The 138965-nt window shown below is 41.9% G+C and overlaps 1 protein-coding gene, 2 non-coding genes and 2 pseudogenes across 5 annotated transcripts; 1 reads left to right on the top strand and 4 right to left on the bottom strand.

Moving 5' to 3' along the window:
• The first annotated feature begins 33840 nt into the window (after positions 1 to 33840).
• DNAJC12 (DnaJ heat shock protein family (Hsp40) member C12) lies at positions 33841 to 77504 on the top strand. 2 transcript variants are annotated; one of them, XM_025396598.1, is made up of 6 exons: positions 33990 to 34115; positions 47345 to 47423; positions 54793 to 54882; positions 59095 to 59234; positions 68306 to 68510; positions 76959 to 77504. In XM_025396598.1, exons 1-6 carry the CDS (start codon positions 34038 to 34040, stop codon positions 77051 to 77053), a joined length of 687 nt encoding a protein of 228 aa, XP_025252383.1. In that variant the 5' UTR covers positions 33990 to 34037; the 3' UTR covers positions 77054 to 77504. The 2 variants fall into 2 exon arrangements, with proteins under 2 accessions (XP_025252384.1, XP_025252383.1); XM_025396599.1 differs by lacking the exon at positions 54793 to 54882 and having other exon boundaries at positions 33841 to 34115; positions 76959 to 77494.
• LOC112631445 lies at positions 37585 to 38224 on the bottom strand (annotated as a pseudogene).
• On the bottom strand, positions 65486 to 65592 carry LOC112632240. The gene has a single exon (XR_003121307.1). It is a non-coding gene; the product is annotated as a U6 spliceosomal RNA (small nuclear RNA).
• Positions 77505 to 110290: 32786 nt separating the features above from the next.
• On the bottom strand, positions 110291 to 110372 carry TRNAS-UGA. The gene has a single exon. It is a non-coding gene; the product is annotated as a tRNA-Ser (tRNA).
• Positions 110373 to 123206: 12834 nt separating this feature from the next.
• On the bottom strand, positions 123207 to 124502 carry LOC112631647 (annotated as a pseudogene). Its single transcript, XR_003121170.1, has one exon. The product of XR_003121170.1 is annotated as an aldo-keto reductase family 1 member B10 pseudogene (transcript).
• Between the last annotated feature and the right edge of the window lie 14463 nt (positions 124503 to 138965).

Below are 138965 nucleotides of genomic sequence, written 5' to 3' on the forward strand. Positions count from 1 at the left end.
TTTTTTTTTTTTTTTTTTTTTTTTTTTTTTTTTTTTTTTGAGACGGAGTCTCCCTCTGTCGCCCAGGCTGGAGTGCAGTGGCCGGATCTCAGCTCACTGCAAGCTCCGCCTCCCGGGTTTACGCCATTCTCCTGCCTCAGCCTCCCGAGTAGCTGGGACTACAGGCGCCCACCACCTCACCCGGCTAGTTTTTTTTTTTTTTGTATTTGTTAGTAGAGACGGGGTTTCACTGTGTTAGCCAGGATGGTCTCGATCTCCTGACCTTGTGATCCGCCCGTCTCGGCCTCCCAAAGTGCTGGGATTACAGGCTTGAGCCACCGCGCCCGGCCAGTTTTTTTTTTTTTAAACAGATATTCTTTCTCAGGTGAAGAAAGTTCCTTTTATTACTAGTTTGCTGAGAGTTCTTATTATAAATAGGTGTTAAATGTTGCTAAAATGTTTTTGCATCTATTGAGACGGTCATATGGTTTGTCTTCTTAGGCTGTTTAAATGGTGAATTACCTTCATTTTTTTATTTTGGTATGGGGGGACAGAGTCTTGCTCTTGTCACCCAGGCTGGAGTACAACGGCACAATCTTGACTCACTGCAACCTCTGCCTCCCGTGTTCAAGCAATTCTCCTGCCTCAGCCTCCTGAGTAGCTGGGATTACAGGCACCCACCACCACACCTGGCTAATTTTTGTATTTTTAGTAGAGACAGGGTTTCGCCATGTTGGCCAGGCTGGTCTCGAACTCCTGACCTCATGATCCACCTGCCTCAGCCTCTCCCAAAGTGCTAGAATTACAGGTGTGAGCCACTATGCCAGGCCTGTTTTTTTTTTTTTTTTTAAAGATAGGGTCTTGCTCTGTCACCCAGGGCAGAGTGCAGTGGCATGACCATAGCTTGCTGCTGTGGCCTCAACCTCCCAGGCTCAAGCGATCCTCTGGCCTCAGCCTCCTGAATAGCTGTACAAAGAAAGTGCCACCATGCCTGGATAATTTTCAAATATTTTGGCCAGGTGCAATAGCTCATACCTGTAATCCAGAACTTTGGGAGGCCAGGGCAGGCAAATTGCTTGAGCCCAGGAGTTTGAGACTAGCCTGGGCAACATAGCAAAACCCTGTATCTACAAAAACAAAAACAAAAAACAAAAACAAAACAAAACCAAATATTAGCTGGGTGTGGTGATGTGGGCCTGTAGCCCCAGCTACTGAGGAGGCTGAGGTGGGAGAATGACCTGAACCCAGGAAAAACAGTTGAGGCTGCAGTGAGCTGTGATCATGCCACTGCACTCCAGCCTGGGTAACAGAGTGAGATCTTGTTTCAATAATAATAATAATAATAATTTTTATATTTGTAGAGACAAGGTCTCGCTTTGTCACCCAGGTTGGTCTCAAACTCCTGGACTCAACCAATCCTCCTGCCTTGGCCTCCCAAAGTGCTGGGGTTACAGGCATGAGCCATCGTGCCTAGTCCACTAATTGATTTTTGAATGTTGAGTTAGCCTTGCGTTTCCAAAATAACTCCCATCAGATTCAATTTGATAATATTTTGTGGAAGATTGTTGCATCTATGATCATCGGTGACATTGATCTGTAGTTTTAATTTCTTATATTTTTCTGTTGTTTTGGAAGAGTAACACACTAAAAGTATAAGGAGTTGGAAAGTGTTCTCTTCTGTTTTCTGGTATTATTTCTTCCTTAAATGTTTGATAGACTGGAGTTGTCTAAGTTGGAGAATTTTTTAACTGCAGATACAAGATAGCTTGTATCCTTCAAGAAACTGATCCAGCCAGGCTCTGTGGCTCACGCCTGTAATCCCAGCAATTTGGGAGGCTGAGATGGGTGGATCACTTGAGGTCAGGAGTTAGAGACCAGCCTGACCAACATGGAGAAACCCTGTCTCTACTAAAAATACAAAAATTAGCTGGGTATGACGGCCCATGCCTGTAATCCCAGCTACTCGGGAGGCTGAGGTAGGAGAATCGCTTGAACCGGGGAGGTGGAGGTTGCCGTGAGCGGAGATCGCGCTACTGCATTCCAACCTGGGTGACAGAGTGAGACTCCATCTCAAAAAAAAAAAAAATGGATAGGCTACAGTGGGCTTATTCTACCTTGGCTAGTAACAGAAATCTTGAAAAGTCTTTTACTGATCACATATGATACTTCTCTACTACAAAAATATATCTTTAAATGGAAATTTAATTTAAAAACATTTTTCTTGGCTGGGCGCGGTGGCTCAAACCTGTAATCCCAGCACTTTGGGAGGCCGAGGCGGGCGGATCACGAGGTCAGGAGATGGAGACCATCCTGGCTAACCCGGTGAAACCCCGTCTCTTCTAAAAAATACAAAAAACTAGCCGGGCGAGGTGGCGGGCGCCTGTAGTCCCAGCTACTCGGGAGGCTGAGGCAGGAGAATAGCGTAAAAACCCAGGAGGCGGAGCTTGCAGTGAGCTGAGATCCGGCCACTGCCCTCCAGCCTGGGAGACAGAGCGAGACTCCGTCTCAAAAACAAACAAACAAACAAACAAACAAACAAAAAACAAAAACATTTTTCCTGAGTGTTAAAAATATTTCTTCTGGATTGAGCTATCATTACCATTATTTTTATTATACGACTTGCCAAAATAACATTAATATAATTCTCATAATTACTAAGAAAACAAAATTTTATTGGAAGTACATTTCTTTCTTTTCTTTCTTTTTTTTTTTTGAGATGGAGTCTCACTCTGTCGCCCAGGCTGGAGTGCAGTGGCCGGATCTCGGCTCACTGCAAGCTCCGCCTCCCGGGTTTACGCCATTCTTCTGCCTCAGCCTCCTGAGTAGCTGGGGCAACAGACGCCCACCACCTCGCCCTGCTAGTTTTTTTGTATTTTTTTTTTTTTAGTAGAGACGGGGTTTCACCGTGTTACCCAGGATGGTCTCGATCTCCTGACCTCGTGATCCGCCCGTCTTGGCCTCCCAAAGTGCTGGGATTACAGGCTTGAGCTATGGAAGTACATTTCTTAATGAGATGAATTGGACTTTCTTTTTTCTTTTTTCTTTTTTTTTTTGAGACGGAGTCTCGCTCTGTGGCCTAGGCTGGAGTGCAGTGGCCGGATTTCAGCTCACTGCAAGCTCCGCCTCCCGGGTTCCCGCCATTCTCCTGCCTCAGCCTCCCGAGTAGCTGGGACTACAGGCGCCCTCCACCGAGCCCGGCTAGTTTTTTTTTTTTTTTCGTATTTTTAGTAGAGACGGGGTTTCACCGTGTTAGCCAGGATGGTCTCGATCTCCTGACCTCGTGATCCGCCCGTCTCGGCCTCCCAAAGTGCTGGGATTATAGGCTTGAGCCACCGCGCCCGGCCTGGACTTCATTTTTTCAAGGCCAGGCATGGTGGCTCATGCCTGTAATCCCAGCAATCTGGGAAGTAGAGGTGGGTAGATCACCTGAGGTGAGGAGTTTGAGACCAGCCTGTCCAACATGGTGAAATCCTGTCTCTACTGAAAGTACAAAAATTAGCTGGGCTTGGTGGCGGGCACCTGTAATCCCAGCTGTTCAGGAGGCTGACACAGGAGAATCACTTGAACCCAGGAGAAGGAGGTTGCTGTGAGCCGAGATCCTGCCATTGCACTCCAGCCTGGGTGACAAGAGCAAAACTCTGTCTCAAAAAAAAAAAGTAAATAAATAAATACTTTTTAAAAATAAATAAATAATTTTAGTTTAAGTGTATGTAAATGAATATTAGTCATTACTAGAATGAGACACAGCTGTGAAAAACCTTGTTTCAAAAACCTTGTTTCACATATATAAAGTGGAGGGAATTTTGCTATAACTATGTCACTCAATTCTTCAAACTTTCCAGTTATATGCCAAAAATCACATAATCTTTGGTCTTCAAAAATTGTTTTTAATGACCTATTAGCTAACAATTTGATCAGTTTCTCCTTTGGCTTTTGGAAACTACCTGACTTTTAAAAGGATTTTTCCTCAGTCATTAGAGTCATTCATTCTCTCAGTTTGTGAGAAGTTTGACAAGACTTACCAACCATTAACTGCACCTAATTTTCTTCTGTTAGAGGCACCTTGTTTAAGAAAGTTTGGGGAATATTAAATATTGTTAAATTCTTTTTTTTGTGTGTGGTGATCTCAGCTCACCACAACCTCTGCCTTCCGGGTTCAAGCAATTCTCCTGCCTCAGCCTCCTGAGTAGCTGGGATTACAGGCATGCACCACGATGCCCATCTAATTTTATATTTTTAGTAGAGACAGGGTTTCTCCAGGTTGGTCAGGCTGGTCTTGAACTCCTGACCCCAGGTGATCCGCCCGCCTTGGCCTCCCAAAGTGTTGGGATTATAGGCGTGAGCCACCATGCCCGGCCTGATATTGCTAAATTCTATACAACACAAAGTTTTTGATAAAACTATTTTATCTTATCAGGTACCTTGAATATATTTTTCTCAAAACCTTGAAATTCTAGATGTAGCTCAATGTGTACAACAATATTGTCCAATAGAAACATAATGAGTCATGTATGTTAATTTTTTTTTTTTTTTTTTTTTTTAGGCAGAGCCTCTCTGTTGATGCCCAGGCTGGAGTGCAGTGGCAAGATCTCAGCTCACTGCAACCTCCACCTCCTGGGTTCAAGTGGTTCTCCTGCCTCAGCCTCCCAAGTAGCTGGGACTACAGGTGCATGTTACCACAGCTGGCTAATTTTTGTACTTTTAGTAGAAATGGGGTTTCACCTTGTTGGCCAGGCTGGTCTCCTGACCTCAGGTGATCCACCCACCTCGGCTTCCCAAGGTGCTAGGATTTACAGGCATGAGCCATCTCATTCGGCCAGATTAAATCAACTTTGGTGTAACATAAATTAATCTGTTTTGTATTGTAAGTGATAAAACATAATCTTAAATATAAGACTCTTATTATGCTGAGACATGCATACTGCTTGAAGACAGGAGTTTGAGACCAGTCTGGACAACATGGTGAAACCCTGTCTGTACTAAAAATATAAAAATTAGCTGGACATGGTGGTGCACTACTGTAGTCCCGGCTACTCAGGAGGTTGTGGCACGAGAATCACTTGAACCCAGGAGGCAGAGGTTGCAGTGAGCCAAGATTGAGCCACTGCACTCCAGCCTGGGCAACAGAGCAAGACTTTGTCTAAAAAAAAAAAAAAAAGAGATGTGGCATATATATAAGCAAATGTGCATATATACATATTGATCCCTGGTGTTTGATTTTTAGGAACAGTTGAATGAAAAACATAAAATAATTCTATTAATTTAAAATGAATCCTAATATTATGCCATTAAGTTTTTCGATAGCATCACACATTTTTCCTATTTATTTAGCAAAAAAGAGAAAGTTATATAATGCTAATATATAAAATATATATATTTAGATAGAGTCTCACTCTGTCACCCAGGCTAGAATGCAGTGGTGTGATCTGGGCTCACTGCAACCTCTGCCTCCCAGGTTCAAAGATTCTCCTGCCTCAGCCTTTGGTATTACAGGCGCGAACTACCACACCCGGCTAATTTTTGTATTTTTAGTAGAGATGAAGTTTCACCATTTTGGCCAGGCTGGTCTCAAACTCCTAACCTCAGGTGATCCACCCACCTCCGCCTCCCAAAGTGTTGGGATTACAGGTGTAAGCCACTGCGCCCGGCCTGAAAATTAATCAGTTACTCCTGCTGCTAGAATAAGATTTTACTTTTTGGCCATAGAAACCATAAAATATCAAACATTTCAAAAATGGAGAGATGATGGGGTGATAGAATTATAAGATGGCCCCCGTCTCAAGATTTTTGCCCCTTTCGTGTGTATGCCCCATATGATCCCCTGCCCTTGAGCGTGGGCACAGCCTGTGGATACGATGGGATAGCCGATCCTTTGATTAGGTTACATTACAGAAGACTGTCTCAGCAGATGAGAGAGTCTCCAGCTGGTCATAAACTGCTATGTTGTGAGGGTGGCTGTGAGAGGGCCATGAGGCAAAGAGCTGCAGGGGCTTCTAGGGGTGGAGAACAGATGGCTGACAGCCAGTAAGAAAGCTGGGACCGTGGCTCACGCCTGTAATCCCAGCACTTTGGAAGGCCGAGACGGGCGGATCACGAGGTCAGGAGATCGAGACCATCCTGGCTAACACGGTGAAACCCCATCTCTACTAAAAATACAAAAAAATTAGCCGGGAGAGGTTGCGGGCGCCTGTAGTCCCAGCTACTCTGGAGGCTGAGGCAGGAGAATGGCGTGAACCCGGGAGGCGGAGCTTGCAGTGAGCGGAGATCGTGCCACCGCACTCCAGCCTGGGCGACAGAGCAAGACTCCGTCTCAAAAAATAAAAATAAAAATAAAAAATAAAAAAGAAAGCTGGGACCTCAGGCCTACAACTGAGAGAACTGAATTCTGCTGACAACCAGTAAGTTTGGAAGAGGACTCCATCCTGAGCCTTAGATGATATCAGACCCCCCGACTACACCTTGATTGCAGCCTGTGAGAACTGAGTAGAGAAATGAGTTAAATCCTGCCGGGACTTCTGGAAACTTAGATCATAAAGGTGTGTTGTTTCAAGTCACTAAATTCATGGTTCATAGCAATTTTTAATGTAATATAAAAAATGAATACAGATGGCCTATAGTAAGGAACTAAATATTATTGACATGATTTAATACAACATGTTCTAGATGGATACAGTGGCTCACACCTGTAATCCCAGCACATTTGAAGGCTGAGATAGGAGGACTGCTTGAGGCCAGGAGTTTGAGGCTGCAGGGAGTTATGACAGCTCCACTGCGTTCCGGCCTGGGTGACATAGCAAGACCCTATCTCAATACAATAAAATAAATAAGATAAAATAAAATAAAATAAAAAATTTCTAACTACTGTTTTGAATAATCCATCCGCCTTCTAAAAGAAATCATGAAATTATGAATGGGCCATGGTGGCATGAGCCTGTATTCCCAGCTACTCAGGAGGGAGGGTCACTTGAGGTCAGGAGTTTGGGGACGCAGTGTATTATGATTGCTCCTGTGAGTAGTCACTGCAGTCTAGCCTGGGCAATGCAGATGTTATCAGATGGAACTAGAGTCTGCTTACTGTATCCATACAGTTTTGAAGCGGAGAAAGAAAGGTGTTTATTTGTGCGGCAGCAGCAAAGATGATCAGGCAGCTAACACTTAAGTCCTAACCTCCCAGATGGCTTGCAGGTAAAGATTTTTTTTTTTTTTTTTGAGACAGGGTCTTACTCTGTTGCCCAGGCTGGAGTACAGTGGCTCCATCATGGCTCACTGCAGCCTTAAACTCCTGGGCTCAAGTGATCCTCACACCTCAGCCTCCTAAGTAGCTGGGACTATAGGCACAAGCCACCACACCTGTAGAGATTTTTGTAGAGATAGGGTTTCACCATGTTACACAGGGTGGTCTCAAACTCCTAAACAAACTATCCACCCACCTGGGTCTCCCACAGTGCTGCAATTATAGGCATGAGCCACTGCACCTAGCCTGCAGGTACAGATTTTTAAAGGCAGGGGTGAATTTCAGGAAAGCAGAAGTTAAAGGCAAAATCGTAAACCAGTAGATGGAGGTTATGTATTGGTTTGGCCTAAAAAGGTGGGATACCTTGAAGTGGGGGAGGAGGGCGCTTCCAAGGTCATAGGTAGATTCAAAGACTTTTTTTCCTACGTTAGCTCCTGCTTGTGGGTGTGACTTCCTGTAGTCCCCTCAGGAAGAAATTTGGAACAAATTTGGTCAGAGTTCAGTCTTCAGTTCCCCTTTGTCTGAGGTCTTTGTGCCAGAGGATCCGTTTGGTGGGGGTCTGGGTTTCTGAAAAACAACTCAGACACATATGTTCAGATGTTTTCTTTAGTTTCTATAGGGGAACCAAACATCCTGTGATTTTTAACTTCCTTGTTTTTTTCTTTTTTTTCTAAGACAGAGTTTCGTTCTTATCGCCCAGGCTGGAGTGCAGTGGCATGATCTGGGCTCACTGCAACCTCTGCCTCCTGGGTTCAAGCGATTCTTCTGCCTCAGCCTCCTGAGTAGCTGGGATTACAGGCATGCGCCACCACGCTCGGCTAAGTTTTTTGGTATTTTTAGTAGAGACGGGGTTTCTCCATGTTAGTCAAGCTGATCTTGAACTCCTGACCTCGGGTGATCCGCCAGCCTCAGCCTCCCAAAGTGCTGGGATTACAGGCGTGAGCCACCGTGCCCAGCCTTAACTTCCTTTACTATGGTTTTAAGCTACCTTCTTGATTATCAAATTGCTCCTTTACTTCTCAAGGCTAGTTAGGTACCTGGGAATTTCCCTTGAAGGAACTCAAGGTTTTCCTCTATTTTCATGCTTCGGGGGCCCGCAGGCCGCTTTGCGCCTAAGAAGGGTCCCTACTCTGTCTCAGGATCACTACGGCTTCCATAGTCCACATTACTTTCAGAACATCCCAACAAGACCAATAATCTCATTTATAAATCAGTGATTCATCCTAAACAGAAATATGTTTAAGTTTGGGAAGGGCAGGAAGCTCTAAGGAGGATTCATGGTACATTTTTTTTTTGAGACGGAGACTCGCTCTGTGGCCCAGGCTGGAGTGCAGTGGTACAATCTCGGCTCACTACAAGCTCTGCCTCCTGGGTTCATGCCATTCTCCTGCCTCAGCCTCCCGAGTAGATGGGACTACAGGCGCCCGCCACCACGCCCGGCTAATTTTTTTGTATTTTTAGTAGAGATGGGGTTTCACCATGTTAGCCAGGATGGTCTCGATCTCGTGACCTTGTGATCCGCCCGCCTCGGCCTCCCAAAGTGCTGGGATGACAGGCGTGAGCCACTGCGCCCGGCATGGTATCTTGATTAACATTAAAGGGACTGTTTCCAGTTGTCCATTGGTTTGGCATCTTAGAAGTTCTCACACTTGGGACTTTGTCAGACTGCAGTCATATTCAGGATGGAGGCTGGGAATGACTTTTTTTTGTAAAGTGGGATGAGTGCTGCTATGGCGGGGAAATAGGAAAGATACCCTGAGATATGCTTTAGGGAGGGTACGCAAGGAAGTTGAAGGTGTGGAAATAGAGTTTCTTAAAATTATAGACATCTAGGCCGGGCGTTGTGGCTCATGCCTGTAATCCCAGCACTCTGGGGGGCCGAGGCAGGTGGATCACAAGGTCAGGAGATCGAGACCGGCCTGGCCAACATAGTGAAACCCCATCTCTACTAAAAATACAAAAAATTAGCTGGGTATGATGGTGGGTGCCTGTAATCCCAGCTACTCAGGAGGCTGAGGCAGGAGAATTGCTTGAACCTGGGAGGTGGAGGATGCAGTGAGCTGAGATTGGGCCTCTGCACTCCAGCCTGGGCGACAGCGTGAGACTGTCTCAAAAAAAAAAAAAAAAGATTCTACACATCACATCTATGTATTCCCTAGAAAGTCTTCCTTTTCTCCAGTTTGAAGACTTTGGCTCTGAAATATGTATTCCTCCCAGTCAATGACTTTATCTTATCTTTACTCCCTTCCTATTCTCCCTTCCCTTACCACCAGGCTAAGTAGACATTGGCCTGGTCAGTAGACACTGGCCTCCCTCTTGGAACCAAGGAGACTCTGCCAGAAATAGGGTCCCTGGACTGGACTGGGCAGGATAACTGCAGTCAAATTCTTGCTTCCTAATCTCCATTACATTGATTTCCTGTAGGCCTTTTACCACCACATTACTTCAGAAAGGCAGATTACCATGTGAAATGAACCATTTCCTCTAATTACTCTTAAATTTAACATAGATTTGTTGAACCCTGCGTAAAAGCCCTGTGTTTCTTTGGAGTGTGTATAGTGGGAGGTAAGGGAGAGAGTACCACTGGGGAAATAGATTCATCTATAGAAAATTCAGACGCACAACTATTTCATTTAGGCATCACCTGTACTCCTGAAGATCCCACATCAATTCAAACCTTACATTTTTCAAGACTAATTTGGACAAAGGACTGTGGTGAAACCATTTCTGTTTTGCAGCTAAAGCAGCAACAATATTAGCAATGAAATTAGCTACCCAGCTTTGAAATAATGTAATTTTGATAATTTTTTACTTTGGGACATTTGCATTATTTCCAAATTTACGCATTGAAAGAATATTTATTAATACTCTTATATCACAGGATTTCACCATCTTATAATTCAAATTCTCAGTGTGTCTGCACTGTCCAATGAAGAAAAGTACTGTAACTGAATTAAATGTTTTGAGGAGGGCTCCTTATTCTGTAAATTAAACATCTGGGGTCGCCAATGCTTGGCAGAGTGTAGGGCACTTGGTGGGTGAGCAGCACGTGAGTACCTTGTTGAACTCACTCTCAGGGTACGTAGTACGTATGGTGGAAATCCTATGGTTTCAGAAAACCGTGAATAGGTCAAAGGAGACTTTTTTTTTTGGGGGGGGTGCCATATGTGTCAAACATTAATATATGTTTAAAATTAAACAAACGAACAAACAGGATGGTAGGAAGTAGCTTTGTTCTGCCTGAGGCTAGAATGTAATGGCTCAGTACAGCCACCCATCAAATTGGGATTTTCACTTCTCCTACTCTCCAGTCAAGTCTGTATCAGTGCAAATGGAGGGGGTGGGGTTTGGGGGTGGGGAAGGTAAGGAGGTGGCTGTTCTTCCTGCATGCATTCTTTCCCTGTCAGACCAAAGGGATATGGGAGACGCAAAACCTTAACTAAGATAGCTGGAAGAAGGTCCATCTGAAAACACACTCAAAAACAAACCCACGGCACTGCCAAGGGAAAAGGGTACTGAGCTGCAGGAGGACTGTGTACAGAGTGGCCGATCTCCTCTAGACCACAAGGTCAGGGGAGGAGGGTGGTTTGCTTCTAGGTCAGCCCTCAGGCCTTTGTGTGACCCAGGGATTGGGAAGATACCAAAATCTAAATCTCAATGTAGGTCTCAAAGTTTATTTTAAATAATGCAACAGAAGACAATGACAGCAAAAAACCTCAGTGAGTCTTTGAAAGGGATCATTGTAAAGACACAAGAATGGAACCCAGGTGGAACTCAGCTGGCGGTGGTTTCCAACCTTGACTCGCTATTAAAGTCCTCTGGGGAGCTCTTAAAATCTCAATGCTAAGGTTGGACTTCAGACAAACTACAACAGAATCTGTGGGGATGGGACCCAGGTATGAATATTTTTTAAACTCCTAAGCTTATTCCCATCTGCAGTGAAGGCTGCTTTTGGAGCGAGCTGGGAGCTCACGTTTTACCTTCCAGGCAAAGGCTCATTGCATTTTAGTTAGCAGATTCTATTTATAAGTCAAGCTGATTTAGTCTGCCATAAATACTCAAGGGTAGACAATGATATTAGGGCATACTTGATATTTGGAGTATATATTCCACAGGAACTATGAAGAAGGGTTTTTTGTTTGTTTGTTTTGAGACAGTCTGGCTCTGTCGCCCAGGCTGGAGTGCAGTAGCTCAATCTTGGCTCACTGCAAGCTCCGCCTCCTGGGTTCTTGTGGCCTCAGCCTCCTGAGTAACTGGGATTACAGGCGCCTGCCACCACATCCGTATCTGGCGAAGAAGGTATTATGCTTTTTTATTAGTTGGCTTCTTCCCTTTCCTTTTTTCTTTTTCTTTCTTTCTTTTTTCTTTTCTTTTCTTTTCTTTTTTTTTGAGAGGGAGTCTTGCTCTGTCGCCCAGGCTGGAGTGCAGTGGGACAATCTCGGCTCACTGCAACCTCTGCCTCCCGGGTTCAAAGCGATTCTCCTGCCTTGGCCTCCTGAGTAGCTGGGATTACAGGCACGCGCCACCACACCCAGCTAATTTTTGTATTTTTAGTAGAGACGGGGTTTCACTATGTAGGTCAAGCTGGTTTCGAACTCCTGATCTCAAATGATCCACCTGCCTCGGCTTCCCAAAAGTGCTGGGATTACAGGTGTGAGCCACCGCGCCGGACCTCCTTTGTTCTTACAAAGCACAGTAGCTTTAAGTGAACTAAGTGCTACTCTGAGGCCTGAGAGACTCTGATTTTATCTCTCTAGGCCTCAAGTCTCTGTTGCCCAAACTGGAGTACAGTGGCATGATCATTGTTCATTGCGGCCTCCACCTCCCGGGCTCAAGCAATCCTCCCACCCCAGCCTCTGGAGTAGCAGGGACTACAGGTGTGTGCCACCATGCCTGGCTAATTTTTAAATATTTTGTAGAGACTGAGCCTCACTGTGTTTTCCAGGTTTATCTTGGACTCCTTAGCCGCAAACTATCCTCCTACCTTGGCCTCTCAAAGTGTTGGGATTACAGGCGTGAGTCACCACACCCAGCCCCACATTTCTTTATTAGTTAACTTCTTCCTCCTACCTTTTTCTTATAGAAAACAGTAGTTTTAAATGAGTTGGTAAGCATTTCTCCAAGCAATTCAAAGAGCTTGATTCGATTTCATTCTTCCATAGTAGATGTGTAGGTAGAAGTCAGTTTACATTTGGGAAACAACGTTCAAAGCTGAGAAATGTCAATATTACACAGATAACCCTTCTGTGGCAAGGTCATTATTTTGAGTGTTTGTGCTTCCTAGCCTGATGTTTTGCCCACCAGATTTGACTGCTCAGTTATAGCAATTAAGGAAACGGCTTAGTGTTATTTCATCTTCACAGTTCTTTTTTTTTTGAGACGGAGTCTTACTCTGTCCCCTATGCTGGAGTGCAATGACACAATCTAGCTCACTGCAAGCTCTGCCTCCCAGGTTCACGCCATTCTCCTGCCTCAGCCTCCCAAGTAGCTGGGACTACAGGCGCCCGCCACCATGCCTGGCTAATTTTTTGTATTTTTAGTAGAGACGGGGTTTCACCATGTTAGCCAGGATGGTCTCAATCTCCTGACCTCGTGATCCGCCTGCCTTGGCTCCCAAAGTGCTGGGATTACAGGCGTGAGCCACCATGCCTGGCCTCAACTCACAGTTCTAAAGGTCTTTCCTTGCCTGTTTCAAAAAAAAAAAAAAAAAAAAAAAATTGTGGTGGAAAGAACACAAATGTCCATTAACTGATGTATGGATTTTAGAAAAATGGCATAGCCATACAATGGAATATTATTTGGCCATAAAAAAGAATGAAGTAGGGTGGGCGCAGTCCTCATACCTGTAGTCCCAGCACTTTGGGAGGCTGAGGCAGGCGGATCAACTGAGGTCAGGAGTTGGAGACCAGCCTGACCAACATGGAAAAACCCCATCTCTACTAAAAATACAAAATTAGCCGGGCGCGGTGGCTCAAGCCTGTAATCCCAGCACTTTGGGAGGCCGAGACGGGCGGATCACGAGGTCAGGAGATCGAGACCATCCTGGCTAACACTGTGAAACCCCGTCTCTACTAAAAAATACAGAAAACTAGCTGGGCGCAGTGGCGGGCGCCTGTAGTCCCAGCTACTCGGGAGGCTGAGGCAGGAGAATGGCGTGAACTCGGGAGGCGGAGCTTGCAGTGAGCTGAGATCCGGCCACTGCACTCCAGCCTGGGCGACAGAGCCAGACTTTGTCTCAAAAAAAAAAACAAAATTAGCCGGGGGTAGTGGTGCATGCCTGTAATCCCAGCTACTCTGGAGGCTGAGGCAGGAGAATTGCTTGAACCCGGAAGGTGGAGGTTGTGGTGAGCTGAGATTGCATCATTGCACTCCAGCCTGGGCAACAAAGGGAAACTCCACCTCAAAAAAAAAACAACAACAACAACAAATAAACAAACAATGAAGTGGCTAGGTGCCATGGCTCACACCTACAATCCCAGCCCTTTGGGAGGCTGAAGCGAGAGGAATGCTTGAGCCCAGGAGTTTGAGACTAGTCTGGGCAACATAGGGAGCCCCTGTTTCTACAAAAAATTTTAAAATTAGTGGGATGTGGTGGCATGCGCCTGTGGTCCCAGCTACTTGGGAGGCTAAGGCAGGAGGATCGATTGGGCTCAGGAGGTCAAGGCTGCAGTGAGCCATGATGGTGCCACTGCACTCCAGCCTGGGTGACAGAGCAAGACCCTGTCTCAAACAAACAAAGAAATAAAGTACTCATACATACTACAACATGAATGAACCTTTGAGACATTATGCTAACAAACCAGTCACAAAAGACCACATGTTATATGATTCCATTTATATGCAATGTTCAGAAAGGGCATGGTGGTGGGTGCCTGCAATCCCAGCTACGCGGGAGGCTGAGGCTGAGGCAGAAGAATCTCTTGAACCAGGGAGGCGGAGGTTGCAGTGAGCCGAGATTGCGCCACTCCACTCCAGCCTGGGTGACAGAGTGAGACTCCATCTCAAAAAAAAAAAAAGAAAAAAAGAATATATATGTATGTCTGTGCACTGTGGCTCATGCCTGTAATCCCAGCACTTTGGGAGGCCGAGGTGGGCAGATCATGAGGTCAGGAGTTCGAGACCAGCCTGGCCAACATGGTGAAACCCCATCTCTACTAAACATACAAAAAAAAAAAATTAGCTGAGTGTGGTGGTGTGCACCTGTAATCCCTGTAATCCCAGCTACTCAGGAGGCTGAGGCAGGAGAATCGCTTCAACCTGGGAGGCAGAGGTTGCAGTGAGCTGAGATCACACCATTGCACTCCAGCCTGGGTGACAGGGTGAGACTTCGTCTCAAAACAAAAAACAAAAGAATATATAAGTACGTATTTGCACAAAGGATATACAATAAACTAATGGGAATGTTATGCCCAGACCCTCTGTTCCCCAAAGAAGACCACCAGAGTCCAGAGTCAAAGCCAAGCGGCAAGGATCTTTATGACAAGTTCGAACCTGGTCCCTCCATTACACAGCATACAAGAGGGCCCCGAACAATGCGAGTGCTTGCTTTTTTATAGCCCGAAAGTTACAGGGGAACAAAGGAATTCTTTCGGTTCCCGCGCTTTCAGTAAAACCTTGAACGGCTGTCTCCTTATCGGAGACCTTCCAGGTGGTGTTTGTACTGGGCTCAGGAAGTTTGAGAGATATATGGCGATATATGGTGGGATGGGAGGATGGGATGTGTTTGTACTGGGCTTGTTTGTTTTGAGCCCGGGGCTGAGGAATGTGCCCGGCTCCTCTCAGGAACGGTTACCTGGTCGTGTGAGAACTAGACAGATGAGAGATAGAAGTGGATGTGAGATTTTTCACTGAATACCTTTTCATATTGTTTTATTTTTGAGCCATGTGAATGTGTAACCCAAAGAAAATCAAATTTAAAACATTAAGGATGCCGGGCGCGGTGGCTCACGCCTATAATCCCAGCACTTTGGGAGGCTGAGGCGGGAGGATCACAAGGTCAGGAGATCGAGACCATCCTGGCTAACGCAGTGAAACCCCGTCTCTACTAAAAACAAAAACAAAAAATTAGCTGGTTGTGGTGGAGGGCGCCTGTAGTCCCAGTTACTCTGGAGGCTGAGGCAGGAGAATGGCGTGGACCCGGGAGGCGGAGCTTGCAGTGAGCCAAGATCGCGCCATTGCACTCCAGCCTGGGCGACAGAGCCAGACTCCATCTCAAAAACAAAAACAAAAACAAAAAATAACATTAAGGATATGACTGAAATAAAGCTTATCCACGCCGGGCGCGGTGGCTCAAGCCTGTAATCCCAGCACTTTGGGAGGCCGAGACGGGCGGATCACGAGGTCAGGAGTTCGAGACCATCCTGGCTGACACGGTGAAACCCCGTCTCTACTAAAAAATACAAAAAACTAGCCGGGCGAGGTGGTGGGCGCCTGTAGTCCCAGCTACTTGGGAGGCTGAGGCAGGAGAATGGCGTAAAAACCCGGGAGGCGGAGCTTGCAATGAGCTGAGATCCGGCCACTGCACTCCAGCCTGGGCGACACAGCAAGACTCCGTCTCAAAAAAAAAAAAAAAAAAAAATAAAGCTTATCCACATACAGTAAAATATAACTCGTTTAAGATTAGGTGAAAAATACAAGTTGCAGAATAGTATAGAGAGCATTCTTTCATTCATTTCTTTCAATTAACAGATGCTTTTGAGTTCTTAATTTGTGTTCTAGACACTTGGGATATGGAAGTAAACAAGGCATCCAGGCTCCTGCTCTCAGGGAGGTCACATTTTAGCAGTGACTAAGCAAGCACTTATAGGAACAAGGCAATCTCAAACGTTTGTGATGGAGAGTGACTTAGATTGGGCAATAGTTACTTGATGGGTGTCACAACAGGCCTCTGTGAGGGAGTGACATAGGAGCTGACATCTGAGTGAGGGAACTAGGGAAAAGAAAGTGGTCCAGGACCTGGCGCCGCGGCTCACGCCTGTCTGTTATCCCAGGACTATGGGAGGCCAAGGCGGGTGGATTGCTTGAGCTCAGGAGTTCAAGACTGGTCTGGGCAACATGGTGAAACCCTATCTCTACAAAAAATACAAAATTAGCTGGGCGTGGTGACATGCGCCTATAGTCCCAGATACCAGGGAGGCTGAGGTGGGAGGATCCCTTAAGCTCAGGAGGCGGAGGTTGCAGTGAGTGCAGCAGGGCCACAGTAGAGTGAGACCAGACCCTGTCTCAAAAATAAGGAAAAAGAAAAAGAAAGACAAGAAAGTGTTCAGGAAGATAATGTAGTGAGGGCAAGGGTCCTGAGGCTGGAACAAGTTTTTTGTTTTGTTTTGTTTTTGTTTTGAGACTGAATCTCACTCTGTTGCCCAGGCTGGAGTGCAGTGGCTCGATCTTGGCTCACTGCAAGCTCCGCCTCCCGGGTTCACTCCATTCTCCTGCCTCAGCCTCCCCAGTAGCTGGGACTACAAGCACCCGCCACCGCCCCCGGCTAATTTTTTGTATTTTTTAGTAGAGACGGGGTTTCACTGTGTTAGCCAGGATGGTCTCGATCTCCTGACCTCGTGATCCGCCCGCCTCGGCCTCCCAAAGTGTTGGGATTACAGGCGTGAGCCACCGCGCCCGGCCGGCTGGAACAAGTTTGACAAGTTTAAGATCTGAGTGGTAGAAGATGAAGTTAGAGTGGTAGTCAGAGGACACATCATGGGTTTAAAGATTAAACATGAAAATATCTGGAAAGATACACAAAAATCTTATTAACAGTGACTATTTTGTGCGTGCGAATTGGAAATGAGAATCAGTCTTTAATTTCCTATATTCTACTAGAGTTTGAATTTTTTTTTTTTTTTTTTTTTTTTTGAGACGGAGTCTCGCTCTGCCGCCCAGGCTGGAGTGCAGTGGCCGGATCTCAGCTCACTGCAAGCTCCGCCTCCCGGGTTCACGCCATTCTCCTGCCTCAGCCTCCCGAGTAGCTGGGACTACAGGCGCCCGCCACTTCGCCCGGCTAGTTTTTTGTATTTTTTAGTAGAGACGGGGTTTCACCGTGTTAGCCAGGATGGTCTCGATCTCCTGACCTTGTGATCCGCCCGTCTCGGCCTCCCAAAGTGCTGGGATTACAGGCTTGAGCCACCGCGCCCGGCCGAGTTTGAATTTTTAAAGCATTTTAATATGCATAAAATAGAAATACGCTTCAAAGAAAAAACGTTAATAGAATATTGAGCAGCAATCAGTGAAGGTAAACACTGTTATCTAGCAGCTTGATAATTCCTTTGGTTCTAGTCCCCCTAGTGGTGATGGTGAGGTAGTGCTGCTGATTATGTCCGAGCACAAACATCCTAGAGTGAGAGCTAAAATATCTTTAATACAACTCTGAAACACTCGGCTGGGCACTGTGGCTCACGCCTGTAATCCCAGCACTCTGGGAGGCCGAGGCGGATGGATCACCTGAGGTTCGGAGTTCGAGACCAGCCTGACCCAGTGACCAACATGAAGAAACCCTGTCTCTACTAAACACACAAAATTAGCTGGGCATGGTGGCACATGCCTGTAGTCCCAACTACTTGGGAGCCTGAGGCAGGAGAATCGCTTGAAATCGGGAGGCGTGGCTTGCAGTGTCACCCAGGCTGGAGTGCAGTGGTGCAATCACAGCTCACTGTAGCCTCAACCTCCTGGGCTCAAGCAATCCTCCTACCTCAGCCTCCTGAGTAGCTGGGCCTACAGACGCATGCCACCAGGCTAATTTATTTATTTATTTTTTTAAAAAATTTTTTTGTAGAGACAGGGTCTCATTAGGTTGCCAGGCTGGTCTCGAACTCCTGGGCTCAAGCGATCTTCCTACCTCTGCCTCTCAAAATGCTGGGATTACAGACATGGGCCACTGTACCCAGTCAGCATGTTTTTGTTGTTGTTGTTGTTGTTATTTTTGCTCCCCTCAATGATTCTAATGTGCAGCAAGGTGTCACGTAGACCAAGGATGTTAATCTATAGGAAATATTAATGGAATAAAAACAAGAACTTGTAATACATACTTTTTATGCCTAGGCCTTGTCCTCTTTGGTAAATTCAGAGAATCTATTTGATTCAGTGATAGTTTCACAAATGCCATATGATTCTGTGATAGCCTAAGCTTGCCAAATGAATGTCTGCTAAAAGGAAGTGAAATAAATAAATAAATATAGAATAATATTCATGAGCAGACTGATGGCTCAGCAAAAGTTCCTTGAGAACATGGTATATGCCTAGTGCTGCCGGAGGCGTAAAAGGAATCTACCTGAGTGGTTCTTCCCATAAGGAACTTGGATTGTAATTAAATAGGTGAGATGGACGCCAGGCTTGGTGGCTCATGCCTGTACTAGGGCCATCTAGTCCCTCCCCCGAAGGCAACTACTCTCACGGGTTGCTTGTGAATCCTTCCAGAGGCATTATTATCATAAGTTAAATAGTTCCTTTTTATTTTTTGGCGTCAGATAGGAATTTTCTTGAATCACTCTCTTTTTTGACAGTTCCCTTAATATTTCCTTGATAGTAACAAAGCTAAGTTTAGAAGGAAAGACTGATTCATTATGTTAGAGTGTAAAAGGATCTGGAGGCCATCCTGTCCTTTGCTATTCCAAGTGTGGTCCTTGAATCAACATGAAGCTCACCTGGGTGCTTGCTAGAAAAGTAGAATCTCAGACCTCACCCAGACATCCTGAAGCAGAAGTTGCATCTTAACCAGACCTCCAGGTGATTTGTGTGGACCTTTAAGTTTCAGAATCATTGTTTTTGTCCAATCTTAACAAATCAAGGAAGCATGGTTCTGCAAGGAGCCAGTGCAGAACTGATACTCTAAATCAGGTCTTCTGACACCTCATCTAGTGCATTTCTTTCCTTTCTTCCTCCCTCCCTCCCTCTCTCCCTTCCTTCCTTTCCTTTCTTCCCCACCCTCTTCTTCCTTTTTTTGAGACAGGGTCTTGCTCTGTCCCCCAGGCTCGTGTGCATTGATAGTGCAATCATAGCTCACTGCAGCCTCGAACTCTTGGGTCCACGAGACCATCTTGCCTCAGCCTCTCGAGTAGTTAGGAATACAGGCGGCCGGGCGCGGTGGCTCAAGCCTGTAATCCCAGCACTTTGGGAGGCCGAGGCGGGCGGATCACGAGGTCAGGAGATCGAGACCATCCTGGCTAACACGGTGAAACCCCGTCTCTACTAAAAAAAATACAAAAAACTAGCCAGGCGAGGTGGCGGGTGCCTGTAGTCCTAGCAACTCGGGAGGCTGAGGCAGGAGAATGGCGTGAACTCAGGAGGCAGAGCTTGCAGTGAGCCGAGATCCGGCCACTGCACTCCAGCCTGGGCGGCAGAGCAAGACTCCGTCTCAAAAAAAAAAAAAAAAAAAAAAAAAAAAGGAATACAGGCACACGCCATCACGTCTGGCTAATTTATTGTATTTTATTTTTAGTAGAGATAAGATCTCACTTTGTTGCCCATTTTGGTCTTGAACTCCTGGCTTCAAGCAATCCTCCTGCCTCCCAAAGTGTTGGGATTACAAGCATTTTCTAATATGCCACAATTCTGGTCAGATAATTTGACATAGCATTTTAAACATTTTCTTCACCAGGGACTTTGGAGTCAGACAGCAGAGCTCAAGTCACAGCTTTATCACTGGCACATAATAAGAGCTCAATTATGGTGTTAAATAAAATTTATAGGCCATTGGTTTGAACTGAGCTCCTGCACTAGGCCCAATAGACAAAACCAAAATGAAGTTACTCATGCTGATCTACCATGTCACCAAACCGAAACTAAGTTGCTTATTCCACCTTCCAAGAAATCAGGAGAGAGAGAGACAATAGCCACATCTCCACACAGGCCAGTTTCAGCTGGCATGATAAGAAAGTCGGCTGTGCTTTAACTTTACAAGGAAAGTAACTTTGAAACGACCAATCTGCTTTTTGTTATCTCTTTCTGCTTTCTGCAGCCACTTTTTGGCTTATAAAGCCAGTCTCCTACCCAAATCACCAGAACACTCAATTTATTTTACAGAATGAGGTGTTATCTGATTTTTTTATTGCAAATGAAAGCCAATTAAAGTCTTTAAATTTCTTGTAATTTTATCTGATGAGTGGTTATTATACTTCTAATTTTTTTTTTCTTTGAGACAGAGTTTCGCTCTTGTTGCCCAGGTTGGAGTGCAGTAGCATGATCTTGGCTCACTGCAACCTCCGCCTCCCGGCTTAAAGTGATTCTCCTGCCTCAGTCTCCGGAGTAGCTGGAATTACAGGCGCCCACCATCACGCCTGGCTAATTTTTGTATTTGTAGTGAAGACGGGGTTTCACTATGTTGGTCAGGATGGTCTTGAAACTCCTGACCTCAAATGATCCACACGCTTTGGCCTCCCAAAGTGCTGGGATTACAGGCGTGAGCCATCGTGCCCGGCCTATTATATTTCTTATTGTTACTTAAAAAAAAAAAACAAAAAACTTTTAGAGCAGTTTAGTTTCACAGCAAAATTGAGGGGGAAAGTACAGACTTCACATACCCCATCTCCCTTCCCCCAAGAATAACCTATCAACATCCTGCACTTACTATTCTTAATAACGGCATTCATAGCATAATCGTCACGCCTGATTATAACTTGAAAACGCTATTTCAACAGCCTTTTAAGAATCATTTACGAACTTCTAGGTATTCATATATTCTACGTCTGACTCAACAGTAATGCCTTTTGACTCATCCGGTTCTTGGACCAGGACGCTGTCTTGCTCTGTAAGCCAGGATGAGATTTTATTAGGCTATTTTACAAATGGAGGGTCTGAAACATAGAAAGTTTACGGTCCGGGCAGGCTATGTTTTCTTTCTACTGGATCTTAAGCTGGACCGGATCAGTAGATTGAGGAGCAGGCTTTGAGAGCCCAGTGTCAATCTGGAATCTAAGCCCTTCTATCAGAGCGCAAAACTGATAAGAGTTAAGGTTGGTGTCCAGGACCCCAACCTTAGCGGGGAGCAGGGGCCCGTGTGTCAGGAAAAAAGGACGAATGGTTGCAAACACAGTTTCTGGAACGTGCGTTTTGAGAGTCCTTTGCTCGTATTTGGAAGAACCGGTGGGGAAAGGCGCCGATTTCATTTCTGCAATACAGAACTTTGAAGTGAGACTGGAAGGAAAAACGAGAGGCATAAAGGGTCACGTCAGAGTGCGACTTTCGGGGCCGCGCAGAGCCCACCTGTGGGCTGGCTAATTTTCATCCTCGCTCGGAGCTTCTAGAGCTTGTAGCCTCTCGTCTTCCAGCCTTTCTCCTTTTGATATGAGCTTAGTTTCAGTTTACCTACTCGCAGACGAAAGCATTCGATGTAAAAATAGCACTTAAGGAGGGCGAGGGGCGGGCGGTGTCCCTAGAGTGTGAAAGCAACTGGCTGTTTTCCGGTTCCCCGTAGCGCCGTTCTCGCTATGCCTTATGGGAGTTGTAGTCTCGGGTGAGAGACGCTTCCCGGGAGGGAGGAACAGGCCCCCAAGGGCTGGGATTGAGCATCGAACTCTCCGCGTCTTGTGTGTGTGGTTCTTTTTTCTTTTCTTTTCTTTTCTTTTCTTTTCTTTTCTTTTCTTTTCTTTTCTTTTCTTTTCTTTTCTTTTCTTTTCTTTTCTTTTCTTCTCTTTTCTTTTCTTTTCTTTTTTCTTTTCTTTTCTTTCTTTTTCTTTCTTTTCTCTCTCTCTCTCTCTCTTTGTTTTTTCTTTTTCTTTTTTTGATACGGAGTGTCGCTCTCTTGCCCACGCTGGAGTGCAGAGCCTCCGCCTGCCGGGTCAAGCAATTCTCCTGCCTCAGGCACCCGAGTAGCCGGGACTACAGGCGCCCGCCACCACGCCCGGCTTAATTTCTGTATTCTTAGTAGACATGGGGTTTCACCATGCTGACCAGGCTGGTCTGGAACTCCTGACCTCAAGTGATCCACCCGCCTCGGCCTCCCAAAGTGCTGGGATTACAGGCGTGAACCACCGCGCCCGGCCTCCGCAGAGCTTTAACTCTGTTAAAAAGGTCTACATGATTTCTACTATACGCTATATTCTTCCATACAGAATAAAAATTATGGGATGACTACACTGACTTCACACAGTTTAAAAAAGTATAAAAGGAAATGAAAATGTTCTTTTGAGTACCTGCTGAGTTCCTCCCCTAAAAGAATACTGTTGCTTGCTGTTTTTTTATTTTTGTTTTTGAGACATGCTTTGGCGCTTTTTGCCCAGGCTGGAATGCTATGGCGGGATCTCGGCTCACTGCAACCTCCCGAGTTCAAGGGTGGCCACTCCGCCTCCCGAGTTCAAGCGATTCTCCTGCCTCAGCCTCCTTAGAAGCTGCGATTACAGGTGTGCTCCACCACTCCCAGCTAATTTTTTTTTTTTTTACTGTTATTAGTAGAGAAGGAGTTTCACCATGTTGGCCAGGCTAGTATCGAACTCTTGACCTCAATCAGGTGATCCACCCGACTCGGCCTCCCAAAGTGCTGGGATAATAGGCGTGAGCCACCTCGCCCGGCCTACTTTTATTTATTTATTTATTTATTTGTTTATTTATTTATTTATTTGAGACAGAGTCTTGCTCTCTAGCCCAGGCTGGATTTCAGTGGCACGATTTTGGCTCACTGCACCTCTGCCTCCCGGGTCCCCGTTCAAAAAATTTACCTGCCTCAGCCTCTTGAGTAGTTGGGATTACAGGAATGCACCACCATGCCCAGCAATTTTGTTTTGTTTTGTTTTGTTTTGAGACAGAGTCTTGCTCTGTCGCCCAGGCTGGAGTGCGGTGGCGCAATCTCGGCTCACTGCAATCTCCGCCTCCCGGGTTCACGCCATTCTCTTGCCTCAGCCTCCTGAGTAGCTGGGACTATAGGCACCCGCCACCATGCCCGGCTAATTTTTTGTATTTTTAGTAGAGACAGGGTTTCACTGTGTTAGCCAGGATGGTCTCAATCTCCTGACGTCGTGATCCCTTTTTTTTTTTTTTAGTAGAGACGGGGATTTCACCATGTTGGCCAGGCTGGTCTTGACCTCCTGACCTCATGATCTGCCCGCCTGGGCCTTCCAAAGTGCTGGGATTACAGGCGTGAGCCACAGCACCCAGCCTGTTGCTTGCTTTTTAAAGGCAGTTATCTTCAGAAAAAATTACAAGTGCAAATGTACATACTATTAAAAAGTACACAATAGAGATAATACTGTAATACTCTTCTCAAACCTGTTTTTTCATTTGATAGCACTCCTTAGACATCTTTCCATATTTGCACATCAAAAGCTATCTTTATTCTCTTTTCACTGGCTATACAGTAGTTCATCCTATGAATAGCATAATTTATTCATCCCCTGCCCTCCTCCACTCCACCGATGAACATTTTGTTGTATATATATTTTTTCCTTTTGCAAACAATGCTGCAGTGGTCCTCTTGAACATATTTTGGTGTATATCCACGAGCTGAATTTGTAGAGACAAAATTGCCCTGTCAAGGATATATATGCTTTATAAAAGGTGATAAATACCACCAAATTGCCAAATTGTACCAATTTACACTCTCATCCAACAATGTATGGAAATGCTTTCTTCCTCATTTCTGTTTTCTAGCATGGGTATTATCAAACCTTTGCTAATCTGACAGGTGAACAACTTTATCCTCTTTAGATTGATTTGCAGTTTCATAATTATTAGTGAGGTTGCACTACTATTTGTATATTTATTGGCTGTTTGTATTTCTGAAAGTAGTTGTATTTTTGGCTTAATTTTCTATTGTGTTGTCATCTTTTTAAAATTGATTTGTCTGCACTTGTATATGAAGAAAGTTAGTCTCTTGTCTGTTATGAGAATTATGAAATTTTTAAAATTGTATATTATCTGCTTTCTGATTTTGCTTTTGTATTTTTTTTGGTCACATAAATGTGCTTACTTTTTTTTTTTTTTTTTTGAGACAGGATCTTGCTCTGTTGCCCAGGCTGGAATGCAGTGGCATGATCTCAGCTCCCTGCAGCTTGGACTTCCTCAGACTCAAGTGCTCCTCCTGCCTCAGCCTTCTGGGTAGCTTACTTTTTTTCTTTTTTTTTTCGTAGAGACTGAGTCTTGCCATGTTGCCTAGGCTGGTCTCAAACTCTGGGGCTCAAGCAATCCACCTGCCTTGACCTCCCAAAGTGCTGGGATTACAGGCATGGGCCACCGTGCCAGTCCACTTATTTTTTTAAAAATTATTTATTTATTTATTTATTTATTTATTTTTTGAGACAGAGTCTCGCTCTGTCACCCAGGCTGGAGTGTGGTGGCACAATATCTGCTCATTGCAAGCTCCGCCTCCTGGGTTCACACCATTCTCCTGCCTCAGCCTCCCAAGTAGCTGGTACTACAGGCGCCCACCACCATGCCCAGCTAATTTTTTGTATTTTTTTAGTAGAGACGGGGCTTCACTGTGTTTGCCAGGTTGGTCTCGATCTCCTGACCTCGTGATCCGCCCGCCTTGGCCTCCCAAAGTGCTGGGATTACAGGTGTGAGCCACTGCGCCTGGCTTAATTTTTATATAGTCATGCTCATGAGATTTTTTTCCATGGCTTCTGAGGTATTTGATTTTTCTGTAATTTATTTTGGTATAAGGAGGAGTGGCTCTAGCTTTATTATTTATCACTTCTCCAAAAGATTAGCTAGTGGTCTTATCATGATTTTTGTTACCTCTATAGATGGGGAGAAAACCCCAAAGAACATTAAAATTATACCCTACCATGAGATGCTGCAACAGGTTTGAAGGTTAGTTTTGGGGAAAAGAGCAGGAATAACAAAGTGGCACTCCAACTTTCCTCAAAACATCTGCTCATCTTGTATGATTGCTTTTTCTGAACAATATCCAATGCTAATATTTATTTATTTTTATTTTTATTGTTGGCTTTTTTTCTTTTTTTTTTTGAGATGGAGTCTCACTCTGTTGAGACGGGGTTTTGCTCTTGTTGCCCAGGCTGGAGTGCAGTGGCTCGATCTCGGCTCATGGCAACCTCTGCCTCCTGGGTTCAAGTGATTCTCCTGCCTCAGCCTCCCAAGTAGCTGGGATGACAGGCATGTGCCACCACGCCTGGCTAATTTTGTATTTTTGGTAGAGACGTGGTTTCTCCATGTTGGTCAGGCTGATCTTGAACTCCTGACCTCAGGTGATCCACCCATCTCAGCCTCCCAAAGCACTGGATTACAGGCGTGAGCCACCACGCCTGGCAAGCTAATATTTATTAAAATAAGTAATGAAAATTTTCTAATCAATACGCAACTTAAAAAAGACACTGGTTAGTCCGGGCACGGTGGCTCACACCTGCAATCCCAGCACTTCGGGAGGCTGAGGTGGGTGGATCACGAGGTCAGGAGATCAAGACTATACTGGCTAACATGGTGAAACCCCTCTACTAAAAATACAAAAAATTAGCTGGGTGTGGTAGCACATGCCTGTAGTCCCAGCTACATGGGAGGCTGAGGGGGGAGAATCACTTGAACCCAGTAGGCGGAGGTTGCAGTGAGCTGAGATGGCACCACTGCACTCCAGCCTGGGCGACAGAGCAAGACTCCGTATCAAAAAAAAAAAGAGGCCGGGCGCGGTGGCTCAAGCCTGTAATCCCAGCACTTTGGGAGGCCGAGATGGGCGGATCACGAGGTCAGGAGATCGAGACCATCCTGGCTAACACGGTGAAACCCCGTCTCTACTAAGAAATACAAAAAATAGCCGGGCGAGGTGGCAGCGCCTGTAGTCCCAGCTACTCGGGAGGCTGAGGCCGGAGAATGGCGTGAACCCGGGAGGCGGAGCTTGCAGTAAGCTGAGATCCGGCCACTGCACTCCAGCCTGGGCGACAGCGCGAGACTCCGTCTCAAAAAAAAAAAAAAAAAAAAAAAAAAAAAAAGAAAAAGAAAAAGGGACACTTAAATAAAGTATTGTATTCAGGGTGGAATGCTTTGCAGATGTTGAAAAGAATGAGACAATCAAGTGAAAAGGAAAAAAGAGCACTAAGATTCAGAAGTGTATCGCTATGGTTTGAGTGTGTCCCTCCAAAATTTATGTTGGAATTGAATCCACACTGTGATGGAATTAAGAAGTTGGGTCTTTTGGGAAGTGATTAAGTCACGAGGGCTCTGTGTTCATGATGGAATTAGTGCCCTTATAAAAGGTTGAAGAGAGCTGCCTTGCCCTTTTCGTCATGTCAGGACACAGCAACTAGGTGTCATTTATGAAGCAGCGTAAGCCTTACCAGACACTGAATCTGCTGGCAGCTTTATCTTGAACTTCCAAGCCTCCATAATGTATGAAATAAATTTATATTATTATTATTTGCTTTTTTCAGATGGAGCCTCACTCTGTTGCCCAGGCTGGAGTGCAGTGGTGCTATCTTGGCTCACTGCAACCTCCACCTCCCGGGTTCAAGTGATTCCCCGAGTAGCTGTGATGACAGGTGTGAGCCACCATGCCTGGCTAATTTTTGTATTTTTAGCGGAGAGGGTTTCACCATATTGGTCAGGTTGGTCTTAAACACCGACCTCATGATCCACCCGCCTCGGCTTCCCGAAGTGCTGGGATTACAGGCGTAAGCCACCGTGCCTGGCTGACCAGACTAATCTTAAAAGTTCTGCGTTTAACATGTTATTCCCGTGCTCAAGAACCTACAACAGGCCAGGCGCGGTGGCTCACGCCTGTAATCCCAGCACTTTGGGAGGCCGAGGTGGGCGGATCACGAGGTCAGGAGATCGAGACCATCCTGGCTAACATGGTGAAACCCCGTCTCTACTAAAAATACAAAAAATTAGCCGGGCGTGGTGGCGGGCGCCTGTAGTCCCAGCTGCTCAGAGGTTGAGGCAGGAGAATGGCTTGAACCCAGGAGGCGGAGCTTGCAGTGAGCCGAGATGGTGCCACTGCACTCCAGCCTGGGCGACAAAGCGAGACTTTGTCTCAAAAGAAAAAAAAAAAAAAAAAAAAAAAGAACCTACAACAATTCTTGTTGCATCCATACTCACTCAGTGTCTTCCACCTGATCATCAAGGCTTTCTACATTCTGGCCCAGGTCTTTTGTTCAATCCTACTATTAAAGGCGTTCTCTCCAACATACCTTGCCATAAGGTCACTTTCCTTACCTTTAACTGAACACATGCAATGGACATTTCCATCTCTGTATGATAGCTTATGTGTTTTGCTCCTTCCTCCTTTCATTTATTTTGTGGGTGCTTCTATGAATTCCTGGGTTAAAATGTTCCTAAAAATCACATTGTCTTAGGCCATACTTGCAGTGCTATAAGGGAATACCTGAACCTGGATAATTTATAAAGAAAATATATATTTTTTTACTTTTAATTGAGACAGGGTCTCACTCTGTCACCCAGGCTGGTGTGCAGTGGCATGATTGTGGCTCACTGCAGCCTTGAGCTCCTGGGCTCAAGTGATCCTCCCACCTCGGCCTCTGGAGTAACTGGGACTACAGGCATATGCCACCATGCCCAGCTAATTTTTGTACTTTTTGTAGAGATGGGGTTTTGCCATATTGCCCAGGCTGGTCTCGAACTCCTGGGCTCAAGTGATCCACCCGCCTCGGCCTCCCAAAGTGCTACAACTACAGGCATGAGCTGTGGCACTCGGCCAAGAAAAGAGTTTTACTTGGCTTGTGGTCCTGAAGGCTGTACAAGCATGGAGCCAGCATCTGCTTGGCTACTGGGAAGACCTCAGAGAGCTTTTACTCATGGCAGAAAGCAAAGCAGGAGCAGGAATGTCACATGGCAAGAACAGGAACAAGAGAGTGAGGGGGAAGATGCCATGCCACACACTTTTAAACAGTCAGATCTTATGAGAATTCACTCACTATTCTGAGCACAGCACCAAGAGGATGGCACTAAACCATTCATGAGAAATCTGGCCCCATGATCCTATCTCCTCCTACCAGGCCCTACCTCCAGCATTGGGGATTACAATTTAACATGAGATTTAGAGGGGACAACGTCTAAACTGCATCATTTTACCTTGACCCCTCAAATCTCGTATTCTTCTCACATTGCTGATTACAATTATCTCCTGCCCATAGTTCCCCAAAGTCTTAATTCATTCTAGCATTAACTCAAAAGTCCCAAGTCCAAAGTTTTATCTGAGACTCAAGCCAAGTTCCTTCCACCTATGAACTTGTAAAATCAAAGACAAGTTATTTACTTCCAAGATACATGGAGATACAGGTATTGGGTAAACATTCCCTTTCCAAAAGGAAGAAATCAGCTAAAAGAAAGGAGCAACAAGCTAGGTGCTGTGGCTCATGCCTGTAATCCCAGCACTTTGGGAGGCTGAGGAGGATGGATCACCTGAGGTCAGGAGTTGGAAACCAGCCTGGCCGACATGGCGAAACCCTGTCTCTACTAAAAATACAAAAATTAGCTGGGCATGGTGGCACATGCCTGTAATCCCAGCTACTCAGGGAGGATGAGGCAAGGGAATAGCTTGAACCTGGGAGATGCAGGTTGCAGTGAGCCGAGATTGCGCCACTGCACTTCAGCCTGGGCAACAGAGCATGACTCCATCTCAAAACAAGTCCCAAGCAAGCCTGAAACCCAGCTGTACACTCATTAAATCTGAAAGCTCCAGAATAATTCTTGACTCCATGTCTCACATCCTTGGCACACTGCTGTGAGGGGCGAGCTCCCAAGCCCTTGGGCAGCCCTGACCTTGTGGCTTGCAGGCTGCTCTCTTGGGTTGGAGTTGAGTGCCTGTGACTTTTCCAGGTGCAGGGTGTGAGCTGCCAGTGGATCTACCACTCTGGGCCTGGAAGGTGGGGGCCCTATTCCCACAGCTTCACTAGGCGGTGCCCCAGTGGGGACTTTGTGTGGGGGTTTGTATTAGGTCATTCCCACATTTTTATAATGAAATACCCGAGGCTGGGTGCAGTGGCTCACGTCTGTAATCCCAGCACCTGGGGAGGCCGAGGCAGGTGGATCACGAGGTCAGAAGTTCAAGACCAGCCTTGCCAAGATGGTGAAATCCCGTATCTACTAAAAATACAAAAAATTAGCCAGGTGTGGTGGCAGGCGTCTGTAATCCCAGCTACTCAGGAGGCTGAGGCAGAGAATTTCTTGAACCTGGGAGGCCGAGGTTGCAGTGAGCTGACTTTGTGCCATTGCACTCCAGCCTGGGTGACAGAGTGAAACTGTCTCAAAAAACAAAAAACAACCTGGGACTGGGTAATTTATAAAGAAAAGACATTTAATTGGCTTATGGTTCTGCAGGCTGCACAGGGAGCATAACACAGGCATCTGCTTCTGGGGATACCTCAGGAAGCTTCCAATCATGGCAGAACACTGAAGCAGGAGCAGGCATCTCCTATAGTGGGAGCAGGAGCAAGAGAGAGAGAGCGAAGTGATACACACTTTTGAATAGCCAGATCTCAGAGAAGTCACTCGCTTTTGTGAGGACAGCATCAAGAGGATGATGCTCAACCATTCGTGAGAAATCCAATCCCATCATCTGATCACTTCCCACCAGGCCTTACCTCCAATACTGAGGATTACAATTCAACGTGAGATTCAGGCAAGGACCCTTTCCAAACTATATTAAAGTTCCAACCTCACATTTCCCCTCTGCACTGCCCTAGTAAAGAGGCTCTTGGTGAGGGCTCTGTCCCTGTGGTAGGCTTCTGCTTAGGCTTTCTTACATATTCTTTGAAATCTAGGGGAAAGCTGCCAAACCTCCTCACTCTTGCATTCTGAACACCTGCAGGTTTAACACCACATGGAAGCCACCAAGGCTTACAGCTTGCACCCTTCAAAGCTGTGGCCTGAGCTGTAGCTGGGCCCCTTTGAGCTGAGGCTGGGGCTGAAGTGGCTGGATGCAGGAAGCAGCCTCCCAGAGTGGTGCAGGGCAGCAGGACCCTGAGCCTGGCCCCCTAAATCATTCTTAGATCTCTGAAATGCCTTTAAGGTTTTTTTTCTCATTGTCTTGGCTATCAGAACCTGACCCCCTTTCATTTATGCAAATCTCTCTAGCAAGTGGTTGCTCTATAGTCTGCTTGGATTCTTGCCCTGAAAATGGGTTTTTCTTTTCTACCACATGGCTAGGTTGCCAATTTTCCAAACTTTTACATTCTGCCTTCCCTTTAAATATAAGTTCCAATTTTAAGTCATTTCTTTGCTCCTGCATCTGAAGATAGGCTGTTAGAAGCAGCCAGGTCACTTCTTGAACACTTTGCTGCCTAGAAATTTCTTCTGCCAGATACCCTAAGTCATCACTCTTAAGTTCAAACTTCCACAGATTCCTAGGGCGTGAATACTATATAGCCATGTTCCTTGCTAAGGCATAACAAGGGTGACCTTTGTTCTAGTTCTCAATAAGTTCCTCATTTCCATCTGAGATCTCATTAGCCTGGACTTCACTGTCCATATCACCATCAGCATTTTGGTCACAACCATATTTAACCAGTCTCGCAGGAGTTCCAACCTTTCCCTTTTCTTCCTGTCTTCTTGTGAGCCCTCCAAAGTCTTCTAGCCTCTGCCCATCATCCAGTTTCAAAGCTGCTCCCACTTTGTCAGGCATCTTTATAGCAAGGCCCCACTCTGGTACCAATTTTTTGCATTAGGCCATTCTTGCATTGCTATGAAGGAATACCTGAGACTTGGTAATTTATACTGAAAAGAGGTTTCATTGGTTCGCAGTTCTGCAGGATGTGGAAGCATGGAGCCAGCATCTGTTCAGCTTCTGGGAAGGCTTCAGGGAGCTTTTACTTATGGCAGAACGTGAAGTGGGAGCAGGCACATTACACGGTGAGAACAGGAGTAAGGGAGCCAGGGGGAAGATACCATACACTTTAAAAACTTTTAAGCCAGGTGCAGTGGCTCACCCCTGTAATCCCAGCACTTTGGGAGGCCAAGGCAGGTGGATCACCTGAGGTCGGGAGTTCGAGACCAGCCTGACCAACATGGAGAAACCCCGTCTCTACTAAAAATACAAAATTAGTCAGGCATGGTGGCACATGCCTGTGATCCCAGCTACTCGGGAGGCTAAGGCAGGAGAATCACTTGAACCTGGGAGGTAGAGGTTGTGGTGAGCCAAGATCACATCATTGCACTCCAGCCTGGGCAACAAGAGTGAAACTCTATCTCAAAAAAAATTTTTTTATATTAATATAAAAATAGGGACAGAGTCTTGCTACGTTGTCCATTCTGGTTTTGAACTCCTGGGCTCAAACAATCCTCCTGCCTTGGTCTCTCAAAGTGCTGGGATTACAGGCATGAGCCACTGCACCTGGCCAATACTACAATTTTTTGTTTGTTTTAGACAAGATCTTGCTCTGTCACCCAGGCTGGAGTGCAATGATGCGATCTCAGCTCATTGCAGCCTCCACCTCCTGGGTTCAAGCAATTCTCGTGCCTCAGCCTCCTACGTAGCTGAAATAACAGGCATGTGCCACCACACCCAGCTAACTTTTTTGTATTGTCAGTAGAGATGAAGTTTCGCCATGTTGGCCAGGCTGGTCTTGAACTCCTGGCCTCAAGTGATCTGCCTGCCTCAGCCTCCCAAAGTTCTTGGATTACAGGCATGAGCCACCATGCCCAGCTCTAACATTCTATTTGTTTATTCATCCATTGATGGACACTTGCATTGCCTCCACTTTTTGGCTATTGTGACTAATGCCTTGATGAACATGAGTATATAAATATCTTTTCAAATTCCTGCTTTCAATTCTTTTGTGTATTTACCCAGAAGTGGAATTGTGGGGTCACATGGTCGTTCTATGTTTAATTTTTTGAGGAACCACCATACTGCATTCCACCATGGCAACTTCACATCATTAAAAGGCCATTTATCAGTGATTTAGATCAAGATATTGTGACATACAAATAGAACTTCAAATACCTTAAAGGATGTAGTGAAATTTCCAAAACAAAATTAATTGTACTTTAAAATTCTTTTTTTTTTTTGAGATGGAGACTTGCTCTGTCACTGAGGCTGGAGTCCACTGGCATGATCTCTGCTCACTGCAACCTCCGCCTCCCAGATTCAAACAATTCTCCTGCCTCAGCCTCCTGAGTAGCTGGGACTACAGGTACATGCCACCATGCCTGGCTAATTTTTGTATTTTTAGTAGAGACGGGGTTTCACCATGTTTGTCAGGCTGGTCTCAAACTCCCGACCTCCTGATCCGCCTGCCTTGGTCTCCCAAAGTGCTGGGATTATGGTGTGAGCTACCGTGCCTGGCCTTAAAATTCTATATAGAACTTTTAGCAAGATAGCATGTACAATGAAGGATTAGTAAAAATGGTGCTTCAGTACTCTTTCTTGCTTCTCTTCAGAAATAAACCTTTAAAAAGATGTATATAGGTGGGCTAAAAGAAAAACCATTTTTTTCCCCTAAGATGGGGGAATTCAAAGTGTTAAGGGCGAGGCATGTTGGCTCACATCTGTAATCGCAGCACTTTGGGTGGCCAAAGTGGGAGGATCACTTGAGTCTAGGAGTTTAAGATCAATCTGGGCAATATGGCGAGATCCTGTCTCTCTGAAAAAGGAAACAAAAAAAGTGTTAAGGCAGTTAAAATGTTGTGTCCCTGACCACTCACCTTTTTCTCTAAATCCCAGACCTGAGCTGTATTTCTTAGGGCCAAAATGAACTGAAACATAAATTGCTTGGACTCACCTGAGACCAGAGACACTCCTGAGTCTGGAGAACCAACCCAGGAGAGGGGGGCACAGCCATCTGACCTGAGTTATCATATAGTTCTTCTCATTGTCCTATTTTATTTTCTCCACAGTATAAATCACTATTTTATTATTTTATTTTTTGAGACGGAGTCTTGCTCTGTCACCCAGTCTGAAGCGCACTGGCACCATCTTGGCTCACTGCAACCTTCGCCTCCCAAGCAAAGTGAGTCTTTCTGAGTTCAAGCGATTCTTCTGCCTCAGCCTCCCAAGGAGCTGGGATTACAGGTGTGGGCCACCATGCCCGGCCTACAAATCGCTATTTTAAATGATCCTGGTTTTTTTTTTTTTTTTTATGTTTTTCAGCTGTCTTCCTTCATCAGAACATAAGCTCCATAAAAATCAAGACTGTGTTATTGGCCGGGCGCCGTGGCTCACGCCTGTAATCCCAGCACATTGGGAGGCCGAAGCAGGCAGATCGCTTTGAGCTCATGAGTTCGAGACCAGGCTGGGTAACATGGCAAAACCCCCTTCTCTTAAAACAAAGCAAAACAAAAACCAAAAATTAGCCGGACATGGTGCTATGTGCCTGTGGTCCCAGCTACTCGGGAGGCTGAGGTGGGAGGATCGCTTGAGGTGGGGAGACGGGGATTACAGTGAGCTGAGATCGCACCACTACACTCCAGCCTGGGCGACAGAGTGAGACCTTGTCTGAAAATAAATAAATAAATAAAATGAAATATTTTAAACACTCAAAAGCTCCCACTATCCTTATTAACACATCCTAAGATTTTACCACATTGCTTCAAATTTTCTTTTTCTTTTTCTTTTTTTTTAAAGGATAGAGACAAAAATATATAGGAGATGGAGAGGTAGCTAATGTGGCAAGTTTCTGAAAATAGACAGTCTTTATTAACTCATAACACAAATGGTTCAGGTACATCTCTTATATAAACTCAAACTACAGATCCCAGGCAGCACTGCAATAATAGACACGTGGACTGTTCTTTTCTTCTCTGTAAACAGCCAATGAGAGGCAGAGTTTACAAAGGTCTAGGATGACATCTGCTGTATTGACTGTGGCCATTCTTGAAGCTAGTTGTTGCTATTTGGAACGTGCTGCTGTAATTCAGATTTAAAGAGTTTCTTCCTGTTAATTCGAAGCTCACTGTGCCTCCTGTTTCCGAGGGAAGGAGGACTGATTAAGTCATCTAAATGGATGCAATACTGAATTACAGGTCAGAAGATATTGAAGATTACTACACATTACTGGGATGTGATGAACTATCTTCGGTAAGACAGTGGATAATGTTTTTATCACAACAGTATCTTTTTCACAATAGTATTTCAAGTTTTTATTTAAGGTTTTAACTTTGAATTTTTGGTCACATTGCCTACAAACCTAACCTTGTATTGTTTTAAAGCACTTTTGGCTCAGAGAAAGTTAAGAATTTAAATGTATGTTGGGTTTTTATTTGAATAGTGTCCTATGGGAATTTTATGGAAGCTTCTGATTAAATGTGTATATTCTGGCACATGGCCATATGCTCTGTTTCACAATATAGTATATTAAAAATAAATATTTAAAATTTTATTGTAATTTCTGATGGCAGTGTTTCACAGTATACATAAGCTATACCTTTATTATGGTGACTCATAATTGAGGTGAAATGAAATTTCTTATAAAATTAGGGATTTAAATATATTTTATTAAAATGTGTACTCCTATGTGAGCAGTCGAAATATAAACCAAGAAGCGTCCTTTTATGTTAATATTTCAAATTGTGTGACAGAAATTGCTTCTTGAAAGGGTGGCTTCTGAAACAAAATGTGTGGAAACTCTGTAGCTGTTCACTGGATCTGTAAGAAAACAAAATTTTTAACGTTCCCAATAAACAATTATAAAGGTTGTAGAGGTTTTTAAAATTATGGAAAAATAATTTATAATTCCCTCTCCCAAGGATAACACTATTGATATTTTGGCATATTAATCTCCAGTCTTCTTTCTATGTATATTCTTTAAAGACATGTTTGGGAGGATATTATATGTACTTGTTGATTCCTGCTTTTTACCCATTTATATTATAACAAGGACTTTTCCATGCTATTAAACTTCCCTTGTACACTTCTTAGTGGTTGCAAAATATTTTATTTTACTGTGTTACCACAGCTGAATTATTCTCTTATTGTTAAATATTTTATTTATTTCAAATTTTTCAATATTTCAAATAATGTTGAGATTAATATAAAATATACTCATTATTAAATTATACATTATTAAATCATGTTATTAGGATATATTTATGTTTTATAATTAATATATTTTATTTTATTTATTTTTATTAAAATCTAAGTAGTAAAATTAACATTTTAAAGCAAAATATTTTTATATTTATTGTGTTTCATAAAGGCATAGTTCATTAATAAAATGTACTTAGTTTTGTTTTAAGAATAGAATGCATTATTGGATACAAAGGATTAAAATCTCTATTTTTGCCATGCTGAGGAAGTTATCTTAGACACGTTGAAATTAAAAAACTGCCCCGCCCCCATAATAGCTTATAATGATCTTTCAGTTGCATAGTTCTTCTCAAGAATGTGTTACCCTTGTTTATGTTGGTGGTGATTTGCTTATAGCAATTGAGAAAGCTTATTACCATTTTTACCATGTGTTTCACAGTTGAAATTATACTATTATCAAACGATTTTTGAAGGAATACTTTAAAATCAAAGGAATATAATTTAACTTGATAAGGCTCACGATTTGGATTTAAAAAAATACATGCTAGCCTATAAAGTAAGGGTCATTATATCTCCATTATCTTGTGACCTATTTAGTCAGTCTTTTTTTTTTTTTTTTTTTTAATTTTACTTTAAGTTCTGGGATACATGTGTAGAATGTGCAGGTTTGTTACACAGGTATACATGTGCCATGGTGGTTTGCTGCACCTATCAACCCATCATCTAGGTTTTAAGCCTCACATACATTAGGTATTTGTCCTAATACTGTCCTTTCCCTTGCCCCCCACCCCCCGACAGGCCCTGGTGTGTGATGTTCCCCTCCCTGTGTCCATGTGTTCTCATTGTGCAACTCCCACTTATGAGACAGAACATGTGGTGTTTGGTTTTCTGTTCCTGTGTTAGTTTGCTGAGAATGATGGTTTCCAGCTTCATCCATGTCCCTGCAAAGGACATGAACTCATTCTTTTTTATGGCTGCATAGTCAGTCTTTTGAAGTTTCGCTATTGTCTTTTCAGTCTACATAGAAGGGGGATTCATTCTGGACAGCCTAACAGAAAATAATCTCATTGTTAATGTGTAATATTCAAAATATGGTTACCAGGTGGAGTCATGCTTCCTTGTCTCAATTTTCCTTTTACTGGATGTATTTTACTAGTCTGTCAATAGCATATCATATTTAGATAACAATTATTTATTTTTAACGAAATGTTTGTCATAATATTGTCACTTCTTTGTATATATATATCATTTTTTCTCTCTCTTTTTTTTTTTTTTTAGACGGAGTCTCGCTCTGTTGCCAGGCTGGAGTGCAGTGGCATAATCTCAGGTCTCTGCAACCTCCACCTCCTGGGTTCAAGCGATTCTCCTGCCTCAGCCTCCTGAGTAGCTGGGACTATAGGCACGTGCCACCATGCCTAGCTAATTTTCATATTTTTAGTAGAGACGGGGTTTCACTGTGTTGGCCAGCATGGTCTCAATCTCTTGACCTCCTAATCTGCCTACCTTGGCCTCCTAAAGTGCTGGGATTACAGGCGTGAGCCTCCGCGCCTGGCTTTTCTCTTCTTTTTATAGGTATGCTTCTCATTAAAAAAATATTTTTATGACACCTTTTACTAATATGACATTTCCTTTACTTGATTTATATTGGATAAATTGCCTTGATTTCAGGTATTCCTTCATTTGATGCTCTAAAATTAACCAGAACTCATCATGCCCAAAAGCATTTTAGCTGTTATAATTTCAAAACAATTTGATATTTTAATTTTACTTATCACAATTGAATTGAGACACCCATGTAATACTTTTGCTTCGGTATATAGTTCTTACAATTTCAAGTTTGTGCTGGAAATTGATTGAAGTTATATATTCGATTTTCCTGCTTCAGCCTTCTGAGTAGCAGGGATTATAGGTGCATGCCACCATACCCAGCTAATTTTTGTATTTTTGTACAGATGAGCTTTCACCGTGTTGTCCAGGCTGGTCTCAAACTCCTGACCTCAAGTGATCTGCCCACCTTGGCCTCCCAAAGTGTTGGGATTACAGGTGTGAGCCACCGTGCCCAGCCTCTACACCTCAGTTTTCTAATCTGTAAATGGGAGTAAATAGTACCCACCTCATAGAGTTGTGGGGATTAAATAATATATGATTAAAGTACTTTGAGCAGTGCCTGGTGCAGAGTGCTAAGTTGTTGTGGTTGTGGTTGTGGCTGTTGTTTTGGCCCCCACAGTGTTACTGTGCACTTGGAACTTAGTACACTTATCCTATCCTTGAGTTTGCATTATTTTAAAGATGTTTTATTTTGCAGTAATTTTTGACTTACAGAAAAGTTGTAAAAATAGTACACAGAGTTCCTATATACCCTTAACCCAGCTTCCCTTTATGTTAGCATCATACCTAATGAAAGTACAATGATCAAAATCAGAAATTAAAAAAAAATTGTAGCTCTGAGGCATTTTATTATAAAAACTTCGTACTCATACACATAAACTAAAATGAACTTAAAATTCATCATACATTTACTTCATTTTTTAGCTTGACCTTCTAGTAAATCTCTAGCTTCACTGATTTTGACTGCTATGATTTAAGAGTATAATTTATTGCAGGGCGCGGTGGCTCACGCCTGTAATCCCAGCACTTTGGGAGGCCGAGACGGGCGGATCACGAGGTCAGGAGATCGAGACCATCCTGACTAATGCAGTGAAACCCTGTCTCTACTAAAAATACAAAAAAATTAGCCGGGCGTGGTAGCGGGCGCCTGTAGTCCCAACTACTTGGGAGGCTGAGGCAGGAGAATGGTGTGAACCCGGAAGGCGGAGCTTGCAGTGAGCCGAGATTGCGCCACTGTACTCCAGCCTGGGTGACATTGCAAGACTCTGTCTCAAAAAAAAAAAAAAAAAAAAGAGTATAATTTATTAATGAGCATCTCTTATTTTCCCTTTATTGGCAGTAGGGCTTACCCTTGGTATTAATGCTCCTTCTTGTTTTGTCATTTTGGGTTCAAACTCACCTCAGTAATAGCCACCACTGAAGGCAGATTTTGGTAGACTTTGAAAAACTTGTTTTTCTTGAGGCTCCATGTGCTCCATGACTTGCAAAACATAACGGCCTGCAAATCCTGCAGCAGCAATGGTTGGTCCAGCTGCTACCATTGTACTGACCATGGTTCTGACTGGGCTTCCCTGCCTCTACCGAGAGCATGGATCATCCCAGCCCAGAGGTCACGGCCAACAACTGCACATCTTTGCCAGAGAGTGACGCAGCCGCTGACCACAAGCACAAACCACCAAAAAATCAGAAAATTAACATTGCTACAATTAACCCTACCACGGTCCAGCAAACATTTTTTTGTAAAGGACCAGATAGAGTCAGGACTAGAATAAGGCAAGTAGGGTGTGTAGGATGCAAAATTTAAGGAGGCACTAACATTTAGGGTTGTACACATACAGAAATTTGAGAGAGAGAGAGAGAGAGAGAGAGAGAGAGAGAAAGACAGAGGTAGAGGGAGAGGGAGAGGGAGAGAGAGAGAGGATATTTCCTTAAACCTAGGTGTCCTGCTTGCCTCACCTGGTGCTGATCCTGAGATAGCAAATATTTTAGGCTTTGCAGGCTTTACAGTCTCTGTCCTAACTGCTCAGCTCTGCCAGTGGAGAAAACAGCCATAGACGATATGTAAGTGAATGATCTTGGCTGTCTTCCAATAAAGCTTTAATTAAAAAACAGGTAGCAGCAGGCCAGAGTCAGTTAATCCCTGATCTAAATTATAAGTCTTATCTAATTTCATCAGTTTTCCTACTAATGCCCTTTTTCTGTTCTGGGATCCAAGCCAGGATCCCTTATTACGCTTTGTTGTCTTGTTCCCTTAGTGACCTCCAATCTGATGCTTTCTTCTACCTTCTTTGTCTTTCATGACCTGGACACTTTGAAGAATACTGGTCAGTTATTTTGTAGAATGTCCCTTAATTTGACTTTGTTTGATATTTTCTCATGATTAGATTAAGGTTGTGCATTTTTGGAAATAACTCCTCAGAAGTGATGTTGTGCCTTTCTTAGTATCTCATGTGGGGGTGCATGATATGGATGTGCCTTACTGACCTTGAGCACTTCGTTAAGGTGATATCTGTCAGGTGTTTTCTGCTAGGTTTTTCCAGGTAGGGTTGTTATTTTTCCTTTTGTAATTAACAAATATCTTGGGGAAGATACTTCGAGACTGTACTGTTTCTCCTCAAACTTTTACTCACTAAGTTTAGCATCCTTTGGTGGATCTTGCCTGTAACAATTACTACCATGGTGTTTGCCTAATGGTGACTTTCTTTTTCTCATTAATGTTACATTTATTAGTATTCTACAGTAAGGAAATTCTTCAGTAAGGAAAAGCTATCCCTTCTCCCACATTTATTTGTTTATTCGGCTTAGTTTTTATCACTATCAATTAATAGCTACTGTATTTTAAGTGTTATAACCCAAATATTACCATTATTTATTTTGTGTCTCAAATTGTTTCTATTCCTCATGTCTTAATTAATTATCATTTGATTAGAATGATGTAGGAGGATCTCTCATTCATTTAAGAGATATTGCTAGTATCTGGAATTTTGTGGGAAAAATCTAGTTTTAAACCGAGTGAATTAAAATAATATATATCAATTAAATCAGTATTAAAAAGGTGAGACATGGTGCTAGTGTATAAAGAACCTGGTATCCAATTGAGGAGCCAAAGCTAATACACAGGAAACAATTTGAGAACAATTAAGTATTGTGCTGTGTACTGTTCTATAAGTGCAGCAGAAATTAAAGAAAGTCTATCTGAATAGATTTCAGAAAGAGATGGGGTTTGAAATGGCTTTCCTAGATGGCCATAATTTTAATGCACTGTGGGAGAGACAGGGCATTTGTATGGCTAGGAAATCTTGGAGAAGATTCATCCAAGTGGGAATTGGATTGGTCTCCACAGCACACTGGAGTATTTCCTTATTTAGACAAAAATACTTTGCTGCAGAATATGGAAAAGATAAGTTTCTAAGTTTTAAATTTAAGTTCTAAAATTAATATATGTTCAATGAGGAAATGTGGAATACAAAGAAAGCACAAATAAAAATGTTAACCTATGTGTTTAACATTTTGGAGTATGATTTATACAGGTTAATTATCTGTGCATATATGCTATATCTGTATATGTATATAAATAAGTAAATGCATATGTGTGTATGTATGTATGTATGTATTTTTGAGATGGATTCTTACCCTGTGGTTCAGGCTGGAGTGCAATGGTGCGATCTCAGCTCACTGCAACCTCCACCTCCCGGGTTCAAGCAATCCTCCTATCTCAGCCTCCCAAGTAGCTGGGACTACAGGCATGTGCTACCATGCCCAGCTAATTTTTTGTATCTTTAGTAGAGATGAGGTTTCACCATGTTGGTCAGGGTGGTCTCGAATTCCTGACCTCATGATCCGCCCACCTTGACCTCCCAAAGTGTTGTGATTACAGGCGTGAGCCACCACGCCTGGCCTTTGTGTATGTATTTATATGAGTATTTTTGTATGTATTTGGAATCAGACTACATGGGTTCAGTTCCTAGATGTGCTACTTATTAGCTGTGTGACCTTGGGAAAATTCCTTAATTTTTCTATGTCTTGACTTCCTAATCTGCAAAATGAGAATAATGATAGTATTAACCTCATACAGTTGTGGGAATTAAATGAAACACTCTATGTAAAGTGCTTAGAAAAGTGCCTGCCATATATTAAGTTTCAATATTTTTTGAGACAGTCTTGCTCTGTCACTCAGGCTGGAGTGCAGTGGCGCGATCTCAGCTCACTGCAACCTCCGCCTCCTAGGATCAAGCGATTCTTGTGTCTCAGCCTCCCAAGTAGCTGGGACTACAGGCCATGCCAGGCTATTTTTTTATTTTTAGTAGAGACAGGGTTTTGTCATTTGGCAATTGACCAGGCTGGTCTTGAACTCCTGACCTCAGGTGATCTGCCCACCTCAGCATTCCAAAGTGCTGGATTACAGGTGTGAGCCACTGCACCCAGGTCAATAAATTTAAAATAATAATAATTATCATTATTATATACATATATGTTACATAATCCCTTTTGAGATAAGACATGGATTTAAATTGCACATAATAGTTATATATTATATGCAGTATAACATAATATATTGCACGTAATATCTTTTCTCATAGAAATATTTAAATTTTCTCAGGTTGTTAAAAATCTTTTATGACAAGATAATTTTTTAAATGACTGAAGTATTCTAACTTACAGTTACATTACAATCAACTCTAACAAATTTCCTATTATTGGACATATAGATTGTAAGAATTAAAGAAAGAGGAGAGAAACACGAAGGGTGGCTCGACAGTCAACAGGGACAGGTTTATTTATTTATTTTTATTTTTTATTTTTTTGAGATGGAGTCTCGCTCTGTCCCCCAGGCTCGAGTGCAGTGGTGCAATCTCGGCTCACTGCAAGCTCCGCCTCCCAGGTTCACGCCATTCTCCTGCCTCAGCCTCCCGAGTAGCTGGGACTACAGGCGCCCGCCACCACGCCCGGCTAATTTTTTGTATTTTTAGTAGAGACAGGGTTTCACTGTGTTAGCCAGGATGGTCTCAATCTCCTGACCTCGTGATCCACCCGCCTTGGCCTCCCAAAGTGCTGGGATTACAGGCGTGAGCCACCGCGCCCGGGCCTGACAGGTTTATTTTGAATAAATCTGAGAGGGGCGGCTGGCTGAGTTAGGTTAGAGACGCACTCCCTTACAGACTAAGAGTTTTTAAGGATTCAGGGTGGGAGAGTTTATCAGAGGCTTGGACTGCTTCTCTGTCTCTTTCTTGTGCTTACCTGGGAGGGAGAGTTGTGTGTCTGTTTCCATACATCTTTCTGCAGCTGCAGGCATACCCCTCCAGTCTGCTTTTTGCTTCCCTATCTTGGTACACCTGAAGGGAAAGGAATGTGCTTATTAAGGCCCACTGTTTTACTGGGGTCTATTGTATGAGGGTGAAGTTTGGCAGCTACTCCAGAGACTTTCCCCCACCTCCCTCTGTGCCTGAGCTGTCTTATTTATGTTTTACTGTCTGCTCTTTCTGGCTGCTTGCAGTTCAAAGAGAAGTGATTTCCTTGAAATGCATGAGGCTAGAAAGGGAGCTGGAATTTAAAGTGGCGGTGTTTGTCTGAGTTAATGGTGCTCCTGCTCTATCATAGGTTTTTGTTTAAAATTTTTATTTTATTCTTGGACCTTCTTACAGCTATTCTTTTCTTACCTCTGATTATCTCCTTAGACAAATTTGTAAAATTGGAATTGTTGAATCAAAGGCTAGGAAATAAATTAAAGGCTCTTCATATACATGTGTGTATCTATATACAGAGAGATAGAAAATAGAATATTTAACACTTTAAAATTTAAAAACAAGTCTAATTCTCAGTTTTATTTGTTAGATAAGCAGGTTATGGTGACTGATGGTTAAAGACAGCACCCAGAAGGAGGAAACACATAGTTAATTACAGTTCTTAACAGGAAGTCATCTTTTCCTATTATTCGAAGGTGTTCTCAGAAGTTTAACAAAGAAAATAATAGAGTTATTAGTCTGGGTTTTATACATATGCCTATCTAATACAGCCTGACTTTGACTGTAAAAGTGAAGATATTTCTTATGAGAGTTGGCTAAGGATGACATGGAGCTGATCTACATATACCGAGATAAATACACACATATATCTATATATATATAGACACACACATATATACACACACACATACAAACATACATGTCTCAATTTTTTTCAAGAAAGTCTATACCTATTTACGTCCCCACCAGGAGAGCATGAATGTTCATTTCTTTGCACTCTCAGTAACACTGGTCATTACCATCCTTTGGATATTTTGATTTATTTGATTACGAGTAAAGTTGAACATTTTTTGTATGTTTACAGGACAACAGGGTAGGCAGTTTTGCAGACTACTGGACTTGGGTCAGGAAGGCAGGATTTGGTGGACCTTGACATGGAGGGCGTCAGCTCCAACGGACTGTACTTGGCAGTGGGCACATGGAGTAGGGAGACCAGAAGATAAATACAATGTGTTCAAGATAAACTAACCCAATTTACCAGTTTACATAAAGCCAGCTCTGTGGGAGCTTTGTAATAAACTTTATGATAGTAAAGCTATGAAAAATAATATAAGAAAGAAAAAGACTTTCTTAATTTTTTAAAATATGAATTTGTTAAAACCTAGAAAATATAAAGAAGAAAATAACAATCATGCATGTAAACAAACTGAGAATCAACCATTTTGACACATTTGCTTCCATGTACTAAATACTGGAATTTTTTTTTTTTGAGATGGAGTTCCACTCTTGTTGCCCAGGCTGGAGTGCAATGGCATGATCTCGGCTCACTGCACCCTCTGCCTCCTGGGTTCAAGCAATTCTCCAACCTCAGCCTTCTGAGTAGCTGAGATTACAGGCGGCTGTTACCACGCCCGGCTAATTTTTATATTTTAGTAGAGATAAGATTTCACCATGTTGGTCAGGCTGGTCTCTAACTCCTGACCTCAGGTGATCCACCCACCTCGGCCTCCCAAAGTGCTGGGATTACAGGCATGAGCCACTGTGCCCAGCCCAGAATTTTTTTTTTTTTTTTTTTTTTTTTTTGAGACAGAGCCCTGCTCTGTCACCCAGACTAGAGTGCAGTGTCAAAATCTCGGCTCACTGCAATCTCCACCTCCTGGGCTCAAGGAATTCTCCTACCCCAGCCTCCCGAGTAGCTGGGATTACAGGCTCATGCCACCATGCCCAGCTAATTTTTGTATTTTTAGTAGAGACAGTTTCACCATGTTGGCCAGGCTGGTTTTGAACTCCTGACCTCAAGTGGTCCACCCACCTCAGCCTCCCAAAGTGCAGGGATTATAGGCGTGAGCCACTGCACCCAGCCCAGAATGTTTTCTAGTGGGATAGAAATTAAAAAATAAAACAGCAGCAACAATAAAACCCCAAAACTTTCTACCTTTGATATATAGGTATAATTTTATCTATTTATATTATTTAAAAGCCCTAAGATATATATACATATGCATATATATAAATACATTAAAAGTGCATCTTTAGGCCAGGTGTGGTGACTCATGCCTGTAATCCCAGCACTTTGGGAAGCCAAGGCAGGCGGATTGCTTGGGCCCAGGAGTGGACAACATGGTAAAACCCCATCTCTACAAAACATACAAAATCAGCTGGGTGTGGTTGCCCATGTCTGTAGTCCCAGCTTTTTGGGAGGCTGAGGTGGGAAGATTGCCTGAGCTCAGGAGGTGGAGGTTGCAGTGAACCAAAATGGCACCACTGCACTCCAGCCTGGGTGACAGAACAAGATGCTGACTCAAAAAAAAAAAAAAAAAAAAAAAAAAAGTACGTCTTCAAGGATATAACGTGTTCTTCTGGGTATATTCCTTGAATGAGGAATAAAAGGATTTTGACTTTTTCACTTTTTTTCTGTAGTGATAGAATGTTTTTCAAAGAGAGTTTGTAAGTATTTATAAATGACTTACTAATTTAAAAATGCTTACTACTACACTCTATAGAATATTTAATAATTTAAAATTTAAAAACAAGTCTAATTCTCAGTTTTATTTGTTAGATAAGCAGGTTATGGTGACTGATGGTTAAAGACAGCACCCAGAAAGAGGAAACACATAGTTAATTATAGTTCCTAACAGGAAGTCATCTTTTCCTATTATTCATAGGTGTTCTCAGAAGTTTAACAAAGAAAATAATAGAGTTATTAGTCTGGGTTTTATACCTATGCCTATCTAATACAGTCTGACTTTGGTTGTAAAAGTGAAGACATTCCTTATGCGAGTTGACTAATGATGACATGGAACTGATAAAAATATGTTTCTACCATGAATCTTTTGACAATATTCAGCTAAGGTGCTTGCGATTTAATTTCTCAAACAAGAGCTAATTTGTTTTCACTAATTAGTGGTTAGTAAATATGGAACCCCATGATAATTTCCTAAGCCTGATGAATTTGGCCATAGGGCATGGTGACACATGCCCGTAATCCCAGCTCCTTGGGAGGCTGAACCAAGAGGATCACTTGAGCCCAGGAGTTCTGGGCTGTCATGCTGCGCCGACGGGCTGTCCACACTAAGTTCAGCATCAATATGGTGACCTCCTGGGAGTGGGGGACCACCAGGTTGCTTAAGGAGGGGTGAACCAGCCCAGGTTGGAAATGGAGCAGGTCAAAACACCTGTGTTGATCAGTAGTGGGATCGTGCCTGTGGATAGCCACTGCACTCCAGCCTGGGTGACATAGCGAGACTGTCTCTGAAAAGAAAAAAAAAAAGGAAGAAAAAACAAAGTTTGACTGTTAAGTTAACAAAAAACTCAGCTCTTTTTAGTAACTATCTGAATGACTTTAGACTTTAACTGCCTATATTTAATAATAGCCACTATTATTGAGTTCTTATGATGATCAGGTTTTGTGTTAAGTGCTCTACTTATATTATTCATCTGATGTAAAGATGAGTAAACCTAGACACATGGATGTTATGTAACTTGCCTAAAGCCTTGTGGCAGAACTGGGATTTCAAACCAAGCCATCTGCCCAGGTGCGGTGGCTCACGCCTATAATCCCAGCACTTTGAGAGGCTGAGGCGGGGGATCACCTAAGGTCAGGAGTTCGAGACCAGCCTGGCCAACATGGTGAAACCCCTACTAAATCTCTAGTAAATCTCTACTAAAAATACAAAAACTAGCCAGGTGTGGTGGTGGGCACCTGTAATCTCAGCTACTCGGGAGGCTGAGGCAGGAGAATCACTTGAAGCCAGGAGGTGGAGGTTGCAGTGAGCTGAGATCGCACCACTGCACTCCAGACTGGGTGACAGAGCGAGACTGTCTCAAAAATAAATAAATAAATAAATAAATAAAATAAAAATAAATAAAATAAAACCAAGCAGTCAGATTCTAGAGCCACATAACCACTATTGTTTCCCGCTGCTGTCATTGCAATTATAATTAATAAACCCAAGTCTTAATAATTCATGATAATAGGGATTAGATGGGTAAGTGAAATCAAATCAAATCATTGATGCTGCTCAAATCTCATTTTAGTTTGGGCTGGAGTTTCTGTTTTCCAAATCAAAATCTCTAATGAAGCTCCTAATTGGTAATAAAATTATCACGTTTAGATTATGTTCTTTTTCATTTAATTCTGAAATTATTAATAAAAAAGAGACCAAAAGACAGGAAGAAGGAGCTTTGTAATAGATAATTTGTAAATTATAATTCAGAGACAGTTATCCTTGAGTAATGGTGGCTAAGCATCTTTGAAGAATTTGGATATTTTATATATTCCTAGGAGAAACCTACCTGACCATTTTGGGTATGTATGTATGTATATATGTATGTATGTATTCATTTATTTATTTAGAGACAGAGTCTCACTGTGTCGTCCAGGCTGGAGTGCAGTGGTGTGATCTTGGCTCACTGCAACCTCTGCCTCCCAGGTTCAAGCGATTCTCCTGCCTCAGCCTCCCGAGTAGCTGCGATTACAGGCACCTGCTACCACATCTGGCTAATTTTTGTAGTTTTAGTAGAGACAGGGTTTCACCATGTTGGCTAGGCTGGCCTCAAACTCCTGACCTTGTGATCTGCCCGCCTCAGCCTCCCAAAGTGCTGGGATGACAGGTGTGAACCACCACGTCTGGCCTGGATATTTAAATATTTTGAGCTCATAGATCTCTTGGGCCATCATTTAAATTAAGTAGTTAAATTGTCATCACAACAACTATTTCAGTAGGAGCGTTTATTGGATGCTTTCTGAATTTTGTTATTGAGGAAATTATTTCTTAGAGGAAAAAGTCAAAATAGAAATATAGGGATCAAAAAAAGTTGGGTTGATCATGGCTGTTTTGGGGAGGATTGATGCCCCAACTTCTTCCTTTATGACATTTAAGTTTGACCTTTTTTTTTTTTTGAGATAAGGTCTTGCTGTGTCACCCAGGCAGGAGTGTAGTGGTGCCATCATAGCTCACTGCAGCCTTGAACTCCTGGGCTCAAGGGGTCCTCCTGCCTTAGCCTTCCAAGTAACTGGGACTACTGGCATGTGTCACCATGCCCAGGTAATTATTTTATATTTTGTAGAGACTGGATCTCGCTTTGTTGTCCAGGCTGGTCTTATTCCTGGCGATCCGCTTGCCTCAGCCTCCCAAAGTGTTGAGATTACAGGCGTGAGCCACTGTGCCTGGCATGACACCTTATTTTAAACACTGATTTTTGTTTTAGGTTGAACAAATCCTGGCAGAATTTAAAGTCAGAGCTCTGGAATGTCACCCAGACAAGCATCCTGAAAACCCCAAAGCTGGTAAGAATTTAATAAAGGCTATTTCTCAAGAAAATGAGTAGTATATAGAACCTAAAGCCAGTGAATAGTAACTTAATTTTTTCTTGTCTATTATGCTGAAACGTATTCTTTCTTTGCATTATTGGATGATAGAAAGGGAGAGGGCTGTGCAGGATCTTTTCTAACAGTAGTCGTTTAAGATCCATTTTTCTTTCTGCTATAATGTGTTGCTTTGTGGTTTAAAATTCTTCTAGTTCATGCTTTATTTCACCAGTTATTGAGTGTTAACATAACTTAAGTATATTTGTAACCAAGTGGTTGTCTTTTTTTTGTTTTGTTTTGTTTTTGAGACAGAGTCTCTGTCACCCAGGCTGGAGTGCTATGGTGCGATCATGGCTCACTGCAACCTCTGGCTCCCGGGCTCAAGTGATTCTCCTGCCTCAGCCTCCCGAGTAGCTGTGACTACGGGTGCGCACCACCATGCCCAGCTAATTTTTTTTTTCCTTGTATTTTTTTAGTAGACAGGGTTTCACTATGTTGGGCAGGCTGGTCTCGAACTCCTGACCTCAAGTGATCTGCCTGCCTCGACCTCCCAGTGCTGGGATTACAGGTGTGTATCCGGCTAGGCGGTTGTCTTGATGAGAAACTTGTGATTTCTTCGTTATTGGGAACCCGAATATATCCATATAGTCATACTTTTGTTTCTTTCCTTCACTATCACTTAAATATGCTTATGCCTATCCAGGCTTGTGAAAAATGTGAACAAACCAATAATCCTTCGGCAACCTGTCTCTCTTCTCTACTTCCCTGCCTCTCTTGTTCTCTTCAGACCCAGACTTCCTGAAAAAGAAGTCCACAGTTGATGTCCCTATTTCCCTTCTCCCTATTTTTCCATTTATTCCACTCTGACTTCCCTAGTTTCTCAGAAATAAACCAAGGACTGCCTGAGTATCAAATCTAGTGGTTACCTTTTGGTACTTATCTCTCCTGAACTTGCATCAAAATTTGGCCCTGGTGACCATACCTTCCTCCTTGAAAGAAACTTTTTTTCTCCTAGCTGTCAGGATACTATGCACTTGTGGTTCTCCCCCAGCCTCTTTGGGCTGCTTTCTCTCAGTCTCCTTTGTGACTCCTCTGTTGCCCCAAGGTTCCCTCCTAAGCTCTCTTCTGAGCCCACTCCCCATTTTCTCCTGAAGCCTTGTCCAGGTCTGTAGCTTAAATCACCAGCTCTTTTGATGGCCCCCGAATCTATCCTTAACCTAGTTCTCACTCCCCATGTTAAGACTGTAGTTTTGACTGTTTCTGGGAAATTTCCATTTGGAAACATTTCAAAGTCACCCTGTCAAAAATTAGACTCATTATTGTCTTATTACCCCCTCTGAAATCTTGTTTATTTTTCTGTGTTATCCCATCTCTATGAATGACACCACCATCCATTCAGGTGGTGTCATGGAAGCCTTGTCTCCTTCCTCTCCCTCATGTCCATATCTGGGCAATTGCCAAACACTGTTGCTTTACCTTCCGGGTCTCTTTCCACTGTGTCCTCCTCCCTTCATCCTGGGTGCCATTGCTGTAGGTAAGCCCCCATCATTTCATGCCTGGATTGCTACAGCATTCTTTAAGTGCTTCTCATTGCAGATTTTTCTTTTTAATTATGGAAGAAAATAATATGCACAAAAAGGAACAAAGAATACTCTAACAGATGTCCACATATGTTCCACCCAGCTTAAAACTTTACCAGTGCAGTTGAAGTCTCTTGTGTTTCCTTACTCTGATTTTATCCTCAGGGTAGGTAATATTATATCTTAATTTTTTTTTTTTTTGAGACGGAGTTTTGCTCTTATTGCCCAGGCTGGAGTGCAATGGCACGATATTGGCTCACTGCAACCTCTGGCTCTTGGGTTCAAGCGATTCTCCTGCCTCAGCCTCCAGAGTAGCTGGTATTACAGGCATGCACCACCACGCCCAGATAATTTTGTATTTTTAATAGAGACGGCATTTCTCCATGTTAGTCAGGCTGGTCTCGAACTCCCGACCTCAGGTGATCTGCCCGCCTTGGCCTCCCAAAGTGCTGGGATTACAGGTGTGAGCCACTGCGCCTGGCCTTATATCTTAAATTTGATGGTTATGTTTACTATATGCATATAGCATGTGAGTATATGTGATTTTTCTACAAGGATAATATCATACTAAGACCTATCTATAATTCCACATGGCACAAATCCAAACTCTTCTTTATTTAGAAAATGTTTTCTTTGAGTGGGCACGGTGGCTCACGCCTGTAATTCCAGCACTTTGGGAGGCCGAGGTAGGCGGATCACCTGAGGTCGGGAGTTCAAGACCAGCCTGACCAACATGGAGAAACCCTGACTCTACTAAAAATACAAAATTAGCGAGGTGTAGTGGCGCATGCCTGTAATCCCAGCTACTCGGGAGGCTGAGGCAGGGGAACTGCTTGAACCCAGGAGGTGGAGGTTGTGGTGAGCAGAGGTTGCGCCATTGCACTCCAGCCTGGGCAACAAGAGCGAAACTTCATCTCAAAAAAAAGAAAAGAAAAAAAAAAAAGAAAATGTTTTCCTTGTCTTCAAGTTCTTTATTTATTTTCTCTAGAAATCATTGATTCCTTTGATTTGCAAAAACAGATCATTTTTCTATATGTGAGGTAATCTTTTGTTAGATATTTAACTATTGCTTCTGCTCATTTGGTTTTTTTATCCTTTTTATTAACTTGTTTAAGGTACCATGAGCAAATAATAAGTGTGAGCTTGATAAATTTGTGCATATGTATAACCGGGTTAACCACTGCCCAGACAGATGTGGAACATCTTCAGCACCCCAGAAATCCCTTTCACTTCTTGTTCAAAGTCAGCACCCTCTCTCATTTTTTGATCTCTATCACCATTGACTAGTTTTGCAGTTTTGGATTTCATATAAATCAAATCATACGGTATGTACTCTTTCGTGTGTAGCTTCTTTCGCTTCGCATTATGTCTGTGATGTACTGTGCGGTAGTTCATCCTTTGTCATTGTTGATAATTTAGGCACAAATCCCTTCATGCTATGTACCTTAATTCTCCATCCCCTTTTGCTTTCCTTTGCTGTGCCTAGAATTTCACGTTTCAGCCACTCAGAACTACAATAGTTCCTTCATGTGCCCTGCTCTTTCTATACCCCAGCCCTCTATGCTTGATGCTTTCTGCCTGGAACACTCTGTGGCTCACACATGTCCCTGACTACTTGGCCAGGTTGTGTTTCTGTGTCAGGTCTCAGCTGACCATCAGTTGGGAAGTCCCGTGTGTCCCACCTACCAAGAGCACTCTGTACGTCAGGCAGCAGACTGTGTGTCACACTGTCTCCTTATTGCATGTTTACTTATTAGTCATTCTGGAAGCTCAGTAAGGCAGACGCCCTGCTTGTCTTGTTCACAGTTGTGTGCCCCTAGTGTGCCACTTACTGAAGAGGACATCTATTCTGCACAATTTCTTGAATAAGTGAATGCATAAACATTTCTCTCTCTCTCTCTCTTTTTTTTTTTTTTGCATCAGTCTCACTCTGTTGCCCAGGCTGGAGTGCCGTGGCACAATCTCGGCTCGCTGCAACCTCCGCTTCCCAGGTTCAAACAATTCTTGTCCCTCAGCCTCCTGAGAAGCTGGGATTACAGGCATGAGCCATCACACCTGGCTAATTTTTGTATTTTTGGTGCAAAAGGGGTTTCACCATGTTTGCCAGGCTGGTCTTGATTTCCCAACCTCCGGTGATCCGCCTGCCTCAGCCTCCCGAAGGGCTGGGATTATAGGCATGAGCCACCCAGCTGGGCCTGAACATTTCTTTTTTTTTTTTTTTTTTTTGAGACAGAGTCTCACTCTGTTGCCCAGTCTGGAGTACAGTGGCGCTATCTCCGCTCATTGCAAGCTCCGCCTCCCGTGTTCATGCCATTCTCCTGCCTCAGCCTCCTGAGTAGCTGCGACTACAGGTGCCCACCACCACGCTCGGCTAATTTTTTTGTATTTTTAGTAGAGATGGAGTTTCACCGTATTAGCCAGGATGGTCTTGATCTCCTGACCTCGTGATCCGCCCGCCTCGGCCTCCCAAAGTGCTGGGATTACAGGCATGAGCCACCGCGCCCGGCCCCTGGCACAAACATTTCTTTAGGGGACATATTAACTACCTGTCTGAACTGGAGTTAATATTAAGATAGGTGTCCTAGCATAAAATTACAAAAATTTAGGTCAGGTTCGGTGGCTCACGCCTGTAATCCTAGCACTTTGAGAGGCCAAGGTGGGTGGTTCACGTGAGGTCAGGAATTTGAGACCAGCCTGACCAACATGGTGAAACTCTGTCTTTACTAAAAACGCAAAATTAGCTGGGCGTGGTGGCGCATGCCTATAATCCTAGCTACTTGGGAGGCTGAGGCAGGAGAATCGCTTGAACCCGGGAGGCAGATGTTGTAGTGAGCCGAGATCATGCCACTGCACTCCAGCCTGGGTAACAAGAGTGAAACTGTGTCTCAAAAAAAAAAAAAAAAAAAAAATTATAAAAATTTGATAAATACTGCCTGGCGCGGTGGCTCAAGCCTGTAATCCCAGCACTTTGGGAGGCCGAGACGGGCGGATCACGAGGTCAGGAGATCGAGACCATCCTGGCTAACACGGTAACCCGTCTCTACTAAAAAATACAAAAAACTAGCCGGGCGAGGCGGCGGGCGCCTGTAGTCCCAGCTACTCGGGAGGCTGAGGCAGGAGAACGGCGTAAACCCGGGAGGCGGAGCTTGCAGTGAGCTGAGATCCGGCCACTGCACTCCAGCCTGGGCGACAGAGCGAGACTCCGTCTCAAAAAAAAAAAAAAAAAAAAAAAAAAAAAAAATTTGATAAATACTTAAAAACAACCACCACCCAGGTTATTCTTTAACTGGGTTCTTTTCAGTGAAGCATGACTGTGAGTTGTTTCTCTGTCCCTGACAAACAATCTTGATTCAGGATACATGATGAATCACTGTGTAATTATTGCCATTTCTAGTTGCCATAGTGATGGGGGTTTTCATGTATGGGCTGCCTAAGGCGTCTTGTTCAGAGAAACACTGGACTGTGTAAATATTGTTTAAAATGAAAAGGCACACAGACATCAATATCTTCTCTAGTCAGGCATGCATTTGATATATGATTCAACCTTTGGGTAGAGGGTGTTTTTTAATCTATTTAAGCATCCGTTTACTCAGTTTTCATTAATACAACTTTCTGAACATTTATGTGGATCTTTATACACTTGGATGATTAAGGTTACTTAATGATGAAAGTATTTCAAATATACATATGAGACAGGATCTCGCTCTGTCTCCCAGGCTGGAGTGCAGTGGTGCAATCTTGGTTCACTGCAGCCTCAACCTCCCAGGCTCAAGCAATTCTCCCACCTCAGCTTCCCGAGTAGCTGGGACCACACATGCGTGTCACCACACCTGGGTAATTTTTTTGTATTTTTAATACAGCCATGTTGCCCAGGCTGGTCTCAAACTCCTGGACTCAAGCAGTCTTCCTTCCTTGGCCTCCCAAAGTGCTGGGATTACAGGAATCAGCTGCTGTGCCTGGCCAGACTATTTCAAAATCTATTTTTTTATTTTCTGGGCAGGACAGAGTCTTGCTCTGTCGCCCAGGCTGGAGTGCAGTGGCACAATCTCAGCTCACTTCAACTTCTGTCTCCTGGGTTTGAGTGATTCTCTTGCCTCAGCCTCCCAAGTAGCTGGAACTATAAGCGTGTGCCACCACGCCCAGCTGATTTTTGTATTTTTAGTGGAAACGGGGTTTCACCATGTTGGCCAGAATGGTCTCAAACACCTGACCTCAAGTGATCCACCTGCATCAGCCCCCCAAAGTGCCAGGATTACAGGAGTGAGCCACTGCACCCAACTTCAAAATATCTTTAAAAATTCACTTGGATACTGAAGTTTAGCTTGATGGAAATCCAGAATATAATGGACAGATTGTGAAATGTATCTAATTAAGGTGAAAAGCTAGACAGTAGAGGAACTTCGGGTAGGAGAAATTAAACTCATATCTATACCTTTTTGGTCCGCTAAATATAGCCTCAACTGTTGCCATTGAAATTACTGATGTGGTAGCATGATGGAGTAATGGATATAAACACAGGCTTGTTTGTCTGGATTGCTCCCATTCCACTTACAGTCTAGTTGATCTTGGGCAATCTTTCTGAGCCTCAGCATTCTTGTAGGTAAAGCAGATAGATTAGTAGTATATTACTCCAAGCATCTGCTGTGAAGATTAAATGAAGAGTCCCGCATGTGGGAAGTGCTTAATGGATGCTGGCAATTTTAATTCAGTGGATTGTCTTTCCTTGCTTTTATGTAGCAGCCCAAGGTAGACATTTCACATGATGGGATAGTTTTCTCTTTTTATAAGTAATGATTAGATCATTCTTTTATTCCCTGAAAAAAAAAAAAAAGTAAATCTAAGGCCACTAGAAATCCCTTCCCCTCTGCAGATGTGGGTGCTGCAGACAGGACTGACTTTGCTATAGAAATAGTGTCCCTGATCCCCAGAGCTCCTGGCGGGTGCTCATGCCAGCGCTTCGTGTGGGTGACAGTAACTGTTTCAGATTAACACTTTATTAACTTCTCCATGGCTATGAAGAAAGTAGACCTAAGGCTGGGTGTGAAGGCTCACACCTGTAATCCCAGCACTTTGGGAGGCTGAGGTGAGCAGATCATGTGAGGTCAGGAGTTTGAGACAAGCCTGGTCAACATGGTGAAACCTCGTCCCTACTAAAAGTACAAAAAATTAGCTGAGTGTGTTGGTGGGTGCCTGTAATCCCAGCTACTGTGGAGGCTGAGGCAGGAGAATCACATGAACCCAGGAGGCGGTGGTTGCAGTGAGGTGAGATCGTGCCACAGTGCTCCAGCCTGGGCTATAGAGAGAGACTCTGTCTCAAAAAAAAAAAAAAAAAAAAAAGAAAGAAAGTAAACTTCAGACTAAATTAAGAACCTGTGGAATGGCATTTTTGTTACTGATGTGCAAACTTCAAAGACATTTGGATATTAGAAGAAGGGGAACAATTTGTCCTTTGTTAACTAATATCTTTTAATGTCTCAATTTTTTTTTTTTTTTTACTTTACAGTCTTTACTGTTTTTCCCCATAGAATAAAAGTAATATAATTAATAAATAAATTGGAAGAAAAAGTCTGCTTTTATCTTTCCCTGATAGAGAACTACTATTAACAGTTGGTATATTTTCTTCCAGATTTTTTCAAAGCGTATTTTGACATCATATCATTATTATTTCTCAAGTAATTGTAAATGGCATACATTTAAAATGTGACTGTTATAATGCAAATTCTATTGTGAAATATGAATTTAAAATAACCTCTGTATTTTGAAGGTAGACCCAGGAGTTAAATCAGAATGTCTCTCAAGACTTCCAGCATCATTTGCTCATATAAGCTTACAAAATGAGATCTCTCTTCCCAGAACTGGCACGTGTTTACCTTGTGTGACTCATTTGATTAATTGCTACATTAATGGAAAAATATAAACCCAAACTTACCTTTGTTAAATGTGGTGAAGTGGATGGAACAAGAGAAAGGTCGTGTTATAGGAAAGATAAGGTTTCTTTTTTCTTTCTGCTTATCAACTGTTGTTGAGGGACTTACATCAGAATAATTCTAAGCAGCTTCTTTCATTCTGGGAATTCTGGAAAGTGAAGCCAACAATGACGAAGGTGACTCACAGATAAATACATAAATTTTTACAAGCACCACACGAGTAGCAAGTGGCATGTGCATCCTTGGTGGTAATTTAATAAGCTTTTTATTCCCATTGGAAAAAGTGACATCTCATTTATATAATGGGACATTTACATTGTCGTCAGCAACAGGAAGGATTGCTCTCACTGGACCAAGCTGCTATGGCAAGATACTTTTATTCATTCATTTATTTTCCTGTAGCGTTCAATAGCCCCATCTTTTTTTTTTTTTTGAGACTAAGTATTGTTCTTGTTGCCCAGGCTGGAGTGCAATGGCATGATTATGGCTCACCGAAACCTCCACCTCCTGGGTTCAAGCGATTCTCCTGCCTCAGCCTCCCAAGTAACTGGGATTACAGGCATGCACCACCATGCCCGGCTTATTTTGTATTTTTAATATAGATGGGGTTTCTCCATGCTGGTCAGGCTGGTCTCGAACTCCTGACCTCAGGTGATCTGCCCATCTCAGCCTCCCAAAGTGCTGGGATTACAGGCATGAGCCACTGCACCCAGCCTCATTTAGCATATTTTCAAGACTCATTCATGTTGTAGCACATATCAACATTTCATTCCTTTTTATGGCTGGATGATAATTCTTTTATGTGGGTATACCATATTTTGTTTATCAATTCACAGTTGATGGACATTTGTGTTATTTTCACTTTTGACTATTATGAATAATGCTGCTATTATATGCTAGTTTTTGTGTGGACATATGTTTTCAATTCTCATGGATATATACCTAGGATTATAAAAGTTGGGTCATATGGCAACTCTGCTTAATATTTTTGAAGAACAGCCAAACTGCTTTTCAAAGTGGCTATACCACTTTACATTCCCACCTGTCATGTGTGACAATTCCAACTTTTTCACATTCTAGACAATTATTATCCTTTAATTTTAGCCATCCTAGTAGGTATAAAGTGGTATCTCACTATGGTTTTGATTTGTATTTCCTCGAGGACTAATTCTGCTCAGGATCTTTTCAGGTGCTTATTGGCTATTTGTATATCTTCTTTGGAGAAATGTTCATTCAAACCTTTTGTCCATTTTGCATTTGAGTTATTTGTCTTCTTATTGAGTTGTAAATGTTCTTTATAAATTCTAGATATAAGTACCTTATCAGATATATTATTTGCAAATATTTTTTCCCATTCCATGGCTTGTCATTTCACTTTGTTCATAGTATTCTTTGAGACACAAAAGTTTTAATTTTGATGTAGTCCAATTTATCTATTTCTTTTGTTGCTTGTGCTTTTGGTGTCATATCTAAGGAGCTCTTGCCTAAGCTGAGGTCACAAAGATTTATTCCTATGTTTTTTTCTCAGTTTTTTTATGTTTTTAACTCTTACATTTGGATCTGTGATCCATTTGAGTCAATATTTGCTTATAGCTTAAGGTAGAAATCTAAATTCATGCTTTTTATATATTGATATTCAGTTGTCCTAGCACCATTTGTTGAAAAGACTGATTTTTCTTCATTAAATTGTCTTGGCACTCTTGTTGAAATCAATTGACTGTAAATGTGAGGGGTTTGTTTCTGGATTCTCAATTCTATTCCATTTATAAGTATGTCTATCCTTATGTTAGTACCACACTGTTTTCACTACTGTAGCCTTGTAGTATAAGTTTTGAAATTCAGAGGTGTGAATTCTCCAACTTTGCTCTTATTTTTTTCAAGAGTTATTTTTGGCAATTCTGGGTCCCTTGTATTTGCAAACAGATTTTAGGACTAGATTGTCAATTTCTGCAAAAAAGGCAACTGGGATTTTGATAGCGATTATGTTGAATCTGCAGATCAGTTTGGGGAGTATTATCATTTTAGCAATAGTAAATCTTTATGAACATGGGATGTGTTTTCATTTATTTAGATCTTTTTTAGCGTCTTTTGACAATATTGTGTAGTTCCTTCTTTTGTTCAATTTTTTAAAAATATTATATTCTTCTTGAAGCTTTTTTTTTTTCTTTTGAGAAAAAGTCTTGCTCTGTCGCCCAGGCAGATTAATGGTGTGGTCTCAGCTCACTGCAACCTCTGCCTCCCAGGTTCAAGTGATTCTCCTGCCTCAGCCTCCTGAGTAGCTGGGATTACAGGCACCTGCCACCATGCCCAACTAATTTTTTTTTTTTTTTTTTTGTATATTTAGTAGAGACAGGGTGTCACCATGTTGGCCAGGCTGGTCTCGAACTCCTGACCTCATGATCCGCCCGCCTGGGACTCCCAAAGTGCTGGACTACAGGCACGAGCCACCGTGTCTGGCTCTTGATGCTCTTATAAATGGAATTTTCTTAATTTCGCCTTCAGATTGTTCATTACTAATGTGTAGAGACATCACTGATATTATTTGTATATTGATTTTTTTATTTTTTTGGAGTCTTGCTCTGTCATCTAGGCTGGAGTGCAGTGGTGTGATCTTGGCTCACTGCAACGTCCACCTCCCAGATTCATGCGATTCTCCTGCCTCAGCCTCCCGAATAGCTGGGATTACAGGCACCTGCCGCCATGCTCAGCTAGTTGTCTTCTTGCTGTGTTTTCGCATGGGGGAAACAGAGTGAGCAAGTCATCTGGGTTTCTTTTATGAGGGCACTGATTCCATTCGTGAGGGTTCCACCCTCATGACCTAATCATATCTCAAAAGCCCCATCTCCTAATACTATCATTTTGGGAGTTAGGAATTCAACATGTGAATTTTTGTTTGTTTTGAGACGGAATCTTGCTCTGTCGCACAGGCTGGAGTGCAGTGGTGCGAACTTGGCTGCCTGCAAGCTCCGCCTCACAGGTTTCAATGATTCTCCTGCCTCAGGCTCCTGAGTAGCTGGGATTACAGGCATGCACTAGCACGCCCGGCTGATCTTTTTTGTTTTTTTTTGAGATGGAGTCTCTCTCTGTCACCTAGACTGGAGTCCTGTGGCACAGTCTCGGCTCACTGCAACCTCCACCTCCCAGGTTCAAGCAATTCTCTCCCTCAGCCTCCCGAGTAGCTGGGATTACAGGCGCCTGCCTCCACCTCCAGCTATTTCTTTTTTGTGTGTTTTTAGCAGAGACGGGATTTCACCATCTTGGCCAGGCTGGTCTTGAATTCCTGACCTCGTGATCCACCCACCTTGGCCTCCCAAAGAGCTGGGATTACAGGCGTGAGCCACTGCACCTGGCCTACATATGGATCTTGTATTCTGCTCTGCAGAAGGTTTTTACTTCACTGAGGAGCAGAAGAGATTTTGGAGGTGTTTCTAACAGAGCCATAAAAGGTTTCTATTATATGCCATCTGGTCAAGTAGATTAGTGACAAGCTACCATTTGTCCCAGCATCTACCATGTTATTTATTATACTTAAGGCCTCTCGTTTCTCTTAGGACAAAAAGCAGACCAGCATCCTTAACATGACATCTCAGGCCCTAGTTGATTGAGCTATTGTCTGTCTACTGTATAGCCCCCCATCCCTCATCATTCTACCCCTAGCATTGTGTCCTCCAGCCACACTGGCAGTTCCTACTTCCTCTAAGTCACCGTGCTCCTTCCTGCTTTAGGGTCTTCAGTTTTACTGTCCCTCTTGCCTAATTACTGCCCTCTCTCACACCCAGCACTAAAAAAGGTAGTTTTCTTCCTACAAGGTAGAACAGTATTTTTTCAATGTTTACAAATGTGTCTTTCCCCTGCTAATAATGTCTATTGTTCACATCTATGTCATCAGCACCAGGAGTAGCATCTGGCACATGACTGAGGCACAATACAGGGAGTGGATAAACTGTATGCCAAGCACTTTACATCCATGATCTTGCTTGTCCTTGTGATACCCTTTACAAAAGCTTAATGAGGTAAATTGGCCCAAGGTCACGTAGCTAGTAAGTGGCAGAGTCATGGTTCTAGTAAGATCAGTTGGATAGTTTTGGAGTTTAAAATATCCCCTCCGAGAAAGAAGTGCTCATTTCTTGATTTGTTTTCCAGTGGAGACTTTTCAGAAACTGCAGAAGGCAAAGGAGATTCTGACCAATGAAGAGAGTCGAGCTCGCTATGACCACTGGCGAAGGAGCCAGATGTCGATGCCGTTCCAGCAGTGGGAAGCTTTGAATGACTCAGTGAAGACGGTGGGTTTCTTGCTGGGGATGACGTGAATTTGTGAAGCTCGGGATGCCCATGGATTAGACTCATGTAGTTGCTTAAAGAGTCATTTGGCAATAGGAGGGAGAAAACCAAGAAGTTAGCAGAGTCTGGATGTAATTTAGTGTCCATAAATCCCATGAAGAGAAACCAGAATAGGGGCAATGAATTTGTGCCAGAAGAGCCTGTGACTACATTTTTTTTTCAGTCTCTTTGGCTGTTTGTTTCAGTATACACACTCCCTGTTATTGCTTACTGTTTTATGAGCTCTAATAAACGTGCTTCTCAAGTTGCTCATGAATTGCTGAGTTTTAACCATTGTAAATTCATATTCTCCATCTTTTTCATTTATGTCAGCTTGTTCTCTTTTTTTTTTTTTTTTTTGCTTGTTCTCTTTTTAAGGCTTAGAACTTTCATTAAAAAGGAAGGATCTGATTAGTCAAAGAAAGTCATGAATTATTCCTATTAAACATTCTGGTGAAAGAATTGTTAGACTTTAAAAACATTGTGTTATCTTCTTCATGTCATTAAAAGGCATAAATATCAAAATATTCACTCTAATTACTGTCATAATGTTTATTTTGTTCAACATTGACCTTTGTATATTATAGACAAAATGTAATTTTAAATATTTAGGCATGATTTATTACCTAGATTCTCTCCATTGGAACATTTTTCTATGACATGGGACTTATAATACAGAAATTACCTCATAGGTAAGTTTTCAGTGACAGTTATTAGAATTAGTGTATAAAATGATTCACATCTCTTAAATTATAGTCCTTCAGGGTTACATTTAGATTTCCTTCTTCAGAGTTTTTATTTTTGAAGACTTGAGCAAATTGTTGATAAAAGGCCCATAATACTGAAGGGTATTTTTGAAATAATGGGGAAGAGCAATGAAAAATTCCAAAGTATATGATTAAAGCCACTCTACATAAAGTGTAAGCTGTTTTCTTCTTTGCATTTTGGAAAGAAGTGTGCATTCATGTGGATTTGTTTAAGATGGGCTAATTAGCCGGGCGCGGTGGCTCACGCCTGTAATCCCAGCACTTTGGGAGGCCGAGGCGGGCGGATCACAAGGTCAGGAGATCGAGACCACGGTGAAACCTCGTCTCTACTAAAAATACAAAAAAATTAGCTGGGCGCGGTTGTGGGCGCCTGTAGTCCCAGCTACTCGGGAGGCTGAGGCAGGAGAATGGCGGGAACCCGGGAGGCGGAGCTTGCAGTGAGCTGAGATCCGGCCACTGCACTCCAGCCTGGGCGACAGAGCGAGACTCCGTCTCACACACAAAAAAAAAAAAAAAAAAAAAAAAGAAAAAAAAAAGATGGGCTAATTATTTATGAGAGACTAACCATATGATTATTGTATAAATGCACAAAATTACTAGAGGGAATCTTTCAAAAAATTGTGACTTTATGTATCGAAAAATAAGATTTTTGTCATTTTTGTTGTGTAAATTCAAAATTCCTTTTTGACACTAGCTAAATATTGTTCTACCAACTCTGCATAACCATATTTCCCTGTCTTCTAAGTGTCACACACTGTAACTGCAACTGGATTCCTGACTCTTGCTATTCTATTCTATTCTATTCTATTTATTTATTTATTTATTGAGACAGAGTCTCGCTCTGTCGCCCAGGCTGCAGTGCAGTGGCGCGATCTCGGCTCCCTGCAAGCTCTGCCTCCTGGGTTTGCGCCATTTTCTTGCCTCAGCCTCCCGAGTAGCTGGGACTACAGGCACCCGACCCCAAGTCCGGCTAATTTTTTGTATTTTTAGTATTTTCAAAAACTCTTCTCCAAATCCCCACTTGGATTTATATTGCCAACATCTTTCCATTAAATACTAATTTCCTGTCTCCAAACACATCATTTCTGCTTTGAATGTAGCTTAACTGTGAACTGTTCGAGGTTTTACAATAATTACATTTTAGATATTACTGGCTGCATCATTTCTCTTGTCAGCAAAGTTGAAATAGTATGCTGGGCTATATTTGGCTTTAAATTTATTTTTATTAGTGGTACAAAAATGATGAGATGCCTATCTCTCTGCTTCAAATTAGCATTGATTTTTTTTTTCTCATATAGTCTTCTTTGTTTGGGCTAAACCTTATTGTTTCTGATATCCTTCTATTTCTCTTCCACAGTGGACTTTGAATCGTATATACCAAATATTACCTGTTCTATACCTCATTTGATAGACATTCTATAACTTTCCTTTCATTCCTTTTTGTTCTTTTTTTTTTTTTTTTTTTTGAGACAGAGTCTCACTCTGTCGCCAGGCAGTGGTGCAACATGGACTCACTGCAACCTCCGCCTCCCGAATTCAAGCGATTCTCCTACCTCAGACTCCTGGGTAGCTGGGACTACAGGCACACAACACCACACCCAGCTAATTTTTTTTGTGTTTTTAATAGAGACAGGGTTTCACCATGTTGACCAGGATGGTCTCCATCTCCTGACCTCGTAATCTGCCCGCCTCGGCCTCCCAAAATGCTGGGATTACAGGCGTGAGCCACCGCCCCCGGCCTCCTTTCTGTCTATGCCTTACAGTAACTTTTGCGTGTGAGAGCCTCACTTCTTTCTATAACATTTTAATTGTCGCCTTGTCTTTTTGCATATTTCATCTGTTCATCATTTTGCATTTGCTACTCTAGAGACATTAATAACAATGATCATACCTAGTATTGTTCGTCACCTAAGAGATCATGTCTATCATTTTGTAGATAAATGTCACCATTAGGGTGTTTGTGTCAGGTATTCAGTAGTGTCCCCTTTATTCCCAGTTTTGCTTTCCTTGGTTTTAGTTACCTGCAGTCAACCCCAGTCCAAAAATAGGTGAGTATAGTACAATAAAATATTTTGAGAGTGTAAGAGCACATTCACATAACTTTTATGACATATATTGTTATAATTATCCTAGTTTATTATTAGTTATTGTTATTAATCTTTTACTGTGCCTAATTTATAGCTGTGGCCATGCAGGCGTAGTAGGAAGCTTTCCTGATAGGTAGTCTGTGGCCAATTGGACCCACCCCAAAGACACCTTGCCCAGCTGGGAACCAAGAAACAATCAGCAGACAAACAGGCCCACGTGGGGCTGACCCAACCAGGCCTCCCAGAGGCAATCAATTTGTCAAATGATCAGTTCACCAAAAATGTGTTTCCATTAACTCTTTATAAAATTTGTAGCAATTGAAGTGGCATGAGATAGTTTTAACAGCTTATGAGAACTATGCCCATATGGCCACAGTTATAAATTAGGCACAGTAAGAGATTAGTAACAATAACTAATAATAAACTAGAACAATGATACCAATATATGTAATAAAAGTTATATAAATGTGCTCTTACACTCTCTCAAAATATTTTATTGTACTATACTCACCTTGTTTTGGACTGGGGTTGAACTATAAACTTTATCATAGGTGTGTATATATCAGAAAAAGCATAGTATATGTAGAGTTTGGTACTACCCAAGGTTCGGGCATCCACATGGGGTCTTGGAATACCCCTTGAGGATAAGGGTAGACTATCATATATGCCATTCTGACAATAAAATGATTATAACTTTATTATTTCAATTGCAGTGACATGTATCTAAAACGCATGCCCAGCACATTTATACATTTTTTTTTTCTTTTTTTTTTTTTTTGAGACGGAGTTTTGCTCTTCTTGCCCAGGCTGGAGTGCAATGGCGCCATCTTGGCTCACTGCAACCTCTGCCTCCCAGGTTCAAGCAATTCTCCTGCCTCAGCCTCACGAGTAGCTGAGATTACAGGCATACGCCACTATGCCTGGCTAATTTTGTATCTTTAGTAGAGACAGGGTTTCTCCATGTTGGTTAGGCTGGTCTCAAACTCCCGACTTCAGGTGATCCGCCCACCTCGGCCTCCCAAAGTATTGAGATTACAGGTGTGAGCCACCACGCCTGGCTAGATTGTTAAATCTCATAAATTCCCTTTCCTTCACACCATCAACCCTGTGTTTCTGCTTTTTATTTAAACAGTATAATCCCTCTGGAAGGAAAAGCATTGTTTGGGAGCATTATTAGTCCCTGTACCTACAAGGCAGGCCAAATCACAGTATACTTTTGTAGCATCACACACAGGATCATATCTTGGGAATTTCCTTTCGGAAAATTCCTCAAATGAGCCACAGCCTCAGGGGTGCCACATTTTTTTAAATTAAAAACTTAAAAAAATTTTCAATAGCTTTTGGGGTACAAGTGGTGTTATGGTTTGGATTTGTGTCCTGCCCAAATCTCATATTGAATTGGATGAGGGTCCTGATGGGAGGTGATTGGATCATGAGGGTGGATTTCCCCCTTACTTTTTTCATGATAGTGAGTTCTCATGAGATCTGATGGTTTAAAAGTATGTGGCACTGGGGCCGGGCACGGTGGCTCATGCCTGTAATCCCAGCACTTTGGGAGGCTGAGGCAGGTGGATCATGAGGTCAGATCGAGACCATCCTGGCTAACATGGTGAAACCCCGTCTCTACTAAAAATACAAAAAATTAGCCGGGCGTGGTGGCGGGCGCTTGTATTCCCAGCTACTTGGGAGGCTGAGGCAGGAGAATGGCATGGACCCGGGAGGTAGAGCTTGCAGTGAGCTGAGATCGCACCACTGCACTGCAGCCTGGGCGACAGAGCAAGACTCCGTCTCAAAAAAAAAAAAAAAAATGTGTGGCACTTCTCCCCTTCTCTCTCTTTCCTGCCACCATGTGAAGAAGACCCTTTCTTCCCCTTCACCTTCCACCATGATTGTAAGTTTCCTGAGGCCTCCCAGTCATGCTTCCTGTTAAGCCTGAGGAACTGTGAGTCAATTAAACCTCTTTCCCTCATAAATTACGCAGTCTCAGGTAGTCCTTTACAGCAGTGTGAAATGGACTAGTACAAACGGTTTTTAGTCACATGGATGAATTGTATAGTGGTGAAGTCTGAAATTTTAGTGCACCCATCACCTGAGTAGTATATGTTGTACCCAATATGTAGTTTTTTATCCTTCAGTCTCCCTCCCAGCCTCCTACTTTCTGTATATTATACCACTCTGTATGCTTCTGTGTACCCATAGCTTAGCTCCTATTTGTAACGGAGAACATACAATGTTTGGTTTTCCATTCCTAAGTTACTTCATGTAGAACAATGGCCTCCAGCTCCATCTAAGTTGCTGCAAAAGATATAATTTTGTTCTTTTCTAGGGCTGAGTAATATTCCATGGTGTATATATACCAGATTTCTATCATCCAGGAGTGATGCAGCTGAACTGGTATTTTTTCCCCACACTGTCTGTCACTTTACTACCCACTTATTTATTTCTCTTTTCGTTTTCTAGAAGTTCCTCCTGATAGTTTAATTTGTAAAAATATTTTAAGACCTCACCCAGGTCAATGAATATGTTGGCAGTTTAAATTTAGACATGTAGTATTGGTCTGAAAAAAAGGGTTTGGAGTGAGGATTCAGTAATCCAGGTCTTTGGGATCCTGTGATAACCTGAAGAGTTATCCCAGGATTCCAAAGAATCTTAGGGAAATGTATCTTTGTCATGCTAAATGGTTTTACCCACAGAGACCCAGGGTGTGGATAGCTCTCCCTCTAGCACCAAAATATATGGCAGCATGGATTTAGGATGCCTATGGGAAAAAGAAGCCACAGCAAAGGCACAGTCAGAATGAATGGCTGAGAAAAATTCTCATAAGCCGCTAAAACTATCTCATGCCACTTCAGTTGCTACACATTTTATAAAGAGTTAATGGAAACACATTTTTGGTGAACTGATCATTTGACAAATTGATTGCCTCTGGGAGGGCTGGTTGGGTCAGCCCCATGTGGGCCTGTTTGTCTGCTGATTGTTTCTTGGTTCCCAGCTGGGCAAGGTGTCTCTGGGGTGGGTCCAACTGGCCACAGACTACCTATTAGGAAAGCTTCCTACTATGCCCACATGGCCACGGTTTCACCAGCCAGATGGGAAACAGTGTGCAATTCAACACCTTCTGCTAGTTCAAAAGGCAATCTGTCTTAATTGGATGTTATCCAAAAGCAGGTCAGAAATCACCCTGACAAATAAAAAATTCACTCGTGGTGATCGCTGATCCAGGATAATAATAACCAGTCAATTTTGTATAGCTATTTAGCTGATCTATGGCTCATCTAAGTCAATGGATTTAAAAAAATTTTTGTGCCAATGTTTACTGGAATGTAAACCAAATTTTTTATTTCCCTGTGTGTGTGTGTGTGTTTTAATGAATGCTTCACGAATGTGCCTGTTATCTTTGCGCAGGGACCATGATAATCTTCTTTGTATCATTCCAATTTTGGTATATGTGCTGCTGAGGCGAGCTCTATTTCCTAGTATTGACGAAGGTCTAGAATGTAAGAAAATGACTTCCTAGAGAAAAAAACAACTCATTTAAGAAAGCTGGTAAACAAGTTAGTTGTGAAGGCAGAATAACAACATAGCAATTTCATAAACTGTTAAGATTAGTGGCCTTTGCACGTAGGTTTGCTGTCTGTTTAGTTTTAGTTCCTTCCATGCATATATAGATTTTCTGTCTTGTGCATTTTATTATCTTGCTCTACAGACTCTCCCCTTTCTAGTCTCTCTCTTAGTCGGTATCAATTGCTGTCATTTGATATCTTTTGTTGCTGCTGATTCTATTGAAATGAGTAGCTCCATAATAGACTAGTTCGCTTGATGTTAAATGTTGTTCTGTGCAACTAATACCCTTGTGGAGTTGAGATATATGCTTGTGAACACAGAAATGAGTGATTTGCAGACTATCTAACTGTGTCCCAGCAAACAGTGATGCTTAGCATCACTCTGATGTTAGCCCTTTGATTGAACTACAAAGCATGAGAAGCACTTGTATCTGAGGTTAGATACAGTTTGGATATTTCTTCTGTATATTTCTTTAATGAGGATCAGCAGATGTAGGATTCTGATGATAACATATTTTATTCTGATTTACTCACAAAGGAGATGGATAAGACTACTATTTCAGAACATCTTTTCACTGAAACCTTTAAAGCATTTACTGTGGATTAGACATTAATTCTATCTAAGGCAGACCACAGGTACTTTGATTTCAAGAGAGAAGTACTGAGGCACAGAGACAACACATCAGGTACAGGCCACCTTGCTGGCTTGTGAAGCTCACAGTTTACATTTTCAGCTCTCTGGGCCCTGAATTCTTGAACGTCTTATTCCCTGTTTTTCACTAACCTTCGTAGTATCCTTTTGCAGAGGAAGTCACTGGCAGCCGTTTTTATTTTGTGCATATGCAAAAACCAAATCAAAACAACAAATCTAAACCAACCAAAGTCAATTTTTTAAATACCAGCTGAGGCATTGCCTCTTTAAAAAATTAACATTTTTATTTTGAAATAAAATCTACAGAGAAATGGGTAGTACTTGCATTTACAATTTAGCAAATGGTTTTGAAGTGTTTACTCTCTAACTATTCCCTTCCCACACATATTGTTGGCACCAGGAATCTCCCTCCTTAAATGTTTTTGCATCGAAACTTCATCTAATTTTAAAAATAGAATATTTTCTTTTTTTTGTTTTGAGACAGAGTCTCGTTCTGTCACCCAGACTGGAGTGCAGTGGTGCAATACCAACTCACTGCAACCCCCGCCTCCTGGATTCAAGTGATTCTCGTGCCTCAGTCTCCTGGGTAGCTGGGATTACAGGCACATATTACCTTGCCCAACTAATTTTTGTTTTTTTAAGTAGAGATGGGGTTTCACCATGTTTGCCAGGCTGGTTTGGAACTCCTGACCTCGTGATCCACCTGCCTCGGACTCCCAAAGTGCTGGGATTACAGGCGTGAGCCACTGCGCCCAGCCTAAAATAGAATGTTTTCTAATTGTAGATATACCTAATCTTCTCATAGAAAATTTGGGAAATACAAAAACAAAAGATGTAATTCTGTTACACATATATAACTACAGTTACATTTTGGTGCCTTTCATTCCCATTTCTTTTTCTTTTTCTTTCTTTTTTTTTTTTGTGAGACCGAGTCTTGCTCTGTTGCCCAGGCTGGAGTGCAATTGTGCAATCTTGGCTCACTGCAACCTCCGCCTCCTGGGTTCAAGCAATTCTCCCGCCTCAGCCTCCTGAGTAGCTGGGATTACAGGTGTGCGCCACCACGCCCAGCTAATTTTAGTATTTTTAGTAGAGACGGGGGTTTCACCGTGTTGGCCAGGATGGTCTCAAACCCCTTGCCTCAGGGTTGCCTCAAGTGATCCACCCACCTTGGCTTCCCAAAGTGCTGGGATTACAAGCATGAACCACTGCGCCCAGCCTCTATTCTTTTTCTTGTTAGGGTGAGAGCTGATTACATTTATTGGTGGCAATGACTGCTTTATGGGATGGCTCTTGGATCTGGGGGTTGATTAGCCTGTGGACTGGTTATATTTGAAGAAGAGGATTCAGGATGACACTTCTTTGTAGTTGGGAAGAGATAGGTTGAAGGTGGGAATAAATGACTTCTTTGATTTGAATAGGGCAGAGAGCTAGAATATTTATAATTTTAGGGTGTTAAAAGGCTATGTTTCCCTCTAGTCTTGAGTTTTGGTAATAGAACCAGTATGTCACTGTTTCTTAGTACTTCAGGAATAGCTTCCCACAGTATCCAAATGAGGTTTTAAGAAATAGTTAGGCATTATTTTGGTTGATGGTAGGGCTAATGATTCCACTTGAAATATTCTTGACACAGCAAATCAAAAGCGCTCTTTTTCACTGTATTCATTTGTTAATTCGTACATCCATCTCTCCATTCATCCATCTGTCCAATTTTTAGATCTAATAGGAAATACATATACAGAACAGAAAATAAAAAAGGTACAGAAGGGTGTATGGTGAAAAGTAACTATTAATAGTTGGATTAATTACTATTTGGATTAATTTGAGTAACTTGTTAATAGTCAAGTCTAACATGTTGTTAGTTAGCGCTACAGTAGTAGGTCAGGTGTTACTACATATCAAACTTTAAATATAGAAAATCATATAACATCAATTTAATTTTTGTATCTCCGCTTTACATTAATTTAGTCCATGCACTGGGCCGTCAGAGGTAAAAAAGACCTGATGCTGGAAGAATCTGACAAGACTCATACCAACAAGATTGAAAATGAGGAATGGAATGAGCAAAGAGAAAGAAAGAAAGAGGAGCTGGCTTCAACCACAGAGAAAACGGAGAAGAAAGAACCCAAGCCCCTGGAGAAGTCAGTCTCTCCGCAAAATTCCGATTCCTCAAGTAAGTCATGTTATGTAACTGCAGAATGGAGAAAGTCTGAAATTAAAGAGCTTTGTTTATAATGTATTTATTCTTAACTTTTCCAATTTGCACAGCAGTGCCAAGTTTAAAGATTGGTTTAGCATCTTAAAAGAAACTTAGCATTGACACCGAAACTGGAAGGCATTCCTCAGAAGGGAAACCTTGAGACAATTCTCAGTGTCTTTGGCTTTACTGAAATAACACTAGCTAACATTGATTGAATGTTTACTATGTGCAGGAACACTCTTTACATATATTAGTTTACATGTATTATCTCATTTAATATTAATTTTACATATATTAACTTATTTAATTCTCACTACAAGCTTGTAGGCTGATGTCAATATTATTCTCATTTTATAGATGAGAAAACCAAAGTCCAGGAGGTTGAGTAATCTGCTTAAAGTCATACAGCTTGTATGGGAAGGGAAAGGGGTCTGAACCAAGGCAGGTTGGCTTCAGAGTCAGTGTTCCAAGGCATTGCCCTATCTTGTGATAATGCCTTATTTAATTTAAATTTTTTTTTTTTTGAGATGGAGTCTCACTCTGTCATCTAGGCTAGAGTGCAGTGGCATAATCTCAGCTCATTGCAACCTCTGCCTCCCGGGTTCAAGCGATTCTTGTGCCTCAGACTCCCCTGTAGCTGGGACTACAGGCGCCTGCCACGATGCCTGGCTAATTTTTATGTTTTTAGTAGAGATGGGGTTTCACCATATTGGCCAGGCTAATCTCGAACTCCTGACCTCAGGTGATCCTCCTGCGTGGGCCTCCCAAAGTGCTGGGATTACAGGCGTGAGCCACCATGCCCAGCCCAACAATGCCTTATCTGTAAGTAGCTCTCTAGACATTCTGAATCATTTATAAATCCACTGAAGCAGAGTATTATAGAAGTTTACCTCCTGGCTACCAAGCTACACTACCTGAGTTCACATCCTAGCTCTACTGCTTATCATCTGTATTACTTGGCAAAGTTACTTAACTTCTCTAGACCTCAGTTTCTGCATCTATAAAATAGGGATTATAATAGTACTTGCTCATCCAGGTGCATTGCCATGCACTTGTAGTCCTAGCTACTCAGGAGGCTGAGACGGGAGGCTGGCTTGAGGCCAGGAGTTCAAGGCTGCTGTGTGCGATGATCACTCCTGTGATTAGGTGCTTGCATTCCAACCTGGGTGACATAGTGAGACTCCATCTCTTAAATAAAAAATAGTACCTTCTTATAGAGTTACCATGAGGATTAAATGGGGAGATACATACAAAATGCTTAGCACAGCGGTTCACCTCTAGGAAGCCCTAGGTAAATGTTAGCTGTTTGTATCATTTGTCTATCTGACAATCTATCTAGCCATCTGACTAGTTTAGATGTGTTATATATACACACACATTGTAACTGTCCTTCAAATTATGTGTTGATTCTCAGGGTAGTGATGTAACACCCTATTCGAATTTAGCCTTTAAGCAGAACGTTCCTGAACACCCTAGAACACTTGTATTAAAAAGAAGATAGTTTGATGGCTTGTGGTGGCTTATAGTCTTTTGAGAAATAGTCACTTTTTGGGGAGTCACTTTTTGGGGAGAACTTTTGCATGTTCTCTTCTTGCTGGGAATGAAGTTTCATAGTGTTTGATTCAGATGTCTCTGTTGGTTACCCAAGAGATGGCTGCGGAGTCTGCACATTGATTGCATCACCCAGTAACTGGAAATGGTTATAATATAACAAACTGATCAAAGGAGAAGCCCGAAATGTAGAAAAACAGTGTTTTAAGCAAACACAGGAGTAAAATCACTCCTCTGCATGTAAACACGATGAATGTTCAGTTATGTGTGTCTTGAACCCCTGGGGGTTCCCTGAGTCATTCTGTTTTTGTCAGATTTAGACCAAGTCTGTGCACACCAGAATTAGGTGTAGTGTGGGTGGGGTGAGAGATACTTCAGAGACTCAGGCATAATGCTGAGGCCTCATGAGCCCCTCTTATAGGAAATTTTCCTTCTTTTTAAAAAAATAGTCATTAGATACTGAATAAAAACAAAAGAAGTATAGACTTGCTGTTAAAAAATTCAAAGAATCATATGTAGGCAGTAACTTAGTGTCTACCCCAGGCTGCCAACCTTCTCTGCTTCTATTTCTTTTTTTTCTTTTTTTTTTTTTTTTGAGACGGAGTCTCACCCTGTTGCCAGGCTGGAGTGCAGTGGCATAATCCTGGCTCACTGCAACCTCTGCCTCATGGGTTCAAGCAATTCTCCTGCCTCAGCCTCCTGAGTAGCTGAGATTACAGGCACATGCCACCATGCCCGGCTAATTTTTGCATTTTTAGTAGAGACGGGGTTTCACCATGTTGGCCAGGATGGTGTCGATCTCTTGACCTTGTGATCCACCGCCTTGGCCTCCCAAAGTGCTGGGATTACAAGTGTGTGCCACCGTGCCCGACCAACTCTGCTTCTATTTCTTGAAGTAACCAAGGCTGACACTCAGATGTGTTTCCTTCCACTACTCTCTATGCTAATACAAGTGTGTATATGTGCACTTATGAGAGCTTTAAAAGTAAAGAATGGGGTTATACTGTACACATTTCTCTGTGTTACACGGTGGTTAAGAATGTGGGTTCAGCTTTTCACTGATGAGTTGTATGACCTTGGGCAAGCTAGTTAACCCCTCTGCATCTATGTCTTCTTAATTATATAATGGTCAAAATATTAGTGTCTACCTCATAAGAATTTTTTTTTTTTTGAGGAGTAAATAACTTAATTGTCTGGGTGCAGTGGCTCACACCTGCAATCCCAGCAATTAGGGAGGGTGAGGTGGGCGGATTGCTTGAGGCCGGGAGTTTGAGACCAACCTGGGCAACATGGCGAAACCATCTCTTAAAAAAATATGAAAATTAGCCAGGAGTGGTGGTGCGTGCCTGTAATCCCAGTTGCTTGAGCCTGGGTGTGTGGGGGGATGTTGAGGCTGCAGTGAGCTGCAATTGCACCTCTGTACTCCAGCCTGGGTGACAGAATGAGATCCTGTCTCACACACACACACACACACGTAAAATATTTAGACCAGTACCAGGCACATCGTAAACACTTTTTTAGTGTCAACTTTTATTATTAGGGACTTCTTTTTAAATCCTTACATTCAGAATGAATTCCTGCTTTTTAACAGCTGATAACATTCCACAGTGTGGATATATATTATGTCAAAGTCAAACAAAAATATAGATTCGAATCTCTATGTAAAACATTTTACTTGGGAAAATATATAAAAACTACATTGCAATTCAGGGCATACACACAGATGGGTGGTCTTTGGTGTGTCTGAAGAACAAATAAAATGTTGTGTGTTTTATTAGAAAGAGAAATGTTACATATTGTTATGAAAGAAAACTCATTGGCACTAGCAAAGATTTTGGAGCTAGCAAGCTCTAATTGGTGAGTGATGGCAATAGGTAAAACTAGCCTTAGAGGCAAGGCAGGTCATTTCAGCAGCTGGCTTGTAATAGAATTCTTGGGCAGGCATCTGTGTCTTGAGTGCTTTTCTTTTCCTCTCCCTGGTTCTTGACTCTAATTTACTTGGGTAATAACAGATAATGCCAATTTATATAATTAATTTTCACATATAATTTACTCAGAACAAATTGTGATACCAGTTTTGATGTCTTCATATTGTGATATGTATGCTTTTCTTTGAAGTGAAGCCAGCCCTGCAGTCGCTTGGGCCTGTACTCCTAGAATTTTGGGAGGCTGAGGTGGGAGAATCGCTTGAGTCCAGGAGTTTGGGACCAGCTTAAGCAACATAGCAAGAGCCCTGTCTCTACAAAAGTAAAAAAAAATTAGCTAGGTATTGTGGCGTGTGCCTGTAGTCCCAGCTACTTGGGAGGCTGAGGCAGGAGGATTGCTTCAGCCTGGGGGTTTGAAGCTGCAGTGAGCTATGATCTTGCCACTGTATTCCAGCCTAGGTGACAGAGCAAGACCCTGTGTCTCCCTGTATCAAAAAAAAAAAAAAGAATGAAGTAGAGGGGATGGGAATCATTGTTCTTTTTTTCTGAAACAGAGTTTCGCTCTTGTTGCCCAGGCTAGAGTGCAGTGGCACCATCTCAGCTCACTGCAACCTCCACCACCCGGGTTCCAGTGATTCTCCTGCTTCAGCCTCCCAAGTAGCTGGGATTACAGGCACCCACCACCACACCCGGCTAATTTTCATGTTTTTATTAGAGATGGGGTTTTACCATGTTGCCCAGTCTGGTTTAGAACTCCTGACCTCAGGTCATCTGCCCACTTTGGCCTCCCAAAGTGCTGAGATTACAGGCATGAGCCACTGCACCCGACTGGGAATCATTGTTCTAAGAAGCTGTTGTTGGAGAATTATGAAATTCTGCCAAAGGTTGCATTTACAAGTATTTTCTTTATGCTGTTTAAAAGATTATTGGCTTTTCTGACTAGTGCCTTAAAGCTGGAGTTGGATATATCAAAGCGCTGTTGCATGATTATTTATGATTTCATTTTACTGCAGTGTAAATTTTTGTAATGTCAGCATTTAAGAAATATTATTCCCGTCAACTTTACCAAGCCCTGAGTGGCTTCTTACATATTACTTTTCAGCATATTTGCTAATTTCCTCAAGCAGTGCTAGATATTCACTTTGGAATTTGCCTTTTGATGTCTCTTCTGGGATGAGCAGCCACCAAACAGCCCCCACCACATTCTAATTCTTTATTGCAAACAGTAAAATATGGAGCACTGCATCTGAAAATCACTGTGTGAGACAATCTCATTTTTACTTTCTTTCTGCTTAAATATGCAATAAATATGCATTCTGATAAGTACAGTTCTAGAATAAAATAGTTTCGTGTAACATCTTGGAGTAAAAAAAGAGAAAGAAATTTTTTTTTTTTTGAGAAGGAGTCTTGCTTTGTTCCCCAGGCTGGAGTGCAGTGGCACCATCTCGGCTCACTGCAACCTCTGCCTCCCAGGTTCAAGCTATTCTCCTGCCTCAGCAGGATTACAGGTAGCTGGGATTACAGGTACCTGCCACCATGCCTGGCTAATTTTTTGTGTTTTTAGTAGAGACGGAGTTTCATCATGTTGGCCAGGCTGGTCTCGAACTCCTGACCTCGTGATCTGCCCACCTTGGCCGCCCAAAGCACTGGGATTACAGGTGTGAGCCACCGCGTCCCACCAAGAAAAATTTAAATGTATGCAGTTATTTTGGTGTGCTGCCATGTCCCTGGGCACTTGCCTTCCTAGGCATTGCCACCCCTGTGGCTCCAACCACAAACATTGTGACTCTGCCAGAGGGCTTGCTCTGGCAATAGAGCCTGCTTGGCAGCAAATCAGCAGGCAGTAAGTGCCAGGAAGTAAATGCCCTTTGGATGACAATAATGAGTGGGAGTGGGAGGCTAAATTCCCCACATCCTTCACCCCTCACATGAGATAACTCTAAAAAGTTTTATATTGTCTCCCAGGGTTCCCCAGTGGGATCATTTGCAGTTACCCATAGTGGTAACTTGTTTGATAATGTACCTTTTCTAGATTTGGTTCTAATTCTGTTAAGGTGCCACCTAGGATCACCTTCCAAATTAGCCACTTTGTTTCAAATTCTTTTTTTTTTTTTTTTTGAGACAGAGTCTCATTCTGTCACCCAGGCTGGAGTACAGTGGTGCGATCATGACTCGCTGCAGCCTTGACCTCCTAGGCTCAGATGATCCTCTCACCTCAGCCCCCAAATAGCTGGGACTGTAGGTGTGCACCACCACATCTGGCTAATTTTTTATAGAGATGGGGTTTCGCCATGTTGCCCAGGCTGGTCTCAAACTCCTGAGGTCAAGTGATCCATTGGCCTCAGCTTCCCAAAGTGCTGGGATTATAGATGTGGGCCACTGTGCCCAACCTGTTTCAAGTTCTTGTCTGCATGTCTGTTTCTACAGGAACCCAAACTAGAAACTACATCCTTTTTTTTTTTTTTTTTTTTTTTTGATGGAGGCTCGCTCCGTTGCCCAGGCTGGAGTGCAGTGGCATAATCCAGGCTCACTGCAACCTCCACCTCCCAGGTTCAAGCGGTTCTCCTGCCTCAGCCTCCTGAGTAGCTGGGATTGCTGGTGCGTGCCACCATGCCCAGCTAATTTTTGTGTTTTTAGGAGAGATGGGGTTTCGCCATGTTGGTCAGGCTGGTCTCAAACTCCCAACCTCGTGATCTGCCCGCCTTGGCCTCCCAACCTGCTGGGATCACAGGCGTGAGCCACCATGCCTGGCCATAAACTACATCTTTTTAAACAAAAATGACACTTATTTACTATATAAAATGTGAGAAAATATGATCAAGCAAAAGGAAGAACATATAACTCATAATCTTATCATTTAGAGAAATATGTATTATCGATTTTTTGGTATATTTTCATTTGTGTTAGTATGTTTAAAAGGATCATACTATACATATTTTGTGAGTAAGTTTTAATTATAGGAACAATTGTAGCAATCAGAAACAATGTCCTTTTTGCTTTTTCCCCAACTGAAAATTCTTTAGATTTGTTTTCTCCAATAATTCTTTAAAAAGTGTCAGTGTAATCTGTTTTTCTGAGATAACCGTTAACTATTCTGTGTATGCTTTTTCTGACTACATATTTATATACTGTATTAAAATATCATATTTATATACTATATATCATATTTATATACTTTATTAAAATATACATATATCATATTTACATACATATTTATATATCATATTTATATACTATATTAAAATATCAATGGAAGCATATTTTGTATATTATTCTGTAACCTGCTTTTTCATTAGCAATATTATTAACATAAAAAGACAAAAAGTATAGCTGTTTATTGCAGAAAAATAAGAAAGTACAGATAAACAAAAAAGAGTATAAAAAATGAAAATTGGCCAGGCACAGTGGCTGATGCCTGTAATCCCAGCACTTTGGGAGGCTGAGGCGGGTGGATCACCTGAGGTCAGGAATTTGAGACCAGCCTGACTAACATGGAGAAACCCCGACTCTACTAAAAATACAAAAATTAGCTGAGTGTGGTGGCTCATGCCTATAATCCCAGCACTTGGGAGGCTGAGGCAGGAGAATCGCTTGAACCCGGGAGGCGGAGGTTGTGGTGAGCTGAGATCGCACCATTGCACTCCAGCCTGGGCAACAAGAGCGAAACTCTGTCTCAGAAAAACAAACAAATAAACAAACAAAACCAGAAAATCACATCTATTGTAACAATCCAGGGATAAATACTATTAATTTTGGTGTACCTTTTCTTATCTGTTTGTTTGTTTTTTGAGAGAGTCTCACTCTATTACCCAGGCTTGAGTGCAGTGGCACACTCTCGGCTCCGCCTCTGGGGCTCAAGTAATCCTCATGTCTTAGTCTCCTGAGTAGCTGGGACCACAGGCACATGCTACCATGCCCGTCTAATTTTTTGTATTTTTTTGTAGAGACAGGGTTTTGCCATGTTGCCCATGCTGGTCTCGAACTCCTGAGCTCAAGAGATGCACCTGCCTCGGCCTCCCAAAGTGCTATGATTACAGGTGTGAGCCACCATGCCTGGCCTTCTTTTTTTAGATTTAAAAAAATTTCACATAAATACTCATGTAAATAATGAGTTCAGGAATGAGATCATACTATATAAACAGTTTTTTTTTTTTTTAACTGTCACTTAGCAATATGCTATGAGCATTTTTCTATGATGGTAAATATTAAAATATTGTTAATGATGATATCAAAACCTTTTAACCGGCTTTCATTTGCTAAAGTTTAGAATGTTTCCTAGTTTGCAAATAAAATTTATAAATGATATCATTATAAACATCCTTACAGTTAAATTTTTGGGTGCATCCATTATTATTTCCTTAGGATACATTTCAAGAAGTAAAATTATTGGGTCAAAGGTTTATACATTTTAACAAGTTTGATAAATATTGCCAAATTGCCTGCCAGAGGAGTTTTGCCAATTTATACTTCTAGTAGAGAAGGAAAATTACCTTCTTTTCCTCTGGATTTCAACAATGTTGTTTATTGTAACTAAAAAAGAAAAATCTTATTACCATGGAATTCAGTTATAGTACTTGTATTTCCAGGGATCCTTTTACCATTGACTTTTAACTTTTGAAAGGTTTTTGAAAACTGTGAAATTTGTTTCGAATTTCTTTGCATGTGAATTGTCAAAATCCCCACCACCAGAGGCATCTATGTATTTCCTCTTATTAAGTATTTAAGCATGTGAGGTCTTATCATCTATATAAATTGTAATTCCTGTTCATAAGAATTCCAGTCTGCTTAAGTTAATCCATTTCTCTAAGATGTTAATAATTCACACCAAAGTCTTACCCTTACATTGTACCTGTTGCAGTGAAATTTTATCCCCAAGCTGTTTTACTGTAACAAGATTGACTTTTCCTACTTCTGATTTTAAATATTTATTTTTTTTCCTTTAAAGGTTTTTCAGATGCGAATGGTTGGCACCTTCGTTTCCGCTGGTCCAAGGATGCTCCCTCAGAACTCCTGAGGAAGTTCAGAAACTATGAAATATGAAATATCTCTGCTTGAAAAATGAGGAAGAGCAAGACTGTCTTCTATGCTGCCAACATGCAGTCTTTGTTTATATATTAAAAATGTCATGTTTATATGTCATGTCTGTGAATTGCTTAGTACTAATTGATTCCTCCATCCTTGAATCAGTTCTCATAATGCTTTTTAAATGAGAAAAATTCAGAAGATGAATTTCTCCCAATATTTGAATAAATTAAAGCTCTTAGATACAGAGTAGATTGTATTATATGCTTTTTCCTGTTAACACTACTTATAGAAATCCATTAAAAAATCAGTCTCTGTATAGTGTATTTAAATATTTCATCGACATACTGTGATCTCTATTGTGATGGATGTACAAAAAATGTTTTCTTACCCTTGACTTACAATGAAATGTGAAATTACTTGTCTAAATCCCGTGGAGAAAAATAAATAATTTTCCCAAAGTTCATAATGAATTTATAATTCAATTTTTTTTAGGGTCTTGCTCTGTCACTCAAGCTAGAGTGCCGTGGCATAATCATAGCTCAATACAATCTCAAACTCCTGTGCTCAAATTATCCTCCTACCTCCGCCTTTCTAGTAGCTGGGACTAGAGGCACACACCACCATGTCTGGCTAATTTTTTATTTTCTGTAGAGATGAGGTCTTGCTATGTTGCCCACGCTAGTCTTGAACTCCTGGCCTCAAGTGATCCTCCCATCTTGGCCTCCCAAAGTGCTCGGAAAACAGGTGTGAGCCACCATGCCCGGCCTTGATGGTATTTAAAAAATAATTTGAATAGATATTTCTAATTTAATTTTAAAAGTTATGATTTATTTGAGGAAATTACATATATGTGTGTATATATGTGTGTGTGTGTGTGTGTGTATGTATATATATATTTTCTTTTTTTTTCTGAGATGGAGTCTCACTCTGTCACCCAGGCTGGAATCCAGCAGCAAGATCTCAGCTCACTGCAAACTCCGTCCCCCAGGTTCAAGTGATTCTCCTGCCTCAGCCTCCCAAGTAGCTGGGATTACAGGTGCCTGCCACCGTGCTGAGCTAAATTTTGTATTTTTAGTACAGATGGGGCTTCACCATCTTGGCCAGGCTGGTCTTGAACTCACATTGTGATCCACCCACCTCGGCCTCCCAAAGTGCTGGGATTACAGGTGTGAGCCACCATGCCCGACTGGAAATTATGTTTTTACAAGATTTCTTGTGTTATATAAGCAAGTTATATTTTATTTTATTTTTTTGAGATGGAGTCTCACTATGTCTCCCAGGCTGGAGTTCAGTGTTGTGATCTCATCTCACTGCAACCTCCGCCTCCCAGGTGCAAGTGATCCTCCCGCCTCAGCCTCCCAAGTAGCTAGGCTTACAGGAGTGTGCCACCATGCTCGGCTAATTTTTTTGTGTCTTTAGTAGAGACAGGGTTTCACCATGTTGACCAGTCTGGTATCAAACTCCTGACCTCAAGCGATCTGCCCACCTCAGCCTCCCAAAGTGCTGGAATTACAGGCATGAGCCACTGTGCCTGGCTGCAGATGATAAATTTATAAATTACATTCTAACTATGAAAATGAACCTGTTAGGTAATAGAACTTCTTTAGGTTGGAATTATTGATGAAAACATGTAGTCTGTATTTACTTTTTAGCTTGCAAACAAATGAAAAATAAAGAAAAAAAAAGGATTTTGGAGTAGAGGTTCCCTAGTCAGTGACAGAGTTTTCACTGGGCTACAGCACACTGAGAAAGATAAGAGTATAGCAAGTGCTATGGTATGAATGTTTATGTTTCTCCCAAATTCACATGCTGAAATCCTAACACCCAAGGTGATGGTATTAGGAGGTGATGACTTTGGGAGGTGATTACGTCATGCGGGCTCACCCTCACGAATGGGATTAGTGCTCTTATGAAAGAGGATTGAGAGAGACAGACCTCTTGCATTCCTTCCACCGTGTGAGGACAGAGCAGGAAGTCACCATCTGTAAACCAGAAAGTGCGGCCTCACCAGATAATGTATCTGCCCTGATCTTGGACTTCCCAGTCTCCAGAAATGTGAGAAACAAAATATAGTTGTTTCTAAGCTACCCAGTTTACGGTATTTTGCTAAGTAGCCCAGTGGACTAAGACAGCAATTTTGTTTTCCATTTTTTTCCCACTCCCCTCTCCCACATACAGTGTCTTTTATTTATTTATTTATTTATTGAGACGGAGTCTCTCTCTGTCGCCCAGGCTGGAGTACAGTGGCACAATCTCGGCTCACTGCAACCTCCACCTCCAGGGTTCAAGCAATTCTCCCTGGCTCAGCCTCCTGAGTAGCTAGGATTAAGGTGCCCACCACCACAACTGGCTAACTTTTGTATTTTTAGTAGTCACTCGAGGTTTCACCATGTTGACCAGTCTGGTCTTGAACTCCTGATCTCAGGTGATCCACCTGCCTCGGCCTCCCAAAATGCTGGGATTACAGGTGTGAGCCACCACCCCCGGCCACTTGTTTTTTTTTTTTTTTTTATTTAAATTTTTGTAAATTATTTTATTTCTTCTGTGGTGATTTAGAGGGACTATCTTCAAACCAGTACAAATATTTCATAAACAATATCTGGCTGTTTTGTAACCTACTGAGTAATTTGTTGCACAATAAGCCACCTCACATCTTTCAGCAAGAAATACATTAAATTTGAATAGTAAAGACGTTACACAATGAATTAGGACACGATTAAATTTGCTGTAAATATTTCTTTGGGGGAAAGGACACCACACTTCTACTCAATGAAAAGGAACATTTTTACAGTTCAGAGGTCTTTTATTATTTTTTACACCTATTATGCCATGAATTCATAGGGAATAGATTCCAGCAGCTCAGGCGCCTTCCCATTAGTTCTCACAAAGTGCGCTCCTCTGGGTGGAGCAGGCTGGCGCTTCAGTTGAACCCAGGTACCTTTCTCATCGACTTCCTTATTTTTCGGATCATTTTCCTTCACGCGTTTCAGGAGCTATCTTGACTCTTAGAGTGTTTAATGTGGTCAGGAAGCACATTGATTCTCCTGGCAAGAATCTTGCCCTTAACTCGTGTGTTTATAACAATGCCAACAGCATGCTGGGTAACACAGTAGACTCTTCCGGTTTTGCCCTGGTCACTCTTGTGGGGCATTTCTTTTTGAACAGTATCCATTCCCTTATGTCTACAGTATCACCTTTCTAATAGATTCGCATATATGGGGTCAAAGGAACAAGTCCACGTTTTCTAAAAGGCCTGGAGAACATCTATGGGTGCCTCTCCTCTTCCTTTCCCTTTGTGTTTGTTATTTTGGCGAATTACCGGAACCCGCCAAAAGACAACGGTTGCCTGTTATAATGCCTGCCTCGCCCTTGTAGGCACCCAAATAAATACTATATTGAATAAGTGAAGTTTTGAACCTAAGAATCAGGGTTTTATTTATTTTTTCTCTTTCCCCCAGACTGTCTGATTTATAACACTGATGACTTTTAATGACTTGTCAAAGGCAAAAACACTTCACTCCCGCGTTCCACTCTATTTTTGCTATAGACTCATTTCCCGATTGTCGACAAGATTGAGCACCAGCTCTTGTTTACTTTTCTTTCCCATAATGCCTGAAGCCTCCAACATGAAAAAGAGACGTTTCTCCACTTTAAGGGAGGTTTATGATGGGGCAGGCTTGTACTAAGCACTTTTTATACTTGATCCCATTTAACTTAGTAGCAGACCTTTTACACTCAAACACTTAAAAATACTCCCCTGAACTCAAAGTATGAAAAGGGAGAGGACTGTGCTGTGATAACACAGCCTTTTGAATGGAAAGTAAGAGGAAAACAGGACGTTTCTTCAGTAATTCAGTTCAGTTCCCCGGTGTGTCCAGCACAACTATAATCTGGTGTACTTATATAGAATAGCACACTTTCTTTTTTTTTATTTTTTATTTTTATTATACTTTAAGTTCTAGGGTACATGTGCATAACGTGCAGGTTTGTTACATATGTATACTTGTGCCATGTTGGTGTGCTGCATCCATCAACTCGTCAGCACCCATCAACTCGTCATTTACATCAGGAATAACTCCCAATGCAATCCCTCCCCCCTCCCCCCTCCCCATGATAGGCCCCGGTGTGTGATGTTCCCCTTCCCGAGTCCAAGTGATCTCATTGTTCAGTTCCCAGAATAGCACACTTTCAACCCCACTTATTTTTGCATTGTGGTTCAACTTCATGCCATAGCAAACTCATTATGAAAAGATATTTTTACTTAATGATTATTAACCTCTAAAATCAGCAGCTCTAAACGGTGAAGATATTTTCTCATATTTGATACTGACTGAGACACATCTTGAGAACATTATGTGATAAATAATATACTAGCATTTGTGTAGGATACACACACACACACACATATATAAAATACACAATATACATATTTTGTAGAGATGGGGTCTTACTGTATTGGCCAGGCTGGTCTCAAACTCCTGGCCTCAAGTGATCCTCCTGCCTTGGCTTCCCAAATTGCTGGGATTTTAGGTGTGAGCCACAACACCTGGCTTGTGTAGGGTATAAAAAGGCTTACGTCATGTTTACGCCCTCAAGGAGCTGATATTCTAGTGAAGTAAGACAGGTATGTGAATCTCTGTCAGTTTAAAAGGAGTATATCGAATTAGTTTGAATACGTAATGTACTTAGAATACAAGGAGTAAGTGCTATGTGTATTAGTTACCATTCTTACTGCATTACTATGTGTTGAGGCACTATTTCTTGCATACCATTCCTTAGATATCCCATTCATTTACACACATACATGTGTTTCTGTTCTTTACACACATGGTAGCATAGTATATCCACTGCTGAATAACTCCCATTTACTCAGTTAATACATCTTGGGAGTTTTTTCATTTTATTGTGTGAGTGCTGCTTTATTCTTTTTACCTGCTATGTAGCATTCCACTGTGTGGATGAAACATAGTTTTTTCTTTTCTTTTTTCTTGTTTGAGACAGAGCTTTGCTCTTGTCGCCCAGGCTGGAGTGCAATGGCGCCATATCGGCTCACTGCAACCTACGCCTCCCGGTTTCGGGCGATTCTTCTGCCTCAGCCTTCCAAGTAGCTGGGATTACAGGTGCCTGCCACCATGCCCAGCTGTTTTGGAACCATACTCTTTTTTTTTTTTTTTTTCAACTTGTCCTCTATTGATGCCTTTTCAGGCTATTTACAATTTTTTTTTTTTTGCAATCACAAATAGCACTGTAATGAACAGCTTTGTAAAAAGTATTTCTTCTATGTAAAGTATACCTGTAGGATAAATGCTTAGCACTGGAATTTCTGGATTAAAGAGTACGTATGTGCATTTAGAATTTGATTACCATATTCTCAAGAAAGCAATAGGTGCAATTTGACAGGTTTCAGAGATCTTAGGTCCACTGAATTGATAAACCCTGGAAACAATGCTTATTCATTAAGATTCTTGCCTTCAGATTTTTTTTAACTCGAAACTGGACTTTGTTGAGTGGCTCAGTCTGAAGCTCTGTGCTTACGAAATAATTTACCCAGCACCTTCGCTAGCACCTAATACCAGGGACTGCCCAAGATATAAAGCAATAATAAAACCACAGTACACATTTCTTCTGGCACCTTCCACAGAGAGAGAGGAAAACAGGGTTTTTTTGTTTTTGTTTTTGTTTTTTTTTCCCCCAGTGCTATGGCTACTTGCCTTCTGGGTATCCTGAAATGTTGAAATACAATTTTAAAACATTTTTGCTTTTTTAGGTAAAGGGCAATTCAACAGAGCAATGCTGGAAAACCTAGGCAGAATTCATAATTTCCAATGAATCCAAATAATTTTCAGTTCCTGGACATATTCCCAGCCTGACAAAAATATGCTCCTCGATGAGCAAATTAGAAATACAGAAAAGACTTTGCAGATATTCCTTCTATATCACAGAGCTGGATAAGGAGAAGATAAGGTTGTTTTTCTGCTTATGAATTTTCATATCCTTTCCCTGCCCAGATCTGATGGTTGTTACAAGATCAATCACAGCAGCAAGCGTTGATGACTAATACAGTTATTGAGAGGAGTCTTTAATTTCCTGGAGGCAAACACCATTACTTGCCACTTCTACATCACAGACGGGAGTTGCCAGGACTACTGGGGAGTCAGTGATGGAAGAAATTATAAAACTGATGCAATTACTGAGAAAATGATGAAATGTCTCACAATGAAAGGCTTCAATTCCCTTCAATTTCAGGTTCTGTGATATGCATCAGTGTGGCCTTGTCCACAGTATTACTACTTCTCAGTTCTCTGTGGCAACTCACCCTCATTGTGGGAGATTGTTTTGCATCAGGCAGTTCATTCTTACCATTTCTCCTCCCACCTGGCCTCTTTTGTTTCTTCCAATATTTTTGCCTTGATTATTTCTTATATTATTTGTGGAATTTAAGAGAGGTTGTGAAGAAATGAATCTTTCTCTAGTTCTAAACTACTGTGGTACTTAGGGCAAATTATTTGTGCCCCCTGACACAGTTTCTTCTACCTGTGACTAGATAAAAGGATCTCCCCTTTGTAGAACATAGGATCTTGGCCAAGCACTAGCCCCAAAGTTGGCCAGTTTAGGACCTTGAGTGGGAGCCAGGATACTGTGGGAACTGGCAAGGAGTTTGTAGGCCAAAAGTGGAAGTCGAGGATTGTCAGGGACATGGAAAGCAGAGAAAGAGGATGTGTTTTCTCCATCATTCCTTTCTAATAACTCATCCTTTCTTACTAGTCTTTTAAGTAAAAGGACAGAGACAGAAAGGGAAAGATTATACTTAATTAGGTATAGACATCTATAGACAACCGCCCCAAACACCTCAATTATCTTTTCACATTCAGCTGAATTTGATGCCATTCTAGACAGCATCCCACCTTTAAAGACAAGGGTGAAATTTCTACCCTTGTCTTTAGAGCTAATTTCTCATTAGAGCTGGAAATGAGGCTCTAAACCAGGTCTAATAATAATACCAACAGTAACTACTACCTTTAATATTAATAATTTCCAAAGCATTTCCTGATATAACTTGTTTGAATCTCACAACTAATCTCATTTCGATGTAGCTTTTGTTACATTCCAAAAACCATAATAGAATGGAAAACATTTTTTTTTTGTTCTATTTTTTTTTTTTCCCTTAAACCACTGGTTCTCAACATTGGATTCAATGGGGAATATGAAAACCCTGGTTCTCACCAGCGACATTGTGAAGTATGTATTTGGTCTTTGTTTCTATTTCCTGTCATAGGGCTCTTAAAACCCTTGGAATCTCTTTTGTATGTTAATGAGATGACTGGTGGCAGGATGCAGCTTGGTCACTGGAAAGACCATGGCATGATTAGAAGGTTGGGACTTTCCTTCGTACTCCCCAGGAGAAGGGAGAAGGGCTGAAGGTTGAGTTGATCACCAATGGCCAATGATGTAATCAATGATGCCTAGCTAATGAATCCTGCATAAAAACACAAAAGGACAGGGCTTGGGGAGGGGCTTCTGGATAGCTGAACACATGGAAGTTCTTGAAGGGTGGTGCCTGGAGAGAACACAGAAGCTCCATGCCCCTTCCCACATACCTTGCCCCACCCATCTCTTCCACCTGGCTGCTCATCTTGGGAAAGAAAAGAAACTCCTTTTTTTTTTTTTTTTTTTGAGATGGAGTCTTGTTCTGTCCCCAGACTGGAGTGCAGTGGTGCAATCTCGGCTCACTGCAGCCTCTGCCTTCCAGGTTCAAGCAATTCTCCTGCCTCAGCCTCCCAAGTGGCTGGGATTACAGGCGCGCACCACCACATTCAGCTAATTTTTGTATTTTTAGTAGAGACAGGGTTTCACCATGTTGGCCAGGATGGTCTTGATCACCTGACCTGTGATCCGCCCACCTTGGCCTCCCAAAGTGCTGGGATTACAGGCATGAGCCGCTGTGCCTGGCTGAAAAATAAACTCTTTATATTAATTTTACCTCAGTCTTTTTTTAGGTCGACAATCTGTATTCTTTGTAATATCCTATATAATAAATGAGTGAATGTAAGTAAAGGATTTCTCTTGATTTCTCTGAGCCACTCTAGCAAATTAATGAAACCCAAGGAAGGGGACGGTTGGAACCCTGATTTACTGCCAGTTGGTCAGAACCATAGGACACAAGCTGGGGCTTGCAATTGGCATCTGAAGTGAGGGAGAATCTTGTGGGACTGAGTCCTCGCTCTAAGGGATCTCATGCTGTCTCCAGGTAGACAGTGTCAAAATTAAATTGAATTTGAGGACACCTTGCTGGAGAATCTGCTGGATAATTGACTAGTTGGTGGTGGGGAGAAATCCCCACACATTTTAGTTACCAGAGATGAAGCATTCTGCATTGTAGAGGAGGGCAGGCAAAGCGGTTTGGTTTTCCTAATATCTCAATACCACCCCATTCCACCAACCCCAGATTTCATGTTTCTGGGTAGGAATTTTACAGCTCTCAGGTAATTCTAACTGCCACTAAGGTTGAGGATCATGGTGGCTTAAACAATACAAACTGTAAATGAAGTGGTTAATGTCTTGGTGGCTCTCCCTCTTCCATGTCATCTGTTATTTCTAGGAGTCGCCATGACCCGAGAGGCACTCTGCTTGGGCTCCCAAACGAGTCTAGGACCTACGGCGACCCCTGTCTCTGCCCTAACTCTCTGATCCTCGTCTCCATCTTGGAGCGCCCCCTGCTGCTGAGTATACCTGCTGGTGGAAGAAAGGCGGCCTCCCCTTCTAGCAGCTTCCTTCTCAGCTGACTTCTCTTGAAGAGTTTCTCAGTGTCCGGGACTCACCCTTTAACCATGCGATCACAGATCCTGACTGTTGGGCCTGGTGGGGAGTACAGTCCTAGCTTTCTCTGACCATCTCCTTCCTCTGTCATCTTGTTCCCATGCAAATGCCTTTCCTCCCCAAGCTTCAAAAAAGAAACACCTGGGCCAGTAAAGGACAAAAGATTTCACAGTGTGTGCACGTAGAGGGAGGGTGATGTGTCTCCACTAGTAGCAGCTAGCTAAAAATGCTGTTTTAGAAATTCCATTAGTGTTCAAACAAGGTGGGACAGAAAATGTTAGAAATAGAAGCTTTCAATCATTTGATGTGAAGGTTGTTCATCAAACAATACTTAAAGAGAAATAGCTGTGTGGTGTTAGGCAAGTCCCTTCCGAGTCTGTTTCCTCCCTTGTAAAATGAGGAAATATAAAATTAAACTAGGAAAATTGTGAATCAAAATCAGACTGATTTAAAAAGTTATTTTCAGGTTTAAATTCAAGGACTCAGGGAGTTTCTTTGTCATAGCAAGGCCGCTACTGGCAAAACACACATTGTTCATGGTGTAAAGTGTGTTGGTGAAGAAGGTAGCTCAGGGGATGGCACCAGCAGTGTGATGTTAGGCAAGTTCATTAACCTCCCTGTGCCTCAGTTTCCTTTTCTGTAAATCTGTAAAATGGAGATGGCAACTACCTTTGTGTAGGACACAAAATATTAACTGTTAATAGTGAAAGGAGCTAGGCACATTCCTCAGCCCCCGGGCTCAAAACTCCCTGAGCCCAGTACAAACACCACCTGGAAAGTCTCCGATAAGGAGACAGCCGTTCAAGGTTACTGAAAGCGCGGGAGCCAAAAGAATTTCTTTGTTCCCCTGCAACTTTCGGGCTATAAAAAGCAAACGCTCACATTGTTCGGGGCCCTCTTGTATACTGTGTAAAGGAGGGACCAGGTTCGAACTTGTAGTAAAGATCCTTGCCGCTTGGCTTTGACTCTGGACTCTGGTGGTCTTCTTTGGGGAACAAACTGTCTGGGCATAACAATAGTAGTGCTATAGTTTTCATTTTTTTTGTTTTTTTTCTTCAAGACGGAGTCTTGCTCTGTCACGCAGGCTGGAGTGCAGTGGCACCATCTTGGCTTACTGCAACCTCCGCGTCCCAGGTTCAAGTGATTTTTCTGCCTCAGTCTCCTAAGTAACTGGGATTACAGGTGTGCAGCACCATGCCTAGCTATTTTTTTTTTTTTTTTTTTTGAGACAGAGTTTCGCTCTTTTTTGCCCAGGCTGGAGTGCAATGGCGTGATCTCGGCTCACTGTAATCTCTGCCTCCTGGATTCAAGGGATTCTCCTTCCTCAGCCTCCCACGTAGCTGGGATTACAGGCGCGGGCCACCACGCCTGGCGAATTTTGTATTTTCAGTAGAGACGGGGTTTCACCATGTTGGCTAGGCTGGTCTCAAATTCCTGACCTCAGGTGATCCACCCACCTCGGCCTCCCAAAGTGCTGGGATTACAGGCATGAGCCACCGTGGCCAGCTAGTAGTGCTATAGTTTGAATGTGATGTCCTCTCCAAAATTCATGTGGAAATTTAATTTTTGTTGTGGTGATATTAAGAGGTGAGGCCTTTTGAGAAGTGGTTAAGTTGTTGTAGAGCAAGCAATGGGCTTGCTGCCTGACACCCATAGAAGCCAATACTGTAGCACTGGCTTTTGAGAAAAGAAAGGCCCTATTGTAAGTCAACTGGAAAGGACATGGACGCCAATGCTAAAATCTCTCTCTCCAACCTGGGAGCTGGGGCAGATTTTATAGGCAGAGGATAATAAGGCATGATCTAATTAGATCTTGCCATGAGATGATGCCAGGAGGTGTGATCTGACTTGATCATGCCATGGGGTGATGCCAGGGCTTGATGTGATTGGATCATGGATCATGCCGTGATGTGCTTGCTTCTTAATTCAGTCCCGGTTCCTTGGTCCAAACGCTTAGGTTCCACCTGTGGTTGCATGCTTGGTTTATCTGAGCATGATCAGGTTACATAACTTGCAACCTCAGAGTCCATGGCAATTGAAAAACAACTCACCATTTTATCACACAAAGTAGAACCAGATTGGATTTGTTCCATGGTTAAGAGTCCTTAAGGCTCTACCCTCACATATGTATGAATGCCCTTATAAAAGGGACTTCAGAGAGAGTTTGCCTTCTTGCTCTCCCCTTCCTTCAGCCATGCGAGGACACAGTGCTCCTCCTCACCTAAGGATGCAGCAACAAGGCACCATCTTGAAAGCAGAGACCGGGCCCCCACCAAACACCAAACCTATGATGGTGGACTTCCCAGCCTCCAGAACTGTAAGAAATAAATTTCTGTTATTTGTAAACCACCCAGTCTGTGGTATTTTGTCACAGTGGCACCAATGGACCAACACAAGTAGCAACTGGGAAAGAAAATTAGAGAGTCACTAAAACTATTTTTTTCATCACTTTCCCATTTTCTAGAATAGTGCTCCAGCATCACCCAGAAGCTTGTTACAAATGTGAGTTTCTGGGCCCCACCCCAGACCCATTGAATCAGAATCTGTGAGGTCTAAGGCCCATGAATTTTTTTTTTTTTTTTTTTTTTTTTGAGTCAGGGTCTTGCTTTGTCACCCAAGCTGGAGTGCAATGGCACGATCTTCGGCTCACTGCAACTTTGCCTCCTGGGTTCAAGCCATTCTCCTGCCTCAGCCTCCCGAGTAGCTGGGATTACAGGAGCCCGCCACCGTGCCTAGCTAATTTTTGTCTTTTTAGTAGAGATGGGGTTTCACCATATTGACCAGTCTGGTCTCTTGGCCAGGTTGGTCTTGAACTCCTGACCTTGTGATCTGTCTGCCTTGGACTCCCAAAGTGTTGGGATTACAGGTGTGAGCCACCATGCCCGGCCAGAATTTGTTTTAACAGCCTCTCTAGGGGATTCTTTTGCATGCTAAAGTTTGAGCAGAGCTGTTTTAGAATCCTGCTCCTCAAAATGTGGTCCAAAGCTCAGCATCATCAGCATTTGAATTTATTAGACTTGCAGAATCTCGGGCCCCATTTTGGATCTGCTAAACTGTAATCTGTGTTTTAACAAGATCCTGGTGTTTCCATGCTCAATAAACCTTGAGACGCACTACCCTAGTAACGTATCTCTAATATGATAGCCAATAAGCATACATGGCTATGAAAATTAAAATTAATTAAAATTAAATAAAATTCAACATATGGTTCCTTATTCACACTAGCCACATTTCGAGTACTCAATGGTCACATGGAACTAGTGGTTCCCATATTGGACAGTACAGATTATAGAACATTCCCATCATCTCAGGAAGTTCTATAGGACAGTGCAACTTTGCAATAATCATTATCATTATATTTTATAACCATGGGGCATCTGGGAGGAGCAGATTGCATGAGACAAAGTTGACAACTAATGTTTATAAGAGCCAGGCGGGTAAAGTAAATGAGTGAAGTAGTGAGAAGTAAATGAGAGAACCAGGAGCACAAACACAATAAGTGACCAATGACACTCAACCCACATGCTGGGGCTACAGTAGGAAGTGGTGGGGACTGTGGTAACCTAGCAAAAGCATGTTTTGATACAGCCAGTGGTTACTAGGGAGGAGGCTAGGCCCAGGATAGGCTGGGCTAGGCAGTTCTATTTTTGTTTGAGAAGCTAGAAATTCGGATTTTTATATGATTCTTAAATTTTGATCACTAAATTAAAAATTAAAAAATGCTGTACTGAGGCCGGATGTGGTGGCTCACACTTGTAATCAATTTGGGAGGCCAAGGACGGAGGACTGTTTGAGCCCAGGAGTTCAAGACCAGCCTGGGCAACATAGTGAGACCCTCTCTCTATAAAACATTAAAAAAAAAATTAGCCAGGCATGGTGGTGCATGACTGTAGTCTCAGCTGAGGTGGGAGGATCACTTGAACCCAGAGGTTGAGGCTTCAGTGAGCTGTGATCACAACACTGCATTCTGGCCTGGGGGACAGAAGGAGACTCTGTCTAAAAAAAACAAGAACAAAAACAAAAAAACCAAAAAAACCACTATACACTATACACTGTACTGGCCAAGGAAACATTCCTGAAGGCCTAATTTCACCTTGGTGTTGCAACCTGGAGTTCACACTGGCCTGTTCTGCCTTGTGATAAAAGAAACACTTCAGCCAGATTACATTTAAAGGAGTTTAATGAGGAATGAATGATTCACGAATTAGGCAGACCCCAGAATCATAGCAGATTCACAGAGACTCCAGTGCAGCCACGTGGAGGAAGAAAGTTTATAGACAAAAAAGGGGAAATGACGTACAGAAATTAGAAGTGAGGTACAGAACGGCTGGATTGGTAACAGCTCACATTTTCCCTATTTGAACCCAGTTTGAACACGCAGTAGTCTATGAGTGGCTGAAGTATGGCTGCTGGGATTGGCCAACACTCAACTACTGTTATAGGTACATACTACTAAGTTAGGTTTTCAGTTTTGTCTGCCTATTAAGCTAGGTTACAGTTTGTCCACAAGGACTCAAACATACAAGTACGGAATCCTTTCCAGGCCATGTTTAGTTTGCTTTAACACTTGCCAAGGTCAGCTGTTTGTCTTGTTTATATCTTCCTTTCCCGCCTCCTTTTCTTCTTCCTCCTCTTGTTTTGATCTTGTCTTTGCTTTCCCTTCCCTTTTCTTCTTCTCTTCCTCCTCTTCTAATTTTCTTTCATTTAGTAAGCATTTATTGAATGTGCCAGGCACTGTGGTAGGGACTCAGGATAGAAAGATGAACCAACATCGCCCCTTCCCTCTAAGAGCCGGTAGTTTAGTGGGGGACTCGGACATACAGGTAGATAATGACAGGGCAATTTGAGAAGTGCTATAGTAGAAGTATATTCAAAGCCTTATTATAGAGCGTAAAGGAGCGAGCCAACTTTGGCGGGGAGGAGTCAGAGAGGTCTTCATGGAGGTATGGATAGCTGCACTGGCTTTTTTTTTTTTTTTTTTTTTTTTTGCGATGGAATCTCGCTCTGTAGCCTAGGCTGGAGTGCAGTGGCGGTCTCGGCTCACTGCAAGTTCCGCCTCACGGGTTCACACCATTCTCCTGCCTCAGCCTCCCCAGTAGCTGGGACTACAGGTGCCCGCCACCAGGTCTGGCTAATTTTTTGTATTTTTAGTAGAGACGGGGTTTCACCGCGTTAGCCAGGATGGTCTCGATTTCCTGACCTTGTGATCTGTCCGCCTTGGTCTCCCCAAGTGTTGGGATTACAGGCGTGAGCCACCGTGCCCGGCCTGCACTGGCTTTTGAAGAATGCATAGGAATTCTCCAGGATGAAGAGCTAGGATGAGAGGCAAGAGGGTATTTTTAGCGGAAGGAAGAGCGTGGAGGCTTCGCAGCACTTAGCGTGTTTGGAATGAGAAAGTTTCTAGGTGGCTAATGTGTAGGGCATGTACAGTTGCATATTAGACTTCCTTGTTCTTAAAAGTCTGCTGGCTAGCCACTCCCCACTGCTGTTTAAGCCACCTCACCGCCTTTCTGCAGGTTCCTTTCACCGTGGCCTTGAGGCTTCTGGATCCACCATCTTCCTCTTGGCTCCTCTCTTCACCTTACCTCTGCTGTCTCTCTTTTTCACTGTTTCCCTCCTGGTAAGATCTCCCTCCATCCACTTTAAATTCTTGTCACTCAGAGCAGTTTAGAGATCCTGAAACCCCCACTCCCTCAGTCAATTTCAGTGAGTGAAGTCATCTAGGGTTCAACTCCACCAGAAGGAGAAAAATGATGCTGAGATTGTTAGCCCACCTCCTAGGAAAGTGGTTTAAATATCAGTGACTCTGAGGACCTTATCTGAATCCTGATTCAAACTGTTATAAAATCAAGATAATTTATGAGACAATGCAAATTCTGAATACTGACTGGATATTATTGATCAACATTTTAAGGTGTAATAATGTTATTGTGGTTGTGTTAAAACAGAGTCTTTATCTTTGGAGATAGATCAGATGTTTACAGGTGAAGGGATATAAGGTCTGAGGTTTGCCTCAGAATAATACAGGAGAGGACGGGGATTGGATGGGGGTACAGATGAAATGAGATTGGTAGAGAATTGATGATTGTTGAACCTGGGAGATGGATACTTAAGGGTTCATCATACTAGACTCTACTTCTAAATATGTTTGCATATGTGTTATGCTTGAAATACTCCATGTTATTGAATTATGGTCCCCTAAAAGGTAGGTTGAAATTCTAGTCCCCTCTCACTTCTGAATGTAACCTGATTTAGAAATGAGGTCTTTGCAGATTTAATCAAGTTAAGATGAGGTCATTAGTGTGTGCTCTAATCCAGTATAACTAGTATCCTTAGAGGAAAACCCCATGTGAAGACAGAGACACACAGGAGAAGGCCATGTGATGACACAGACAGAGACTGGGGCGATGGAACTGCAAGCCAAGGAATGTCAAAGATTGATGGCTACCACAAGAAGCTGTGACAGGGCAAGGAAGGACTCTCCCTGTGAAGGAGCATGACCCTGCCAACACCTTGAGTTCTAGGCTCCAGAACTAAGACAATAAATTTCTTTTAGTTTAGGCCAGGCACAGTGGCTCACACCTGTAATCCTAGAACTTTGGGAGGCCAAGACAGGTGGATTGTCTGAGCTCAGGAGTTCAAGACCAGCCTGGGCAACATGGTGAAAACCCGCCTTTACAAAAAATACAAAAAGTAGCTGGGCGTGGTGACGTGCACCTGTAGTCCCAGCTACTAGGGAGGCCAAAGTGGGACGATTGCTTGAGCTTGGGAGGTCGAGGCTGCAGAGAGCCGAGATTGCACCACTGCACTCCAGCCTGGGTGACAGAGCGAGACCCTGTCTCAAAAAAAAAAAAAAAAAAAAAGAATAAATAAAAAAATTTCTTTTGGTTTAAATTACTTAGTTTGTGGTTCTTTGTTATGGTAACTCTGGGAAACTAATGCACTTTATCATAAAAAATTAAAAAAATAAAGATTAACTACTTTCCTCCCTTAAATTCTTCTTCTTTTCTTTTTCTCTGCTTCCTCTAAATAATCTAAATACCTTTATTATGTGTAGGTACATAATAATCTAAATACCTTCGTTATGTGTCCACTTTGGGTATGATTCTCTGTTACTTTCTTTCTTCTTCTTCTTTTTTTTTTTTTGAGACAGGGTCATAGCTCTGTTGCTTAGGCTGGAGTGCAGTGGTGCAATCATGGTTCTCTGCAGCCTCAACCTCCTGGATTCACTCAGTCCTCCTGCCTCAGCCTCCCAAGTAGTGGGGGCCACAGGCATGCAACACCACACCCAGATAATTTTTGTATTTAAAAAAAAATAAAGATAGAGTCTCATTATGTTACCCAGGCTGGTCTCGAACTCCAGGACTCAATAATCCTCCTGACTTGGCTTCCCAAAGTGCTGGTATTATAGACATGAGCCACCACACCCAGCCTGCTCTGTTACTTTGAATAAGGAGGATGACACAGAACTAAAAATCCAAAAATGAGAGGTTGAGGGGGAGATAAGGAAAGAGGGATTCTTAGAAAACTAGACAAAGGTAATAAACAAGAACCTTTAACTCTACACAGCCTCACCAGGCCACTTGCATGTCCTTAATAAGCCATGCTCCTTTGAGCCATTATTAGTTCCTCTGGGGGTCATGAGACTCGGTTTTTGGTTCTAGTACTGCCATTTTCTAAGTCAGAGATGATGGACAAGCTGTTACATACAGAAGACTTGTTTTCTCCTCAGGAAAGTGAGGGAGATGAGTTACGTGAGGAAGCCTTCTTTACTTCTCTTACACTGGCTCGGGGGCTCCTTCAGCCATCACCTGCTCTAGTGTACATCACACTGTCTTGCCCTCTGTTATCATCCATGGCTATGGCAAGCCTGGGAGCTCTCTGAGGTAGGAACTGTATTGTTCACCACTGGATCTCCTCTCCGAGCAACTGGGCTTGCAGCATAGCAGATGCTTAATGAAAGTAGCCAACATAACCACATTGTATTTATGGTAAATCTATACAAACATTTGGTAAAAATTCTCTTTTAGAGGACTAGAGAAGAAATCATACATCTGTGTGTATCTGTTTTAACTCTTTACTCTGGGCTCTGCTAAGGACTGTCCTTCCACATTCCCATTTGGAGATCAGTCTCGGAGAGATCCCCGTCCTTACTCCCAGCACCAGAGCTTCCACCCTAACCGTGCTACGGTGTTGGTTATACATTTGCTGCAATGCCCAGAACTGTGTTGAGAACAACTAAAGTGCTTGTCCAGGCTAGACTTTGTGTGTGTCAAAAGTTTTGTGTTTTTTAGTGCTGAGGGTTAAACTTCACAACTGGTTCAGAGAGGAAACAAGAAAGTGACACAGTACTATGGGTGTTTAACAAGAACTTGGAAGAAGGATTTTTATTTGTTCATGGGAAGACATCAGCACTCTAGATATGCATGTACAGTTGAAGCCTTGGAGAAAAATGAGCCTGGGAAAGCACTTCAAATAAATGCATGCTGGTTTCTCCAGAGCATGGAACGAGATTTTTCCTTAAGAGTGATTCCATTTCAGAAAAAACAAGAATTTCAGGATGCAAAGTTACCCTATGATAAATGTGAAATCTGATATTATAGTGATTTTAGTAGAGTGTACATCAAGATTTTAGCATTTGGGCAAACTTGTCTTACAAAAAGCCTGGCCCTTTGGGAGGCTGAGGCAGGCGGATAACTTGAGCCCAGGAGTTCGACACCAGCTTGGGCAACATGATGAAACTTCATCTCTACAAAAAATACAAAAATTAGCCAGGCCAGTGGCACGCTCCTGTAGTCCCAGCTACTCAGGAGGCTGAGGTGGGAGGATCCCTTGATCCCGGGAGGTTGAGGCTGGGATGCAGTGAGCTATGATTGCACCACTGCACTCCAGCCTGGGCAACAGAGAGAGACCCTGTCTCAAAAAAGTGAAATAAAATAAAAAATAAAAAAAAACCCCAGCCATCTCTTTACAAGGTGATTTCTAAGATCTAAGCTTCTCTGCTTAGAATTTTTTAGTCCACTTTCAAAGTTTCCCAAAGTAAGTTCTACCTAGATGAAAAATTGATAGAGGACATGATAAGGAAGTGTAAAGGTTTCCTCCCGCCGCAAAATATTGACATGATCCCCAGAAAAAAATCTTCACCATCTGTAAACTCTGGCCACGTTTCTTTAGAAGGCCACAAGATGGCAGCATTGGGCTAATAGTAGCAGAAGACTCCACCTAGAAAGCATTTCCAAGTGGCTGTGATGGTGCAAAAAGACTCCAGATCTGGTTGTTTCTATAACCCTACGGTGTGGTCTGCTATTATTGTTGTCCACTGCAGACATTTCATGAATAAAACCTAGTGGGGCTTGAAGAAATCTTAAACAATCTAGCAATTCTGCAGTTGCTCAGGCCAGTGCTGTCAGTGCAGAAGAGAAATAGTTTTGTTCACAAGGGGAATATGTGTGTGCCAAGAATCTGAAAGTTTTTGCTATCTGAAAGCATTGTAGCCAGAGGTAAGATTGATGTGGAAGCTCAGATGAACATTTTAGAATGTTATGAAATAGGTGATACAGCACTGAAAATATGTTAAATATCACCAAATGATGTCATAATGGATTGTCACTAGATGGTGGCCTTCAACAAGGTACGGATACGTCTGTTTTGTTGACCACCCTATCCTTAGCATACAAAAATGTTGCCACAGTCTGGGCATGGTGGTTCATGTCTGTAATCCCAGCACTTTGGGTGGCTGAGGATTGCTTGAGCCCAGGAGCTCAAGACCAGCCTAGGCAACATAGTGAGACCCTCCACCTTACAAAAAAAATTAAAATATCAGCCAGGCATGGTTGCATGCCTGTAGTCCCAGCTACTCGGGAGGCTGAGGTGGGAGGATCACTTGGATCCAGGAGGTTGAGGTTGCATTGAGCTGTGATCATGCCACTGCGCTCAGCCTGAGCTACAGAGTGAGATAGTGCAGTGGCATGATCATGGCTCATGGCAGCCTCAGTCTCAACCTCCCGAGTTCAAGCCATCCTCCTCCTTCAGCCTCCCTAGTAGCTGGGACTACAGACGTACACCACTGCACTCCAGCCTGGGTGACAGAGTGAGACCCTGTCTCAAAAAAAAAAAAAAAAGAAAGAAAGAAAGAAAGAAACGTTGCTACACACTGATTACCTTTTCCACCACCAAATCATGATCTTATAGTTTCTTCCACAATGATACTTTTGGAGAACGGGCTGAGAAGGAGCTGTTGCTGGGCTATATTCCCCTTCTCCCGCCTCCCATCCTCATTTCCCCTGCCACCTCGAATATTCTTAGTATAGATACGCTTTCTATGCCAAGGATCTATACTAGTTTCCCAAAGTGTAATCAAGACAGCACTGCATCTCAGTTGTTTTAAAAAGTGTAGATTCTTAGGTTCACCCCACATCTACTGAATCAGAATCTCCAACAGTGAGGTCCAGGGATTATGTTTTTAATAAGCTCTCTTAGTTGATTCTTCTAATGTTTGAGAATCTCTGATATAAGAAGAATCTTCTACAGCCTTAGAGCCTGGTGGGTCAAGGAAGATACTTCCTCAAATAGCCTGTGAGGTAAGAAAAGAGAGGAGTGAAAGTTTAGACCACAACAGACCCACATGTATCTCAGAATCAGTCAGGCAAGCCTAGCTACCCCTAATATCTCCCAAAGTGGATGCTGAACCATTACATTGCCAAGGAGGACCAGAAAGTAATGTGAATTAATTACTGTTATCTTTCAGGCTGAATTTTGCTTTGTACCAGTGATTTTTAATGCTGGAATGTGGGGCAAGATGGGTAAAATGGGGGAAGCGGTAGATAAATCTTAAAATTTAGCAGAGTTATAAACTTTCCAAAAAGTAGATATTAAGACTACATACCCTCAACTTGAAATTTACTAGTCTCTTTCCTTTGAAATTACTATGTTACCACCATGATGCTCAATTGTTTTCAGTAAGGATGCTCCAAAGAGTCAATTTCAGCTGCAGTTTTAGGGTCTAATAACTGATTTGGTAGAAAGTCAGAAAGCCAGAAATTGAATAGCAAATTCAATTTAGTACAACTAGTAAATATATGGTAAAACACAGAAACTCTACTAGTAATCAAAGAAAAGCAAATTAAACAAAACTGAGTGTGTTTACCTAGTAAATTAGCAAAAAATATAAAAGGGAAAAAAAGCTGAAAGAGATAATACTCAATGTCGATGAGGGTTCCATGATTCTAGTTTTCTTATATATTCTTGGTGGCCCTAAACATGGGTATAATTCTTTAGCAATGCAATTTAGAAATACATATTTAGAGACATAAACATGTTCATATCCTCTGCCTCAATATTTGCATTCTTGGAACTATAAAGGTAGGGCTAAAGGAATGACATGAATTATGGAAAAAAGCTTGTATTATAAAGATACACATAACAACATTACATGCAAAGAAAAAAGAGTTTAAGTGTGCAACAGTTGATTTCTTAAATTTGGTGCAGCTACTGTGTAGTCTACTGTAGAACTGTTAAAAACAATGATTATGTCTCCAGAGACAGGACCAAAAAGGAAAAATTTTAAAAAAAATTATGATTATGAAGACAAAGAAGCAGCAAAAAGCCCCTAAGATAATTTTAATGAAAAATACAAAATATATGATGTCTTTTGTGCATCTCTGTGTGTTTGAAATATTCAGTGATTTAATGATTTAATTTGTAATTTTGTAATTTTTATTTTTTTGAAATGATTAGCCATAGTGTTAAGAATTTTTTTTTGTGGGGGCTAGAGGCAGTGGCTCATGCCTGTAATCCCAGGGCTTTGTGAGGCAGCGGCAGGAGGATCACTTGAGCTTAGGAGTTACAGATCAGTCTAGGCAACATAGCAAGATCCCATCCCTACAAAAAAGAAAGAAATTAGCTGGGCATGGTAGCACATGTCTTTAGTTCCAGCTACTCTGGAGGTGAAGGTGGCAGGATGGCTTGAGCCTAGGAGGTCAAGGCTGCAGTGAGCTGTTATTGTGCCACTGCACTCCAGCCTTGGCAATTTTTTTTTTTTTGAGACAGAGTCTTGCTATGTTACCCAGGCTGTACTAGAACTCCTGAACACCAGTGATCCTCCCATGTCAGCCTCCTGCCTTAACCTCCTGAGTAGCTGGGAGTACAAGCACATGCCACCATGCCCCTAATGATTTAATTTTTAATGTAACCGTATATTAGACAATATAAATATAGGAAAGATCAATGTGTTAAGGTGCTGGATTATGGATGATTATTTTCTCTATTTCCCAAGTTTTTTGTAAGTCAGAGTCCCAGCTATCTCCTACTTGTCTTTCCAAACCCACTCTGTGTCCTGTTCTCAGACACAGAGGTTGAGCAGTTGCATTTGGCCAACAGGGAGGCCTAACTGGGGAGCAGAAGAAGGGAGATGAGTGAGGTGGTGTATTACTACCACAGCTCCCTCCAGGAAGGATCACCTTGCCCTGGTTGTGTCCTCTTTAGCAATGCAATTTAGGAGCATATATTTATTCCTCCTCAGGGGCAGCCCTCGCCTCAGAACTTTCTCTTTCAGGAGTCTGGTGGCTGCTCTCTCCCTTCTTAGGGGTGATGGCAGCTCAGTGTCCCTTGTGGTTTCTTTATATTCTCCCTATACCTTTGTAGTCTTTTTATTAAATCTGAATTGAATTGTTCTAAATTGACTGTGCCTTCTGTTTCCTGCTGAGACCGACTCATATACGAAGTCTGATACTTTTATCATTTAAAAAATGTAGACAGCATCCATCAGAACCTGTGACATTGCAGCCTGAAGAGTCATGACAAGAAAATGTTACAGCTTTGTGGTAGATTTTAGCTGGAAAGATGAAAACCTCCCTATTTTCCCAGTAGCCAAACATTACCCCCACTGAGAAATCCTCAAATGTAGTAACAATAATAATAATAGAGAGTAAAAAAAAGCAACTAAAAAACTGAGATGTGAAGGTACAGCCTAGCCGCTAACAGGTTGGATGTTTTATAGAGACAATCTTGAGAAAAATGGTTTGAGTGTTATTTTTTTAAATGAAGTTTTAAAAGCAGTGGGGGGAAAAAACCCAAAGAATAATTCAGAAAGACATACTACTTGAAGGTAGTGCTGATGTATTAATACGTGCTAGAAATGAGTGGCTCAGGAGGCATCAATATACCTCAGCCCTGGTCATTTTTCAAGCCCGGATGGATGTAAACCAAAATCAAATTGTCAAAAGTAGATTTGAACGATATATTGGCTAATTTTCGTGGCAAAAGCAGGAATAGGAGAAGCAATAGATAACAGCATCTCTGAGCCTCTTTGCCTGCATTTTAGAAATAAATTAGCTTCCAGAGTGAATGTACCTTCAAGTCAGTCTTGAAAAGGAGTTGGGATTGTGTCATGATATACATGTGGGTACTGAAAAAAATTCATAGGGTTATACATCTTATCCCTGAAAGGTTCTGCAAGCTGAAGTGGGAACTGAGAGTGGGTCTCACAGACCTCCCATCCCTCTCTTGCTTTATAAATGACCCTTGACACTCTTTAGGGAAGGCTCCAGACCTACTTTCTTTGTAACTCCAGTCATTATCTGTCCCTCTTATGAGCCAGAGGCAGTGGGCGCTACACCCAGAAGGTATTTGAGTTAGCAGAGGCTATGGTCACAGAAATTATGACTGGAGCATCTTGAATTGTTAATAAAAAATTCCAGGAAGTCCAGTCATTTCTGGGGAGCTAATGGAGCTAAGGAGAAGGGAGGGGAGACAGAAGTAGTAAGGAAAGAAACAGTTTCTAAGAATTGACTCATTTGAGAAGTCATGAGGTAAAGGAATACTTTTCCTTCTGGCTCTTCGTTTTCCCTGGAAATGGAATAGACTGAGGTGGGAGTGAGTGTGCTTCCTTTTTCGCGGGTATTTGTGTAGGCTGTGCTTCTAGGACTGCTGAACTACAGTGATTTCTTGTGCGCAATTTCTGATACCTGAACAAGGTGCTGACCCCTTCTAATTCTAATTCTGGATGACTTGGGTTAAGATTCCTGCTTTGGAAAAATCTCACGAGTTTTTTTTTTTTTTTTTTTTTAAGCATTTGTTTTTCAAAATCAAAAGATTAGAAACAACTTTAATGGTCTTCAGTAGGGATTTGGTTAAATAAATAATGATCTATTCATTCTGAGGCAGTGAGCTCTACCTGCAGCTGGCATTTGAGTTAGCAGAGGCCAGTTTTAGTGAGCAAACTCTTCACACAGAAAGATAGTGTATATCTTTAAATAACAAAAGCAGGGTTCAGAACATTTTGAATAATATGCTAACATTTGTGAACAATATGTATATGTTCTTTTATGTGCATAAAGAATACACCGAAATAAAAGGTGAGAAACTGATGATGGGTGGCCTTTGGGAAGGGGACCTCGGAGGACAGGGGTGAGAGGGAGCCATTGTGATTTTTGAGCCATGAGAATATATGACCTATTCAATAAGCAAATTAATATTATTTAATAATAAAAATCACTGCTTTGTCTTGCCATGAAATAAGATTCTTGGTGTTTTAATTCTTGACTGTTTTTCTAGTATACCTAGCTTTTCTGGAGTATTTTTTTTTCTTTTTTAATTTTTTTGAGACACAGGCTTGCTCCATTGCCTAGGCAGGAGTACAGTGGCGTGATCTTGGCTCACTGCAACCGCTGCCCATGGGGTTCAAGTGATTCTCCTGCCTTAGCCTCCCAAGTAACTGGGACTACAGGTGCCCACCACCACACTCAGCTAATTTTTGTATTTTTAGTAGAGACGGGGTTTCACCATGTTGGCCAGTCTGGTTTCGAACTCCTGACCCCAAGCCACCCGCCTGCCTTGGCCTCCCAAAGTGCTGGGATTACAGGTATGAGCTACCATGGCTGGCCTTGGAGTATTTCTTGAAAATGAGACCGAACATAAATTAGTTATTGCTTTTATATACCTATTTAAATTTATTTGTGTGTATGTTCTTAAATCCATGTGTGTGCATGTATGTGGAGTGTGTGTGTATGTGTGTGTGCATGTTGAGGAGTGTGTATGTTCCAGGAAACCATTAAGATCTGGAGAAGTTTCTAACCAAGGATTTCAATGTGTGAAAGGACCAGAAATTGCTATTGGGTTCTATGGGAGTGTGTAAGGCAGCCTAACTGGTCTTATGGAGTCATGCTGGGCAGTAGTATGAGACAAGGTTGAAAAGATGTTAGGGCCAAATTATGAAGGGCCTTGTGAATGAAACTGGGAAGCTTGGCCTTTACTCTGCCAGCTATCTACTGGAGGTCTGTGGGCAGGAGAGAGAGGTAGTCAGAATGGTGTCTAGAAAGAGGCCATGGCGGTTGGGCGTGGTGACTCACGCCTATAATCCCAGCACTTTGGGAGGCCGAGACAGGCAGATCACCTGAGTTTAGGAGTTCGAGACCAGCATGGCCAACATGGTGAAAACCCCTCTCTACAAAAAATACAAAATTAGCTGGGTGTGGTGGTGCATGCCTGTAATCTCAGCTACTTGGGGGGCTGAGGCAGGAGAATTGCTTGAACCTGGGAGGCAGAGGTTGTGCCATTGCACTCCAGCCTGGGCACTTAGTGCAAAACTCCTTCTAAAAAAAAAAAAAAAAAAAAAAAAAAAAAAGAAAGAGGCAATGGTGATGGTGACTAAACAGCCTTACCCAGTCCAGGGATGCTGGGAGAGAAGGCTCCTCCAAATCTTTCCTTTCAAGGACAGAATATCTCACATTCAGGGGTCATTGACACATATCATGCGGTTGATATATATTTTTTAAAAAGTGTTTGGAGATGAACCTGGAATGATGAGTGTTACACAGGCCGGGGAATTATATTGTAAAACCAATCATGAGCTGTAATAGACATAAAAAAAAAAAAAAGGCCTAGATCAGAGAGAAGGTCAGGGCAGCTGCTGTTAGCTTCTCAGAGACAGCCTCATGCAGTCCCAAACACATTCTCGGCTAGAGTCAACTCTGGGCAGCTTTGTACATCAACTCCCAGGGAACTTGTTCCTCCTTTTATCCAGCTCGGAGAGACAAAAGAGCAAAGAACATTCCACTCCTTCAATAACATGAGTCAAATGGCTTTTTTTTTTTTTAAATCCCTGTCTAGTGTCTCCCTTGAGTTGGTTGCAGATACCTCTATGAGGGACCCATTTTGGCAAAAGGGGAAGAGAATACCAGCATGTGATCTCATCTTCACCTCTTCATCTGTAAACTAGCTGTGGTCTGTTTTGGAGGTTAAATGAATGAACCCTCATCACAGTGCCTGACCTGTGGTTCAAACTTAGAAAATGGCAGTTACTGCTGACAATGTCATGAGGTAGAAGTAATTATTATTACCACTTAGTGGATAAGGAAATTAAGGCTCAGAGAGGTTATGCAAACTGCCCAAAGTTACATAGCAAGAAAGGGAAGGAGCCTATATTTGATGCTTGGTTGCTCTGACTTCAAAGCCTCCATTTTTCCTATTCCTTCAAATTCTTCCTATTCCTTCAAATTACTTCACAAATAAACTTGCAAACCTGGATTCAGGTTATATCTTAACATGCTCAAGGGCTGAAAGGCTTTGTTTACAGCAGCAGATACAGTACTAACTACAGAGAAAGGAGAAACTAGGTAAGCAGGACCTGTACCTCATCCACTGGCAAGTGGAGCAGAGAATCGCAGTATACAGGAGAGGATTCTGGAAGGCTTTGGGCCATTCTGATGTATTGAGATAAAATGATCTTAAAAAACATTCATTTGCAACTTGCCTCATGTGTGTATTACTGATGTCCTTTCTTGGTGTCTTTGTGTTAATGGAAATCATGAGATTTCTTGGATGTGTATAAACCAGGAAGAACTAGTGAAATGTTAACCGGCCTCTTGACAGTGTCCCACTTAATGATATCTTCACAGTGATAACTTAGGGAGAACTTTATTATAGTGAGGAGAATCCTCTAGAGCAGAAATAAACTATAGCCACAGGCCAAATCCAGTCCACTGTTTTTGTAAATAAAGTTTTATTGGAACACAGTCACACTCATGTGTTTACAGATTATCTATGGCTGCTTTTGTGATACAAAGGCAGAGTTGAGTAATTGCAACAGAAACCATATGGCCTGCAACACCTAAAATATTTACTGGCTGACCTTCTGTAGAAAAAGTTGCTAACTAACCTCTGCACTAGAGGTGGGTACCAAAGTTAAGTGCAGCATTTCTGTGCTCCAACATCCTAAGCATATGTTATTTCAAAACACTAGCATTCTGTCTCCAATGATGTATGTGTCTTTACATCTGGAAGACAAGTAGCTTTCAGAGGGCCACTGTGTATATTCATCTCTTGGAATGATTTGTGATGTCAGATAAAATGTGTCTAAAGTTTGTGTGCTGAACAATCTTTTTTTTTTTTTTTTTTTTTAAGACTGAGTCTCACTCTGTTGCCCAGGCTGGAGTACAGTGGCACAGTCTCGGCTCACTACAACCTCCACCCCCCGGGTTCAAGAGATTCTCAGGCTTCAGCCTCCGAGTAGCTGGGATTATAGGCATGCGTCACCACGCCCAGATCATTTTTGTGTTTTTAGTAGAGATGGAGTTTCACCGTGTTGGTCAGGCTGGTCTCAAACTCCTGACCTCAAGAGATCTGCCTGCCTGGGCCTCCCAAACTGCTGGGATTACAGGTGGGACCCACCATGCCTGGCCTGAACAAATGTTTTGATAATTTTGTCTCAAATGAGTATGTTTGGGAGGGAAATATATTCCCCAAGAGTCTTTGTAGACCTATGTTATGTAGGAGGTTTTATTAGAATAAAAATTAAAAGAACAAAGGGAGCCTCTGAGATCCCTGGGGTGGGGACCAGGGGATTTATGAGTCCAGCAGACAGGAGCTGTGCCCTACCTCAGCCCCTGAGTGAGAAGCTTGTCAGCCCTAGTCTCTTCTCCAATCCGACCTCAAGCAGCAGAAAGCATCACGAGCATAAAATCCACAGGCCACATCCTCTGTCACTGAATTCTTCTAAATGGTCTGACATATGAATGGAGAACTGGCCTTACTCATGCATGCCTCCTTTGGCAACCCAGCACCAGACAAAGCAGCTGAGGTAAGACTAAGTCCATCACAACTACTCTCTGGGCTGTGAGAGCCTGTCTCAGCGCCTAGGACCTGAGGGGAGGGAAGGGAATGGATATTTTAAGAGCATGTGTGTGGGATGGTGGGAAGGAAACAGAAATAATTCATTTCCTGGGGCTTCTAGTCTATGAGCTTGGGTGAGCTTGACTGATCAACTTCATGCAGATTGGGAAAGAAACTAGTCTTTGGAACAAGAGCTGAAAGCTCTATGTTTTCTCCATCAGTGCTTCAGATAGAACAGGATATCTGCTTTACCTGAAAATTCCAGTGTCAGAGCCTCTGTCTCTCTCACCCCTGCAGGAGCTAAGACTTAGGTATTATTATTAGTTGTTTGCACTCTAATATGTAGAAAGAGCCTGAGATCAGATGTTTTTGGGGACATGGGCACACTGGGAAACAAGACTCCAGAAATGGGCATTCCCTCCAGAGGGGACTTGAAATGCAAGCTTTACACAGGTCATAGGCCAGCCCTATCTCTCACTTCCTTTTTCTACTGCCTCACTACACAACAATGCCTCCATTAATGAAAACTCTGAGGATGAAACTCCTTTGCAATGAACACGTTGAGTTAAAACAGAACAACAGCTTCATAAATCACGCTAAACAGTTCTACAATATATCAAATGGTTGAGCTGCAATATTCCTGCAGATCTATGCAGTCAGGGCACAAATCTCTTCAGACACAGTTTTGATTCATCCCCAAAGTTGCAGGAAAACACAGTTTACCCTCTGTTTCCCACCCCTGCAGATGTTCTGAGACCTCTTGCTTTCTGATCCTCACAATCACAAAATTCACTCAACAATATTACTTATTGAAGGCCCATTAAATAGCAGATAAGGGGATTTTGTGGTTTTACACACACATGTGTGCGCGCACACACAGAGACATTAAGCAAATATTTCACACTGAAATATCACAAAGCATGATGTGTTGTGAAGAAAAAGAGTAAAACGGTATGAAATTACATAAGAAGGAGGACTGGTCAGTTTGATGGGGATGGAGACATTGGAGCATGTACAGAATTCCTAACGTGGGAAAGAGTTTGGACTCTTCAAGGAACTAAAAGGAAAGAAAGTACACATGGCTAGAGAATGAAGGGGAGAGGCCCAGTAATTATGCCATGCAGGATCATGGAGAGCTATGGGGTCATGCTGGCGATTCTAGTCTTTATTGTAACAGCACATGGAAATCCCCAGAAGAGTTCTCAGGAGGAAGGTTATAAGACCAAATGTGCATTTTTAAAGAAAATTTTATTTTATGGAGGACAGATTGGAGGGGAGGAAGAGTGGATTGGAGGAGATAATTAAGAGGCTGAGAAGTAGTTGAGATGAGAGGTAGTGTTGATTTGGACTGGGTGGTGGTAGTAAGTATGGAACAAAGTGGATTCTCAGCATTTTTAGGGGCAAACTCAATGGCACTTGGGTTGAATAGGAAATGGGTTAAGGAACAGGGAAATATCAGGATCATTCCAAGTGGATGTGTCCTGCTCCATGGCTGGAAATGCCACAAACTGGGATGGATTTGGGACCTGGATTTAGAAGGGAAGGATAATTGTGTATTCAGTATTCCTACAGATTAACTGATTACAATTTGCAAAACATTCACTTCAGTCTGTTGAAGTGAATCAGACTGTTGCAGGATCAGAAAGTTGCAGGATTTAATTTCTATTAAAGGAAGTAGGTAGAAAAACATTTGGGAGAAGGGGACCTTGATATTATACTTATAACTTCCTCTGCCTTCGAAGAGGGCTCTGATTGCCAGGCATGTTGAGGCCAGATCGCAGGGACAAGGCTGAATTGCTGTGTAACATAAAAGAATGAAAAAGTTGGGGTCTTGAAAGAAAATCAAGACAGTGCATCATGTGAGGTTGGGTCAGAAAAAGCTGGCTCGAGGGGATGCACAGGAGGGTTGGTAGTGGATAAGAGAACTCTGGAGAAGAGAAATGTGGAAAGAGGAGTTGAAATGGTTTCCTCTGAGAAGAGGAGTGCGCTGCAGAACCTCTTCCACATCCACCCCCACCCCTTCCATGGATTTTCCTTTGCTCACCATGGAGAGAGCTAAACCTTGAGTTGTATGGAGGCCAGTTGGAAAGTGAACATTCTCAAGGAGACAAAGGTGGGTGTGACCCATGGAGGCAGAGGTCTGTACATACTTGCCTCCTGGTTCTGTCTGCCCTTTTAGTGCTAGAAGACAAAGGATGGGAAGAAAAGGTAAGGAAAAAATATGGAAAGGGAAGGAAGGGTACATAGGCTGTTGTCCTCTGACCTCTTTTATATTAAAACTATTTTAGGTGGGGGATACTCAATATTACAAAAACTTATATTAAGGCCAAGATTAGTGGCCTTCAAAAGGAGAACAGCATGTTAAGCCCCTCCTTTCTCTCCCACTTTTTTTGGGCATTCTAGGGGTGAAGTATGGATGTGTGCCGACATATATTCATTCATTATTTCATCAAAAATTTGAGTCCCTTTTCTGTGGTATGTAGGGGCACAAAAATGAGAGATATTATCCCTTTACACTTTCTCAGGGAGTTTACCATTTAGTGGTAAGAAAGGCAAACAGGTGGAAACAGTGCAATGTCAGCCTTGCTATAATAGGAAATGGGAGAATTAAAGGGGCTTCCGGAGGCTGAGCACTGTAGCTCAGGCCTGTAATCCCAGCACTTTGGGAGTCTGAGATGGGAGAATCCCTTGAGCCAGGAATTTGAGACCAGCCTGGGCAACATAATGAGACCCTGTCTCTACAAAAAAATAATAAAAAAAATTAGCTAGTCATGGTGGTGTGCACTTGCAGTCCAAACTACTCAGGAGGATGAGGTGGGAGGACCAATTAAGTCCGAGAGGCCGAGGCTGCAGTGAGATGTGATTGCCACTGCACTCCAGTCTGGGTGACCAGAGCAAGGCCCTGTCTCAAAAAAAAAAAAAAAAAAAAAAAAAATTGGGTGGCTTTATTTATTTATTTATTTATTTGGCGATGGAGTCTTGCTCTGTCCCCCAGGCTGGAGTGCAATGGCACAATCTGGGCTCACTGCAACCTCCACATCCTGGGTTCAAGCGATATTCCTGCCTCAGCCTCCCGAGTAGCTGGGACTACAGGTGTGCACCACTATGTCCAGCTCATTTTTGTATTTTTAGTAGAGACAGGGTTTTGCCATGTTTGCCAGGCTTGTCTTGAACTCCTGACCTCAGTTGTTCCGCCCACCTTGGCCTCCCAAAGTGCTTGGATTACAGGTGTGAGCCACTGCATCCTGCCTAAAGGGTGGCTTTTGAATCAGCCTGGGAGATTTTGCAGGAAAGCTTTCCCTGAGAAGTGGGACTTGAAAGAATATGAGTTTTCTTAGCAGACAATGATGGGGGGAGAGGGGTTATATCTAAAACTTTTGGAAGCCAAAAAAAAATTTTTTTTTTCGAATGGGGCTGATTTAAGCAGAAACTCATAGGAACTTACTGGAAAGATATTGAATAGTTTGTAGATTTGCCAAGAAGGCTGCAAAATCACTTTTGGAAAGTAGAACAGGAGTAAGTTAGGGTAGGCGGAGTTCAAGATCACAGTAGAATGATGCTACAAAATTAGTCTTGTGTAGACCTTATTGTTCTGCTGCTGAACAGCTGTGAACTCCAGTTGCAGCTCTGGCTCTGGCAATCCCTGTGGGTGCCATTGTTGCCTCTGCCCACTGCAAGGATGGATTTCCATCCTACCTGCTTTTTGTATTATTAATAACAGCTCTTGATTGAAAGTTGGGCATGGGTACATCTGATTGGCTGAGCCTAGGTCACATGCTGCCTCCTCAGCTGCAAGGGAGTCTGAGACAGCACGTGACTTTTTCAGCTTCTATGCTGGGAGTCGGGTTGGGAGTGGATTACAGCCTCACACCTAAATTCAAAAGGAAAGCAAGTCCCCTAAATAAGAAGGGATTTCAAATGCTAGGTAGCCCTCTTCCTCTAGTGAGGGGACAAGGGTGAAGATATTCCAGGTAGTCACATGTGAACATGTTAAAAAGGCCCAAAGGCATGAGCCAGCATGCAGCGCTGGGAGGTCTTCCAGTAACTCCAAAGGAGAAGGAGGAGAAGGGTGGGAAGGTCAGAAGGGAAGGCAGGGGACTTGTCTTGAAGGCCCAATGTCTACAAGCTTTGACTTTCCTGTTATAGGACTGTGGCAGACGTAACTGATTTTCACTTAGTACCATCTGATTTTCTTCCTTCCGAATTTCAATTTGGGGAGCAATATACCCAGCTAAACTTCCCCAAGATTCCTTCTAGCTAATGATAGCCATGATACATAGTTTGGGTAAATGAGATATAAAAGAGGGTCTTATCTCTCCTCTTCTTGGTTGAATGCATATGTAAGGTCTGAAGGTATAGCAACCATATTGGGACTATGAGATGAAAAGCTGTATATGAATATTAAAAATGGCAGAGCAGAAAGATGGAAAGAGGCCTGTTTCCTGTTCCACCTGAGAATTTCCTATTCCCAGATTTCTTTGTTCTTTCTTTCTTTTTTAAAAAATGGTGACAAGTGACTATTTATTTGAAAACATTTCTTGAAACCATAAGATATGATTTCACAAGAAAAAAGAGTTGTCAAATTGAAGCTAACTTTACAGCTTGGACAGAACCATTTAGAAATAAAATTGATCATTAATTTGCCTTTTTGATGGAATGTTTTAATTTATAATTTTAGATATCTCTCCTTCTTGGATTCACTTTTTTTTTTTTTTGAGATGGAGTTTCACTCTTGTTGCCCAGGCTGGAGTGCAGTCGCGCGATATCAGCTCACGGCAACCTCCGCCTCTGGTTCAAGCGATTCCTCTGCCTCAGCCTCCTGAGTAATTGGGATTACAGGTCCTTGCTCCCAGGCCCAGCTAATTTTCATATTTTTAGTAGAGATGGGGTCACCATGGGGCCAGGCTGGTCTCGAACTCCTGACCTCAGGTGATCCACCCGCCTCGGCCTCCCAAAGTGCTGGAATTTCAGGCATGAGCCACTGCACCTGGCCAGGATTGCCATTTTAATATAGTGTCACGTATTTTTAAAAATTTTAGATGCAAACAAATAAGTTATAGACTATTTCATTCTCTTGGATACAGGAATGGTATTAATCTCCCAGGTTTTTAGAGACAAATCCCTATGAGTTTAAGTCACTAGAATTGGATTTTCTGTTATTTGCAGCTGAATGTAATCCTGACTGATACAGGAAAGGTGACCAGTTAGGAAACTAATGCAGCTGCTTGTAAGTGACTTAAATGGGGGCAGAAAGGGTGGGGATTGGGCAGAGAGGACGGATTGAAAATGTAAATATGGTGAGTGTGTGTGTTCAGCCAAGTCTCAAATAGGATGGGGCTGTGTGGGTGGAATCCACTTAGGTACCACAGAAAACTATCCCTAGCCTTGAGGTATCAGGTATGTCCGTAAGAGCGCCTGGGAAGCATGGGGTGGGAGAGATATGGTGAAAGTGGGTTACAGGAAGCAGACAGGGGATGTGTAGGGTCCCAAAGACTAACCTCACAATTTTCTTATTTAAAACATAATACTGGGTCCAGGTAGAAATTTTAGAAAACCCAGTTAAGGAAAAAATTATTTAAGAAAACAAAAATCTTCCCAAATCACACCACCCAGGGATAATAATCCCTGCTAACATTTTGGTGTATTTCTTTCCAGCCTCCATTCATTCTCCATCTCTCTCTCTTTCTCTCCCATTTTTCCCACATGGATGGGTATATACATGAATTGCTTAACAAAAATGTTATCATAATGCTGTTTTTCGATCTGTCCTAGTTTTTGCATTTGGCAATGCATTGGGAAGGCCCTCCCACATCATTAACATCATTTTAATGCTTACATGCATAGTATTCCATTATGTGGATGTGTCTAAGATGCTTTATAAGTAGAACTTTAAAATTGCTTTTATTATCTCCCATTTCATATCACTTTTGGATGTGGTCTGCAAACCATTGGAAGTGACTCTGGGATGGAAGGTAAGGTGGCATAGCGTTGTTCTTAGTTTTAGTGAGCTGATAGTTTGCTCAGGCTGTGATAGCCCGAAAACTTGCATCAGTATTTATATTCATTTTACTTCTATTTTGCCAACTTGCTCTTCTCATGGAGCACGAGGAGTTAGTTACCTTGCCTTTTAGGGCAGTGGAAGGATTTTCCTCTTGGTGTAAACAGTGCGTGTTTGCACTGACATTTATTTCCTTTTCTACGGCGTATAAAACCACTCCGTTGGCGCGCCATTTAGCTGGCAGGCATTGAAAATACAGAGAGAAGAGTAAAAGTTTTCATTTGAAGGTGTTTATTAAAAACAATCGAAAAGACAGAAGCACCCGCTTCCGCAGCGAGCAGGGTTCGAACCTGCGCGGGGAGACCCCATTGGATTTCAAGTCCAACGCCTTAACCACTCGGCCATCGCTGCCACGGGGAGATCGGAGAGGCGGAGACACTTTAGTGTAACAACCACTGCGCTCACGCCAGGCCCGCGAGCGGGCGGGGCACGCACCCTCTGAGCTCAGCTCGCCGAGAAGCGGCGGGGCTGAGGGCTCCGGGTGCGGGAACTACAGGGTAGACGCAAAGAAATAATAGAAACCACCCTGGGTAGAGGTACGTTCAGAACTTAGAAACTCTTCCCTTCGCTGTGCTTCGAAAATCGCAACCTTGCCTGGCTTCTGGTCGTTGACCTGGTTTTCGCCCTCCCGCTTCATTAAGTCTACCAGAGGGCCGTGAAACAAAAAGATCTGTTCTCTTACGTGCTGCGGGCCCGCGCTCCCGAAAATTTGGCATTTCTGCGAGAGAAGCGTCTTCCGCGGCGTTTCCCGCCTTGGCGGGGCGTCGCCTTCAGAACACTTTCTTCTGCGCATTGAGGCAGGAAGTGTGAGGAGTCGGGATACTTGCCCGTGGGCTAGTCCCCCGCGGGCTTCTGCCCAAGCAGTCGTCTCCCATTTTTTAATTCTTCAGTGATCCCTTCATTGCCGAGCTCAGCTGGGAGACGTCAGGCCGCAAGTGTGCTCTCCGCTCTCTCAGGAGATGGGTGGCCGGGGACGTGGTCTGAGAACCAAGTTCTGCGCATTAGTCTGCATTCAATACCTTCAAATGCCATTAATGCCTTCTTGTGTTCTGTGTGGCTTCTGCCCTAGATGCTTTACCAGCGTTATTTCGTTAAAGCCTTGAGAACCGAGGTCTGGTCCTGTTGCCCACCTCAGGCCTGAGGCCCGGGGTTGTGCCGCAGGTTGGCGCGGCTGATTCCAGAGCGCCTCCGAAGCCACTACCTGCTTCACGTGGCGCCACAGAAGCGCCAAGTTCTGTTGATGGACAATTTGAGAAAAATAACAGAAGGCCTTTCACTAGTTTAAGTTTCTAGGAGTATTCGTGGAAACTCACTGCCCTTCTCATAATGGTACGTTTCATAATAAGGCAGGAAGGCAACTCCACCTTTGGAAGCCTCTGTGTTGTGGTTCCGCTACTTAAGGTGTGTAACTTTTCTTGAGACCTTCCATACCATTTCTCGAAACCAAAGTGTAGTGTTAAATGTCTACACCCATTTAATTGTGGAAGAGGAGCAGAATATTTGAGAATTGTGAGGATAAATTTTGTCTGATTTGAGATTGTTCTTTCAGGAATTTTATTCTTTTATTTTGGCAGAGCTACAGGAGGGATCCCATTTTCTCTATGAATACTGCATGGGAACAAAATAATTCCCAATATGGCCAGGCATGGATTTTATCATAAACACAAAATTCACTTGCACTTTTTCCAATAGGTATTGTCCAAGAACTACATTTTTGTTTTTTAAATCTTGTCCTTAGATTGTACCTATGTAGCAGGACAAGCTGCAGACAAAATTCCTCAGACCCGGAGTTAAGGAAGGAAGGGCTTTATTCAGCTGGGAGCATCGGCAAGACTCACTTCTCAAAAACCAAGCTCCCTGAGTGAGCAATTCCTGTCCATGTTAACGGCTTACAACTCTAAGGGGGTCTGCGTGAGAGGGTCATGATGGATTGAGCAAGCAGGGGGTACATGACTGGGGGCTGCATGTGCCAGTAATTAGAACAGAATAGAGCAGGACAGGGATTTTCACAGTGCTTTTCTATACAATGTCTGTAATCTATAGATAACATAACCGATCGGGGTTGATCTTTAACTACTAGTCCCAGGGTGTGGCGCTGGGCTGTCTGCCAGTGGATTTCATTTCTGCCTTTTAGTTTTTACTTCTTCTTTCTTTGGAGGCAGAAATTGGGCATAAGACAATATGAGGGGTAACCTCCTCCCTTACCTATGCCCTGAGATAACCTAAAATTTAACTTTACCTAATTTTACTCATTGTATTTTGATCTTGAAGCCATTTTTATCTTTCCTTCTGTGCAGTTGGATGATGATAATGTTTACTGAAACGTTTTCTTCCATAACCTTTCCTTCCCCTTTAAAGAATCCCTTCAATTGCTTCAAAGCTTGACAGTAATGGAAATTGATTATGGTTAAAATTGCTCAATCAAAATTTTTACTTTGAGAGGGCTTTTTTTATTTTGGGAGGGGAAAGCAAGACTATGGGGAAAAGAATCGATTATAAAGTTATTGTATATTTTGTGAGAACAATTGTGATTAAAATGTCTTTGCAACATTTCAAGTGAAATACCTATATTTAATATTTAACTTTTAGCTTGTTTGAGTTAATGTAGGCTTTTAAAACAGTGAAATAATTTTTTTTTTTTTGCTGATTTATTATAATGCTAGAATGAGCCAAGAGATCAAAATTGTTGATTCCTCCCACCACCCCCCTGCAAAAGTGTGAATTTCCAAATCCAAATGAGTTCTTTTGGCTCCAACCTTAAGTCTTTAGCATTGTCATTTAATGCAGTGAGCAGCAAGTTAGGAATACAGAAGTAAAATACATATATTCCTAATTCATGACAATCATATCATAAAACATTGTTTTGCAACCATATACAAATTTCAGTTGGTAAAGGTCCACTGGTGATCCTGATGGTCTCCTCCCTGCCACTCCCTGTTTCTGTTTTTTTAATGTGGCAGTTTCTATTAAGCTAATTTGGGTGTGGAAGGCAAATATGTTGTGACTTTCTCAGAAAACCCTTCTTGGTGCCATATTCAGAGGCAGACAGAATACTGGGAGGAACAGGGGATGTGATTGGGAGCAGTATGGCATTTCTTTTTTCTTTTATAGCAAATCAGAAATTTATTTTAAATTATTTTGATGGTTTTGGGAGCATTTTGTAAAATCATAGAATTTTAATGCTGGAAGAACCATTAAAGCTGGTCCAATCTCTTCATCTACAGGAGGAAACTGTGGCCATGAATAGCTTGCCCAAGCACATAGCTAATTACAGTCAATGGTGGACCACATATACAGCAGTAGTCCCATAAAACTTTAATACTGTGTTTTCACTGTATCTTTTTAATGTTTATATACACAAACACTATTGTGTTACGGTTGCCTACGGAATATGCTGTACAGGTTTGTAGTCTAGGAGCATAGGCTACACCAGTGGTCCCCAACCTTTTTGGCACCAGAGACCAGTTTTGTTGAAGACGGTTTTCCACAGACTGGGGGAGGGAGGATGGTTTTGGGATGATTTAAGTGCATTACATTTATTGTGTACTTTATTTCTATTATTATTACATTGTAATATATAATGAAATACACAACTCACCATAAAGTAGAATCAGTGGGAGCCCTGAGATTGTTTTCCTGCAACTAGACAGTCCCATCTGGGGGTGATGGGAGGCAGTGACAGATCATCAGGCATTAGATTGTCATAAGGAACACACAACCTACATCACAGTAGGTTGTGCACTTTACAGTAGGGTTCATGCTCCTATGAGAATCTAATGCTGATCTGATAGGAGGTAGAGCTCAGGTCGTAATGTGAGCAATGGGGAATGGTTGTAAATACAGATGAAGCTTTTCTCTCTCACCTGCTCACCTCCTAGGGTACCAGTTGGGGACCCTAGGGGCTGTATTATATAGACTAAGTGTGTGGTAGTCCATACCATCTAGGTTAGTGTAAGTACACTCTATAATGTTTGCACAATGAGGAAATCATCTAAGGATGGATTTTTCAGAACATATCCTTATCATTAAGCGACACGAGTGTATTGGCAGACAGAGGTATAACTTGTAATATTAGCTTAGTGTTCTCACTCATTTTGTTGCCCTCATGTATTATTTGTTAGTCTCTGGCACAATGGCATATAAATTGAGATGTATAGATGGCAGTAGACAAAGCCTCCAGTAGGGAAGAGTCATGAGTTGAATGTTGAAGGCATATGAGATGTCAGATAGTGAATGTGTTGTGATGGGTCATTTTTGTTCTTTATTCCAGAATCTATCCTCCCAACTGATACTGACACCTCAATTGTACTTAAGGGGCACCACCCCTCCGCCATTGGATGAAATGTTACTTTGTCTGTGAGTCAAGGTATCCCACCCTCCTCTGGCCAAGGAGTGGGCATGTGACTTGTATTTGTTTCCTATTGCTGCATAAGAAAGAACCATAAACTTAATGGCTTAAAACAACACACATTTATTACCTCACAGTTTCTGTAGGTGAGGAGTGTGATTATGTGTTCACTGGGTTCTTTGCTCAGGGTTTCATCTGGTCTCAAGGTGGTGACTGGGGCTGCAATCTCATCTGAGGTTTGGGGTCCTCTTCTAAGTTAACTAGTTGTTGGCAGAATTCAGCTCCTGTGGTTGTAAGACTTGCTGCTTGTCAGTAGGGGGGCATTTTCAGTTCCTATAGGCTGCCCACTTTGTTCCTTGCCATGTGGCTGTTTCCACAGCATGGTACTTTGCTTCTTCAAGATCAGCATGATAATTCCTCTGTAGTCTGCTACAATGGAGTTTTATATAATAGAATGAAATTATGAAAGTGATTATTCTATTATATTCATAAGTCCTGCAGAAGTGAAGGGGATTATTTAGGGAGTGTAATAGCAGGGGTGGGAATCTTGGGGACATCTTAGATTTTTGCCTACCACACAATTCAAGCTAGGCCAATCAGATCCCAAATCCTTGTTCTTTCTTTTATGCAGTTGTATTATGAAAATTTCACACAAAACACATAGTAACCAACAAGAGGTGATCAAAGTGTGGTAATTTTAACTTAGCTGCCTTGTGTGCTTTTGCATTTCACTTGAAAGGAATAGGTTTGACTACAACTGCAGAGTTTTAGAGGCTTTGCCACTATTTAGGATTTCTTTTCTGTAATTTTATATGAATTGGAGAATAACTCTAGGTATATGTTTTGGATACCATATGTGAGAGGACTTAGTACAAATTGGACAAAGAATATTATGAAGTTATTGGCAATAAAACCTTCATTAAGCTTTAGTCAGTAAATTAAATGTATCATGAAAAGTGATGGAAATAATTACCAAGGAATTGCTGCATTGCAAATGACCGTACTTTTAAAGCTTAAGTAATTAATTGTGGGTTGGATTTTAGTCACTGTGGTACTTATACGTAAATGTTTGAAGAAGGTTGAAGATATGTCCTAGTTAGCACTAGGTAAGCTTACTTACAGGATTTTCGTACCTAAGCAGTCTCTTAATGCCATGGCCAATTAAGAAGTAAGAAGAATCAAGAAGGATGGGGTCTTCTTTTCTTAAACGGTGTGATGCCAGTGTAATATTCAACCTCGAATTCTCAAAAAAGTAGTTTTCTTTGACTATGTGATAGCAGAGATCTGGACTTACCAAAGACATCTTAATCTATTTTTTTAAACCAAATCAGATATCGAAGGGCAGAATAAGCTTATTAAGAATGAAATCTTATACCCAGTTATTTATAGAAATGAATTGATTCCCTATAAAACCCTATGGACAAGCTCTATATATGGGGTTGATGTAGTGGGATTTTTATAAAGGCAACTGAAATGAACAATTTTAAGGATTACATTAAAATACAGCTATGATCAATGTATTGGGATTATTATTATTTTTTTGTTTTGTTTTGTTTTTTTTGAGGCCGAGTCTCACTCTGTCGCCCAGGCTGGAGTGCAGTGGCTCGATCTCGGCTCACTGCAAGCTCTGCCTCCCGGGTTCCCGCCATTCTCCTGCCTCAGCCTCCTGAGTAGCTGGGACTACAGGCGCCGCCACCACGCCCGGCTAATTTTTTTGTATTTTTAGTAGAGACGGGGTTTCACCGTGTTAGCCAGGATGGTCTCGATCTCCTGACCTCGTGATCTGCCCGTCTCGGCCTCCCAAAGTGCTGGGATTACAGGCTTGAGCCACCGCGCCCGGCCTGTATTGGGATTATAATTGGGGCACAACTAGATCCACAGACCACCAATCTTATAACTTTAAGGAGTTATAGCACCGTTTTATTTCCTTACAAGATACTGTCATCCCTTTTACTAATTCTTATTTTTTTGGGGGGCTATTACATTATATAGGAAAACCAAGTCTTTTTCCTTGACTGTATTAGTCAGGGTTCTCTAGGGAAACAGGGTCCCTAAGATAGTCTGTGTGTATATATGTGTGTGTGTGTGTGTACGTATATATATATACACATATACACATGAGGAGATTTATTATAGGAATTGCTTTATGTGGTTAAGGAGGCTGAGAAGTCTCATGATCTGCCATCTGCAAGCAGAAGAACCAGGAAAACTGGTGATATAGTTCAGTTCAGGTCTGAAAGCTCAAAAACCAAAAATGCTGATGTCTGGGGGCAGAAAAAGATGGATGTCTCAGCTCAGTAAGAGAGAGAAAAAATTTGCCTTTCGTCTGCCTTTTTGTCCTATTTAGGCCCTCAGTGGATTGGATACTGCCTGCCTGCATTGGTGAGGGTGGTCTTCTTTACTCACTCTACTGATGCAGATGTTTATCTCTTCTGGAGATACCTTCACAAACATACCCATAGATAACATTTTACCAGATATTTGGACATCTGTATTAATCAGGGTTCTCTAGAGGGACAGAACTAATAGGATAGACATGTATATGAAAGGGAGTTTATTAAGGAGAATTGACTCACATGATCAGAAGGTAAAGTCCCACGATAGGCTGTCTGTAGGTTGAGGAGAAAGGAAGCAAGTGGTGGATCACTCTGAGTCCCAAAACCTCAAAAGTAGGGAAGCTGACAGTGCAACAGCCTTCAGTCTGTGACCAAAGGCCCGAGAGCCCCTGGCAAGCCACTGGTGTGAGTCCAAAAGCTGAAGAACTTTGAGTCTGATGTTCGAGGGCAGAAAGCATCCAACACAGGAGAAAGATGAAGGCCGGAACACTCGGCAAGTCTGCTCTTTCCAACTTCTGCCTGCTTTATTCTAGCCGCATTGGCAGCTGATTAGATGGTGCCCACCCAGATTGAGGCTGGGTCTGCCTCTCCCAGTCCACTGACTCAAATGTTTATCTCCTTTGACATCACCCTGACACATACACCCAGGAACAATACTTTGCATCCTTCAATCCAATCAAGTTGACAGTATTAACCATCACAGCGTCCATTAGCCCAGTCAAGTTGATACCTAAAATTAACCATCACATTGACCTTAGAGAGCTCATCTATGCCCATGCCTTTAAATACACAAGAGATATTTGCTAAATATTTATTGTTTGAAGCTGCCATGTTTAGGGATAGTTTGTCATACAGCAATAGATAACTAAGGCATTCAGTTTTTCCTCCTAGAACTAGATACCTTTGCTCCCTTCCATGTTTCTGTCACATGTTTTCTGTTTACCCAGCAGGCTGGAAGACACTCTTGATTCATTAAAATACCTAGTACAGTGTTTAATATATAGTAGGTACTCAATATATGATAATTATCTTTTTTTGTTGTGAAAACAATATAATATTAATAAAAAGTTTGAAAACCAGAAAAAAACTCAACCCACCTAAGTCTTTTAAAAACTATTATTTTAGTCTTTTCCCCTATACTTATGTATATTTTTACATAGTTGTAACTGTGTACATGGTAATTTTTCTACTTTTGTTATATTGAGGTAAAATTCACCATTTAAACCATTCAAGTGTATGAATCAGTGGTTTCCATTACATTCATAATACTGTGTTACTGTCAATACTGTATATTCCAGGACATTTTCATCAGCCCAAGAGGAAAACCTGTACTCAGTAAGCAACCACTCTTCACTCCCCACTTTCCTCAGCCCCTGCAATCACGAATCTGCTTTCTGTCTCTATATTCTGTTTGCCTATTACATTTTATGTAAATAGAATCATACAATATGTGGCTTTTTATGTCCATTTTTTTCTCTTAGCATGTTTGCTGGGTTTTTCCATGTTACAGCATGTATTACTACTTCATGTCTTTATTTTTTAGTGTTTTGAAAATATTGTTACTTGCCTTTTAAAAATTAATTTATTTTTATTGATGCATAATGTACATTGTTTTGAGGTACATATGATAATTTAATACATGATTTGTAAATACTAAATCGTTGTAGTTAGGATATCGATCACCTGAAATATTTGTCTTTTTTATGCTAGAAACATTTGAATTATTCTCTTTTAGCTTTTTTGAAATGTGCAATAGACTGCTGTAGACTATAAACACCCTACTGATCTATCTAAAAACTAGGATTTATTTCTTCTATTAAACTATTGAATAGGTATAAATATGTATCTGGTTAATCAATTTCGTTTCATCTTTCTGTTCCCCCCACCCTACCTGGCATCTTGTAACCACCAGTCTTCTCTCTATTTTCATAAGATCCACTGTTTTACCTCTCACATATGAGTGAGAACATGCAATATTTGTCTTTCTGTGCTTGGCTTATTTCAACTAAGGTAATGAACTTCAGTTCCATACATGTTGCTGCAAGTGACAGGATTTCATTCTTTTTTATGGCTGAATAATATTTATACCACTTTTTCTTTATCCATTCTTCCACTGATGAGCATTTAGATTAATTCCGTATTTTGACTATCATGAATAGTGCTTAAATAAACATGGGAGTTCATATATCTTTTTGACATACTGATTTCCTTCCTCCCTCCCTCCCTCCCTCCCTCCCTTTCTTTCTTTCTTTTTTTTTTTTTTTTTGAGACAGAGAGTCTCTCTTGTTGCCCAGGCTGGAGTGCAATGGCGTGATCTTGGCTCACTGCAACCTCTGCCTCCCGGGTTCAAGTGATTCTCCTGACTCAGCCTCATGAGTAACTGGGATCACAGGTGTGTGCCACCATACCTGGCTAATTTTTGTATTTTTAGTAGAGACGGGGTTTCACCATGTTGGCCAGGCTGGTCTCAAACTCCTGACACATCTGCCTCAGCCTCCCAAAGTGCTGGGATTACAGGCATGAGCTGCCATGCCCTGGCAATTTTCTTTCTTTTGGATGTATACCCAGTAGTGGAATTGCTGGATCATATGGTAGTTCTATTTTTAGTCTTTTGAGGAACCTCCATGCTGTTTACTGTAGTGGCTGTACTAATTTACATTCTTGCCAACTGCGTATAATGGTTTCCCTTTCTTTACATCGTTGCCAGCATCAGTTATTGCTTGTCTTTTTTATAAGAACCATTTAAACTGGGGTGAGATGTTATCTCATTGTAGTTTTGATGTGCATTTCTCTGATGGTTAGTGACATTGAGCATTTTTTCGTATACTCATTGCTATTTGTATGTTATCATCATCTTTTTTTTTTCTTTTTTCTTTTTTTTTAAAAGATAAGGTCTCACCCTGTCACCCAGGCTGGAGTGCAGTGGAGTGATCACAGGTCACTGCAGCCTTGAACACTTGGGCTCAAGTGATCCTCTTGCCTCAGTCTCCTAAGTAGCTAGGACTACTACAGGCATGGGTAATTTAATTTTTTTTTTTTTAGACATAGAGTCTTGCTGTATTGTCCAGGCTGGTCTCAAATTTCTGTCCTCAGTTGCTCCTCCCACGTCAGCCTCCCTAAGTGCTGAGATTACAGGCTTGAGACACCATGTCCAGCCATGTATGTATTCTTTTGAGAAATGTCTGTTCAGCTCTTTTGCCCACTTTCTGATCAGATTATTATTATTTTCTTCTCCATTGAGTTGTTTGAGCTCCTTATATACTCTGGTTATTAATCCTTTGTCAGATGGGTAGTTTGAGGATCTTTTCCCCCATTCTGTGGGTTGTTTTTGCACTTTGTTGATTGTTTCCTCTGCTATACAGAAGACTTTTATCTTGATAAAATCCAAGTTGTCTATTTTTGCTTTGGTTGCCTGTGCTTTTGAGGTCTTACACAGAAAATCTTGCCCAGACCAATGTCCTGGATCATTTCCCCAATGTTTTCTTCTATTAATACTAGTTTCATAGTTTCAGGTCTTAGACTTAAGTCTTTTATCCATTTTGACTTGATTTTTGTGTATGGTGAGAGATAGGGGTCTAGTATCATTCCTTCTTTTTTAAAATTTTATTTTAAGTTCTGAGATACATTTGCATGATGTGCATATTTGTTACATAGGTAAATATGTGCCATAGTGGTTTGCTGTACCTAACAACCCATCACCTAGGTATTAAGCCCCAAATGCATTAGCTGTTTATCCTGATGCTCTCCCTCCCTACGCCCCCGTAACAGGCTCCAGTGTGTGTTGTTTCCCTCCCTGTGTCCATGTGTTCTCATTATTCAGCTCCCACTTGTAAGTGAGAACATGCGGTGTTTCGTTTTCTGTTCCTGTGTTAGTTTGCTGACAATAATGGCTTCTAGCTCCATCCATGTCCCTGCAAAGGTCATGATCTTGTTCCTTTTTATGGCTGCAGAGCATTCCGTGGTGTATATGTGCCACATTTTCTTTATCCAGTCCATCACTGATGGACAGTTGGGTTGATTCCATGTCTTTGCTATTGTGAATAGTGCTGCAATAAACATATGTGTGCATGTATATTTATAATAGAATGATTTATATTCCTTTGGGTATATACCTAGTAATGGGATTGCTGGGTGAAATTGTATTTCTGGTTCTAGATCCCTGAGGAATCGCCACACTGTCTTCTGCAATTGTTGAACTAATTTACATTCTCACCAACAGTGTAAAAGCAGTCCTATTCCTCCACAGCCTTGCCAGCATCTGTTGTTTCTTGACTTTTTAATAATTGCCATTCTGACTCATGAGATGGTATCTCATTGTGGTTTTGATTTGCATTTCTCTAATGATCAGTAATGTTGAGCTTTTTTTCATATGTTTCTTGGCCACATAAATATCTTCTTTTCAGAAATGCCTGTTCATATCTTTTGCCCATTTTTTGATGGAGTTGTTCATTGTTTTCTTGTAAATTTGTTTAAGTTCCTTGTAGATTCTGGATATTAGACCTTTGTCAGAGGGATAGATTGTGAACATTTTCTCCCATTCCATAGGTTGTCTGTTCACTGTGATGATAGTTCCTTTTGCTGTGCAGAAGCTCTTTCGTTTAATTAGGTCCTATTTGTCAAAGTTTGCTTTTGTTGCAGTTGCTTTTGATGTTTTGTCATGAAATCTTTGTTTATGTCCTGAATGGTATTGCCTAGATTTTTTTCTAGAGTTTTTGTAGTTTTTGGGTTTACATTTAAGTCTTTAATCCATCTTTAGTTAATTTTTGTATGAATTGTAAAGAAGGGGTCCAGTTTTAATTTTCTGCATGTGGCTAGCCAGTTTTCCCAGCACCATTTATTAAATAGGGAATCCTTTCCCCATTGCTTGTTTTTATCAGGTTTATTAAATGTCAGATGATTGTAGATGTGTGGCCTTATTTCTGAGATCTCTGTTCTGTTCCATTGGTCTGTGTATCTGTTTTGGTACCAATTCCATGCTGTTTTGGTTACTATTGCCTTGTAGTATAGTTTGAAGTTGGGTAACATGATGCCTCCAGCTTTGTTCTCTTTGCTTAGGATTGTCTTGGCTATAAGGGGTCTTTTTTGGTTCCATAAGAATTTTAAAGTAGTTTTTTCTAATTTTGTGAAAAATGGCAATGGTAGTTTAATGGAAATAGCATTTAATCTATAAATTACTTTGGGCAATATGGCCATTTTCATGATAGTGATTCTCCCTATCCATGACCATGGAATGTTTTTCCATTTGTTTGTGTCCTTATTTCCTTGAGCAGTGGTTTGTAGTTCTCCTTGAAGAGGTCCTTTACATCCCTTTTTATCAGTATTCCTAAATATTTTATTTGTAGCAGTTGTGAAAGGGAGTTCATTCATGATTTGGCTGTCTGTTTGTCTATTGTTGGTGTATAGGAATGCTTGTGATTTTTGCACATTGATTTTGTATCCTGAGAGTTTGCTGAAGTTGCTTATCAGCTTAAGGAGCTTTTGGACTGAGACAATGGGATTTTCTAAATATAGGATCATGTTTTCTGCAGAGACAGTTTGACTTCCTCTCTTCCTATCTGAATACCCTTTATTTCCTTCTCTTGCCTGATTGCCCTGGCCAGAACTTCCATTCTATGTTGAATAGGAGTGGTGAGAAGGAGAGAGGGCTTCCTTGTCTTGTGCCAGATTCCAAGGGGAATGCTTCCAGCTTTTGCCCATTTAGTATGATATTGGCTGTGGGTTGGTCAGAAATGGCTCTTAATATTTTGAGATGTGTTCCATCAATACCTAGTTTATTGAGAGTTGTTAACATGAAGTGATGTTAAATTTTATCAAAGGCCTTTTCTGCATCTGTTGAGATAATTGCGTGACTTTTGTCTTTAGTTCTGTTTATGTGATGAATTACATTTATTGATTTGTGTATGTTGAACCATGCTTGCATCCCAGGGATAAAGCTGACTTGATCATGGTGGATAACCTTTTTGATGCTGCTGGATTTGGTTTGTCAGTATTTTACTGAGGACTTTTGCGTCAGTGTTCATCAGGGATATTGGCCTGAAGTTTTCTTTTTCTGTTATATCTGTGCCAGGTTTTGGTATCAGGATGATGCTGGCCTCATAAAATGAGTGAAAGAAAAGTCCCTCCTTTTCAGTTGTTTGAATTAATTTCAGAAGGAATGGTACCCATTCCTCTTTGTACCTGTGGTAGAATTTGGCTATAAATCCGTCTGGTCCTGGGCATTTTTTTTTTTTTTTTTTTTTGGTTGGTAGCTATTTATTACTGCCTCAGTTTCAGAACTTGTTATTGGTCTATTCAGGGATTCAAATTCTTCTTAGTTTAGTCTTGAGATGGTGTATGTGTCCAGGAATTTATCAGTTTCTTCTAGATTTTCTACTTTATTTGCATAGAGGTGTTTATAGTATTTTCTGATGGTTGGTGGTATCTCCTTTATCATTTTTTATTGTGTCTATTTGATTCTTCTCTCTTTTCCTCTTTATTAGTCTAGCTAATGGTCTATTTTTTTTACCATCATTATTTTTTATTATTTATCTTTACATCCTCAGTGTTGGCAGAGTTTCTGGTGCTTAACAAACATTTGTTCAGATCAGATATGTGGAAAAAATTGTCATTTGCTTATTCAAGTCGTGCTTTTCTGTGATATTCTGATCCTAGTTGAACATGCAGAAATAAATGTCTAAAACAGCGCCTTGATTCTGGCCTACAATAGAACGAAGTTCCCTGTGATCTCAGATAAGCTTGGCTAAAATAGGACTTGAGTGGAGATAGTCACACTTCAGCGAAGAAAGAGAATCCCCTGTGTAATCTCACCAGGAGATTCAACCTCAGTATTCTGCATCAAAGGGATAGTCCTCCAAATGAGAGGATTGCAACATGTTACAGGCCTTCCAGTTTCTGTTGAAGCTGAGTATGGTTGCCATCTCCTCATCATTCAATTTAAAGTCAAAGACCTGAATGTTCTCAACAATGCGTGCTGGTGTCACAGACTTGGGGATCATAATCACATTCCTCTGGATATGGAAACAGACCAGAACCCAGGCTGCAGTTTTTTTTGTGCTTTGCAGCAATCTCCTTAATCTTGGGGTTCTCCAGCAGGGAAGGGTCCTCTAGCTTGGCCCAAGATCTGTCTGGAGAGCCTAAGGGGCTGTAGGCCATAATGGTTATGCCCTTGGAGTGGCAGTACTGGATCAGTTTCTCCTCCATGAGGTATGGGTGACACTCAGCCTATTAGTCACTGGTTTATATTTCAGTCCAGGTTTGTTCAAGAGCCTTTCTATCTGGAAGTGGTTGAAATTGGAGACCCCAAAGGCTTTTGCCAGCCCCTCGTCCATCAGCTCCTCCACGGCCTCCCAGGCATCCAAGAACATTGCTTTTCCACTGATCATATTACCTTTGTCATCTTTTGGGAAAAAGTCATCCCCAGACTTGAATCCCTGTGGCTAGTGAATAAGATAGACATCCAGATAGCTAAGCTTCAGGTCCTTGAGGGTCTTCTCATAGGCCTTCCTCACAAGGGGTCTCTCAAAGAAAGTGGACCACAACTTGTTGATGATGAAGAGGTCTTCCCGCTTCACAGCCTTCTCTTGGATGACTTCCCCCACCTCATGTTCATTCTGTTAGACATAGGCACAGTCAATGTGGCGATATCCTGCATCAATGGCCACCTTCACCACTTCTTTCATTTTGCTGAGAGGAGACTTCTAAGTGCCCAGGCCCACAATGGGCATCTCGGCTTTGGTACTGAGCTCTACGAAGGTGGCCATGGTTGGTGCAGAAATGATTCTGAGTGAGTAGGTAGAGGTCTCATGCCTTGCTGTGTCCAGAATTGGTTGCTTCTGGTAGGTTCTTGGTCTCGCTGACTTCAAGAATGAAGCCGTGGACCTTGGCGGTGAGTGTTACAGCTCTTAAACATGGTGTGTTCAGAGTTTGTTCCTTAAGATGTGTCCGGAGTTTCTTCCTTCAGGTGGGTTCATGGTCTCGCTGATTTCAAGAATGAAGCCGTGGACCTTTGTGGTGAGTGTTACATTGAGGTGGGGGGCAGGGGGCTGAAAGAGAGCAGCAGCAAGATTTATTGTGAAGAGTCAAAGAACAAAGCTTCCACAGCGTGGATGGGGACCCAAGCGGGTTGCTCACGGTCTATATGTATTTTATTAATTTTTTCAAAAAACCAGCTCCTGGATTCATTGATATTTTTTGAAGGGTTTTTTCATGTCTCTATCTCCTTCAGTTCCACTCTGATCTTAGTTATTTCTTGTCTTTTGCTAGCTTTTGGATTTGTTTGCTCCTGCCTCTCTATATCTTTTAGTAGTGATGTTAGGGTGTCAAATTGAGATCTTTCTTGCTTTCTGATGTGGGCATTTAGTGCTATAAATTTCCCTTTTAGCACTGCTTTAGCTGCATCCCAGAAATTCTGGTACTTTGTCTCTTTTTTCTCATTGGTTTCAAAGAACTCCTTGATTTCTCTCTTAATTTCATTATTTACCTAGGAGTCATTCAGGAGCAAGTTGTTCAATTTCCATGTAGTTGTGTGGTTTTGAGTCACTTTCTTAATCTTGAATTCTAAGTTGATTGCATTGTGGTCTGAGAGACTGTTATGATTTCAGTTCTTTTGCATTCACTGAGGAGTGTTTTACTTCCAATTATGCAATCAATTTTAGAGTATGTGCCATGTGGCACTGAGAAGAATGTATATTCTGTTTTCTTTGGGTGGTGAGTTCTGTAGATATCCATCAGGTCCACTTGATCCAGAGCTGAGTTCAAGTTTTGAATATCCTTGTTAATATTCTGTCTCAATGATCTGTGTAATATTGACAGTGAGGTGTTAATGTCTCCCACTATTATTGTGTGATAGTCTTAGTCTCTTTTTAGGTCTCTAGGAACTTGTTTTATGAATCTGGGTGTTTCTTTATTGGGTGCATGTATATTTAGAATTGTTAGTTCTTCTCATTGAATTAATCCCTTTACCATTATGTACTGCCCTTGTCTTTTTTGATCTTTGTTGGTTTAAAGTCTGTTTTGTCGGAAAGTAGGATTGCAACCCTTGCTTTTGTTTCACTTTCCATTTGCTTGTTAAATATTCCTCCATCCCTTTATTTTGAGCCTATGTGTGTCTTTGCATGTGAGATGGGTCTCTTGAAGACAGCACACCAATTCGTCTTGACTCTATTCAATTTGCCAGTCCGTGTGTTTTAATTGGGGCATTTAGTCTATTTACATTTAAGGTTAAATTTGTTATGTGTGAATTTGATCCTGTCATCATGATGCTAGCTGCTTATTTTGCAGACTACTTAATGCAATTTCTTCAAAGTGTCATTGGTTTTTGCACTTCAGTGTGTTTTTGCAGTGGTTGGTACTGGTTTTTCCTTTCCATATTTAGTACTTTTTTTTCAGGAGCTCTTGCAAGGTAGGCCTGGCAGTGACAAATTCCCTTAGCATTTGCTTGTTTGAAAAATATTTTATTTCTCCTTTGCTTAGAAACTTAGCTTGGCTGGATATGAAATTCTGGGTTGGAAATTCTTTTCTTTAAGAATGTTGAATATTGGCCCACACTGTCTACTGGCTTGTAGGGTTTCTGCTGAGAGGTCTGCTGTTAGTCTGTTGGGATTCCTTTTGTAGGTGACCTGGCCTTTTCTTCTGGGTGCCCTTAACATTTTTTTTCTTCATTTTGACCTTGGAGAATCTGATGGTTATGTTTCTTGGGGTGAACTTCTCATGGAGTATCTTCCTGGGGTTATCTGTATTTCCTGAATTTGAATGTTGGCCTGTTTTGCTAGGTTGGAGAAGTTCTCCTGGATGATATCCTGAAGTGTGTTTTCCAACTTGGTTCCATTCTTTCTGACTCTTTCAGGTACTCCAATCAATCATAGGTTTGATCTTTTTATGTAGTCCCATAGTTCTCAGAGGTTTTGTTTGTTCCTTTTCATTCTTTTTTCCCTAATCTTGTCTTCCTGCTCTATTTCAGGAAGATAGTCTTCAAGCTCTGATATTCTTTCTTCTGCTTCATTGATTCAGCTATTGATACTTCTATCACAAAGTTCTTGTGCTATGTTTTTCAGCTCCATCAGGTCATATTGTTCCTATCTAAACTGGTTATTCTAGTTAACAGCTCCTGTAACCTTTTATCATGGTTCTTGGTTTCTTTGCATTAGGTTAGAACATGCTCCTTTGGTTCAATGAAGTTTGTTATTACTCACCTTCTGAAGCCTACTTCTGTCAATTCATCCATCTTAGCCTCTGCCCATTTCTGTGCCCTTGCTGGAGAGGTGTTGTGATCATTTGGAGGAGAAGAGGCACTCTGGCTTTTTAAGTTTTCAGCATTTTCTTGTTGATTCTTTCTCATCTTCATGAGTTGTCTAGTTTCGATCTTTGAGGCTGCTGACTTTTAGATAGGTTTTTGTGAAGACTTTTTTGTTGACGCTGTTGTTGCTTTCTGTTTGTTTTTCTTTTAACAGGCCCCTTTTCTGTAGGGCTGCTGTGGTTTGCTGGAGTTTCATTTCAGGCCCTATTCACCTGGGTCCCTCTCGCACCTGGAGATGTTAACTAAGGAGGCTGGAGAACAGCAAAGATGGGAGCCTGCTCCTTCCTCTGGGATCTCTGTCCTCAAGGGGCACTGACCTGATGCCAAGAGTAGTGCTCCGTATAAGTTGTCTGGCAACTCCTGTTGGGGGGCATGGGATCCAGGACACACTTAATAAAGCACGCTGGCTGCCCCTTGGTGGAGGGGGTGTGCTGTGCTGGGGGGAAACCCCCTCGTCTGGTCTGCTCAGATTCCTCAGAGCTAGCAGGAGGAAAGATGAAGTCTGCTGGTCCATGGAGACCATGGCCACCCCATCCCCTAGGGGCTCAGGCCCAGGGAGATCACCATTCTGTCCCTAAGGCCCTGGGTAGAGTTGCTGAAGTTCCTGCAGGGAGGTACTGCCCAGTGAGGAGGGATGTGTCAGGGTCTGGCCTAAAGAGGCAATCTGGCCATGGTCTGCCACAGTCGGTGTGCTGCGCTCTGGGGAATACCTCTTGGGTCCAAGCCATCCAGTTTCCCCAGCACCAGCTGGGGAAAAATGGCGGTCTGCAGCTGCAGTGATAGCTGCAGCCCTTCTCCCTCCGGCCCCCGCCCCCGCCACTTCCCCCCCTGGAGTTTAGTCATTTTAGGCAGCTGCATGATGGCTGCCCGTTCCTTCCCTGTGGAGCTCTGTTGTTTTAGGCAGACTCCAGCTGATTGGCTGTTGAGAATCTGCACAGCTCTGTGGTTGGGACCCAAGGCCCTGGTGGTGGCCTGGGCTCACGAGTGGGATCTCCTGATCTGCACGTTGCACAGATCCATGAAGAAGCGTGGTTTCCCAGGCTGGGTAGCAGGATTGCTCACTGCCTCCCTTGGCTGGGGGTGGGGGCTCCCTTTGTCCCATGTGGCTCCCAGGTGGGCTGAGGCACCACTCTACTTTTCTTTGCTCTCCATGGGTCACACCAACCACCTAGTCAGTCCTGATGATAGAACCTGTATACCTGGGTTAATGATGTAGGATTTGCATGCTGTTTTGGTTCTTCTTGGTGGGAGCCTCCCACTGCAGCTCTTTCTAGTTAGCCATCTCAACTCCACCCCACTCCCTCAGTTTCATTCTTATGCATATAGTTATCCCGTTTTTCCAGCATCATTTATTGAAGAGACTGTCCTTTCCCCACCGTATCTTCTTAGTACCTTTGTTGAAGATGAGCTGGCTGTAAATGCATACATTTATATGTGGGTTCTCTATTCTGTTCCATTGATCTGTGTCCCTGTTTTTGCTAGGACCATGCTGATTTTCTTACTATAGCTTTGTAGTAAATTTTGAAGTCAGGAAGTGGGATGCTTCCAGCTTTGTTCTTTTTCCTGAGGACGTCTTTGGCTATTTGGGGGCTTTTGTGTTTCCACGTAAATTTTAGAATTGTTTTTTTCTATTTCCGTGAAGAGTGTCATTGGTATTTTGATAGGAGTTGCATTGAATCTGTAAATTGCTTGGTGCAGTATTGCCATTTTAATGATATCATTTCTTCCAATCCATGAACATGGAATATCTTTTTTTGTGTCTGTGTCCTCTTCAATTTCTTTCATCAGTGTCTTATGGTTTTCTTTGTATAACTCTTTCACTTCCTTGGTTCAGTTGATTTCTAGGTATTTTATATAATTTTGTAGATATTATAAATTGGATTGGTTTCTTAATTTCTTTTTCAGATTTTTGCTTTTGACATATATAAAGTTACTGGTTTTTGTATGTTGATTCAGTACTCTGTAGCTTTACTGAATTTATCAGTTTTAACAGTTTTCTTCATGGAGTCTTTAGTTTTTTTAAAAGTATAAAATTATGTCATCTGTATTTAAGGATAATTGGCTTCTTCCTTCCCAGTTTGGATGCCCTTTATTTCTTTGTCTTGCCTAATTGCTCTAGCCAGGACTTTCAGGACTATGTTGAGTGGTGAAAGTGGGCATCCTTGTCTTGTTCCACATCTTTAGAGGATCAAGACATTTTTCCTGTTCAGTAGAGTATTAGCTGTGGGTTTGTCAAGCATGGCCTTCATTATTTTGAGATATGCTCCTTCTAGATCCAGTTGCATGAGGGGGTTTTTATTATAAAGGGATGTTGAGTTTTATTGAATGCTTTTTTTTCTATGTCTATTGAGATTATCATATGGTTTTTGCTCTTCATTCTGTTAATGTGGTATATTATGTTGATTGCATTTGTTGAACCATACTTGCATCCCTGGGATAAATCCCACTTGATCATGGTGAATTATCTTTTTAATGTGTTGTTAAATTTGTTAATATTTTGTTGAGGATTTTTACATCTAGGTTTATCAGTGATATTGATCTGTAGTTTTCTTTTCTGTGTGTGTCCTTGTCTGGTTCTGGTATCAGGGTAATGCTGGCCTCATGGAATTAGTTTGGAAGTATGCCCTCCTTTCCAGCTTTTTTTTTTTTTTTTTTAAGTTTGAGTATAGTTGGTAATTGTTCTTTAAATGGTTGGTAGAATACAGCAGTGAGGCTGTCAGGTCCTGGGCTTTTCTTTGATGGGAAGCTTCTTACTACAGCTTTGATGTCATCACTCATTGCTTTACTGCGGTTTTTCTATTTCTTCATGATTGAATCTTTGTAGGTTGTGTCTGCCCAGGAATTTATTCATTTCTTGTAGGCTTTCCAATTTGTTGGCATATAGTTGTTCATAATTGTCTGTAATTATTCTTTGTATTTCTGTGGTCTCAGGTGTTATGTCTCTTTTTTTCATTTCTGATTTTATTTGGATCTCCTCACTTTAAAAAAATTTAACTTTTATTTTAAGTTCAGAGGTACATGTGCACATTTGTTATATAGGTAAACTTGTATCATGGGAGTTTGTTGTACAGATTATTTCATCACCCAGGTATTAAGCTTAATACTCGCTGTTTTTCCTGATCCTCTCCCTCCTCCCAAACTCCACTTCCTGGTAGGCCCTGGTGTATGTTGTTTTCCTCTATGTGTCCGTGTGTTCTCATCATTTAACTCGCACTTATAAGTGCGAACATGCAGTATTCGGTTTTCTGTTCCCGTGTTAATTAGCTCCATCCAAGTTCCTGCAAAGGACATAATCTCATTCATTTTTTCTGGTGGCATAGTATTCCATGGTGTATATATATCACATTTTCTTTTTTCTTTTCTTTCTTTCTTTTTTTTTTGAGATGGAGTCCCACTCTGTCACCCAGACTGGAGTGCAGTGTTATGATCTTGACTCACTGCAACTTCCAACTCCCGGGTTAAAGGGATTCTCTTGCCTCAGCCTCATGAGTAGCTGGGATTACAGGTGCCCACCACCATGCCTGGCTAATTTTTTTTTTTTTTGTATTTTCAGTAGAGATGGGATTTTTGACATGTTGGCCAGGCTGGTCTCGAATTCATGACCTCGTGATCCACCCACCTCACCCTCCCAAAGTGCTAGGATTACAGGTGTGAATCACCACGCCTGGCCTTCACATTTTCTTTATGTATTCTACCACTGTTGGGCATTTAGTCTGATTCCATGTCTTTGTTCTTGTGAATAGTGCTGCGATGAACATATGCATGCATGTGTCTTTGTAATAGAATGATTTATATTCCTTTGGGTATATATTCAGTAATGGGATTGCTGGGTCAAATGGTATTTCTGTTTTTCAGTCTTTGAGGAATTGCCACACTGTCTTCCACAATGGTTGAACTGATTTACACTCCCAGCAAGAGTGTATAAGTGTTCCTTTTTCTCCGCAACCTTGCCAGCACCCATTATTTTTTGACTTTTTAATAATAGCCATTCTGACTGGTATCTGGATGGTATTGTGGATGGTATCTCATTGTGGTTTTGATTTGAATCTCTCTAATTGTCAGTGATGCTGAGCCTTTTTCATATGATTGTGGGCCACAAGTATGTCTTCTTTTGAAGTGTTCATGTCCTTTGCTCACATTTTAATGGTTTTTTTTTTCTTGTAAATTTAAGTTCCTTATAGGTGCTATCTATTAGACCTTTCTCAGTTGCATAGTTTGGAAAAATTTCCTCCCATTCTGTAGGTTGTCTGTTCACTCTGTTGATAGTTTGATTTGCTGTGCAGAAGCTCTTAGTTTAATTGGATCCCATTTTTCAAGTTTTGCTTTTGTTGCAATTGCTTTTGGTGTCTTCATCACGAAATCTTTGCCCACTCCTATGTCCAGAGTGGTATTGCCTAGGTTGTCTTCCAGGGTTTTTATAGTTTTGGGTTTTACATTTAAGTCTTTAATTCATCTTGGGTTAATCTTTGTAAATGGTCTAAGGAAGTGGTCCAGTTTCAATCTTCTGCCTATGGCTAGCGAGTTACCCCAGCACCATTTATTGAATAGGGAATCCTTTACCCATTGCTTGCTTTTGTCAGGTTCTTCATTGAATATCAGGTGGTTATAGGTGTGTGGCTTTATTTCTGCATTCTCTATTCTGTTTCCATTGGTCTGCGTATCCGTTTTTGTTCCAGTACCATGCTGTTTTGGTTACTGTAAGCCTGTAGCATAGTTTGAAGTCAGGTAGTGTAATGCCTCCAGCTTTGTTGTTTTTGCTCAGGATTATCTTGGCTATTCAGGCTCTTTTTGAGGCTCCATGACTTTTAAAATAGTTTTTTCTAGTTGTGTGAAGAACTGGAAAAATGGTAGTTTAATAGGAATAGCATTGAATCTATGAATTGCTTTGGGCAGTATAGCTATTTGAATAACATTGTTTCTTCCTATCCATGAGCATGAAATGTTTTTCCGTTTGTTTGAGTCATCTCTGATTTCTCTGAGCAGCGTTTTGTAGTTCTCCTTGTAGAGATCTTTCACTTTCTTGTTTAGTTGTATTCCTATGTATTTTATTTTTTGTGTGTGGCAATTTTTAATGGAATTGCATTCCCGATTTGGCTCTCAGCTTGACTGTTATTGGTGTATAGGAATGTTAGTCATTTTTGCACATTGATTTTGTGTCCTGAGACTTTGCTGAAGTTATTTATCAGCTTAAAAAGCTTTTGGGCTGAGACTATGGGTTTCTTAGATAGAAGATCATGTCATTTGCAAACAGATAGTTTGACTTCCTCTCTTCTTATTTGGATGCTTCTTTCTCTTGCCTGATTGTCCTGTCCAGGACTTGCCATACTATGTTGAAATAGGAGTGGTGAGAGAGGACTTCCTTGTCTTGTGCTGGTTTTCAAGGGGAATGCTTCCAGCTTTTGCCCATTCAGTATGATATTGGCTGTGGGTCTGTCATAGATGGCTCTTATTATTTTGAGATATGTTCCTTCAATACCTAGTTTATTGAGTTTTTAACATGAAGAAGTGTTGAATTTTGTCAAAAGGCTTTTCTGCATCTAGTGAGATAATCATGTGGTTTTTGTCTTTAGTTCTATTTATGTGATGAATCATATTTATTGATTTGTGTATGTTGAACCAACCTTGCATCCCAGGGATAAAGCCTACTTGTTCATGGTAGATAAGTTTTTTGATGTGCTGCTCGATTCAGTTTGCTAGTATTTTGTTGAGTATTTTTGCATCAGTGTTCATCAAGGATATTGGCCTGAAGTTTCCTTTTTTTTGTTGTATCTCTGCCAGATTTTAGTGTCAGGATGATGCTGGCCTCATAAAATGAGTTAGGGAGGAGTCCCTTCTCCTCAGTTTTTTGGAATAGTTTTAGCAGGAATGGTACCAGCTCTTCTATGTACATCTGGTAGAATTCAACTGAGAATCTGTCTGGTCCTGGGCTTTTTTTTTGGTTGGTAGGCTGTTTATTACTGATTCAATTTCACAGCTTGTTATTGGTCTGTTCAGGGATTCTATTTTTTTTTCTGGTTCAGTCTTGGGAGGGTGTATGTGTCCAGGAATTTATCCATTTCTTCTAAATCTTCTAGTTTATGTGCATAGAGATGTTCTTAATATTCTCTGATGATTGTTTGTATTTCTGTGGGGTCAGTGCTAAGATCCTCCTTGTTGTTTCTGATTGTGTTTTTTTGAATCTTCTCTCTTCTTCATTAATCTAGCTAGCAGTCTATTTTATTTTTTTTGAAAACCACCCCCTGGATTCTTTGATCTTTTGAGTGATTTTTCCCTTCTTAGTCTCCTTCAGTTCAGCTCCAATTTTGGTTATTTGTTGTCTTCTGGTAGCTTTGGGATTTGTTTGCTCTTAGTTCTCTAGTTCTCTCAGTTGTGATGTTAGGTTGTTAACTTGAGATCTTTCTAACTTTTTGATGTGGGCATTTAGTGCTATAAATTTCCCCTCTAACGCTGCCTTGGCTGTATCCCAGAGATTCTGGTATGTTATATCTTCGTTCTCATTCATTTCAAGGAACTTCTTGATTTCTGCCTTATTTTCATTATTTACCTGAAAGTCATTCAGGAGCAGGTTATTCAATTTACATGTAATTGCGTGGGTTTGAATGAATTTCTTAGTCTTGATCTCTAATTTGATTGCACTGTGGTACGAGAGATTGTTACAATTTTAGTGCTTTTGCATTTGCTGAGGAGCATTTTACTTCTGATTATGTGATTGATTTTAGAGTACGTTCCATGTGGCAATGAGGAGAATGTATATTCTGTTGCTTTTGGATGGAGACTTCTTTTTTTTTTATTTTTATTTTTATTTTTTTTATTTTTTATTTTTTTTAAATTTATTTATTATTATTATACTTTAAGTTGTAGGGTACATGTGCATAACGTGCAGGTTTGTTACATATGTATACTTGTGCCATGTTGGTCTACTGCACCCATCAACTCGTCATTTACATCAGGTATAACTCCCAATGCAATCCCTCCCCCCTCCCCCCTCCCCATGATAGGCCCCGGTGTGTGATGTTCCCCTTCCTGAGTCCAAGTGATCTCATTGTTCAGTTCCCACCTATGAGTGAGAACATGCGGTGTTTGGTTTTCTGTTCTTGTGATAGTTTGCTAAGAATGATGGTTTCCAGCTGCATCCATGTCCCTACAAAGGACGCAAACTCATCCTTTTTTATGGCTGCATAGTATTCCATGTGTATATGTGCCACATTTTCTTAATCCAATCTGTCACTGATGGACATTTGGGTTGATTCCAAGTCTTTGCTATTGTGAATAGTGCTGCAATAAACATACGTGTGCATGTGTCTTTATAGCAGCATAATTTATAATCCTTTGGGTATATCCCCAGTAATGGGATGGCTGGGTCATATGGTACATCTAGTTCTAGATCCTTGAGGAATCGCCATACTGTTTTCCATAATGGTTGAACTAGTTTACAATCCCACCAACAGTGTAAAAGTGTTCCTATTTCTCCACATCCTCTCCAGCACCTGTTGTTTCCTGACTTTTTAATGATCGCCATTCTAACTGGTGTGAGATGGTATCTCATTGTGGTTTTGATTTGCATTTCTCTGATGGCCAGTGATGATGAGCATTTTTTCATATGTCTGTTGGCTGTATGAATGTCTTCTTTTGAGAAATGTCTGTTCATATCCTTTGCCCACTTTTTGATGGGGTTGTTTGTTTTTTTCTTGTAAATTTGTTTGAGTTCTTTGTAGGTTCTGGATATTAGCCCTTTGTCAGATGAGTAGATTGCAAAAATTTTCTCCCATTCTGTAGGTTGCCTGTTCACTCTGATGGTAGTTTCTTTTGCTGTGCAGAAGCTCTTTAGTTTAATGAGATCCCATTTGTCAATTTTAGCTTTTGCTGCCATTGCTTTTGGTGTTTTAGACATGAAGTCTTTGCCCATGCCTATGTCCTGAATGGTACTACCTAGGTTTTCCTCTAGGATTTTTATGGTATTAGGTCTAACATTTAAGTCTCTAATCCATCTTGAATTAATTTTCGTATAAGGAGTAAGGAAAGGATCCAGTTTCAGCTTTCTGCTGATGGCTAGCCAATTTTCCCAGCACCATTTATTAAATAGGGAATCCTTTCCCCATTTCTTGTTTTTCTCAGGTTTGTCAAAGATCAGATGGCTGTAGATGTGTGGGATTATTTCTGAGGACTCTATTCTGTTCCATTGGTCTATATCTCTGTTTTGGTACCAGTACCATGCTGTTTTGGTTACTGTAGCCTTGTAGTATAGTTTGAAGTCAGGTAGCGTGATGCCTCCAGCTTTGTTCTTTTGACTTAGGATTGTCTTGGAGATGCGGGCTCTTTTTTGGTTCCATATGAACTTTAAAGCAGTTTTTTCCAATTCTGTGAAGAAACTCATTGGTAGCTTGATGGGGATGGCATTGAATCTATAAATTACCTTGGGCAGTATGGCCATTTTCACGATATTGATTCTTCCTATCCATGAGCATGGTATGTTCTTCCATTTGTTTGTGTCCTCTTTGATTTCACTGAGCAGTGGTTTGTAGTTCTCCTTGAAGAGGTCCTTTACATCCCTTGTAAGTTGGATTCCTAGGTATTTGATTCTCTTTGAAGCAATTGTGAATGGAAGTTCATTCATGATTTGGCTCTCTGTTTGTCTGTTATTGGTGTATAAGAATGCTTGTGATTTTTGCACATTAATTTTGTATCCTGAGACTTTGCTGAAGTTGCTTATCAGCTTAAGGAGATTTTGGGCTGAGACAATGGGGTTTTCTAAATATACAATCATGTCATCTGCAAACAGGGACAATTTGACTTCTTCTTTTCCTAACTGAATACCCCTGATTTCTTTCTCTTGCCTAATTGCCCTAGCCAGAACTTCCAACACTATGTTGAATAGGAGTGGTGAGAGAGGGCATCCCTGTCTTGTGCCAGTTTTCAAAGGGAATTTTTCCAGTTTTTGCCCATTCAGTATGATATTGGCTGTGGGTTTGTCATAAATAGCTCTTATTATTTTGAGGTACGTTCCATCAATACCGAATTTATTGAGCGTTTTTAGCATGAAGGGCTGTTGAATTTTGTCAAAAGCCTTTTCTGCATCTATTGAGATAATCATGTGGTTCTTGTTTTTGGTTCCGTTTATATGCTGGATTATGTTTATTGATTTGCGAATGTTGAACCAGCCTTGCATCCCAGGGATGAAGCCCACTTGATCATGGTGGATAAGCTTTTTGATGTGTTGTTGAATCCGGTTTGCCAGTATTTTATTGAGGATTTTTGCATCGATGTTCATCAGGGATATTGGTCTAAAATTCTCTTTTTTTGTTGTGTCTCTGCCAGGCTTTGGTATCAGGATGATGTTGGCCTCATAAAATGAGTTAGGGAGGATTCCCTCTTTTTCTATTGATTGGAATAGTTTCAGAAGGAATGGTACCAACTCCTCCTTATACCTCTGGTAGAATTCAGCTGTGAATCCATCTGGTCCTGGACTTTTTTTGGTTGGTAGGCTATTAATTATTGCCTCAATTTCAGAGCCTACTATTGGTCTATTCAGGGATTCAACTTCTTCCTGGTTTAGTCTTGGAAGAGTGTAAGTGTCCAGGAAATTCTCCATTTCTTCTAGGTTTTCCAGTTTATTTGCGTAGAGGTGTTTATAGTATTCTCTGATGGTAGTTTGTATTTCTGTGGGGTCGGTGGTGATATCCCCTTTATCATTTTTAATTGCGTCGATTTGATTCTTCTCTCTTTTCTTCTTTATTAGTCTTGCTAGTGGTCTGTCAATTTTGTTGATCTTTTCAAAAAACCAACTCCTGGATTCATTGATTTTTTGGAGGGTTTTTTGTGTCTCTATCTCCTTCAGTTCTGCTCTGATCTTAGTTATTTCTTGCCTTCTGCTAGCTTTGGAATGTGTTTGCTCTTGCTTCTCTAGTTCTTTTAATTGCGATGTTAGAGTGTCAATTTTTGATCTTTCCTGCTTTCTCTTGTGGGCATTTAGTGCTATAAATTTCCCTCTACACACTGCTTTAAATGTGTCCCAGAGATTCTGGTATGTTGTATCTTTGTTCTCATTGGTTTCAAAGAACATCTTTATTTCTGCCTTCATTTCGTTATGTACCCAGTAGTCATTCAGGAGCAGATTGTTCAGTTTCCATGTAGTTGAGCGGTTTTGATTGAGTTTCTTAGTCCTGAGTTCTAGTTTGATTGCACTGTGGTCTGAGAGACAGTTTGTTATAATTTCTGTTCTTGTACATTTGCTGAGGAGTGCTTTACTTCCAATTACGTGGTCAATTTTGGAATAAGTACGATGTGGTGCTGAGAAGAATGTATATTCTGTTGATTTGGGGTGGAGAGTTCTATAGATGTCTATTAGGTCTGCTTGCTGCAGAGATGAGTTCAATTCCTGGATATCCTTGTTCACTTTCTGTCTTGTTGATCTGTCTAATGTTGACAGTGGAGTGTTGAAGTCTCCCATTATTATTGTATGGGAGTCTAAGTCTCTTTGTAAGTCTCTAAGGACTTGCTTTATGAATCTGGGTGCTCCTGTATTGGGTGCATATATATTTAGGATAGTTAGCTCTTCCTGTTGAATTGATCCCTTTACCATTATGTAATGGCCTTCTTTGTCTCTTTTGATCTTTGATGGTTTAAAGTCTGTTTTATCAGAGACTAGTATTGCAACCCCCGCTTTTTTTTGTTCTCCATTTGCTTGGTAAATCTTCCTCCATCCCTTTATTTTGAGCCTATGTATGTCTCTGCGTGTGAGATGGGTCTCCTGAATACAGCAGACTGATGGGTCTTGACTCTTTATCCAGTTTGCCAGTCTGTGTCTTTTCATTGGAGCATTTAGTCCATTTACATTTAAGGTTAAGATTGTTATGTGTGAACTTGATCCTGCCATTATGATATTAACTGGTTATTTTGCTCATTAGTTGATGCAGTTTCTTCCTAGCCTCGATGGTCTTTACATTTTGGCATGTTTTTGAGATGGCTGGTACCGGTTGTTCCTTTCCATGTTGAGTGCTTCCTTCAGGGTCTCTTGTAAGGCAGGCCTAGTGGTGACAAAATCTCTAAGCATTTGCTTATCTGTAAAGGATTTTATTTCTCCTTCACTTATGAAACTTAGTTTGGCTGGATATGAAATTCTGGGTTTAAAATTCTTTTCTTTAAGAATGTTGAATATTGGCCCCCACTCTCTTCTGGCTTGTAGAGTTTCTGCCGAGAGATCTGCTGTGAGTCTGATGGGCTTCCCTTTGTGGGTAACCCGACCTTTCTCTCTGGCTGCCCTTAAGATTTTTTCCTTCATTTCAACGTTGGTGAATCTGGCAATTATGTGTCTTGGAGTTGCTCTTCTCGAGGAGTATCTTTGTGGCGTTCTCTGTATTTCCTGGATTTGAATGTTGGCCTGCCCTACTAGGTTGGGGAAGTTCTCCTGGATGATATCCTGAAGAGTGTTTTCCAACTTGGTTCCATTTTCCCCCTCACTTTCAGGCACCCCAATCAGACGTAGATTTGGTCTTTTTACATAATCCCATACTTCTTGCAGGCTTTGTTCATTTCTTTTTCTTCTTTTTTCTTTTGGTTTCTCTTCTCGCTTCATTTCATTCATTTGATCCTCAATCGCTGATACTCTTTCTTCCAGTTGATTGAGTCGGTTACTGAAGCTTGTGCATTTGTCACGTATTTCTCGTGTCATGGTTTTCATCTCTTTCATTTCGTTTATGACCTTCTCTGCATTAATTACTCTAGCCGTCAATTCTTCCACTTTTTTTTCAAGATTTTTAGTTTCTTTGCGCTGGGTACGTAATTCCTCCTTTAGCTCTGAGAAATTTGATGGACTGAAGCCTTCTTCTCTCATCTCGTCAAAGTCATTCTCCGTCCAGCTTTGATCCGTTGCTGGCGATGAGCTGCGCTCCTTTGCCGGGGGAGATGTGCTCTTATTTTTTGAATTTCCAGCTTTTCTGCCCTGCTTTTTCCCCATCTTTGTGGTTTTA

This window comes from Theropithecus gelada, chromosome 9 (genome assembly GCF_003255815.1).
Source record: "Theropithecus gelada isolate Dixy chromosome 9, Tgel_1.0, whole genome shotgun sequence".
Classification (NCBI taxonomy): Eukaryota; Metazoa; Chordata; class Mammalia; order Primates; family Cercopithecidae; genus Theropithecus; species Theropithecus gelada.

Excerpts from the sequence above, each read along its gene's own strand:
- DNAJC12 (XM_025396598.1), top strand. The coding sequence starts at position 34,038 with ATGGATGCAATACTGAATTACAGGTCAGAAGATATTGAAGATTACTAC. Across the intron at positions 34,116-47,344 it reads GATGTGATGAACTATCTTCG|GTTGAACAAATCCTGGCAGA; the intron begins GTAAGACAGTGG and ends TTTTTGTTTTAG. Across the intron at positions 59,235-68,305 it reads TGAATGACTCAGTGAAGACG|TCCATGCACTGGGCCGTCAG; the intron begins GTGGGTTTCTTG and ends ACATTAATTTAG.